At 41.4% G+C, this 144,179-nt stretch overlaps 1 protein-coding gene across 7 annotated transcripts; it reads right to left on the reverse strand.

Annotated features, from left to right (window-relative positions):
• Positions 1–2,712: 2,712 nt before the first annotated feature.
• On the reverse strand, positions 2,713–99,205 carry trim8 (tripartite motif containing 8). 7 transcript variants are annotated; one of them, XM_008106556.3, is made up of 8 exons: positions 99,048–99,186; positions 95,358–95,776; positions 94,441–95,138; positions 24,932–25,027; positions 23,738–23,971; positions 13,588–13,619; positions 12,225–12,340; positions 2,713–4,098 (listed from the first exon to the last, which is right to left on the reverse strand). In XM_008106556.3, exons 3-8 carry the CDS (start codon positions 95,008–95,010, stop codon positions 3,491–3,493), a joined length of 1,656 nt encoding a protein of 551 aa, XP_008104763.1. In that variant the 5' UTR covers positions 95,011–95,138; positions 95,358–95,776; positions 99,048–99,186; the 3' UTR covers positions 2,713–3,490. The 7 variants fall into 7 exon arrangements, with proteins under 7 accessions (XP_008104763.1, XP_008104765.1, XP_008104764.1 ...); XM_008106558.3 differs by having other exon boundaries at positions 99,056–99,177; XM_008106557.3 differs by having other exon boundaries at positions 99,052–99,165.
• Between the last annotated feature and the right edge of the window lie 44,974 nt (positions 99,206–144,179).

Consider the following 144,179-nt stretch of genomic DNA (forward strand, 5'->3'; position numbering starts at 1 on the left):
GTTCCTTGACTACTACTTTACCTATTTTGGGTTTTATTTCCCGTATTGCCTTGTCTGCTTCATATTGCTCAGGCTCAACACTGATTTTCTTTTGGGAGAAGGCTGAGATAAGGAAAGTATTAGCAATTCTGCCTTTTCCCTAACCCTTGTTAGCATTTCACCACCTTCTCCATGTAGAAGTCCTACCGTTCCCATGTTCTTCCTTCCTGACATAATAAAATAATCCCTTGTTATTGTTTTTTTAAAATCTCTTTGGCAAACCTGAGCTCATTTTGTTCTTTAGCTTTTTAGACCTTTTCTCTATTATTTGTTTGAATTCCTCTTTGGTGATTTTCCCTTTTCCATCGTTTGTATATATCTCTTTCAAATCAATTGAAAGTTCTTTAGACATCCATTCTGGTTTCTTAAGACTTACTTTTTCTCTTTATTTTGTTTCCCTATCCATCATTAACTCCTTTTTCCTTTAGTATTCCTATTTGAGGATCACACTCAAAATTTCCCTATATTTTCTGAGATCAGCCCCTCTAAAGTCTAGAATGCATATTTGACTTCTCCTAGTTCTCCCTTTCCTCTGTATCCAGGAGAACATGATCACTCCCACCTAAGGATCTCACCGCTTCTACACCATTGACCAGCTCCTCAATGTTGGTTAGGATCAGATCCAGAACAGCTAATCCTCTTGTTGTCTCTTCCACTTTCTGAACAATAAATTGTCTGAAGGGCAAATGAGGAATTTGTTGGACTTCGTACTCTTGGCAAAGTTTGTTTTCCTGCAAATATCAGAATAGTTGAAATCTCCCATTACTACTATATCTCTTCTTTCTGTATGTTTGGTAATCTGTTCAAGGAAGGCTTCATTCAGGTCTCCAGTCTGGCTTGGAGGTATGTAGTAGATCTCCAAAACTACATCTTTTTCAGTTCTCACTCTCTTAATTCTTATCCAGATGCTCTCAACCTGGCTGCCAGGATTTAATTCCTGCATCTCTTCGCAGGTGTAAACATTCTTGGCATATAATGCTATCCATCCCCTTTCCTGTTTGGTTTATTTCTCTGAAATAAGTTATAACTCTCCATTACTACATTGCAATACAGTAATAGGACTCGTTCTACCAGGCTTCAGTTATGTCTATTATTGTGCTAAGAGTTCCAGTTCATCTTATTTCCCATTCTTTGTGCATTAGTGTAAACACACCTAAGTCCATGGGACATTTCCCCTAACTGTTTGAGATTATTGTCCTATCACTGCTTGTTACTTGTGCTGTTTGTCCAATTCTCTCCTTAGCTTTTCAGCTGTTGCCTTCAGGCCTTGATAAACTACTGTTTCCAAGAATCGTGACACCCTCTCCCACCCAATTCAGTTTAAAGCCCGCCTGATCAGGTTTGCGAGTCTCTCCACTTGCTAACTTCTGTGAAGTGAAACCTATCTCATGGTAAAAGCCCATTTTCATGAAAATGCAGACCATGGTCCAGACAGCCAAGTCGTTCTCAACACCACCATCTGCAGAGCCAGTTATTCCCCTGTACTATTTTTCTCGCCCTTCCCAGGCTGCATCATGCAACTAGGAAAAAATATGAAAAGACAACCTGTACATTAAGACCCTTTAGCTTTCTCTTCCCAGAGCTTCAAAATCTTGACTGATCTTTTGAAAACTATGTCTTGCAGTATCATTAAACCAACAAGAAAGGGAATGGTCAGTGGGCTTGATATGTCTAATCAGCCTCTCAGTTACATGTTGCATTTAGCCCCAGGGAGACAGCATACTTTCAGAGACATTCTGCTAGGTTTGCAAATCACAGCTCCTATTCACCTCAGGAGGGAGTCCCCTACTACCAGCACATGTCTCCTCTGGGGACTGACAGGGTCCCTTTCCTGTGTTGAATCCTTTAAGGGAGTAGTTCTCAACCAGTGGGTCCCCAGGTGTTTTGGTCTACAACTCCCAGAAATCCCAGCCAGTTTACCAGCTGTTAGGATTCCTGGGAGTTGAAGGCCAAAACATTTGGGGAGCTACAGGTTGAGAATCACTGTTTTAAGGTGACCTGTACACTTCAAATTTCTTATTTAGATTTATACAAGAAAAAGTCCTCTGAGTTCTATGATTTGTATTCTTAAGTACATGTTCATAGGATTGCAGCCTAGATATGGTCCAAGACATCTATAGAAAACCATAAATGATTTGCAAAACATATCCTTAGCATAACCATTTGCTTTTTCAAGTAATGTTTACAATGAGGAATAGAAAATCCTTTTTGTTTGAAATGTAAACAGAAATCTTTAAGATGCCAAATCTATACTTCACTGCCTATCAGAAGAAGATGTAAGGAGTACTGCACTTTAATTTGTGAGTCTTGTAATCAAGTGAATCAAGGACTAGCAGGTATGGAGTAAAACACACACTGTGAATCTTATTTTTAAATATAGCACTCATAAATTATACACACCATTTAACCTGCATTCCTGAGTTCAGTGCACCAATTCTTGTTCAATCCAGTCTTCAATTATATCTAAACATAAACTGCATTCCTGATTTAGTCTAGAAAGTTCTGGTAATGGTCTACCATTGACCAACCCTTCTCAACTTTTACCCAGTTCTCACATTTCTAGTTAAAATGACTATAAAGATAAATACTGCTGGAGTTCAGTTTGAGTAAGACTTCCATGTTCCCAAAGAAAGTGGCCAGAATAGTGCCTATGGGGCAAAGCAGAACAAGGCATTTGCACTAAGTGATCACATTTATTTGAATATTTTTTGTGTGTGTTCTAAAATTGGTTACAGAATAAATACCTGCGCCTTATAACAGGAAGTCCACTTTTTTTAATACAAAGTGCTTGTTAGAGGAAGTTGCATCAACGAAACACAGGAAGAAATGTGTGCAACTTGACACACACTTCCCTCCTGGAAACTAAAACAGATTTTTTTAATTTCTTTTTTTATGTTTCTTTTCCCTTTTTGTGCATTTCATTTCCTGCCATTGTGTATTTACAAATCTCTGAAAGAAGAAAAAAAAAGAAAAAGAAAAATGCCAATATGCACAATACGTGGCCTTTCAACACACAAAAAAATCAGCCTTAAAAAAACCTACAAGTGTCATTTCTGAATGAATTAATGATAGAAATTTTCTCCTCTTAAAAATGGGAAGGAAAAAGAAAATTTAAAAGCAAAACCAAAAAGCCCAGAGACTTTGAGATAGAAAAGGATTATTTGTCCCTTTAAGAGTTTTCCAAACTGGAAAGTAGTAGTGTCACATGATCCAGAAGTAGACTATTGATTGAAATCCTTGTTAATTTCTTCCGCAGCCCCCCCAAACCTGATACAAGGGGAAGATGTTTTCATTTAAAAAATATTAAATTAAAAATAGAGATGACAGCAATGCCTCTCTGACTCTGGCATGTGGTAGGGAACAATGGAAATGGATTTGATTTAAAACAACAACAAAAACTAGATTTAAAAAAATCTTTAAAAATCAGCAGGATGCTATCCAAACCAGATGGTTAACTGGTGACATAGTGTTTGGTGGAAGGCTGGCCATAAACTCTATAGAAATCCTGGCGTCCGTGTTGCTGAGATGCATCAATCCATTCTCTCACTGCCAATCCCGGGAGCGACTGAGGTACAGATGGAGCAGGAGGGAGCGGGTGCGAATATTCCTGCGAGGACACTGTCCACGGAAAGTGGCCCGACCGCGGGTATGGTTGATGCGCGTTGTGATTGGATACTGAGGAACAGTAACAGTTGTCCACTGAGCAGACGAGGATTTTGCGCCCACCATACTGGGACAGCACAGACTGCTGAGATGATGTGCTGTTGGGGTAGTGGGAAGGGTTGAACATTGAGCCGGAGTGAACTGGCTGCGGGCCACTGGGGAGTCCTACTATGTGCTGGGTGGAGCTACAAGGCACCATGGGTTGTGCAGACTGGCCTTCGCCAGCCGAAGCCCCCTGGCTCACGTACTGGCTGGCAACAGGTCCCGAGGAAGGCTCCAAGAAGCTGGCTTCTGGGAAAGCTGTGGAGTGCTTGCGTTTCTCGGCTCCTGAGTTACTGACGCTGCAAGGGTACATTGGGATGCTCTGCAGAAATGGCACCGGGGTACTGAAGGGACCTGGAGGGAAAGAGAGAAGAAAGGGACGGTCACTTTCATCAAAGAGGGTCCTGCAATCTTGATTTAGTGGCCAACAGAGAGCCTCTCCAGAGACCAAGCAATGTAAACTCTGAGAAAGAAGGTCAAAAGGATGTGCAGCCTTACAACCAGCTGCTGGGGGGGGGGAAACAAAATAGAGGTTGGAAAAACAACACCCAATTAGTTCACCCAGAACTTGCAAACCCAGGCCTGCATATCCTGCAGCCCTCCAAGTGTTTGGGACTCAGATTCCCAGAAGCCCTAGCTTGTCCAATTGTCAGGAATCCTTGGAGCTGAAGTTGAAAACACCACCTTCCAAGTTGGATCACAACTCCCATCTCCAAATAATACAGCTGCTGGAGATGGTGGACGTTGTAGTCCAACACATTTGAGGAGAGTTGGAGAAAGCTGATCATGCTTTGCTCCAACTCTTTTTGATGGTATAACTTTGGGTTGGCCAACTTTAGCAGGCTGGGGACCAATTCCCCCCCTCTGTAACTCCCACTGGCAAAACATGATCAGAACTATATTTTTCTCTACTGGCTTCAACAGTTTTTTTTCCTTCAAAAATTGGTAGCTAAAGTGACCCAGGGCCCATCCCTTTGAATAGCACTGCTTTAGAGGAGAATTGCATTTCCTTAAATCTCCTGATAAGATTTTCCTCCCTGTCCCATTTTTCCATTGGTAAAGGCAGTGCCTGTAGCACACAGGCTACATTTCACTCACACCACATATAAATAAATCAAGCACAGAAGCAAGTCAGGGAGGTTTCAGGTTCAGGCAACTATACCAGTTCCAGTTTTAAGGTGGGAGGATGGTGAGCACGGATTCATGAAAGGGATGTAAAACCTGTAGATCTGTGACCACATACATTTCTCCCAGGGATTTGGCACAGAATACCTGTAGCATGCCAAGCACTTGGTAAAGACTGTACCCAAACAAAGGCAATGCCCTAAATCCTTCCTGTTTCAGATCTCCAGTTTGTACAATATCTACACTCTGCTGCCAAGAATCTGAATCTGATGCAAATGTCCAGAACTTCTCCAGCTTACATAACTGTGTCAGAGGTGTTTTTGCTGCAGAGCTTGGTGTTCTGGGGCCCAGATGAGGGGCTCAAATACTGAAATTACACTTGAACACCCTACAAGTAGCTCCTCTATCTTGTTCTCAGCATTCCAGCCACGGTGATGCTGTGTACTATTTCAGATGTCTATGTTGATTGTTGTTTACCTTTAACAGATGCAGTATTTACATGTTATGCTATGGTTATAGAAATATAGCTACAAACATCTTTAGATGAGGGGCATACAATCTGCTGGCCAACAGCTATTTGGCTACTTTTAACCACTATAATTCTTTCAGGGATTATGGAGCTTGCAGCCAAAACATTTGTAAAGCAACACTGTTGTGCTGTATTACTACTACCAGCAAAGCTTGGGACATTACTTTTTTGGGGCCACACACCTCAGATTCCAGTAAGTTCTGCCACACAATTCTAAAGCAAAGAAAGTGAAGTGAGACTAATGGGGGATATGAGACCTGGAGAGCAGAGCTTCAAAGCACACAACCACATTCTCACTGCAATTTCCCCAACAAGTGAAGCCAAGGTCTGCCACTGTTGCCCAAATGTTCCCCTTGTTCCTTTTAATATGCTCCTTCTTCTGCCTTAAAAAATCTAACCTGCCCTTGATCTCTTCGGCCAGAAATGAAGAATCTTTGATTCAATAAATGTTTGGAACTGTAACTTTGGCCCTTTGGAAATGTTGACTTAGAGCAGTGATTCTCAACCTGTGGGTCCTCAGTTGTTTTGGCCTACAACTCCCAGAAATCCCAGCCAGTTTACCAGCTGTTAGAATTTCTGGGAATTGAAGGCCAAAACATCTGGCGACCTATAGGTTGAGAACCACTGGCCTAGAAGATGGGCTGATTATGCCCATGCCGTAGCCAAAACTTCCACAGGGCCAAAGGTTCCCCATATCAGTCACTGTGATTATTTTTTCCATGATCATTTTGGTTGCAAATCCTATCAAAAAGCAGATAACACTCCTTCCACTCTGTAGTATTCTTATTATCAAACTCTATTCCCCTCGCTTTGTGCTCCCTCCACATCTTCACCTCAAAAAAGCCTCTTGGCAAATAAATTCCCTGACTTGAGTGGAATCAATGAAAGTGGCTGCTTTTCATAGATTTCTTGAAAATCAGCTGGAAAGTGTTAGATTATTTTCAGCATAGCCTATTTGTAAAAAGTGAATAAATCAGTCTCTGTTGCAGAGTGGCTAAATCGTGCACTTTTGAGTTTAAAGTATGCAGCCTAGTGTATTCATACACTGACATAAAGTTTAAAAATTATTTGGAACACAGCAAGTGATGCTGCCCACCCCACAGGAGGCACACCTTTTGGTCTATGTGCCAGGACAAAACATATTGCTGAATAAAATCTTTAGCAAGATCACCAGTCTATAAGATGGAAATGGATGGCAGACCTGTAGCAGTTATGTACAGCAAACCTCAGGTAACAGGACATCCAACAAAGAAACTCCTTTTTACAAGGTCTTTATACTGCTGCCCAAGCTTGCCCTTTTCCTCCTGGTCCTCTATTCAGCTTTTAGCAACTTAAGTGGAAATATGATGCAAGAGGAAAATACTGGGGAATGCTGATAGTGATAGAATAATAATAATAATAATAATAATAATAATAATAATAATAATAATATACTTTATCTATATTCTGCCACCATCTCCCAGTAGGGACTCGGGACGGCTTACAGAGTAGCACACAAAACACATAAAATACATCAACATTTATAAAATCAGTAACAACCAATTACATAAAAACAACAACATAGAGAAATAACAAAAACTCAACTCAAATGGAAGAAAGTGCTCAATAAAATGCGGCAGTAGCCACTAATTAAAAAGGGGCTGTTACAATCAATTGAGCATCCCACCTGCGAACAAGTTAAAATGCCAGCATTAAAGTGCCAAAGTAAACAGCATCCTATTTAAGGTACCAGTTTAGCTGGTACCTTAAACATTATCAAAGGCCTGCTTGAAAAGCCACATTTTTAACTCTCTCTGAAAGTGTTGCAGTGTGCAAGCTTGCCTAAATTCCCTGGCGAGGGCGTTCCAAAGCCCAATATCTGTAGGGCTGCACTTTGCTCTTCTTGGTATAAATGACTAAGGGTCTGCAACCAACACTAAGGTTTAGGTCACTTCAAATCATACAGCCAGACCTCAGAAAAAGTGGTACACTGGACCATGTTATGTAGATAGGCCCATAAAGCCATTTGGAAAAGATCAATCAGTCCTTGCACCTGACTTTGTTCTTCAGTTACAAGAAAATGTGTCTATATGATTTTGCTAGTAAGACAGTATCATTTACTATTCAAAATTTTTAATGTAGATGTAACGGTTTTGTTCAACATTTTTATTAACAACATAGACGAAGGGTTAGAAGGCATGATCATCAAGTTTGCAGATGACACCAAACTGGGAGGGATAGCTAACACTCCAGAAGACAGGAACAGAATTCAAAACGATCTTAACAGATTAGAGAGATGGGCCAAAACTAACAAAATGAAGTTTAACAGGGGCAAATGCAAGATACTTCACTTCGGCAGAAAAAATGGAATGTAAAGATACAGAATGGGGTATCTAGACAGCAGTACGTGTGAAAAAGATCTTGGAGTCCTTGTGGACAACAAGTTAAACATGAGCCTACAATGTGATGCGGCAGCGAAAAAAGCCAACGGGATTCTGGCTTGCATAAATAGGGGTATAGCGTCTAGATCCAGGGAAGTCATGCTACCCCACTATTCTGCCTTGGTCAGGCCACACCTGGAATACTGTGTCCAATTCTGGGCACCGCAGTTGAAGGGAGATGTTGACAAGCTGGAAAGCGTCCAGAGGAGGGCGACTAAAATGATCAAGGGTCTGGAGAACAAACCCTATGAGGAGCGGCTGAAAGAGCTGGGTATGTTCAGCCTGCAGAAGAGAAGGCTGAGAGGAGACATGATAGCCATATACAAATATGTGAGGGGAAGTCATAGGGAGGAGGGAGCAAGCTTGTTTTCTGCTGCCCTGGAGACTAGGACAATGGCTTCTAACTACAGGAAAGGAGATTTCACCTGAACATCAGGAAGAACTTTCTCACTGTGAGAGCTGTTCGGCAGAGGAACTCTCTGCCCTGGACTGTGGTGGAGGCTCCTTCTTTGGAGGCTTTTAAGCAGAGGCTGGATGGCCATCTGTTGGGGGTGCTTTGAATGAGATTTTCCTGCTTCTTGCAGGGGGTTGGACTAGATGGCCTGTGAGGTCTCTTTCAACTCTACGATTCTATGAACACTGGACAACGCACATTTTGATGCCTCAAGTGTTAGACCTGTTTCTGGATATATTTGATTTTCTGATTCCAAAAATGGCACCAGTTTTCCCATATCTGGTTTTTGAGATACAGAACATATACCATCTACCAGTTGCCATCTGCTCAATTACAGAAAACCATGATAACTGAGGGCCCTTCCACACAGCCATATATCCCAAAATATCAAGGCAGAAAATCCCACAATATCTGCTTTGAACTGGGTTATCTGAGTCCACACTATCATATATTCCACTTCAAAGCAGAAAATGTGGGATTTTATTCAGCTGTGTGGAAGGGCCCTAAGAAACTGGAGCTGATGCAGTCTATCTAATACCATTTTCTGAATTGGTGCCCAAATAACCCCAGGAACTGGCCTACAAACCAAGACTCCAAGATTTGTTTTAGTTGGGCTGTGCAATTTATTTACCTTATGTATATTTACTTTTTTAATGCTATAGGATATTATATCACAATGCAAACACGTGTATGGACATTGGCTTTTTTGTGGGAGTTTGGTTTATTCTATGTTCAAGTTTAATGTTTCTCATCTAACTCTATTGGTACATTAAAATCATCACAGGATTATGCTTGAGAATGTTCACTTATAAGCAAAAAATGGAAAAATGAAATTTGGAGTGGAGTTGGAGTGGACGTAATACTGGACTCCAGCTCTCTCTAAATATAGATTGCAGAAAATGTTTTAGGCTTTTCCACTGCATGTCCATGTCAAGTTTGATGCTTTGAAAAAAATGTAGAAGTGCATGATTTCACAAATCCTGGCTTAGCTAGTCCATTTTATGCTTTGCAACAGGGAAATCCTTATTCTGTAATCAGAATATATTAAGTCAGTTAAGCAAGTCATTGAATTAGGGAGTTAAAATGGACAAACCTTAATTCCTCCTTCCAATTCCTTTCAATACCTAGACCCAAATCATTTCTGACATCCAGCTTCCTCTGTAAACTCCCCAGGGAATGAAGGTCCGCCACTGGATCAGGCAATTGGTTTTAATGCCAAACAGGATATACAATTAAGAAGGTTTCTTTCTGTGATACTCAACCAGAGGTTTGGGGGGGAGGGGAGATACTTTTTAAAAATTCAATTTCCTAGAATCAGTGTGGCTTGCAACTGTACTAACTGAAGTTTTCTGAAAGCTGTAATCCAAAAATGTTAGCTTTCTCAAGCTCTGTATATTCAGCCTTTATTTGGAAGAATGCAATTTGAACCCACTGCTTTCTTCGCTAGACTTAGTGATCCTTCTAAACAGGCATTCACCTTCTACTTTACATCAAAAATCACTTTAGGTATCTAAAATCTTGAATCCTTTTTGTGCCAAACCCAGATTTTGTTTGTATATCATGTGTTTTAAACAGATAATTATCATATTTGAACCTTTTCAAAACTCAACTCAATACTGCTGCTGAAGACAAACTATAGCCAACTTGCAGAGTGAAGGTATGTTGTCTATCATACTTTCACTACTGCAGTCCTCAAAAGAAGTGGCACTTTGGTCGTCAGGAGGCCCACATGTGAGCCATGCTGAATAGTGTTTACTTTGGGGGGAAAAAATGTGTCAGGAGAGACTTGAGAAACTGCAAGTCGATTCTGGTGTGAGAGAATTGGCTGTCTGGTGTGAAGACATTACCCAGAGAACAAAAAAGAGAGAGAAATATATGCAGCAGAGGTGTTTCAGGTCCAGAAATATAAAGCAGAAACAAGGCTCAAAGTCTGTGCAAAGGTCCATGTGTGAGCCAATTCATGAACACTCAGTGCTTACTTCAGAACAATTCTGGAACAGCCATAATCCTATACAGAGTAATTTGGAAGCAAGTGCTTCTTCAAAGATACACTCAGAATTACTTTCAAGTAGTAAGGTGGAAGGTTAGTCTATGTGGGGAAGAGAAAAAGTAAAGGAGTATGTGGCTACAGAGCATAGGAGAGGAACAACAGATTGGTAAATCTTGATTTTCATGAACTTCACTAAGTCAGGGGAGGTATCTTGTTCCAACTACTGAAGACAGGAAAAAACAAAAAAAACCCCCACCTTTCCTTCTGGATTATATCTTCATTGCAGTGACTGGGAAGAGCCTTCCTTTAAAAATGCCTGCACATTTTTGGAAGTCTATTCCCTCACTTTAAATCCAGGCTTCTAGATAAAAAGGGCGGGGGGGACCCATTGCCTTCCAAATGTTATTGAATTCCAATTCCTTTCCATTTCCAGATAACATGGTGGCTTGAGGAGCTTCAGGGTCCGGCAGTCATTGCTGGGGGCAGGGGGGTTAAACTTCTCTAGAATACAGAGCCAGAAAATGGTCAAGATAGCAGACTATACAGGCCTTATAATTATAGAGTTGGAAGAGAGACCACAAGGGGCATCCAGTCCATTCAGTCTGGCATGCAAAAATACACCAAGAAGGAAGGTTTGCTGCTTCCTATTTTGCTGAAATAATACATTTGCATGATAACCTGAGATTCCAAGGTTTTCCTTTATTCCAGTAAAAAATGGGACTAGTCAGGGACTGCTGAAGTTTTGGGATTAATCCCTGAAGTATATAACAGGGGTGCAAAACATGCAACCTCTATTTGCTGTTAGACTATAACTACTAGCAGCTGATGGAAATAGCAATCTCCTAAGCTTTCACTATTTATTTGTTGATGTATATATTTGCTAACCTGTATTCTATGTGTATGTTGATTTGCCAGTTTGACTGTACCTCTTTGGTGTGGGAGGGATTATAGACATGTGATTGTACTGAGCATGTTCAGACTCAGGACTCCATTTTGTAGTCAGTTTGCTTTACACCTCAGTGGAGGTGGATGCATGTTGCTGTTTGGACTTCAGTAGAGAAATATGACTTATAGATTTCAGTGAGTACAACTATACCTAAAGACTATGGACTGTTGATTAGGAATGATACCCTGTGTACTCAACAAACAGAATTACATCCTATCTATAACTGAACTTTAATAAGAAATGTGTCTGTATGGTGAATTCATGCAAGATATGTTCTTTTTCAAAGACAACTTTTTAACATATCTGAGTGCATATTTTAGACTAAGAGGTTTCAAGAGGGTGTATATCTTTTGGGCAATCACAACTGCAATTTCAATTTAAAAGAAACCATCCTCTGCTAACCAATTATATTTTTGTAGTGGCATGTCTTTGTCCTTGGCAGTTCAAAGACATGGTTTTTAGTTAACAGATGACTTACCTGTGTGCCATTACATGAATGCTCATGAATATCACTTGTTCAAAGAGTTGACTTCTAACAAGGTCATGCTTTTCTTGACTAGTGGTTTTCAAAAGGTGATCTCCACATGTTCATGGAGATTCATATTTGCCAAATGGATATGACATCATTTTCCTTTTCAATAAGGGTATGATTGCTATTTATTTCCAAAGGGATATGTGCCCAGAGACTGGGTACACTTATTTCCAATAGCAGCTCTTACTGATATAGCCAATGATGTGAAACATTGGAAGCTGTTGTCCAAAAAAAAAACCCTTGACATCTACATGATTCCCACCCCTTGATATAGAGCAAAAAATAACCTCAGTTGTGGAGAAGCTATGTCTGTTTCCTACAATTGCTTCTCTCATCTTTTTGGTGGGTACCTAGATACTTGGCTAAAGGCAACACACTAACCAGCAACAAAGCTCCATAGGCAAAAATAATAGGGAGACAGACGACTCCTGACCGAATCTGCAGTTTACACAAGTGTGGATTCACAGGTGTTGGCTTCACTCACCTTCTAGAAGTTTTCGCAACTGTTTCTCCTTCTTGGCAATTTCATTGAGGAAGAGCTTGGAATTGAGGTGCCCAATCTTGGGAGGAGGTAGGCTGCCCCCTGTGCAGTTCTGGGTCCTTAAAAAAAGAACATTACATTGTGTTACAGAATGAAACACTGCAATATTCTTCAGTCCTCAGAAGGATGTCAGCTACCATTCTCTCTCATTTTGAATTTAGGCCAGTTTCCCCCCCCCCCCCCCCCCATAAAACTTTGTCACTTGATGCATTTGAGATAGGCTTCAAGTACCAGAACCTTTTTTCCAGAAGGAGATGATTCCCACCCTATGTTTTCCACACCGTAAGTAAAGTCCTCCCTGTCCCCCAGCCTTCAGAGGAGACAATTCTGCAACTAAGGAGACTTAAAACTTTCCATCTAATGCCATTCAAGAGAAAGCCACGTTCTCAAATTTAATTTCAATCACCACTATCATCTTTCCTTACAATGACTTGTCAGGAACCTATTTCAGAATTGCTCACAATCAGCTAGGATTCATTTTAGCAATATGGGTTCTCTCAGCTTTGGGTGTGGGAGATACATCCCAGAACGCAAAACAATCCAATCTGCAACAGTAGTTTGCTATTTCCCACACTTGACCAGAGCCTAAAACATATCAAAAATTGCAGAAAAGTCCACTGGGGCTCAAGTAGAGAAAAAACTTCAGAGATTTGGGATTTGGCCAATGCGTTCTAAATGAAAGGTTTCTCACTTTTTGTTTTATTCTTATAGGATCATGTTCTATGGGTTAACATTGCCCTTTAAGGTATTGTGATGCTTTTCAACCAGATTTTGTACAGACTTAACTCCCCACCATCAGTTCCCATCTGAAAGGTGGTTTTATTTCTGAGAACCACAAGTATTTTCCCCACTCCTAAATATTATAATTCAATTTGTTCTCAACCTTCCTTCTGGAAAGCTAAACAGATTGTGCATCTTAATTCTTTCACTGCAAGCCAAGATTTGTGTCCCATTGTTTCCCTCATGTTCAGCTCATTCTTATTACTCTGCTGAAATGTGGCCAGTTTTTACAGTATTTTCTTTTAAACGAAGCTACTAGAATTTAATGTTAGCAAACGGACTCCTTTCCCATCCCTGTGTCTGCCCAGGATGGAACCCTGTATCCTTTGTGGTCAATTCTGATCAATACCAAGTTCCATTACACTGTAATAAATTAACCCGGGAATGGAACATTGACTTGGGAAGTCCTACAAAACAAACGTCCCTTGATAACTTATGGCCCACTCCCAGTAGACAAACAAGATTTACAGCGTCAGATGCAGCCTCTTTCATCCAAATCCAAATGAGTAGGAAATAGATTTCTTACCTGTCCATCAAGATTTTCACTGACTTGGTATTCTAGGAAGCAAAAGAAAGATTGCATCAAAAATTGTCACTTATGACAATTTTTATGGTACAGCAGCTTCTGGTCATAGTTCATAAGTCTTCCCAGTTGTTTTCATTTGTTCGAGGAATAACGTTTCTCCCATCCATCCTCACTATAATCCCACATTGTACTTTACAGATACAGCAACAGTATGGTATATGTGACCCTAGCTGAAAGAAGGGCACATGTTTCACATGCAAAAACATGGCTGATTCCACACCTACATATCTAATTATATTACAAGATCAAGAAGAACTTTGGTTCAAGGCTATTCAATGCTAATCAAGGTGATTAAATGCAGCATTATCACTTGCCTCCAACAGACAAGAGTTCTTTCTCCCACCCTGGACCTTCCAGAGATATGTAAACCTCTCTTGCCTAGTCTCCAACAGACCTCACAACCTCTGAGGATGCCTGCCATTGATGTGGGCGAAACGCCAGGAGAGAATGCTTCTGGAACATGGCCATACAGCCCGGAAAACTCACAGTAACCGAACTTAGGTTCAAGACCCAAGATCTATAACCAGTCAGTGTTGACATCACTTAATGTTAGACAACTCCATGTAGCAAATTAGCAAGATAATATTGAACAAGAATGCACAAAAAGCAGTTTTAAGAAGTGCTATGAAAGTACTAAGCTGTTCTAGTCATTTTTATAGTACCAAAGGCCTGCGGCTTTATGGCTCTACTGACGCTTTCATTTTCTGTTGGACTGAGGCACAATTGCCACCAGCTGTTCAAGCCCAATCCTTAACAGCCTACAACATCTTAGCAAAGTGCAAAAGGGATATTTCTGCTTCACTAATTTATCAGGTTTTTTCCCCATTTCCTGGGTCACAAAGGTGGGATTTACGAGGTGTCGATTACTTCATCCATTTTACTGGTATTTGTTAAGTCATCTCTGAAGCAATCTGGCAGGTCAAGGAGAAACAACCAGGCGAATCTTTATTTAGATGGGAAGCATTTTTCCAGGGCAGCAACAGCTTATTGGCTGCACAGGAATGATTCCAGACTTTTACCTGACATTTCAGCTATAATCCACAACCAGAGCCCAGGAACTTTGAAGCACATATTTCCATGGCATATGGTTCTTAGATCTCTGGGTTTCCTTAGCTAATTTATTTTATTTATTTATCACCCCAAAGGGGACTCAGAGCGGCTTACAAGTTATATGTACACACAATATATATCATTAGCATAGCACAATATTAGCATTATATATTACTATATTGTATTATACCAATATACTGCAATATTGTTAGTATTACATGTAATATATAATATATAATATTTATATTATTATATTGTATTATTATTAGTATTATATTGTATTACAATATTACGATCAAAATTATATTTACATACAATTTATTATATTATTAGCATAGCACATTAGTATTATATATATTGCTATATTATACTATACTACAATATTAGTAATATTACATGAATATATAATATACAATTATTATATTGAATTATTATTAGTATGATATTGCATCACATTAAAATATTATTATCAACATCATATTATTAGCATAGCACAATAATATATTATATATTACTGTAGTATTGAAATTGTCATGCATGACCTGAACTCTTATCAGATAAATCATCTACATCATCATAAAAAAACTTCCAGCTTCCAAAAACAAATTTAGATGGGTATCTTGTGCTCTATAGCTGTTATGATTGAGCCTCATGGCTCTGTTTCTGACAGACGTGGGCGTAAGACTCCTCGAGAGTCAGATACTCTCGAGGAGCGAGAGAGAAAAAGACTGCGAGACATATTTGCAGCACCATCTGACGAAGAGTCTTTCGAAGGGTTTACGGAGAGAATGGAGGAAGGGCTGGTTAGCTCAGAGGAGGACGAGATGGATTGGACTCGGGTAAGGGAGGAATTGGGTGCCACTGGCCATGATGGGACAGAAGATGAATGGGGACCTTCAGGATTAGACCCATGGCTTAGCTGGAGGGATGGGACGGGATCCACAGCTGGAGATGCTGTTGGGCGTAGTCAGAGGTGTTCCAGCTCTGACGAGGAAAGTGATGAGGAAACGCCCGGGTTAAGGAGGACAGCTGACAGTGATGAGGATTTGTAACTGGCATAAAATGGGGCTTGGGAGCAATTGCAAATTGCGTCGGGCAAGGTAATCTGGGCAAACGCTTGGGATTCGTGTGTGTGTGTGGGACGCTTCCCTGAAGACTTGTGTGCTTTCCTGTGCTGAGACGTAAGTTGATTGGAATCCAGGGTCAGACGGCGGGAGGGATTGTGTGGGCATTTGTTTGTGCAAACCTGTGCTTACTCTTATTAGCTTGACCTTCCGTCGTCTTCTTGACGGACGCCATCTCCTGCTTTGAGAACTCGGACTGAACTGACCACGGCTTGTCTTCTCCCCTTCTTGGACTTGGAAAAACTACAAACGTCTGCTTCTGGCTTTGATCTACGGAACGGAACTGGTCTACTCTACTGCTAAAATCCCTGGCTGATTTGTTCGTGTTGGAATCCTGTCTGCTGTGTGTGTGGGAGCGACGCAAGTTACTCTAAAAACAGTGTTGGCAGCAGAGAGGAATCTGCTGCCAATTAGTTGCATTCTTTGTATCTTTTGTTCCTTGGCTTTCGTTTTGTTTATACCCAGGCTGAAGAAAGCAGTTTGTTTTTACCCGGATTAAACTCCGGTTTAATCCGGTTTATCTTTTGAACATTTACTTTTGCCCCTTTTTGCTCCTAAAGGCAAAAATTGCCTGGCCCTTGTGTTTTACGGGCATTTTTGAGTTCTGTAATCTAATAAACTCTGTTACTTTGAATCTTGTGGCGTTCTGTCCTTGACAGATTGCCCGACGCCCATAAAAGGTTTATTGCAGCAATAAACCCGTCAGGAAGACGATGGATGAGTTAAGGGTCAAATTAGACCAATTGCAAACGGCTTTTACCGCTAGCCAAACAGCTCATGCCGTGAAAGGACATGTTTTGACTCCTGAACGCTTTGACGGAACCAGGTGCAAGTTGCCAACCTTTTTGGCACAAGTGGAGCTTTATTTTTCTCAGCTCAGTGCTCATGCTTTTCCTACAGACACTAGCAAGGTGGCCTTTATTTTGAGTTTGTTGACCGGTCCCGCAGGACAATGGGCCACTAATTTAATTTTGGGAAATGACCCAGTCAAGGACAATTTGAATAATTTCAAAAAGTTGTTAACTGATACTTTTGGGGATCCTCTCCGCACGGAGAACGCTGGGTGGGCTCTGTATCGGTTGAAACAGGGAAAGGGGACTGTTTTGGATTACTTAAATAAGTTTAACCTGTATCGCCACCAGCTGGATTGGGGGGAAAATGCATTCATGCTTTTATTTACTGCCGGGTTAAGTGATATGCTCCAGGATGAATTAGCACGCTTGGAGCCGGCTGAAAGCTGGGACGCCTTAGTAGCTAAGGTGCTGCGTTTAGACGCAAGGTTCGAGGCTCGTAAACATTCAAAAGCAATGTGTGCGCCACCCATGCATGTAACCAGGGCACCTGTGGTGATGGGGGAAGAGCCCATGGAGCTTGGGGTCTTTAAAAAGCTGTCTACAGAGGAAAAGAGCCGTAGGAGGCAGCTGGGCTTGTGTTTGTACTGTGGGAATGCTGGGCATTTTGCCAAAAATTGTAATGTGAAACCTTCCCAGCTTTCGGGAAAAGGCCAGCCCTAGTGCGACGTGAGTCCAACGCACTAGGGCTCCTCAAGCAGTCAACTGAGGGGAGGAAGCATGTTTTCGTACCCATTACATTATCTGTTGGGGGAAGGGAACTTGTTTCTACTTTGGCACTGCTGGACTCAGGAGCCACGGTCTCTTATGTAGATATTGAGTTTGCTAAGAAGCATGGCATTCCTAGAGTGCGCAAGGCATGCGACGTGTGGGTGGAAGGAGCAGATGGGAGACTGCTGGAGACTGGGGTGGTTAACCAGGAAACCTCAGCAGTAACGTGGGAGGTGCAGGGAGTAACGGGAACGTTTGTGTGGGATATTACGAGCTTGCCTAGATATGATGTGATCCTGGGGATGGATTGGCTAGCTGTAGTAAACCCACAAGTAGATTGGGCAACACGTAAAGTGATCTTAAAGAGGCAGGATTGTTGCACTTTAAATGTTACTCATTCTGATATGGAGGGAGTGCCTGCTGAGTATGGGGAGTTCTCTGATGTATTTTGTAAAAGAGAAGCGGACAAATTACCACCGCACAGGCCATATGATTGCGCCATCAAGTTGGCAGAAGGTGCGAAACTGCCAGCAGGGAGGCTGTATGCCTTGACTGTACCGGAAAGGCAAGCTTTGCGGGAGTTTCTAGATGAAAATTTAGCCAAGGGGTTTATTCGCCCATCTAGTTCTCCAACTGCGGCACCAGTATTCTTTGTAGCCAAAAAGACTGGGGAACTTAGGCTGGTCTGCGACTATCGGATCCTAAACAAATACACCATTCGGGATAGGTACCCGCTCCCTTTAATCTCGGAACTGTTATCAAGGGTGCAAGGGGCTAAGGTCTTTACCAAGCTTGACCTGCGGGGGGCCTATAACTTAATCCGTATACGGGAAGGGGATGAATGGAAGACGGCATTTAACACGTGTTTCGGATGCCACGAGTTCCGAGTCATGCCTTTTGGGCTTTGTAATGCTCCTGCGGTCTTCCAGAGGTTCATGAACGATGTGTTCAGGGACCTAATTGACCAATTTTTAGTGATTTATTTGGATGATATCTTGATTTTTTCTAAGGACGAGAAAGAACATCGTCAACATGTCAAGCAGGTTCTGCACCGACTGCGGGCTAATGGGCTTTTCGCCAAGGCTTCCAAGTGCGTCTTTCATGTGCCTGAAGTGGAGTTCCTAGGTCATGTAGTGTCAGGTAGGGAACTTAAAATGGACCCACATAAGGTTGACGCCGTCAACTCATGGCAGGAGCTGAAGACTAAGAAGGATGTACAAAGGTTCTTAGGTTTCGCTAATTACTACCGGGAGTTTATTCCGAATTTTGCAAAGCTCACGGTACCTTTGACGCAGCTTCTGCGCAAGAAACAGCCATTTGTGTGGGGGCGGGAAGCTCACGAGGCATTTCTACAACTTAAGTCTAGTTTTCAATCGGACAACATACTAACCCATCCTGATGTTGACAAACCGTTCGTGGTAGAAGCGGACGCTTCTAGCTACGCGTTGGGGGCTGTATTGTCTCAGAAGGATTCCTCAGGGACCTTGCGTCCCTGTGGATTTTACTCGCGGCAACTAACACCCTTCGAGCAGAACTATACCATATGGGAGAAGGAGTTGTTGGCGATTAAGGTGGCGTTTGAGGTGTGGCGGCACTGGCTTGAAGGGGCACGGCACCAGATCGTGGTCAGATCTGATCATAAGAACTTAGAGCACTTGCAAACAGCAAAGAAGTTAAACCAGCGTCAAATCCGCTGGGCTTTGTTTTTCTCCAGGTTTAACTTCAAGGTGCAGTTCGTGGAGGGGAAGGCAAACTTGCGGGCCGATGCTTTATCCCGCAAGCCAGAATTTAAGACCAATGAGCAGGTAGTATGTCAGACCATCTTGCCTACTGCCTCGCTGTGTGTTGTAGATAATGAGCTCGGGTTACATGACCAGATCCTTGAGGCTCAGAAAGATGATGTGTGGACACAGGAGCAACTGATGCTGCTCTCAGCAGGTAACCGTACCATACTGCCGCATCTCCAAGATCAAGACGGGGTATTGGTGCGCAGGGGGCAGGTTTACGTACCAGTGGGGGCCCTCAGGTTGGAGGTGATTAGAGCCCACCATGACGAACCCATGGCTGGGCACTTTGGCAGGTTCAAGACCGTACAGCTTATCACCAGGAGCTACTGGTGGCCAAAGATGCGGCAAGACATTCTGCGCTTTTGTGACAGCTGCGCCGTTTGCCAGCAGAGTAAGACGCCTGTTGGGCGCCCTAGAGGGTTGTTGTCGTCTCTACCTGTTCCGGAGAGGCCATGGCAAATCATTTCCATGGATTTTATTTCAGATTTGCCTAAGTCTGGGGGTTATACTTGTATCTGGGTGGTGGTGGATTTATTTAGTAAACTGGCTCATTTTATTCCTTGCTCAACCATTCCGGCGGCCCCTACGTTGGCCTTACTATTTACTAAGCACATCTATCGTTTGCACGGAGCACCCGAGGTGATTATTTCAGATAGGGCTCCGCAATTTGTATCACGCTTTTGGAAACACTTCCATGAGTGCTTGGGGACTAAGTTAAACGTTTCTTCAGCCTTTCATCCGCAAACGGATGGACAGTCGGAACGGGTTAATGGGCTCTTAGAGCAGTATCTGCGTTGTTTTTGTTTAGATCAACCCACGGCTTGGGTGAAGTGGCTACCGGTGGCGGAGTTTGCTTACAACAATGCGGTGCACACGTCTAGTCAGCATACGCCGTTTGAGCTAACTTATGGTTTTCACCCACGGGGAGGTGTGGCGCCGTCGACCAATGTGGTCTCTTCGGACCCTGTGTACCGCTCTTCGGAAATGGCTGCATTGCATGATGTTGCCCGTCGCTTACTGCTGGAAGCTAAGGCAACGCAGAAGACTCAGGCTGACCGCCACAGGCAGGCAGGGGAGGAGTTGGAAGAAGGGGATTTGGTGTGGTTATCTTCCAAACATATTAAACAGGCTGGGGGAAAGTTTGCGCCTCGGTATTTGGGTCCCTTTCCTATCGTTAAAAAGATTTCTTCTGTTGCGTTTCGTTTGCGTTTACCGTCTAGTTTAAAGGTCCATCCAGTCTTTCATCGTTCGCTGTTGAAACTTGATACCTCTAGTCGTCGTGGTGCTATAGCGGAGGGTATCACTGCCACTTCTCCGCCATCGGGGGAGGAGGCCTTTGTGAGAGGGGATAGTGTTATGATTGAGCCTCATGGCTCTGTTTCTGACAGACGTGGGCGTAAGACTCCTCGAGAGTCAGATACTCTCGAGGAGCGAGAGAGAAAAAGACTGCGAGACATATTTGCAGCACCATCTGACGAAGAGTCTTTCGAAGGGTTTACGGAGAGAATGGAGGAAGGGCTGGTTAGCTCAGAGGAGGACGAGATGGATTGGACTCGGGTAAGGGAGGAATTGGGTGCCACTGGCCATGATGGGACAGAAGATGAATGGGGACCTTCAGGATTAGACCCATGGCTTAGCTGGAGGGATGGGACGGGATCCACAGCTGGAGATGCTGTTGGGCGTAGTCAGAGGTGTTCCAGCTCTGACGAGGAAAGTGATGAGGAAACGCCCGGGTTAAGGAGGACAGCTGACAGTGATGAGGATTTGTAACTGGCATAAAATGGGGCTTGGGAGCAATTGCAAATTGCGTCGGGCAAGGTAATCTGGGCAAACGCTTGGGATTCGTGTGTGTGTGTGGGACGCTTCCCTGAAGACTTGTGTGCTTTCCTGTGCTGAGACGTAAGTTGATTGGAATCCAGGGTCAGACGGCGGGAGGGATTGTGTGGGCATTTGTTTGTGCAAACCTGTGCTTACTCTTATTAGCTTGACCTTCCGTCGTCTTCTTGACGGACGCCATCTCCTGCTTTGAGAACTCGGACTGAACTGACCACGGCTTGTCTTCCCCCCTTCTTGGACTTGGAAAAACTACAAACGTCTGCTTCTGGCTTTGATCTACGGAACGGAACTGGTCTACTCTACTGCTAAAATCCCTGGCTGATTTGTTCGTGTTGGAATCCTGTCTGCTGTGTGTGTGGGAGCGACGCAAGTTACTCTAAAAACAGTGTTGGCAGCAGAGAGGAATCTGCTGCCAATTAGTTGCATTCTTTGTATCTTTTGTTCCTTGGCTTTCGTTTTGTTTATACCCAGGCTGAAGAAAGCAGTTTGTTTTTACCCGGATTAAACTCCGGTTTAATCCGGTTTATCTTTTGAACATTTACTTTTGCCCCTTTTTGCTCCTAAAGGCAAAAATTGCCTGGCCCTTGTGTTTTACGGGCATTTTTGAGTTCTGTAATCTAATAAACTCTGTTACTTTGAATCTTGTGGCGTTCTGTCCTTGACAATAGCTTTCTATCACTGCTCTAGTAGCTTGGTTGGGATACTTGTTGAAGCACAATGATGCCAATAATGAATCAGCCCAAATGTGGGGAATATATTCCAGTGGAGTGTAAATACCCTGTCAATCAGCTGCCGAGATTTACTTGGAAAGCCTCTTTTTGACAGACAATACTGTTTTAGAGGTCAAGGGTATCTCGACTTTTTAAAATGAGGAGTGGGCCATCTGGTCTATGTTAGAAAAGAGATTAGAAAGGAGAGTTGGTGAGCAAAACTGTACCCTGGGTACAAGGTCTGAGATGACCTTTTTATTCATTAGTCTGCTCTACAACATGGGAAAGCAGAAGGGGAAACCTGTTCAAGTTATGGTTACATACCACCAGCTGCAAGGGAAATCCCCCGCCAAGGCATGCTACCAAAACCAGCATCTGAATGAAGTATCTCATCTCCTGGACCTTAAAGGGGTTTTTCCCTGGTTTGGGACAATTCATATGTAATTTGAAGATTATGTCACCTAGCTACTAATTCTTGCTGACTTTTACTTTGGTGTCAAAGAGACTACTTACCATCTATGAGCTACACAGAACTTTTATGTGACATGTGTTCAGAAAAACTCACCCATAATTATGTTTTGGATTGTAACATGCCCATCTCTTTTCTCTGAAGAGTTTGCAGCAACACATATCTTTTCCCGTTTTATTTGAACAACTCACGTGGGAAATGGGTTAGACCAGTGGTTCCCAATCTGTGGTCTGTGAGCCACCAATGGTCCCCAAGAACTAAAATATGGTCCGCAGCCTCACAGTTACTACACCGTTGCAACAAGAGCGACTGGTCTCATGAAACTCTCTTAGTGCCAAGGCAACAGGGATTTCAAGAGGGGAGAGGCTGAGTACCCACAAAAGAGGCAACAACAAGCTTCCTAACTGCTGCTTCTCCTCCTCCTCCTTTCCCCTAAGCAGTGCCGTTCTATGTGGCACCTGGAAACAGGGGTGCCTTGGTGTCTTCATTTTTAGGCCTGTTCCTGGGGTTATTTGGGGTGCTGATTCAGAAAACTGCATTGGATAGACCACATCAGCTCTATATTATTAAATGTGGTTTTCTGTGGGCAAGCAAACTGCAACCACTGGATGGCATATGATCTGTATCAGAAACTAGAGCTGATTTGGTCTATCCAATGTAGTTTTCTGAATCAGCACTCCAGATAAACTGAATCTAAAGTTGACCAAAAACAGATTTGTAGCCCTTTTGGTACTAATGTTGGAGATCTGGTCAAAGTGGTCCCTGGTCAAAAAAAAAAAAGGTTGGGAACCACTAGGTTAAACCAAAAGACAGTGTTTGGTCCAGGATCACATTTTAAGGGCTGAGAGCAGGGATGTGAAATAACCCTAACCCTTATCTCTTTGCTACATAGACAGGCATTCCCACCTATACCACTGTGACTGTTAACAACATACACAGTAACAGAAACCCCACCCTTGACCAATCAAATCTTCCACTCATTTAGTAATTAAGAAGCAGTAATTTAAATGTTCCACCCTACAAATAAACTGACATAATGAGAACACATTTTTGCTTTTGGATATCCAACACACAAGTGAAAGAGCAAGAAGCCTCCCTGGGAAACAGAATTACTCCAAACAGAAGACCAAACAAAATTTAGTTGAACTTCTGCCCCTGGAGCAGTGTTTGATCATCTATAGCTACCATGACAAAAAGGAAAATTAGCCATGTATATCGAGCTCATGGCAGTGCAGTGTGGTAAAATGCAAAATAAACTCATCTGTACAAGCTTACATTAGATAGAAAATGTAATTTGAATGGTAGTGACTTTTAAAAAATACATTTAGGAAGGTCACTGAGCTGGTCTTCCAAATTACTATCATACTGGTCATCAATCCAGAAGTGTAGAGGGAGAAGCACATATGGAAGGATAGTTAGTCTGAAACAACTCTTGTTGCGATGAAGTTATCAGCAAAAGATGCGAAGGACCTATAAGATCCTTCCCTCATCCCACTGTCAAAGGAAGTGTTCCATTGAACCCTTCCCTTTCCCCAAACAACCCTCACGTTACCTTCATGAAGTTGATGTCCTCGGTCTTGTCATACATGACCTGAACAGAGCTGAGAAGCTTCTTGGCCTCCTGCATGCGCTCACTGAGGTGGAGCACTTGGGCAGCATTTTCATTGCAGAACTTTGCTTGGGCCTTGTCTAGGATCTCCATGGTCTTGCGTAGGTCCTCATCAAGGATCTGGTGCATCTTCTCATACTGTAGACGCACCTCATCCTTCAGCTGGTTTACCTTCTCCTAATGGTAAGGAAGAAAGAGGGGAAATATCTCCAGTTAGCTTACCTACAAATCTATTTACTATCATGAGGGCTGCTCCTAGACCAGGCATGAACAAACTTCGTACCTCCATGTGTTTTGGACTTCAGCTCCTACAATTCCTAACAGTTGGTAGGATGTTAGGAATTGTGGGAGCTGAAGTCCAAAACACCTGGAGGGCCAAAGTTTGCTCATGCCTGTCCTAGACCCTTTGTATCACCTCCACTCTTTTATATTTTTAAAGAATATTTACTTGCTTTGCTTTGACAGACTCCTGGGAAGTTGGGAGAAATTGTTCAAGGAATTAATAGGGAAAGGTATCCAGAGCTTAAAATCAGGAGTCAAGAATTAATATCCTTGTTCTACTTTGATAGAAACCAGTAAATCATACCGGGCACCCAAAATTATATCCAAATTATACCCTGTTATAATTACTTAGCGGGGACAGAGAGCCGTGAGCCTGGTTTCTATCCGTTTCACAGGGATAAAAGGCACCAGGTCACAAAATACTAGGAACCAACATCTTTTGGGAGCAGGTCTAACCAATAGGAGTTTTGTGTTCTAGATGGCTTGCTTAGGGACTGTAGTTTGTGAGTGAACATGTGGCCCTCCAGATGAAGTGGCCCTCTAGATTCCAACTCCCATCATCTTTCACCACTGGTTATGTGGGTCAAGATGGGAGCAGCAGTCTAAGAACACTGGAGGGCCTACATATTTCACATCCCTCCTGCAACAGACAAAAACCTTATCTGCCCATTTTTTGTCAAACTTGTATTTATCTTCCATGGGGAGTTAAATTATTGCTACAAAGACTGTAGCACTCTCTCTTGCAAGTTCCTCTATCAAGGCAGCCATTTCACAGCAGATAATCTCGGTGTGTAAATGCAATCAACACCCTTTTTTTAGTTTTAGTAGTGGATGGAGGGATAGAATCAGAGTTACTTCAACCAGGCGTTTATCAGACTCCAGCTTGTACAGCTGCTCCTCAATGTCTTGCTCACGTTCTTCCAGGCGGTCCTGCTGCTTCACCAGCATCTTCTGCAATAAAAGAAACAAGAAGAGAAAAGGCTGTTAGGGCTTTTTTTTTTTAAAGACAACAACTGCACCAGTATCAGGCTGAACAACTGTGACAGTAACAAGGATACTGCAAAAGTCCAGGACACAGTTGCTTGCAATTCTGTAGGAAGCAGCCAGATAATCAGACCAAAAAAACCCCAGATCCTAAAATATCAAAAGTGTGTTCAACCCCAGAACTGGTTCATAATACCACCTAATGGCAGAGTAAACATATAAGCAGCTTGTTTTTTCTCTAATGCCATCACATCACTGTTATAATAAGATTTGCATAGTTACTTTGGTCAAAAAGCAATTTTTCCAAGTTTGGGTTGCAAGGTTTTAGCCAACTGCAACAGAGAAGTTTTGGGCCTCAAACATATTGAGTTCAGTGTAAGAACAGGAAACAAATCCTTTCTTTTTCTCCAATGCATTTACCTTGTTGATACACATAATACAAGCCGACACACATATTTACCATGCTGTATTATAAAAATGGAAGCATTTTTCTGGTTATTTCCCTTTGTGGGTTGTCAAGTTCTAAATACAGAAATACAATGTAGAGAAGCAGCTCTCAGAAATATCATTTTCCTCTTCTTGAATCCCCCCCAAAATCTCTGGTCCACACCCCTATCAGCAACTTATTTTCTGATAAGAAACAAAACGCATCACCTCACATATTAATATTATTTTTTCAAAAGGAGCCCACAAAATAATAAATACACAGCTGTGAACTGGTAGTTTTCAGCTACAACTCTCAGAATCTTCTAGCCAGCATGCCCACTAGACATGGTAGCTCACCACCATTAAGGTAACCTCTTAAAGTTTGTCCATGGAGTCAGAGCTGGCCCTAGGTATTTTTCAAGTGTAGGCAAACAGAATTTTGGCGCCCCCCCCCCAACCAATCACTGAAAAATAAAAGCATTGGATAAGTGAAAATGTTGGATAATAAGGAGGGATTAAGGGAAAGCCTATTAAACATCAAATTACATTAAGATTTTACAAACTAAGCACCAAAACATCATGTTTTACAACAAATCAACAGAAAAAGCAGTCTCGACTGCGCCCCTGTATGTTTTGCGCCACAGGCGACTGCCTAATTCGCCTCATTGTTGGACCGCCTCTGCATGGAGTTGTCTCCTATTTTATTAACTGAGAATAATTTTGTTATGCCAATCTAAGATCTCATACACATATTACTTCATTTTACTATAACTTTTTATTTTTACATATTTGTCCTAAATGTATACATGTAAACCACTTTCATCCTGGAGCATAAAACTCCCAACTGCAAAAATTATAACATTCTCAATTCAAAATACTGTACCTCCCTTCTGAAAGCAAAGCTCACTGAAAACTAAAACACCAAAATAGCACCAGAATACAAAACTACAAAAGTAAAATTATGTTTTAAAAGTAAAAAACTAAAGTGTGTGTGTGTAATACAGAAAGCTAACAACTAGATATTCAGTTGGGCTTAAATAGACCACATACAGAACTGCACTATGTTTTATTTTTTCATTTAGTATTTCAGACCACACCCTTTAGTGTAACTACTGCCAGGGCAGCTTATACTAGTATCAAAACTAATCCAAACAACCAATGAAAAACATTTCCAAACACAAGTGAAAACATATTGAAATAATAGATTTCTCACTACAACAGTGTGTGAGTTCCAAATACAACGCCTTCAACTGATATCTAAAACACAGTGTTCTACTTTTGATGTTTTAATAGTTGCTGTTTTTACCAATCTCTGTTGCTTGTAATCTGTGTTTGCTTTTACGCATGCGAAATTACATTTAAGTGAATAAAACTGGGTTGACCAGAAGAACACATCACTGGTGCCCTTGACATAGTCAACTTGGCAAGTCCGCACTTATATAAGTTCTATTAATTTGGTATCTCTAAATCCTAAACAGTAATTGTAATTATTGTATCCAAAAATTTTATAGTTGTCTTTTTTCTTTTTTTAAAAAAAATAAAGGCACTCCTGACATCCTTAGGAAGGTAGGCATTATATAAAACAGAGGCATCTGATTTGGTTGTGTCATTTATTAATAGCATTACATACAAAAAGCTTCAAACAGAAATAAGCACTGGATCAAAGATGCAAAAGTGGCATGACAACAATAGCTGATGGCACTTTGAAGTGCATGCACTACCCCTTGGACTTCATCTTAAAGATGTAATCCAAGGAGTTGAAAATGCATGGCTCTTTTGAAGTTCAGACTTTAATCTGAAGTTGATTCACTACTTGACTAACACCACAGCTGTTGCTTGATGTTGGAAGAAAGAGAGTTAGCCATACTATGGATTGTGCAAAAAACCAAAGGCGATCACAAAAAAACAACTTGTGACAAAGAAGCTCCTTTCTACTGCAAAGTCTTCTAATGCACTTCAGTACCCTTCCCACTGTCTAGTTCAGTGGTTCTCAATCTGTAGGTCCCCAGATGTTTTGGCCTACAACTCCCAGAAATCCTAGCCAGTTTACCAGCTGTTAGGATTTCTGGGAGTTGAAAGCCAAACCATCTGAGAACACACAGGTTGAGAACCACTGATTTAGTTGGAAAGTCATTTTAGTACTTTGTCCTGTTCTGGTCACCATAATTCAAGAAAGATATTGAGAAGCTAGAATAAGTCCAGAGAACTGTGATTAAAATGGCAAAAGGTCTTAGAAGCCAAACCCTATGAGGAACAGCTGAGGGAGCTGATTATGTTGAGCTTGGACAAAATAAGGCTAAGAAAGGGCGACTGTTGTGTTTTAAATATGGTGTTTGAAAGGATGGCACACTGAGAAGGGGACAAGCTTGTTTTCTGCTGCGTTGGAGACTAGGACACAGAGCAATGGATTCAAATTGAAGGAAAAGAGATTCCGCCTAAACACTAGGAAGAATTTCCTAACGGTAAGAGCTGTTTGACAATGGAATATGCTGCCTCGGAGTGTGGTGGGTGTTTCTGGAGGCTTTGAAACAGAGGCTGGAGGGCCGTTTGTCAGGAGTTATTTGATTGTGTGTTCCTGCACAGCAAGGGGTTGGACTGGATGGCCCCTGTGGTCTCTCCCAACTCTATGATTCTAGTAGCATTGACGCTGGGATAGAAGAGGGAAAGAGAAACATATTTTCAGTGCTGAATATATAACTACAATAAACAACGCAAGAAAGCTTGAGCTGGAAATAATGGGGTTCTCCTCTAGCCAAACCTACTGCAGGTTCTGAAATTTCTTATGTTTCTTGTTCACTTGTGCAAAGTTTACCTGACCTGGCTGTTTCATTTCATGCATGCACATTGTTAGCTTTGAATAAACATAGAACTGTGTTTCTCTTTTGTTGTATTGTCTGGACTTCCTTTTCCTTATCCTTTCCATGTTTTTCCTGCCCTTTGGTACTAATTTTTCCAGTGACAACATAGTGCTGAGGAGCACATCTACTCTTTAACTGTAGTATACCTGTACCTCTGTGTAAGACTGCCCAGTTTATAACTCCTAAGGTTGAATACAGGCCATAAACGATGTATGTGACCTACTGCCTTCATGGATGCTAAACCTACAAGTTGTGTGCAAGCTTACTCTTGTGCAGCATCCACATAAGTCACCAGTCCACACATAGCTCGGCTTTTCTAGATTCCCATGGAAAAATGATGCAAAAAACAGAGGCAGGAAATGGCATTTGGACATTTCCATAAAGGATTTACAGACAAAAGAAAGTCCAAATAATGCCATGTCTTATCTGAATGCCCCTCCAGTAGTTTCCTGTGGAAAAAGGAAGGAAGGACATTTATAAGGCATCCTCACCAGTTTGGAAGAAGTTGGAGTAAGAAAGTACATGTTAGACAAATATATTTCTGAATGAGAACAGCAAAACCTCTCTTGACTGACTTAAGCAGGGCCTTTTGTCTCTATTCAAGTACATGAGCTTCTGTGACAAAAAATAAAACAAAACTCCAACAACAACAATCCAGACAAATCAATTTTGAAGAATGTTTACCTTGTGTATCAAGGGTTAAAGCTTTCTGTATAATCTTAAAATGCTTGCTTATATACTGTATTAGATAACACTGTCTCGATACAGGGACATTTTTCACATGATGTCACTAATGAGCACATTTTTCACAGGATGATTAGATCAAGACTTGATTCTAATGTAAAATAGGTTGAGATGACCAACTATCATGCAGATAGTGGGGGCAGATTTGTTTGATATGTATGGACCTGCCCTTCTTCCAAGGAGATAAGGGAATTTTATCTTTACAATCACCCTATAGAGCATGTTAATCTGAAAGAGAGGGGCAAACCCATGCTGTCTCTGAGAACAGGGATATAGGGTGCATCTACATTGTAGAATGATTGCAGCTTGATACCACTTTAAGTACCATTGCTCAGTTCTGTGGAATCATGGGGGTCGGAGTTTTACAAGGTTTTTTTAATCTCCTCTGGGGGGGAGGGGAAATGCTGATGATTCACCAATCCCAGATTCCATAGCATTGAGTCATTGGTGTCAAACTGCATTAATTCTACAGTCTAGATGTACCCATTGATCCAAGCCTCCTAAGTATGACCTCAATACTCTATGTATTACATCATCCTGGTAGACTCAGTATCATATTGCCCTCACTTGCAAAGTTACTGGGTCCCTCAACCAGTTAGCAAGAAGGATCAGGGTGCAGTGCAAGGAAATAAAAAATAAAAGCTTTGTAGCACACAATTTTTTTCAGGCATGGTTCAGACAGCGAACTATTCTACACATACAAAACCCCAGAACTCTATGCTCTGATTTATCCACTCTGCCACACTGGCTCTCCTATGAGGGAGCATCTTATGATCAACATGCCTCCTAGCCACCAAAAGGAAAAAAACATTAACCATATTTGGGCAGCTTTCTGTAGAATGCCAGTATCCTATAGGCATTGCAGTAGTTTTCAGGAATTTAGAGTCCTGAAATATATGGACATTGCCTGGAAATTTTTAACAAGGTATTGTGAGTAGGAGAGAATGCAAGCAGGAGGGTTCACCAGCCCAAAACTCAGGGTTTTTTTAAATCGTGTCAGAGGCGAATTGAGGCATGTTGCTTCTGGTGTGAGACAAGTGGCCCCTTCAAAGATGTTTATTGTGTTCAATTTCTTTTTCCAATAATAAAGGTATAATGATATTTTGACTCAATATCACTACTTCTGTGATGTAAATGCAATAACAATTACTTCTACAGTTATGGGACTGTGCCCTCCCTAGATGAGGCAGAAGAAAAGTCATATCGTTCAAGTGCTGGTTTCTACTATATGTACCTTCTGCTGCTTTCTCTTTCTGTTGTGAATTTCGAGGCAATGATAAAGTGGACAGGAGAATGTACTTTGTATTACAAATCAGAAAGCTGTGGCATTCAGATCCCCAAGCAACTAAAAAGTAACTACTCTGGTTGTCTCTGAGAAATGGGAAAGCATTTTCCTTCCATAGAAAATGAAACTCCAGTGGTAACTAATTACTTTGGGGGCCCCGGAACCCTAACTGATTAGTTGTAAAAAGTACAACTAATTTTTACAGCAGATCCATTTTTACAACTGATCCAAGCTTTTGTTGTCCTCCACAAAGCAGTAAAAAAAACCATCTAACTATAAAACTTACAGTGTGTTCTGCCTCCACAAAGCAGCACCTTACGTAATGGTTCCTAAGAGATGCTCCATCCAGGCAGAGCCAGATCAGCTAAGCTGACAGAATTGCACACGGATCTTCAAACTACTGACCAAAAATCAATGCACAAAATAAGCAACATGTATAAACTGCATTTTCTCTTCTCCAATCCCCCCTCCTACCCACCTACTCCTTTCATCCATCATAATGCATTGGTCAATTTGAAATTGTGAACCCAAAGGGTAGAAGTAGTCTTTTAAAATATTTATTGTGCAGCACCTAGTAGTTTTAAGGACTTGATAAATAAAATATGATGGCAGTGCTGAAGTTTGCTTAATTTATTAAGGCCTCCGGATTTGAGCTTTTTTTAATTAGGGCTTGTCACCCAATTAAAAAGTCTTAGCCAATTACTCATATGAGTTTTAATTAATTAAATCTACACAAATTGCATGTAAGTGAAACCACTGATCTTTCTTTAAAAGGCCAATACCATTTCATTATTTCTGGGGAGTACAGAGATGTATATATATCACTGTACACAAAATCCCAGAAGGAACATTCTTTGTTGTGGGAGAGGGGTGGGGACCATCATGAGTAACACGTGTGAGCCAGCTTTTTCCAACCATGTGTTTTTTAAAAATAGACTATGCAAGATGACAACTCCCATCCTCCTCAGCCATTATGGCATGTCACAAATGTTGTGTTGATTACTCGGATCATCCCTAAAGAGCATGGTTACTAATCATCTTGTGTGTCTTGAAGCACCATATTTACTTGAGTATAATGTCCCATTGAATATAATGTGTACCTCATTTGAAGGTGTGCATTGCAAAAAAAAAAAGAAAAGAAAAGAAAAGAAAAGAAAAAAGGATTTGTTGTTATATGTAATGTGAGGCAGTGGTGGCTGCAAAAAGGCTAGTGTAGTGGTTCTCAACCTTTGGGTCCCTGGATGTTTTGGCCTTCAACTTCCAGAAATCCTAACAGCTGGTAAACTGGCTGGGATTTCTGGGAGTTGTAGGCCCAAACACCTGGGGACCCATAGGTTGAGAAACACTGGGCTAGCAGGAAGCCATGCCCCTTTGTTAGGCCTTCCCACCAGCCTTTTTGCAATCACCATCAGCTTCCCGCCATTCATGGTTATCACTGCCTCTTCCTCCTCCATCCCCTGCTGGGATTTATTGCCACCAAAGCAGGCGGGTTTAGATGTGCGATTTCTAACGTGTCGTCAAATATGTATGCCTCAATTTTAGCGATGTAATTTAGCCCAAAAAGGTCAGCTTTAGATTTGAGTAAATATGGCAATTTATGACTTATGGTGATCCTATCACAAAATTTTCTGGGACTGAGAGCACATGATCTGCCCAAGATCACCCAGTGAGTTATCACTGCTGAAAATGGACTTGAAACCCAGATCTCCTGAGTCATAATCCAATGTCAAACCACCATACCACTACTTGTATTAAAATAACATAGGCCAATAAAAAAAAACCTTCTTGGTGTCTTGGTTTTTAGGCCTGTTCTTGGGGTTACTTGGGGTGCTGATTCATAAAATTGCATTGGATCTATCCAATCTATCCAACTAGTACAAGCACTAGTTTCTTAGGTATAGTTATTGTGGCTTTCTATGGGCAAGCAGATGGTGACTGGTAGATGCCATATGTTCTGTATCTCTAGAGCTGATATGGGAAAACTGGTGCCATTTTTGGAATCAGCAGTTTAAATATTCCCAGGAACAGGGCTAACATTCTAGACACCAAAATGTGTGTTTGGGCATTCTTAAACCAGGGGTATGGGCAAAGTGTAGCCCCCTTCAGATGTTGTTGGTCTGTTTAGCCAAAACTATTTAGCCAATACAACAGAAAAAATCCTATTTTCCAAGAACAGCTGGAAAGCCACACATTTCTCAAGAAAGAGAAGTAGTGATGTTATGGTTAGCTTGGTAACTACAACATCTTAAGGTATACTGTCTTCTGGATGAACACAGACATATTGTGTTGGGGAGAAGTGTTTAAGACAGGCATGGGTAAATTTTGGCCCTCCAGGTGTTTTGGACTTCAATTCCCACAATTCCTAACAGCCCAATTAATTCCTAATAACCCAATTATTCCCATTTTCTCAGTCTTTGTAACAGCCCCAAGTTGCACTCTATAGTTCCACTGACATCAAATGAGAAGAATATATTCCCCACGGTACTTAGTTTCTGGAAAAGTTGGGAGAGGGATAAATCTTAATCGTCTTAGCTTAACAAACTTCAAAATGGAAGCTTAGTTTGGTTCATCATGCCAACAGTATGCTTTGCAGAAGGAGCTGACCTGCCAAGGACAGCAGGTATGAAAATAGTATCGAGTATGTCCGGTCACTATGTTGAGAGCACAATAAGCACACACATACCACACACACTCCACAGACATTTGCCCTTAATTCTCTCTGTGTTTAATCCTCTTCTGGGAAAAAAAATCTGCCTAGTTTCAGCCCTTGAATTAAAGGACTGAATGCCAACTATTTAGAAAAGGCAGGAGAATTTGTGATGGGCAGGAAAGAAATGGCATCAAAGACCAGTTTTGAAGAGATTATTATGACTACAAACACTATTTGAAGTTCATAATCTAGTAATTTTTAGATTTGAGACAGGAGAGAAATAGGAATTCATTATCAACGGGGTAGGAGCCCCATCTTCTCCTTTAACCAGAAAATATTTAGAGCCTCCTGGAATTCCAATGTTCCCCTCAAGATCTTGGGCACCTCAAGCCCTATTAACACCTGTCCAAATCTAGAGGAGGAAATAGCTGCAGGATGTGAGATACAGAGCTGGGTGGGTTAGGTCGCCTTTGCAGACTGGGCCTCTTGAAAGGAATAAGAAATCCACTTGTGTGTGTGTACTCCGCTGCTTTTTAGTTTATATTCGTTTCTCTCCCCCCACACCTGCCTCAAATAATTTATAGCTGAAGTGCTGTTGCTATTTCTTCACTCAGGGCTTCTTCTGACAATATTACTGCCAATTTGGAAATGTGTGCAGCCTAAGTGAAGTTGCACAATACAAATAGAATTGATTCCAAGAGCTCAGCTCCTCAACTAGTTAATTAAGATAAGCCAGACAAAGGCTGAGCTAGGAGTCAGTTAAGACTAGCATCCCCGAATGGGTTCAATGGGCAGGGAGAGTGGAACGGCCCAAGAGCCTCGTACCTTTTACTTCTTTGCGTCCATTTAGAAATGCAAGCTCAATAAGGCACAAACGTGCAAAATCCCTGAGCTAGCTTTATTTGCCTTGCTGTCAGCACAGATCAAGAGGTGAGGCTTCCATCTCCCCCCTTTGACTGTTCCTCATTATAAGAGGGACATCCCGCATTTGGCAAAACCCTTGGTTCTCTCCCAGTTCTGAGAGACGGATGTGCTGGAGAAGAAATACTGGCATTAGCAGCACTTGGGAGAGCAGCTTTAAAATAGAAAATCAGAGAAGTTTTAAAATAGAAAGGCAAATGTGGGAGGCACCAATGTTCAGCATTTGGGAGTCTATTCCAGGCAACTTCTCAGCCATTACTGTTCAGATATTTCCTCTCTTAACACTGGAGTCATAAAGGAGCCCTCCCTAACTGGATGCTTGCCAATTGTACTGGATTACTACTCCCATTATCCCCAGTCATTTCCCATACTGGTTGAAGATTAGAAGAACCATCGCTGGATACATCTGGAGGGCACTAAACTAGGTACAGTTGCTACTGGTCACAAGAAGTTGCTTTCCTGTATACCAGAGAACAAAGAAATAGTTTGGAGGATAACATTTCATCCATTTGTGATAAGAGGGGTAAATTTTGCTGTTTTGTGGCTCCCTTCTACAGCCTTCTCAGAAAAACATATATGTATAAAAAGAAGGAGAATGAAATGGCTTGCATCCCAATTTTTCTTCCATGAACAAAAGAGTGGTTGCCATCTCACCTTTCTCTTTGTATCCCCTCCTGAGAGACTGTTCCTAGGGGAGGGCAGCCCCTTGGGAGTTGTGTATATGGTGCTTTGCACACAGTGGCAAGTTGACAGAAGTGGCCCTTGCCCATAAAACAGTGTTTCTCAACCTGGGGATCAGGACCCCGGGGGGGGGGGGTAATGGGGGGGGGGTCAGAGGGGTCACATTTCAGAAAACACATTTCTGATGGTATTGGGAACCCCTAGAATCAGAGTTGGAAGAGACTTTGTGGGCCATCCAGTCCAGTCTATCATTGGTGGGGTTCAGAATGCTCTTTGATTGTAGGTGAACTATAAATCCCTGCAACTACAACTCCCAAATGTCAAGGTCTATTTTCCTCAAATTCCACCTATGTTCACATTTGGGCATATTGAGTATTGATACCAAGTTTGGTCCAGATCCACAGTGCTCTCTAGATGTAGGTGAACTACAACTCCAAAACTCCACCAAACCCTTCTAGTATTTTCTGTTGGTCATGGGAGTTCTGTGTGCCAAGTTTGGTTCAATTCCATCATTGCTGGACTTCAAAATGCTCTTTGATTGTAGGTGAACTATAAATTCCAGCAACTACAACTCCCACATGACAAAATCAATCTCCTCCCCCCAATCACACCAGTATTCAAATTTGGGCGTATCGGGTATTTGTGCCAAATTTGGTCCAGTGAATGAAAATACATTCTGCATATCAGATATTTACATTACGATTCATAACAGTAGCAAAATTACAGTTATGAAGTAGCAACAAAAATAATTTTACTGTGGGGTCACCACAGCAAGGGGAATTGTACTAAGGGATCGCAGCATTAGGAAGGTTGAGAACTGTTGTCATAAAACAATATGTAACAAGCCAGTGTCTCCATATTTTTAAGCCTCACCAATATGTCATGGGAGAGGAGTGGGTAGCCTTGCTACTTCTATTTTAATAAGCATTCCTGGAAGAGTATTTTAGAACAGGCTTTTAATACAGCCTGGAAAGATGCAGTCTTCCATTTTTATTTTTGGTTTAAAGTACAAAAGTGCAAAAGAGAGAGAGAGAGAGAGAGAGAGAGAGAGAGAGAGAGAGAGAGAGAGAGAGAGAGAGAGAGAGAGAGAGAGAGAGAGAGGTTACAGCAAGAAGGAGAAAAGGCAAAATTGGTGTTGGGGTCGCTAATAACATCAGCGGAAATATTTAATAGGTACACGGCAAACATAACAACAGTGACAAGGGATGTGTTATTTAGGGAGAGAGGAGGGTATCTCACATTCTGCCAGGTATGAAATACTGTGTTTTGATCACCTTGGAAAATATAGCTGCAACTGAAGCACAGCATTCAGGGAAGATTGTGTCAACTATGCACATTTATTTTGTAGCAAGACTACCGAGAACATTTCTGTTTTGACTAGTTTACAATAGGTCTGAACGTGTAAAGTAATAACTGGGGTGGAGGTGGGGAATGATATATGTGTGTGTCTGTGTGTATCTCATGTCATGATCACACATGATCCTTTTACACCATCAAGTCTCTTTTTTTTACTCCCACCTCTACAATCTTAAATAGATACTTCTTCATAGAGGAGATGGTGCTGTTTAGGGTTTTTTTTTTTTTTGTAACAAAGCTCCTTTCCCTGCAATGAAAAAATTTAGCTGACTGTTCTCAATAGTCTAAGCTTAGTATTTGTGGGATAATATTTCATTGTAGTTACGTCTTTAATTTATAATATTTTTAACCTGCCTATGTTTGGCTTAGGACATTAGTACAGCCACCTAGCATCCATTTGTTGCAGGAAATTCATTATAATAGATAACCGAAGTCAAAGAAGATAAATGGTAAAGAAACAACACAGTAAATCTCTATAGTGAAATGCCTCTAGAAAACCAGAGTTTTGCAATCCTTCGGGGGGGGGGGGGGGGGGGGGAATGAGAGAGAAACAACTTCGGACTCTGCATGTATTAATTCCAGTGCCCAGGGCGACAATGAAGAAATGTCCATTGTTGTCTGGTATTTACATGACATTATTCTTTCATCAAATGCTCCACATCTATTTATCCAGTCCATTCTATCAACACCCAGTGAATTGGATCATAGTTTCCGAAGAAGGTCAAATTCTTCACTGAAACGTGTTCTGTAACATATCTTTCAGAATCTGCAGAAAAGGCTTAAATGTCCTGCAGAGTAGACTAAGCACAAAAGCAGTTATCTACTGCTACGAATATCAAAATCTTAAGTTTTGGGTAATGAAAGTACCCTCTAGAAAGTTTTCTTCTGACAGATGAAGATGAGGCTTTAAAGGAAAAATAACAAAACCTCTTTCACCTTTTAATCTCCATACCACACACATGTAGGTCACTTGTTCTCCCATTTGTCTCCCAATTTGAAAGCTAAGAGGTATACATATCTTTCTAAGGGGAATGATGGATTTTTTTTCTATTTTCCATTGCAAGTAAAAACAATATAAAAAATAAAATGGTCAAGGCTGCCCTCTCATGCTTTCACCTATAGGATAGCACGCTCCTGGATATGTACAATCTCCTTTCACATATGAATGTTTAAGCAACATAATCTGCATTCCTACCCTTTGAACTCCCTACTCGTACAAACATTTAAAAAAATCATGCAAAGCAGGAATTTTCAATACACTGCCAGGCATTCACCACCAACAACACAATAATAACTCATAATAATCCACATTATTTACACCAAGAAAATGTAGAATTTTTCCATCTTCGATTATGGTAGCCAAGTGGTTTAGCACTGAAAAACCTACCAGAAAAATGAGCCAGGGGGCCTTGAATAATTTGCTCATTGCCAAATGTAACTTAATTTGCATATCATTTTAATTAACGGAGTGTATGGCAAGCCATGGCTGGTGGATTTGTTACTCATATGCTCCAGTTGCCTTATTTTGGAATTGTCAGCTCCCAAATGTGAGCCAGGTTAAGATGAGAAATAATGAGAGAGAAAACATCTTTTTATTTGCCTGCTGACTGCTCAGACAAATAGTAATATTTAAGGGAAAGGATCACATATACATTAAGTGTTTCAGTAGATTAAGAAATAGCAGCTTGCCCAAGGCTAAGGCTTCAGCCAGAGCCTTCTGTCTCCTACAGTTAACACAACATAAGGTCAGCTTTAGTCATGAGAAGCAAAATTTATTCCTCAAAACTGAGAAGTAGAAACTTACAATTACAAACAAAACTGGAATTCTAATATGAGCGCTCTAGATGGTACAGAAGCATTTTTGGGGCCTCATACAGAGTACATAGTTTGTGTTGTAACTCCAGGCTCTACGCAAGACAAGCATGCTAAATGCAACAGAAGGATGACATTATGCGCCCTTCAGCATCAGTCCCTTTGCTGCACGGAGTGAAATCTCTCTTCTTAAGTTACCATAGCTGGTTCCCCTAGCAACCCGTGATACAATAGTGAACAGGAAGAACGCAGAAACAATCCCAGTGTCTGCACACAATAGTCCTCTGAATGGAGGGAAGTCGCATTCTACTTCCTCAGAGCAGCTTTAGCTATTGGAAATCCTAGTCTTAAAAAAAAATGACATGGACTTTAGGGACAATAGCGATTTAGAGAAATAATATCTGCAGCCTACAGCATTATTTGGTGCATAATTTAATTCCTGCACACACACAGAGCTAAGAATTTGATATATACTTTCATTTCAGGAATAAAATAATCTATTTTCCTATCATTATATGTATTATGGAGTACCGTATGAAGAACTCATGTATAAATTGACCTCATTTATGAATTGAGGGTAGGTTTTGGGTCCAAAATTATGCATTTTGATATGTCCCATAGATAAGCTGAGGGTCATTATGCGGAGAAGGGAAAGCATCCTTATCTACCACCACAATTTTCCTTTCCCAAGCATTAAAAAAGACCAAAAGTCAAAAGACCACAGTGGAGAGAGTTGCTTCAGGTCCTTCTGGGATTGACTCTTACCTTTTGCTGCTCTACTCAGAGAAGGGGATGGTTCCTTTTTTGATAAGAATTTCTATACAGTGATACTGTGATCCTTGGATAAGCCTACCCACGTTTTTTGAGTTGATTTTTGGCTCTCTAGACTGTACATATGCATATAAGGTAATAGAAACAAGTATTTACATTTTCATTTTAAAAGAACAGCGACCCTAGTAGTGTTTCTATGATTACATTACAGTACAGTCCTCTTTTAAAACGTTTGCATCCAGTCCTACATTTGGTATGGAATATATACCAGTTATATAAACCTACGTTCTTGTTCTTGCTACCACAAACAATGAGCACCCCACCTACTTTCCACATGGAAATCTTGGATGGTACCAGATTACAAAGGCAAGACCTCTTCCCCTCTATCAAACAAACCACCTGACCTGTTTGGCATAAGTAGCGACATTTTGTGCTGCTGTAGCTGCCAAGGCTAACAAACATACTCATGCATTAAAGAGCAGCATTGTGGACAATCTTCCTAGCCACAAAATAGTGTTTGCTGGGAGGGGGAGAATCCAAACAATGTTCTACAGAGGGTTGGCATAAAAAAGCGTAAAAACAGATTTAGTGACCTAGAAATTCAAGAGGGTCAGTCTTTAGCTCCTCTTAAAAAAAAATCAATCTGTGACTTATTTATCCCACCCTTCTTCTCAAGAACATAGGGCTTGACCTCAGTCCATTTTATCCAACAAGAACTCTTGTGATGTGGCTGAACCTGAGATGTGGTGACTGTGCCAAAGTCACCCAGTAAATTTCATGGGTGCATTTGAAACTGGAACTCCCAGTCCAACATCCAAACCACTAAACCTTGGCTCTGTTTCTTCTGCCTTTCTAAGTTACAGGGATGGTTTTCAAAAGTATAAGTAATCTGAGAAGAAAGAGAAAGGCCAGAGCTTGTATTTTTAAAACTTCTACGGCATCAGGTGTGCACAGCAAAATATATATTTAAAATATAATCTTCATATTTGAATTCTACTAATTAACATCCAAGAAAAAAATTGAATGTTATAGTTCCATACCTGCTATTTTCATGAATATGGCAGGCAAACTATGATTCTAAGTCATGCAAAGGACAATATACTACTAGTAGAAAATAGCAGACTAGGAACAGTTATTGAGGAAAGTTAAGACAGAAAGTACAAAGGCGGGTTTACAGCTGAAAATTAAGAAAACAAATTGATTTACATAACTTTAAAATAGATAACAAAGGCATAGAAATAGTTCTAGATTTTCCATACATTGTCTCCATCGTTAATTGGAGTGGAGACTACAATAGAAAACCCCCAAAAACTGGGACTGTGAAAGGCAGCTATAAAGGAACTAGGCAAGATCCTGAAGTGTAAAGATACATCATTGAATAATAAATTTAGGATGTTCCATCACATTATATTTCCATTTCCATTCATTGCTGTAAAAGCTGGACAGTGAACAAAGCAGATGATGTTAGAGAAGAGTTCTGAGGATACAATGGACTGCTGAAAAGACAAACAAATGGGTTTTAGGTCAAACCAGGCCTGAACTCTCATGAGAAGCCAAGATGACTAAATGGAGATTGTTATTCTTTGGATGACACACTAGAAAAGACAATAATGCTTGGTAAGATGGAGGCCAATAAAGAGGAGGACCACATTCCAGATGGACAGACTCAATCAGGAAAGTCAGCACTCTGAGTCTGCAAGGCTTGAGCAGAGGTGTTCAAGTTAGGATGACTTCGAGGTCAGTCATTCATAGGATCACCATAAGTCAAAGTTGACTAGATGCCAGCTAAAACAACATTTTTAATAGTTTATACACTAGGATCCAGACTGTCAAGAAGAATTTACCTCCTACACTGAACTGCAGATTATTTATATCTGCAGGAGCTTCATCAAGGCCTTTTCAGTTGTAAGCTCATGAAACACAGGTGAATTTTTACAAAAACATTGGCCAACCAAGAGTTGGTTGATGCTAAAACAAATAAGTGGACGTCATTTTTCTAGTCTTGTGGCACAGAGCCTGCCTTTAAAGAGACAACACCACTGAGAGGTAAAGGAGTCAAATGTGCTCACTAGATAATTTTATGGACCATGACTTTCAAGTCATGCATGGTAAGATAAGAATAATTACATTTCATGCTTCAAAAATCCAAGGTCAGGAAAGCATTCCCAGATCTTTGTACTGTACACTATGCCACCCATTCAACTGTGGACGCCTCCTCAACATGTCTGTCCAGCCAATCTTGGAGGAAAAAAACTACAATAATTTGGAGGAAATATCAGGCCAGCTATGATTACCATCACAAAAGGAATGAATAGCTATTGCGTAAAACAGTTTATGTTTCCATCCTATTTTTCTAAACAGTAGTCCAGAGGCAGCCTCTGGTTTAACTTCCTGAGAAATGGCATTCAGACAGACTGTACATGGATCATTCACAGCACAACGAGATATGGATATGCTTCCAGAAAAACTCTCCTGACACTCAGATCTAGTCCTGTAGATACAGTCTCATCTTCTGTTTTAGGTTTCACTTATCTTAACTGACAATACTCTGGGATGGGGTGGGGGATAAAAAGGGGGAGGGGAAACGAGTTCAAAGGGCATTTTTATTCTTAGCTGCTATCAAGTTAACCTCATCTTATGATGTCCCTATGAATTAGAGATCTTCAGTTACCCTATCATTAACCACCCTGCTCAGATGTTTCAGGAAAGTCATGGCTTTCCGGATTGAGTCTATCCAACTAGATTGTGGTCTCCCTCTTTTCTTACTCTCGTCCACCTTAATGATGTGTCTTCTCATGATATGTCCGAAATATCGACTCTAGTAGTAATTCATTTGTTTTTGTTAGCAGCCCATTATATCCCTAGAACATTTCTCCAGCACTGCTTTTCAAAGGAGTTGGCTTTCTTCACACCAGCCTTCTTCACTGTCCAGCTTTTATAACAACAGATACAAATGGCATGGACAATATTAACTTTAAAATTCAATTATATATCTTTACACTTTGGGATTCTGTCTTCTTCCTTCCTTCCTCTCAAGTGCTACTCTTTTTCTTATTTCTTCAATGCAGTCTCCATTCTGATTAATGGCTGAGCCAAGGTATATCTTCATCATCTACCGTAACCACTATTTTATTTATTGATATTCAACTGTGAATGTGCCTTCGCACTTTTTCTCTTGACTTTCTTCAGTAATCAATTCAAGTATTTGCTGTTTTCTGCAGGTAGTATGGTGTCATCTGCATATCTTAACTTCTCTCCCATTCACATGCCTGTGCATGACATGAAAGTAAACATAAATGGGGTGGGCAAAGGGTCTGTACATTGACAAATGTAATCATGATATTTGCAAGCTGTCTCCCCACCTATTTTTACTTTTATTTGGTGCAGAGGCATAAGGACATGAATGAAATCTTTGACAAAAAAATAGAAAGAGAGGACCAAGCCTAGCTATGAGAGGGGGACATGTCTGATACAATGAATCCCCCTTTGCAAAGATTATAACTCAGTCAACAATTATAATTATTAGCTCCAAGAACATCTGCCATTATGGAGTATGTGTTGGGAGGCTCCCTCTATTTCCAAGGAGTTCTGAGAAATGCTGGGTATCTCTGTGTTCTTTGTACAGTTGTGTCCTACTGCATTGCAGCTTTCTGCAAGATATTCATCAGTATGGGGCCCACAATAGATAATGTCAGGCCAAGGTTTTCCCACATTACTACAGTATCCATCAGCAAATATGTTTTAAGCATTTTTAAACATATGATAAGTACCAATAAATGTCTCTATGTCAGATAAGTAGAATCCCATATCTGGTAAACACTGCTCAACCTCTGATCATCCACCAACTATGCGGTCCAACTAAGATTCTCAGAATGCTTCTAACACAAACAGAATGCTCAATACAAATTGTACAGCCGTTCCCCTTAGAATGCAGCACTGCAGTTGTGATTCTACTAAGCTGGATAATCTATTAACAGCAGGACAGCAGTGGACAGAACAAGAGAGAGCATGGTTATCAGGAGCTGGCACAGTGACCTCCAATCCCTTCGTGCCATTCTAACCTCTGCAGCCAATTCTTCAGAGACTTTATTCAGGTCTTTCCTCAAGGACATATGAAAAGAATTAGTGTATCTGCAGTTGCTGCAGTCCAATTACAGTCTTATCTCAGTTTGAAATAATGCAGAGGAAAGTAGTATCAACCCACAGAGACCTTAGATTTGATATTTCTGTACGTTGCCATGGAGGAGATCTGCATTTCTTTTCCAGCAGGTTGATTTTTCTATTTGTAATTGACACATTTTTTGGCATGAGTAGGATTATTTTAAAAGTAACACCTTGAATACTAATAATGAGTGCTGCAGCAAACAGCGAGCTTCTGAAGATGCAAATAAAAAATCCATGTAAAATGTGAAAACTGGACCGATGTTGGGGAGAAGGTTAGAATCCCAATTGCAAAGACTGAACAACTGCATTGCCAGCCTGTATCATTGGTCCCCACATCAGATTTGTTAGTCACACAGAGCAAATCATCTGCTATGACTTATCTCATTTGCCTGAGCTGTGTAGAGCTGTTTGGTCTGCCGATGCTTGTTTTCTGCTTGGATATGATGTGGCCCAGATTACAGAGGACTGTGAGGGTGGGGTTGATGTAGGAAGGGAAAGCAGCAAGCAGCAGGATTCCCATGTTATGGGAATAGCATGTACACAGTATCTACTAGCTAACAACTCCAGGAATGCACTGTCTGACTTCTGTTTCAAGGATAATCTGTGAATAAATTCCTGGTGTTCTATCATTCAATGTTTGTACAGTAAATCAACATATCACAATCCATATGAAATTCCAAAATCGACTGTGTTAATTCATAACTTTTAAGATACACCCACAGAGAGAAAATCTACTTGTAACCTACATGACTAGCATTTATAACTAGTCCCTAGTTATAAATGGCCAGTCCCTAGGTCGCCAGATAGTACACTGTTCTCTGTACCTCCTCCATTTCCCCGGTCCTATCATACGTTGGATATGCAAAGGTTGGATAAGTCAGACCCTACTGTATATATAAGCTGCCCCGAGTGTTAGCATTGTGAACCACCCAATGTTTTTGTGTCAAGTGAAAATAAAACTTCTTGTCAGTTTCAATTATTATCCAGAAATGTGTAGAGTTTAACATACCTACTTCTTTTGTTTTTTTAGTTTTGTTTGAGGATTTAATTTCTGTTTGTTTGTGTGTGCATTGTTGTTGTTTTTTTAAGGCACCAAGTAGACACAGAGAGAAAAATGTCTAGTTTTATATATCTGTATATTGCATTATAAATGATGGTATAAAATAAAGTTATAATAATATTATTATTATGAAAAGCAGAATCATATTAAACTATACTGCTTTTGCAGGGGGCTGGGTGGTATTATATTCTGAACACTTCACTGCATACAAAAGCCTACACATTGGATATGAATGTAAACGAAAGAGCTAACTGATGCCATCACAGCCTCCCTCCTCTTCTTTTAATGGGAGAGCATTTAAAACTGCGCTCTGAAGTGGTATATTACAGTCTTATCACATGACTTCGCAGGGCATGTAGGCCAGCTATAGCTCGAAGAACACAATGCAAACACAGAAACTTTAGCAGAGAATGTGGATGAAAACAGAAAGGAACAGAGGCCCCTTGAATACACACAGAACCATTGAATGTGCGTTTTCCTGCTTATTGCACTTCCTGCCAATGGATGAGATTTTACTAGGTTTCAGAGGCAGCTATTCACAATGGCTGAATGCTCAATATCCCCTCCCTCCCTTCGTCATGTTGAAGAGAGGGTGGCTGAGGAAGAAAAGGATACTGACCGCTGAGCCCCTTGTATTCTAATTAGATTCCATTCTCTTACTCGGCAGAAGAAGTGCAAGGCTGCCAGGCGTAAAACCCCTAAATGCAAAGGCCTGCATCAAGCTGCGCTCCATCCATCCTAGAGGCAATGTGGGGAGAGGACCGGCTCCTCGCCTGGTCGCCATGGCAACAGGGGGGCACCACCATGTGCATCATGTGCATGGGCTTCGTTGGGGGAAGGAGAGGAGGAGGGAGGGAGGGAGGGGAATGAGGTCAACAGGATGGCCTCGTCAATCACAGTAACATTAGGCGGGTGGCCAAGTGAGCAGATAAGTGGCTAAAAGAGCAGACATTACCCTCTGCTAAGTAAGGAACAGAATCTGCTCTGCTTGAAAAGCAGCTCAGAAAAAAGAAAGAAAAAGAGGTGGGGGGGAGAGAGAAGAGAGATTGGAAGCGAAGAACAACGGCAAGATATCACCCACTCACTCCTCACCCACTCTCTGGACCAGGAATGGAGGTTGCAATGACCTAGTGGTAGATCCCACCCCTATTTCCCAAGTGGCACGCCTGACTCTGAGAAGAAAGAAATAAATATTTTCCCTGTACTTGGCTCCACTAAGGGTTTTCCCACTTGCTCCACTGCCACTGAAAGCTGGAGGGGACGGGGAGAGAGAGAGAGAAGGACAAAGGGAAAGAAGCAAAAGGCAGGCAGGCTGGTTCATTGAGGAAGTGTGTGAAGAGAAACCATAGAGGACCAAATATGGAAAAGCAGAAATAATATATTTTTTCATGTCAGGAGCAACTTGAGAAATTGCAAGTCGCTTCTGGTGTGAGAGAATTGGCAATCTGCTAGGACGTTGCCCAAATGTTTTTGATGTGGGAGGCTTTTCTCATGCCCCTGCATGGAGCTGGAGCTGACAGAGGGAGCTCATCCACGCTCCTCCGGGTTGGATTCGAACCTGCAACCTTCAGGTCAGTAACCCAACCTTAAAGTCAGCAGTCTGCCGGCACAAGGGTTTAACCCATTGCACCACCGGGGGAGCATTTATTCTTGTATCCCACCACCATCTCCCTGAAGGGACTCAGGGAGGCTTACATCCAGCACAAAGTGTCTAACAACATAAAACAAGTGCATCTAAAATATAAACACATATTGAATAAAACAAATAAGCATATAAAACCACGACTTAAAACTCAGTTTAAATGGCATTCAGGAATTTAATAACAATAAGCTGTGGTAAATGTAGCCAGGTTGTAACACTAGGGCATATAATAAGTGCAAAGCTACGGCCATGGGGAAAGGGAATGAGATGAAGTGCAATGCTCCATAAAAATTATGTTCGTCGACTGGGATCTAGGAGTTCTCAAAAACCTGTTTGACTGGGGCCTAGGCATTCTCAAAAGCTTGTTTGAACAGCCAGATCTTCAGGTCCCTACAGAAAGAGGACAGTGTGGGGGCTTGCCTGATCTCCCTGGAGAAGGTATTCCAGAGCTTGGGAGCCACCACTAAGAAGACCCTCTCCCTCATCCCCACCAACCATACTTGAGATGGAGGTGGGACTGAGAGGAGGGTCTCCCTGGCAAATCTCAGAGCCTACACAGGTTCATAGGGAGGAATGTGGTCGCATAGGTAGGCAAGACCTGACCCGTATAGGGCTTTATAGGTGATGACCTGTACTTTGGAATTGGGACCGGAAACTTATCAGCAGCAAGTGAAGCTGCTTCAGTAGAGGTGTGGTGTGCTCCCTATAAGCAACTCCAGTTAGTAACCTGGCTGCCGACCTCTACACTAATTGCAGTTTCCCAGTCGTCTTCAAAAGCAGCCCCACATAGAGTGCGTTTCAGTAATCCATTCAGGATGTAACTAAGGCATGGACCATCGTGGCCAAGTCAGGCTTTTCGAACCTGGCACAAAAGTTCTAACAGTGCGAAGGCCCTCCCAGCCACTGCTGACACCTAAGGTTCAAGTGTCAGCGCTGAGTCCAGGAGGACCCCCAGACTACGGACCTGTGTTCTTAGGGGGAGTGCAACCCCGTCGAGCACTGGTTGCCACCCTATGTCCCGATCGGCCTCACGGCTGACCAGGAGGACTTCTGTCTTGTCTGGATTAAGCCTCAGTTTGTTAGCCCTCATCCAATCCGTCACAGTTGCAAGGGAAGCCTCCTTAAATAGAAAGTCTACCTCGCCCACCTGGGAATAAGCACCAGTGAACTCTAATTAAATGTGTCTAAAATCAGGCTGCAAAGCTAATATTTAATGGGATTGAAAACACCATTAAAATCAATGGGACTGATTTCAGAATACATGTGCATGACCATGAGAGAGAGTGCATACAAAGGTGTGAACATCAAAAGATGAGAGATTTCACTTGTATTCACATCCCTGGAATGCCAAAGCAAAAGTTAATGACTTGGATAGGAAGATAACTCAGAAGCAGGGAAGAAAATGATATATAATGGACCTCTCTCTCCTATGAATGGAAAACAAGTAACTGGGTTTTCTTTTAAAGTTTACCTTTAAAGGTTACCACAATTACCTCTGAAACACCTAGAAGAGTTGCAATACTTTCTTGTTTCTGAACTGGACACTTTATTCTCATTAGTTAAGCCCTGTTATTTTAACCTGGACTTTTCAAAGCTTTGGTCTTGGCCTTCAAAGACTGTGTACATCAAAACAATCAGTCTGCTATTGGAAACAGGTAGGAAGACATAATGAAGTCAGAGGAATTTAAGGCTCGTGTTTGCAAAAATCACACAGTATCTCTATTAAGGTAAACCCAAAACAAAAAAACTGGCATCGAAATACAAAGAATATTTTGGTGACCATCTACAAAGACTGCATGCTCTTTGATTTCCTACAATGCTTTTTCATGTACCTGAATTGTTCCATCTAAAGCAGACCTGGTGCTGTGCCTAGCCTTCAGAAGTGAACCATATGCTCAGAGTACATAAATAAGTCAGTTTAATTCTGCTGATATACTGACAAAACTACAGTAATGTATATATCTCAAAGATATTGCCTAGATATCAGAGAAATGTGATTTCCAGAAGGGAAGTCACAAGTCTCCTTGTAGTCTTGACAAAATGACCCACCAAGAACTAAAAATACTCTATGTTGCGGATCTCTTGAATTGAGGCTATATAAACACGTCTCTTCTTTCAGAGCACCAATGCTGGCAATAGTCTAGCCTCCTCTATTGCCAAAATTTACTCCAATATCAAAATGAAACTGTTAGTCATTTCTTGTGCTGCTCTTCCCTATGAGCCATTTGGATCACTTTGTTGATAAATTTACATGTTTTTCTCTACAAAAGAGGAACTTGTTTCATCTTGGCACAAAATCTAAAGCCATTATTATGGAAACTAGCAATTTCAAGAAACCCTTAACCCAAACTTACAATAACAACAAAGTTGTATGTTTTATAATTTCTTAGAAATTGAGATGTATATATAATCCACAGAACCAAAGGGTCAAGATGTTCCCAGATTCTACCAGAAATAATGAGACTTACTGCACTTTAAAAACTACCCAAGTGTTGTGGTGTGTGCTTTCCTCAGAGCGCAGTCCCACTTTATTAGACGTTGTGCACAGATGTTTAAAGCCATAACTTGTTAGCGTTTAAGGTCTCAAAGACTGTTTTTGCTGAAATGCACTTAACAAGCCTACATCTTGAGAAATTGGATTACAAGATTCCACAAGAAAATTGGAATATGCCTGCTATGGACAAAAATACCCTTCCTCTCTGCATACAGAAAATTGGCTGCTCAAAAAGGAGGTTTGTTAGAATCCGGACCCAGCCTTTTTGCTATGGACAGTAATGCCGCAAGAAGGCAGAACACATTTGTCATTGCTCTTATGAGAACCTGATTTCTTTCTAAAAATAATGTAATACAACTATACTATGCAGGAAGCATGTCTTAAAACAAGAGCAATTATAAATATGTTAAATATTCAATACACTGTGCTGCATTCAGCTAGAAACTAGATCCACAGAACTACAAAGCTCTAAGAAAGCACAGTAGACCTACTTATAATATGAGCTCATTGAAAGCAATTTGACTTAAACACAAAGAGCTCTGAATACCACAGACTCATTCTAGAGGACCAAAACATGCTTAGGCTTCCAACTCAATACTATGGCCAACTTCTGCCAGAGGTTGATTGCAGAATTATACTGGAGGTCTAAAAAGAACACTTCTCTGGGCATTTTCTAGGTTCCCCTGAGTGGCTCTATAGCAGTGGTTCCCAACCTTTGGACCTCCAGGAGTTTTGGACTTCAACTCCCAGAAATCCCAGCCAGCTTACCAGCTGTTAGGAACTGTGGGAGCTGAAGTCCAAAACACCTGGAGGCCCAAAGTATGCTTTGGCCATAAGCACAAGGCATTGTTCATTTCAGGTAAGAAAAATAGAGTTGCAGGATACATAAAAATTATGTTACACAAAGGTCCTGGAATGGATCCCTTGCACAGTATGCACACCAATTGCATATTACTTGTGTTTTAAATTTTCTGAGATTTTCTTCTTGGACATCTCAGGGTCAGGGAAACTGCAGGTGGGTGCTATCTTGCTTCAGATAAACGACTTCCACTACCAGATACTGTATCTTACTTCTATTGATGAGAGGGACATAATTCCTTATTTTGTTGTGCCCCTTCCTGTAGCAAAGCTAATTATTATGGAACACATTATTTGAGACCTCCAAGAAAACCATACTGTACTTTTTTCAGATTATAAATATGCCTTCCAGTTCTCTAGTCCCATACATGCTTGCAATTCAATTAATACAATTATTTCACAGACGAACATGTTACCACATTATATGTTGATACTCTTTAACTGGCAGAGTTCCATTCAATAGAATATTGGGATTCTTGGTTTTAGCATGACTGGTAAATCACCAGCAATAATAAGATCTACTAACCGAAAGGTGGCCAGTTCGGAACCCGGTCGGGGTGAGCACTCGACCGTCAAGCCCAGCTCACCGTTTACCTAAGCAGTTTGAAAACAGCTTAAGTAGAGAAATTAGGTACCGCTAATTAGTGGGGGAGGTATTTTACAACACCATAAAGAACAAGACCAGAAATGCAATGACCAAAAAGAAAGTGGAAGGAGGAAATCCTGATGGCTCTTTGTCATAGAGAATGTAGCAACAGCATCACCTGTGACTGAATCCAAACTCAACCTCCAAGGCATTGAAACTGGACTTTGAGACAACATACCTCCTTTCTGTCTGTTCTGTTCTGTCTGTCCAAATGACATTGAATGTTTACCATGTATGTGTACTGTGATCTGGCCGGAGTCCCCTTGTGGAGAATACAGGGTGGAATATAAAGTGTTGTTGTTGTTGTTGTTGTTGTTGTACTTTGGTGAGAATTACAGAGTTCTAACACCGTAGTTTAAGAAAATAAATTAGAGAATTCTAAGTCTTTTCCCAAACTACCAACCCCAGAATTCCATAGAGTGGAGCCACGCCAATTTAAAGTACTTTCAAATTGCGATGGGTAGCTTTGTTCTGTATTTTAAGGCCTTGTACTGCCAAATGGAGACTTGTAAGCGCTACACAAATTGGCACACAAATTCATTTGATCAGCTGATCTGGAAAATATATGGAGGGGCAAAGCAAAAGCAGGATCTAGAGGTCCTGGGCTTGGAGTATGCTGTCTTCCGACTCCAGATTGAGTCATAGTCTTACACACAGGCTCAGGAAATCCTTTCTAAAAGTGCTACTTGCCAAGCAAAAACTACACGGATTTTTCAGTAAAGCATATGGCTCATGCTACGTGATTAGGCTACAGTAAGCTACACTTCGTATAAAACTTCAAAGCCCTGAGAAGATTTCAGAAATTGATCTCCAGTGTTTGACAGAGAGGTTTTAAATAAATATACTCATATCTCATCCTATGTAGATATTCTAGCTGTGTTCCATCCTGGGGACTAATGAGGTTCATACTTCCTTATCTTCAATCGTGCTACAGCATCAGATGTCTCCACACCATTTATCAGGCTTTGCATTTAGAAACAGTTGGAAGCAACAGATGCAGAAAAAACTGCAAGATGATTTTTTGCATCTATGAACCTCAACCAGTCAATGACCAAACATGTAATCCTATCTGTACCCAAAAGAGATTCCATTTAGTTGTGTAAATGTCTATGAGGGAGGTTTGTTTAGTTTAGTTTGTGAATGTCTTTTTTAAATTAAGGGAGGGGAAATGGCTCAGGAAATTTAGTGTTTGTACTCTTCGCGTCCAGGTCTTCTACCTGTCAAGATCAGCACACTGATTAATGCTCTTTTAATCCCATATTTTATTAGCCGTTTATAAAAGTAATTCTTGCAATAGGGCTCTCAATATTCAATCAAGTCACAGCAACTGGATGCATCTTCTTCCATGTCCTCAGGCTGTTTAGAGGAGACACCATCTTTTTTTTTATTATTCCAAGCCTCAGCTAATTCTTAACCACATACAGAGAGCCAAGGAAAGATCAAGTGCACACAACTCAGAAACTGCTGCATGGGCAAAGGATGAATATATGCCCTGCTCCCAATAATAGGAGCCTGTGCTATATAATTTTGCTGGCCTCATGAAGGAGAGTCTGGTAACCTTTAATCTTTGCCTTCTTATGCTACAGGATATGCTCACCCCATAAATCAGAAAGAAACTACTTGTTTTCAGCATATAGAAGAAATGGGATTTTGGCGAAGAGCTCCCAGATTTCCTTAGCCATCATATTCACTGCCAGAGGACCTCTACTAACAGAGTCACCATCCTTGGCATATAGCGATTTTTAGAAAGGAGATTTCAACATCAGGACAGATTTTCCATTCAACCTCCATGTAGCAGTGCTAATTACAAAGTTGCTGAAGCATCCTGACTATTTTGCTAACACACCCTCCAGCTGTCTCCTTTTTTAAAAAATGCAATAAAAAATCAGCTTGGATTTTACTTTTTTGAGGAGGTGGTTGTTCAGAATTCTAAAGGCCTGAATTATAATCTTTTATGAATCCTATCGTTAGAACAGCCCAGGAACACCAGATGTTCAGGCAAAGCTGCCAACCAGCAGCTGGCTGCAGCTTGCAGCACGGGTTTTTTCTTCGTTGTTGTTAATTTTAAGAAGTGAAATGATACAGATCTATATTTTTAAACAAGCACACAGCAAGGTTTCACGATGATCGAAGCTGTGAGGACTGTTTCTCATCCACAGGGACTGGCAGAAGCAATCTTATAAAAGGAGCACCCACTCTCTGAGCCTCTTTGTAAAGGCAAAAGGAGAGAACAAAGTTCCTTGCTTCAGCGGGATATTCCTTTTTGGAAAGCCTGTCCATACAAGCCAGAAAAAATAAAAGTACAAGCCAACACTGTCTTCTCATGCTGCCTGTGCGTGGAACAAATTGGCTCCACTAGAATCATTAGAGTTCAAATGTTGTTGTTTTAAAGAGACCTGTTTCAAATAGATGACGTTTAGTTTTGCTTGAATTTAAGAAGTAATCATGTAAATTTGGGGAATAAGGCAGACAGTGCTTACACTCTGGGTCTGACGAGCCAATTTTGTGGACAGGTTGACATTTTCCCCTCAGGTTAGTCTGGCTAATGACCCATAAGTGAGCTGGGGCAGGGTTACATTATTATATGTGGCTTGGCTTGCTTGAACCATCTGGATATTTGCTATGCAGACATCTCCTTGACACACACGTATTCAATGACTATGGCACATCATAGCCTTAATGCAAGAGTCTGAAGTCTGGGCAGATGGAGGAGAAAACAGGCAGTGTCCTGGAACAGAGCTTCAGCAACACCGCCTCAGTCTTTCTTTTAGCTCTGAGGTAGTCTCATTCAAATCTGTTCCAAACAGAACTGCTTGTTTTCTCTTGTATCTGCCCAGAGTTCACACTCTGCATCTTTCTATAAAGGGTTGTGAAATGCCTGCTTGTTTGCGGTGATGAGAATGCAGTGACGATGGACTTGTACTGACTGGTGGCTCCCTCAAAATATAGATCTCAAGTCCTTAAACTGCAAGATATCTGTCTGTGCCAACCTTTTTATCATCCAAATATCAATTTAGTTTGCTTCTCCTCATCACTTATGGATCCTTCAGACACAATGCCAAGCCACAGTGTGCTATGACTGATGTTTGCCAACAGATGATGATTTGCAAAAGGCCGCCTAACCAAGTCTTGAAACTGGTTTGCACACCAACATGTAGCCGTACTTTGATTTAGGGTTGTGTCCAAACTATGAATGTCTTTGTGGTACTCACTGCAATTCCCTTATAAGCACACTTCCTCCTCCCTAGGATATGGGGTGATTCCTTGTATTTGCACTAACTCTGACTGTGAGTCCAATCATACTTCCCTCCTTCTTAAGAGTGATGCAAGACAATAGCTAGGAAGAGCAAGAGTGGTAGCTCTTCCTTTATGTCTTGGTTGTGCACTTCCCTGACATATCTGGATGGCCCAGATGTCTGGCCACATGGACTGTTGATCTGATCCAGAAAGATTCCTGTCTGCTGCTATGACATCCAGAGACTATATAAGGAATACTATGGAAAGCCTGCATAAACATCCTAAAAGCACCAGATTCTTTCTGATCTTAGAAGCTAAGAAGGATCAGCCCTGGTCAATACTTGGATAGAAGATAGCCATGGAATACAAGGCGCTGTAGGCTATAATACTGAGGAAGGAATGGGCAAGTCACCTCTGCATATTCTTTTCTTTAAAAAAAAAATCCTATGAAACTCATTGAGCCACCATAAAATAACAGACAACTTGAAGGTACAGACAAACAGGAAAACTGTTAGCATTTTCTTATTAAAACCTTTGGACATAGAGGTCGCAAAGCAACTATAATCAGGTATGACATGAAACATGAATGCTGACTAGTTCTCCCAAGACGCTAAGAACCTTTATCCCTTACAAAAATATATGCATTGCTTCCTGTATAAATGTACCCCTAGATCTGAAATTTAAAGTTGGCAAATCTCAACCAGAATTTCTGGTGACCATTCTCAAATTTACCATATTTGCTTTATATGTTTCTTCTGAGGAAACTCATCTTCGAGACAATAGAGGATGAGAGGTGGTCTACAAATGTCACAAACGTCATGCCAAGGTTTGAACCTGAGGAATCTGAACTTGGGTTTCCCTAATCTAGGTCAGATACTCGTCACCATACCATACTTGCCTCTTAACATTAGTGAGGTGCATAGAAAGCTTGCTTCTTTCAGGACACATCTCCAGATAGCTGGAGAGGTTAGACTGTATTCTAATATGCCTAGAATGAAAAAGACTGGCATATTTTGACTGGCACCAGGTTCTCAGGCAAAGGTCTTTCACATCAGCTACTACTGTTGGATTGTTTAATGAAATGTATGCTCGCAAGGCATTCACGAACTGTGCAAACATATTATGAAATGAACTGCCAGAATTATTCCGTGTCTCAGTTGCACCATTTTGTGCCTTTGAAATATTCTGTGCCAGACCATTTGCATTCACATGAAAGGTTCAATCATCCTCTAGCATGCTACATCTTCTATCTTAGGAGAGAAACACACGCCTGCACATGTGGCCTTAATAGAACCAAGCAGCCAAGAGTATAGAAGGATCAGCAAAATCAGCATAACTTGCCAAAATTCAAGAAGACAGATGGATTATCCATGGAAAACCATGGTTGGGAAAAGTAAACCAACAATAGAATCCCACCTGCAGATTTTACTCATGCCTACCCATAATTGAAAGCATGCCAGACTAAGTTATTTTGAATGATATTGCAACTTGCCAACGTTTCATCTTCATGCCACATTTCAAGGCAATATTCATACTATCTCTGACCTCGTATAACCATGATGCAAACTGGGAGGGTGGAGGGAAGCATCAATATTTGGGGCAAGAAAGGCACAAAGCTCAACTTCCAAAGAATTGAGCTGCAAAATGTTTTTCAAAGTAGGTCATACAAAAGGGTACCAAGTGAGGGCAAAATTGGAAGGTGAAGATGTTCTTCCAAGCCTAGAAACACCGTATAGGAGAAAAAAAGTTCCAAACAGAGACAAAAAACAGGAACAAAACAAAGAGGAAGGGCTGTGCACATTTGGCAATGTCACTGACAGAGCATATGAAAGTCATTTTTAAAGAAAAATTGCAACCCCAAGACAGTCATACTGGTTTGGTCATCCTGGGGTTTTTAGTTTGAAAAAAAATGCTACAAGCTCCTCTAGCACCATGAATTTTTGATAAATCAACACTCATGTCTGTGCAACTATTTTTCACGTGACCCAACTACAATAGACATATTAGTAGCCCAGGGATGTGATGAAACACCCTTCTTTCACCATCCACAAATACATGGCTTCTGAAATTATGGGGAAATACAGTATTCCTGCAAGAGAAGTAAGGCACCTGGATTCACAAACTACTTAAGAGCCTCTAGCTTTTATAGTGGAATAACTGCCATCTGGAAAGAGCATTTACTTATGTGATTATACAGGGAAACAGCCAAGGATCTCAGTTGAGTTGCTGTGAGTTTTCCAGGCTGTATGGCCATGTTCCAAAGACATTCTTTCCTGATGCTTCGCCCACGTCTATGACAGGAATCCTCAGAGGTTGTGAGATCTGCTGGAAACTACACAAGTGGGGTTTATATATCTGTGGAATGTTCAGGGTGGGAGAAAGAACTCTATCTGTTTGAGGCAGCTGTGATTAGCTTTGAATAGCCTTGCAGCTGCAAAGCCTGGCTGCTTCCTGCCTGGGGGAATCCTTTGTCAGGAGGTGTTAAATGGCTCTGAAATCCAGAAGGCACCAAGTTGAAAAATGCTGCAATAGACAAGCTAGAACCTTGCTAAATAATGGAATAAAACAACCTCATAAATATGTTTGGAAAACTACTTCTTGTGGATTCCATCTCCAAGAGTTCTTCAAACAGAATAGGTAGTGAATTTGCTTTTGGAGCCCAAAAGAGGAAATTTGCAAGTTCTGGATTTATTTATTTCATGTCAAAAGCATTGCATAACAAATACATTTTTAAAATGATGGGGAAAAAAGGAAATCACAAGCAACTAAATAGTTTTAGACCAAAAGCGGGCAACAGCAACCGCATTGTCCGTAGCTTTAAGCAATTCCTCCTCTGTACATGAGGCAGGACATTGTGGGCAAGCATACATATGCAGAGTTGTTTGTTCAGCTCCACAGTCACACAAGGTGGAGGATTCCTCCAGGTAGTGCCATCTTGCCAGGTTGTCTTTTGATCTGCCCACTCCACTTCTGAGTTCTGGATGAATCCCCCAGTTATTAATTCCCTTTTTGTCTCTACTGTTGTTTTTACATACTCTTAACTGTACCCACTAGAGGAAAAAAAAAAACTTATAAACAGAACTTGAACCCATTTTCATTATCAAGGGAAGTCTATTTTAGAAATAAGAGTTTTTTACATTGCTTTTCTGTACAGTATTTCATTCTTTACTCAAAGGTACATTCAAAGGACCACTTTTTGCCATGTCATGGGGAGAGAGTGAGGCTGAAAGATAGCATAGTTAAACCATGATCCAACTGCATTCAGCATAATTATTGATTAGATTATGCTGTTTTGTAATTGTCCAGATATATTTATCTAGTAAAGTCCTTACACAAATTCAACACTAGGAAAGTATGTGCAGTGTTGATCTAATTCTAGGTAACCTTTCCAACTGGCTTAGGGAAACATCCTTGTATATAATCTGAATTGACCTCGCCATCCACTGACCTAGAAAATAGCATTCTTGTACAGAATCTGGAACAACAGTTTCTACTGTAGGTAACAAACTATGTTTGGACTGGAATATCACTTATAAACTGAGTTTATCAACATGGCTTTTTTATAAAGGATCTATCAGAACATGTAGTAAAACTGAAGCCATGGTCTTGAAGGAAGGGAAGCAGAGTACTTCTAATCTAAATATAAAACCTTGCATAGAAGAAAAAAAACCCTGCCTAACAGGAAGCAGCCAGGCTTTGAAGCTGCAAGGCTATTCAATGCTAATCAAGGTGGCCAATAGCAACATTTACACTTTCCTCCAACAGACAAGAGTTCTTTCTCCCAACCTGGACATTCCACAGATATATAAACCCCACTTGCCTGGTTTCGAACAGATCTCACAACCTCTGAAGATGCCTGCCATAGGTGTGGGTGAAATGTCATGCTTCTAGAATATGGCCATACAGGGCGGAAAACTCACAGCAACCCAGTGATTCCAGCCACGAAAGCCTTCGACAACGGCATGGCATTATTTTAGAATTCATAAGAGTGTGGCTATTATCTGGCATGTTTTTCCTACTGAGCTACTAAATGTATTGGGATTCTAACTGTGACGAGAGGAGACACTTTCTCCTGGACCTGTACAAACCAATTAGTAAGAGTTCTCTTATGATGTCACAAAGAGTCCTCAGTCAACCCTGGGGCAGTACTGGGACCTCTCATTAGCACTTGCTTGCATTGGTTACAAGGACCTCACCAAATGGAGAAACACAACTATCTTGGCCTTAATGAGCTACAAGGAAGAAACAAGCTAGTTTTTTTGACACACAATATATGTATTCTATATTTAGTATACACTCAGGTGCCAGGATTATCAAATGAATAAGTGTTGCAGTTTGAACTCAGGATGTGTGCATGTATCTCTTAATACAGGACTAACTACAACCAGATCTGGTCGAATATCAGTTCCCTGATCAATTAGTTTACTTCTGTTCCCTTTGCATGCTAGATATCTTGCAAGAGCAATTTGTCGTGTTTCCTCTCTGCTCCTCTCTCCATCTGCATCCAATAATAGGAAACCATCCACTGCCTCTAGGGTGAAGGAAATAGGGGACAAGACCAACCAAATAAAATGTTCCAACTATGAATTTCTGCCCCAGCTGCCATAAGCCTAAGGAATAGAATAACTCAACTCACATCAATCCTCACTGTTTGAATTTTGTGCCTTTCACTATCGCAACTCATGGGAGCATGGAAATATGGCTTGTGAAATACCTCTAGGCAAAAGAGCTCAATGTGACAAGGATAAAAGCATAAGAGACAAAATACCTTTTGTTTCTGAAAACCACTCTCATTATGCTCGGCTCTTCCTACCCCAATAGCTAACTTCCAACACATTATTTAAGCAGCAGTAAATGCATCCATAATTTTATTTCTTTATTAGACTATACATTCTATACCTTTTGAAGGAAAGATTGTTTAAGATGGCTTTCATTATAAAGATAGTGTTTTCATACAATAATGTTTTATTTGCAACTTATAAATTTTAGTATTACTGTATAATGTTATGCTTTTAGTTGTCATGGGCAAGATGCTTATAATCAGGTAAGAAAACAGAAAAGCAGGATATCGATTGGGAGAAAGGCAGGATATAGATTAAATAAAAATTTCCCTATTTTCACTCCCTTAATTAAAAGAGCAGAATTGAAATCTAATTTGAATACAAATAAAAATGTGGATATTAAAAATAGTCAAAACTCAGTGTCTTATGCCTTTAAAAGGTTACTTATATTAGAACCGAGTGTCCATATTTGGCAAGATACCATTATTACATTATTACTATGTAGGAACTAAACCACGTGTTACAGTGTTGTAGTTCAGCCCTTGATTGTGCCTGCACCTGATGTGGATCATGGGATCTCTGGGCCTGTGAGCCAGCAGGAGATTTTAAGTCCTGACAATGAGCCGCCTCTGCCTCTAGTAACTAGTGAAGGACACATTCCAGAAAGGGCTTCTGAGAAGCCTTTTACTAGGGAAGCAAGGTCAGAGGCTGAGATGAACTCAGAGGATGAAACCCCAGGTAGACAGGATAAGTTTATAGATAGGAGACCTAATTTTTGTGAATGCAGAACTGCCCGGCAGCGTTTGCACAGGTCACAGCCCTTGTTAGCCAAAAAGCTGTTATCAGGTTCCCAGGGAAGATGGCATGATTTCATGTCTATATTAGAGAGACCAGAGGGAATTTTCAGCAGTCTGGTCAACATTGGAGTTTGAGAAGTAACATCCGTGGTCAAGTCTTAGCTAGCCTGCTAAGGGATTTCTAGTTTCATGATTCATGCTTTTAAGTTTCATACTTTCAAATTTCATGCTTTCAAGTTTAAGTGATTATTCCTGAATTTCTGTATTTGATTTTCTATGCTGCCTTTTTGTATTTTATGCTGGAGGTCTTGTTGTCTTGGATTTTGAAACAACTCTTGTACCTGGAGTCTTATGAACTTTTATAAAATAGATTTTGATATTTTCACTATTTTACTGAACTGCTTTTTATATAATCTTCAATAAAGTGCTTTGCTGTTTTAACTAGTATTGGGAGTGTGGTGGTTAAATACAGATGTGTTTCCTACCCTAGAGTACAACATACAGCGCCAATGCAATGCAAGATGTACTGATGTATACATTGCGGCACTTCTGGTACACATCTTCCCAATTCACTAACAGGATTTTAGTACCTCTGCTATGTAGCTAAGTGTACAGTACAGTTATATAACACAGACTTCAACAAAGAATTCCAGCCAAGAGTTAAAAAAGTAACATAAAAAGTAACATATGGATTATAGGCCAGCATCAATTAAAAAGAGACTGACTCCTTCAAGTCTTTAATGCCTATTTAAAAAACCAGTCAGGACAAATGTTTCCTTGATGATAGGTGAACAAGGATTCTGCAGTTGATCTCAGGGCACAGGCAGGTTTCTTGAGACACAAGTGGTCCCTTCAAATCCTCCAACCAATACTTTGAATGAAAATGGTGCCTGGCTTAATTTTGAGGTTAAATCATGGCTCCAAGATCCTAATCACAAAATAGCTGCAACAACCTTCCTCCCTAGTGCTATCGAGTGAGCCAGTACTGATCTGTGAGCCATGAATATCCAGGACTTGTGTGGGGTTTTTGGAGAAAGAACAACAAAACCATTCTTCTGGCTTAAACATATATAGAAATAAATTAGCTACTAACAGTACATTCAGCATAGTGAAACCAAATGTTAAGTATGTACACAACAACTATGGTGCATACAGAGCATGTAACATTTTGTTGTCTGTTTAATCTATGCCCTGATGATATTCAGTTCATGAATAGATTTTCTCTTGGCTTCTGTGCTTGCTCTCTCTTTCTTTTCAACTCTCTGGGGGAAAGGTGCCCTTGCATATGCATTGCAATGCCTTAAAATGCACAGTTCTGCTGCCTATATCATAAGATGGCCACTGCAATGTACCACAAGAGTTACCATGTGAAGACTATTTCTCTATTCAGTTATAAAAAAATTATACCCCAGTCTTTATCATGGGATCTCCAGGAGGCATGCATTACCTTATATAAACAATGTAAAGAACTTCCAAATTAAAACCATAGAAAATGTAAACAGGATTTTGAAAAAAAAAATCAAATTAAAACAAAGTGGACAAGTCAGTAATCACTGAGCAATATTTATCTAGTGACCACTACAAATTGTGCATTTATTTATTTATTGCAAAACAATGCCCGGTTGTTAGAATGGTATGGTGATAAGCAATATAAAGTAATGTATTAAGCTCATTGTTAAGATTGCATTCTCAGCTGCTGTCTTGTTTTGACCATTCTTCTGGGTTTTATCACTCACAGAATTAACTGATTTTAACCATCTTTCCTCCAGTTTGGAGTCTTGGGAGCCTGGGGTCAGACTCTTGCAGCCTCCTGAACTGACTCACTTCCTGCCTTTGCCTTTTGTTTCACTGCAGTCATATCCTGCCTTGTCTAGAGTTCTGAATGACATATGTGGCATGCCCATGAGATTTCCTAAGATCTAGGTACTGATTAGGTCCACAACAGCCTCATTCCAAAAATCCATTTTGGGGGCCATTTCACCTTTTCTGTTTGCAGAAATGATGATGATAATGATTAGGATATTTATATATATCCCACTTTTTCTCTCTTAAAAGAGATTCAAAGTGGTGAACAACACCAAAAGGCAATACAATATACAACTTAAACCCTAGATAGAATTAAACCAGGGAATATTAAAAAATAAATAATTAAAACCATATATGCCTTCTCCCTTTTTCTAAGGTACGGAATTCAATGTGAAGATGGCCAGTTGTACCATATGCTCTTTCCTTCTGTAACACCAAATCAATTCAAGGGAGACTTCTTTTGGGTTTGCTTGATCCATTGGTGCCTTCAGTTTTGCTATTACAGTACTATTTTGCCTCTGCCACTTGTCCCACACTTCCACTTCTATACTATGGGCTCCAGGCTCATTGGTGCACCATGCTGGGATAGTCTATGCCTCAAATTTCTTGGCATTTTTCCTTTCCTGCTTTTCACAGCACTATCACAGGTAGGTGATGGTGAGTTCAATACAAGGCTAGCTCTCCAAGATTGCAAGCGTAAGGGGACATATGGGCAAGATGCTTATAATCAGGAAAGTAGAACAGCTGAAATTATACCGAGAGAACTCCCTCAAAGACTGCACACCTCTTTTCATGTTTACTTTTGTTGACCAATTGCTCATTTTGGTCCTGATAAACAGACGGAAAATGCTTTGCCATCCAAGACAGACACTGCCAAGAATGTCCTTAGTGTCCTTTCGATCTTGGAAATATTCTCTGTGAGGCAGAGGACTAAAAGTGGGTGAAGGTGGAAGACAACAGAACATTGTGAACTATTTATTTGCTTTATTTACATGTTGCTTTTCTCCCAGAGTGGGACCCAAGACAGCTTCCAGAGATGGTAAATTAAAAATAACTACAATAGAACCGAAAAAAGATTAAGATCACCTCATTAAAATCATTTTTACAACAACCAAGTTTTCAGAGAGAAATAATATATCCCCAATAAAAAAGCCCAAGAATACAACTCCAGGAAGAAGGACTTGCAACTGTGATCACTGAGCCCTCCGTGGCGCAATGGGTTGAACCCTTGTGCTGGCAGGACTGCTGACCAAAAGGTCAGCGGTTCACATTCGGGGAGTGAGGTGAACTCCTGTCTGTCAGCTCCAGCTTCCAATGCGGGGACATGAGAGAAGCCACACACAGGATGGTAAAATGTCCAGGCATCACCTGGGCAATATCCTTGCAGACAGCCAATTCTCTCACACCAGAAGCAACTTGCAGTTTCTTAAATCGCACCTGACATGGAAAAAAAAACTGTGATCATGAATAATATAAAAGACACAAAGAATATTTTAGCTCTAGGGTAGCACCACTTTTTGGGACAACAAATCCCAAGATCCCACAACCAGCAACATCACTTGCCATGTTGCATGGACGATTCTGGGAGATCTAGCTTTCAAAAAGGTAGGTTTTCTAACTTCTGTGCAACAGGACATAGGCAAATGAACTGTAAAGCTTTTCAAATTTAAAAATTGTGCAACAATCGCATAGAAATTATGTCAGCAGCCAAAGGGTCAAGTTGGCTGTTCCACGAATTGATTGTGATCTACTCTGCTATTGCCACCCCTCCTTCATCCATCACATTATCCAAATCAAGTGATGGTCCTCATTGATTTTACAGCCACAAGTGGAACTAGATTGCCGCATCAAAAGGTTCCATCAAGTCCTTCAGTGGTAAGTGAATATAAACTCCTATGTGTGTTATTGAACAAGGCAATCAGTACATTCAATGCACGCCAAGCACAGCACACCCTCCTGCAAAGTATAGGGGTGGGTGGGAACATTTTCACTCTACACATTTCAGACTGTAACACCCAGAAGCCCCAGCCAGTATGTTAAATGGCAAGAGATTATGAGAGCTGTAGTCTAAAACAACAGAAGAGATTTAGTAGCATCCACAGTTTCAGACTGGTAGTGTACAATACATTTTCACACCTGCATTAGTTTGATACGATTTAGGGATATTGTTCCCCTTCCTTTCAATTCTAATTTGTACCACGTAACTGCCAATTGTTCAAATTCATTTATAGCTCCTGTGTTAGAGATTTATCTCCTTAATAATCACTTAATGGGGATATTCAAGAAGGGACTATGGGCATTTCACAGGTTCAAGGGGTTTCTCTACTGCCTTTTAGATAAACCCTACAAAGCAATAGTTGTAACAAAATGTTGGATAATTAGATTGGAAATGGGGCTGAATTTAATTAAATATGATAAATATCAAAATAGAAAACCATAAACAGTTGAAATTCCACTGATATTAGAATATATGATGACATGCTTGGAATCGTTAAGCTAACAAACACAGTGAGAATGAATTCCAGACTACTGGAAATACCATAACTTATTTGAAATAACTGAACCCAGTCTCTGGGTACATATACCTTTGGGAAAAAATGTCAATCATAATCTTATCGAAAAGGAAAAAATGATGTCACATCCATGTGATAGCAAATGTGAATCTCCATGAATATGTGGAGACCACCTTTTGAAAACCACTAGTCAAGAAAAGCATGGCCTTATTAGAAACAAGTGATATTCATAAATATTTATGGAATGGCACAAAGGTAACTCAGCTGTTAAACTGAAGAACCATGTCTTTGAACTGCCAAAGACTACAAAAATATATTTGGTTAGCAGAGGATGGTTGTTTCTTTGAAGTTGAAATTGCAGTTGCAGTTGAAGTTCTGTTTGCCCAAAAGATACACACTCCCTTGAAACCTCTTAGTTTAAAATATGCACTCAGAGATAAAAAATGTCTTCTTTGAAAAATAACGTAATTTGTTTACTCACAAACATCTTGTATTAATTCACCACACAGGGACATTTCTTATTAAAGTTCAGTTATAGATAGGATATAGTTATCTCTGTGTTGAGTACACAGAGTATCATTCTTAATCAATAGTCCACAGTCTTTAAGTATAGTTGTACTCACTGAAGTCCATAAGTCATACTTCTCTATAGAAGTCCAAAACAGCAAACATGTATCCACCTCCACTGAGGTGTAATGCAAGCACATCCATCTCCAATGAGATTGTAAACCGACACATCCACCTCCACTGAGACTGACTACAAAATGGAGTCCTGAGTCTGAATATGCTCTGTATAATCACATGTCTACAACCTCTCCCACACCAAAGAGGTACAGTCAAACTGGCAAATCAACATACACATAGAATACAGGTTAGCAAATAACATAAATAGAAAGGTTTGGGAAGTTGCCATTTCCAACACAGAGATGTGTATTTACTAAATTCTAAAGAGACGTTTTAGGAAGAAAATGCATGCATTTGCTTTCCTGTAATATGCAAAATTAGTTGATCTTTGATCTACTGCAAATACATTAGTTCTCATTTCTGCAGCTTATTCAATGGTTTTAGTGATGGTATGAATAGGTATTAAGTGCTGTCTGTTTTCCTGAACATTTTGAGTCAGTAACTCTTCTAGAAAAGAAGACCTGCACTGGCTGGGATCTAGTTTATCATTTGACTTGTATTTAAAAAATCACATTTATAAACATATAAAATTTTGTATTGGTATCAAATAGGTTTTCACACATTGAAACTAGCTAAATCAAAAATGTTTGATCAAAAATAAAAAAAACTACTAAGTGCATTATTCAATATAATTTTGTTCAGGAATACTTGTACATATTATTTATATTTTAAGAAAAAAGGTGTAAGAACATATATGAAAGACGCTTCTATCTATTCATTTGGATGTAAATCCCATAATATTTAGTAGGATTAACTCCCTGATATCATGTATGCAACTCAACACTGGGAGTAATTAATCATTATTTGTGGTTCCTGGAGATGGTCACCTGCAAAACAAGTTAATTATTATTCAATTTTATGAAACACTGTACAGTACTTCTAAAAAGGGAATTTTTTTCTACCCCACATCACTGCAGATGTGTAGCAGAAACGAGTTTCGGTGTTTTGCATTATATTAAAACAATGAAAAGTGGCAAGTCACAAACCCTTAGGCCAACTCAGAACATGGAACAGCTCAACACACATTCAATATGGTCACATTGAGTGTAGCCAAAAGAGCCCTGTTTTAAATTAAATAGGCCCCGAATGTTGAACCAAGTTCTAATCCCAGACACACAATCATTTTAAATTTACAGTTTACAGTCTCACCATAGCCTTTAATTAGCACAATGAAGAAAGGTGTCAAATGGCAGGACGACATACTATATGGGAAGGGGCTGGAAATCCATGTAGAGCACATGTTCTGCATGAGAAAGATTCCAGGTTTCATCATGTTATCTTCAAGCAGGAATGATAAAGATCCCTGTCAGAAACCCTTTTGAGCAACTATCTGTCCATAAAGACAATACTATGCAAAAATGCTTGAATGGTCTGACTTGGAACATGGGAAGTCCATGTATTCCTATAATTGGGTTGTTGTGTGTTTTCTGGGCTGTATGACCATTTTCCAGAAGCATTCTCTCCTGTCGTTTCGCCCACATCTATGGCAGGCATCCTCAGAGATTGTGAGGTCCGCTGGAAATTAGGCAATGGGGTTTATATATCTGTGGAAAGTCCAGGGTGGGAGAAAGAACTCTTGCCTGTTTGAGGCAAGTGTGAATTTATTTATTTATTTACATTTATATCCTGCTCTTCTCACCCCGAAGGGGACTCAGAGCGGCTTACAAATCAAATGTACATACAATATATTATTAGCATAGCACAATATAAGCATTAAATTACTATGCTGTACTATATCATTATATGGCAATATTATTAGTAATATTACATTTAATATATAATATATAATTAATATTATTATATTGTATTAATAGTATAATATTGTATTACATTATAATATTATCAATATTATATGTATATACAATATATTATATATTATATTATGAATGGTGCAATTAGCCACTTTGATTAGCACTGAATAGCCTTTCAGCTTCAAAGTCTGGCTGCTTCCTGCCTGGGGGACTCCTTTGTTGGAGTGTTAGCTGACCCTAATTGCTTTGTGTCTTCTGAGTGTTGTTCTTTATTTACTGTCCTGATTTTAGAGCTTTTTTAATACTGGTAGCCAGATTTTGTTCATTTTCATGGTTTTCTCCTTTCAGTTAAATTTGAAGCTGCAAGGCTATTTAATGTTAATCAAGCTGGTCAATTATACCATTCACACTTGCCTCAAACAGGCAAGAGTTCTTTCTCCCACCCTGGACTTTCCACAGATTATATAAACCCCACTGCCTAATTTCCAACATACCTCACAACCTCTGAGGATGCTTGCCATAGATGTGGGCAAAACATCAGAAGATAATGCTTCTAGAACATAACCATACAGCCAAGTGATTCCGGCCATGAAAGCCTTTGACAACACATATTTCTCTAATGTCTCACAAGTCCATAAGCTCACTCAGTATCCAACAAGAAATTTGAACCTTCAAAGTAATTCCTACATATGTTTCACCAGGCATGAGAAGCCTAGGGGGTCTGAAACCAAGCATTACTAAGAGCAGAGAATAAAGAAACTCCAGTCTCTATGAATTAATGCTTTCTTGATCAAAAATTAACTAATGTACAAAGCCATGTGGTAGTGGTCATTCTGGAAGCAAGGTCAGCTGGTTGGGTAACATGACTGTAAGGCTGCTGAACTGTAGAGAAAGGAAAAGAAAAGAGGAAGCCAGACTTCTGGAGCCAGGCTATTATCAAACTAATTATGTACAACTGAAGGATACTATAGGGTTGACTTGGGGTACACAAGCCCACAGCCACATCCCAAATCCTTCCTTTAAATGTGTTTTTTTGTTTTTGTTTTTTTGTTTTTGTTTTTGCTCATCAGCAGGAGCCTGTCTTTCTATGATAAACATTTATTTGTAAACATTGTGAATTAACTTCATGTCCCTCAAACTGATATGGTTTCTTTTAACTAAAAGGCATTAAGAAGCTGGAGATGCATAAGTATCCCTGTGGTTTTTCCACCACTGGGTTACAATGGAATTGGAGATCTGATGGCTTTCATCTTATTTTGCTGGCAACCCAGTCACCCTGGCTGTCTCCTCCCCCTACCCCAAGCCCGGAGGAAAGCGGCTTTCAATGCATGTATATGGTAGGAGAGAACAAAGGGATAGGCAGGCGCACACACGCATGCACACACACACACACACACACACACACACACAGAGTCCCTTTGTCTGGGAAAGGCCATCCTTGCCGGCTTCCAGTGAGTTCGGAGTTGCATTTTATGCTGATAAGGCCATCCACCCTGACGGCGGCTCAACAGAAAATCCCTAGAACATTCTCAGTGTCATCATGCCTTCCCGTCCACAAAACCAGTCCCCTTCTTATAATAGAGGCAGAAGAAATCCTTCCAGGCCTCAGTCAGAATATGATCGATACTAGTTTGTGTGCAGTTGAGCATCTGACCTCATGCTTGTTTGCAGTATCAGCAAAAAATAAAATAATAAGAGGGAAGGAAAAGCACCTATTGGGAAATAAGTAGGACAAATGGGCAAATGCATCTGGAGAAAAAAGCAGATTTCAAAACTAGCTAATTTATTGAGTCCCCTTTGTGGAGAGATACAGCGGGGTATAAATAATAATAATAATATCAGAATCTGACTTTTAATTGTCAAAAGCTTCCTTCCCACAATAAATTGAGTTGTGGAAAAATGCTTGAGGGAAGAAATAGATGTGAATTTTTGTATAAAAACCACTGGCCCTTCAGACCTAGAAAGCATCTTAATCCTGATTAATTTCTTTTGTCCCTAATTCAGAAACAAAGCTGTCAGGAGAGAGAAAAATAATATTTATCAACAAATCCAGTATTACCAGAAATGTATTCAGTGAAAGAAGCAGATTTCAAAACTAGCTCATTCATTCCAATCTAATGATTTAGCTCATTTTAAGACCAGTCTCTTTCACTGATGATCAAATGGAAACTGAATAATATTTCTCTAATAAAGACAAAGCTATAGAACAGGATTTCCTTTTCTGGTTCTCTTTACTACTTCCTATGGGTACAGTGGGACAGAAGTGTTCCAAACACATCATTATAAAGGTAGAGACAGTATTACAAATCCATTGTATCTTCCAACAAACAGACTGTATAAAAAGGTTGGCATGTCAACATTTATTCATATTTCAGGAAGAGAAAGAGACAGGGAAGAAGACAGTCATCCAGAACCTGTCTGCTGATTCATCTGGATCCATCTACAGCAGATGCAATTTCTGCGTGGTTTGAGGGTGCTGAAATACACACAATCAATCTTTTGCCCTTCTGTGAAAGAGAGTAGGGTGGAAATAAAAGTTGGGCAGCAGATTTTCCATACAGAAAGCGATTACGTAAACTGATAGCTCTTTAGTGTCAGGGGCATCATGCAGTATGCACCATGTTACCTTTCACCATACCCAAAGCAGTTAACAGCTCCATCCTCCTTTTGTTCCAGTGGCCTACTTCTCATAATTAAAATTGGGGGAACTTTTCAAACCAGTGTGTCAACAAACTACCATTCATTGCCATGGATATAACACATTCAAAACTTTCTTCAGACATTCCCTCAATAATTTGAACAGTGATCTTATAAAGTTGCTTAGTAATTGACCCATATTACAGACCAGGAACTAAATGACAGTGACTGGTACAAGGACCCCCTGGGAATAAATAGGCAAGCAAAGATTTGAAGCATTGACACCTCCAGCTCTTAGTCAGTATGCCACACCAGCTCCAAGTTGCCAAGTAAGCACAAAAGCTCTTCCACAAATGTCCTTGCAACCTAGTTTTGCTGCACTGTGAATGCCATTTAACTATTCCAACCGCCTGAAAACACTTCTAGGGGCCATGATGCAGTCTCAGATTATATCAACAGGGTTTTAGCCCCTCCAAATTCATGGTGTAGAATAGGTCTTTGCCTTTTACAGCTTCACCTACAAAGAAACTAAACTAAGGACTGCTAACCACAAGGCCAGGAAAGAATGCTTCTGGAACATGGCAATACTGCCTGGAAAAATCACAGAAACTGCCATGAAAGCCTTTGACAACACATCTTTGATTAGACCTTAACAAAACAGGACAAGAGAGGACAACAAATGGATGGACAGATATCTGTGTCTAACAATTACTTTTCTACAGGAAGAGTAAAAAATCACAAAGGTCTGTGGAAAGAAAAAGTACAAGGATTATAATTAATTTAATGTAATGGTACCTGTTCCAACAAAAATACCATATTCCCTGAGTTGTGTTTGTGCATGAATCTAGTTCTGCCTTACTGATGGGTGCTGTTGTCATGAGTAGAAAACTAAATATTCAAGAGTGCCATTCACTGTCTAATAATAATAATAATAATAATAATAATAATAATAATAATAATAATAAGAAGAAGAAGAAGAAGAAGAAGAAGAAGCAGCAGCTTTATTTATATCCTGCCATCATCTCCCCAAACGGACTCAGAGTGGCTCACAGAAAGCACTCAATAGTGCAACAGTATACAAATATAACAGAATACAAAAATATACATTAATAACAATAAAATTTACCCTATTACACTTAAAACAGTAGTAAATTTAAAAGATACTATTAAAACCCAACAAGCTACAAAAATAGCGGCAGTATATAAGCCTGTAATCCAGTTTCAGCAAGAAATCTATAATGCAAAAATAAAGTCAAAATAAGGCTCTGAAATCCCACTGAAGTCTCCACCACCAGTTCATCAGACTCATTCCCATTTTAAAATATTTTGCCCCCAAATGATGCAGAAAACTCCTAGACCTGTTATCATTTTTTTGCCATGATTTTGAGAAAGACTCCAAAGGAAAATGGGAGCACCTGAAAATGTGGGGGGCATGTATAGCAAAGGTGAAACTGTTCCATCCCTGGCATAACATTATTCTCTCCTCAATACATGTGAAAGCTATTTACAAAATAACAAATGTCCTTGATTCCAGGATCAGCAGATTCCTTGGCCAAAGAAAATTACCAATAATCAATATACCATAAATCTATTTAGTGAAGTGGTTTGACGTAACATGCCTGAGCTTCAGCTTGAATGCTCCCATTTTTCCTCCCACCCTAGTCTAATTTGTCCTTTTATCTAGGATGGCATACTGGGGTTTGTGTTTGCTCTACAAACCAGTATAATAATGTAAGAGGGATTCTGTTCTTCCATGTGGGAAGGAATACAAGCACAAAATGCAAAGTGGAAATTAATGGAACTACTGCATTCACATATTGCAGTTAACACAACAGAAGGAAAGCTCTTTCTGGGACCAGGCCAGGAGGGATGGGGCAGGGATGAGAAATCAGAACGATACTGAGCTCTTTGGTTGAATGCGATTTACAAGCCAGTTTACTTTCAAATTTGAGGCAAATGGAGAGATCTAATCATTTCTTCCTGGAAATTAACAAACGAATAGGCCTTTGAAGTGAGCTCTCAGTTGATCTTAGAATGACTATTAACAAAACCCTAATTAGATATCTATCTGTTAGCAATGTCACAGTATACACTGAAGTGGGAAAAAGGTAGAATATTATTTACTGTGTTGCATATAGTAGATCAGCAAGGTTTCAGACTTTTAATCATCAACAGCTTCCTTCTTCCAATAAATTTGGTTATGGAAAAATGCTTTAGGGAAGAAATAGGTGTGAATTTTTGTGTAAAAAACACTGGTCCTTCAGACCTGGAAAGTATCTTAATCCTTAATAACTTCTCTTATCCTTAGAAACAAAGCTGTCATTCTCGTTTTAAAGTATTTTTGCCCCCCAAATGATGCAGAAAACTTCTCAAGAGAGAGAAAATATGGTAATTTTCCTCAACAAATCCAGTATCCCCAGAAAATGATTTAACTTCTGATTACTCTCATTCCAGCTGCTCAGAGAGCCACACACATCATGTGAGTCTGTTAACTGAAAGGAAGGTATTTTGAAAGGCTCTTCAGTCCTGAACAAATAGGCCATCAAAATATGGACAAATATGTGTTACCAAGCTGATTCAAATAGAGCCATTATGGTAACCAAACCTCTCTGAGCATTCTGAATAATAGGAAAATCCAGAAGACAGTATCAACTTTTGATTCTTCTAAAATTAAAAATCAAAACTGGACTCACAGATTATTATTTCACTGGTATATGAAGGTAAATAGGCTTCAAATCTAGTCATATCATGGAATTAGCCAGTTGACTCATGGTAACTGTGGAAACATGTATTTCTGAAATAAGATTCAGATCTCACAGTAAGAAATGAGACTGGAATGTACGATATTCTTCTTAAAGGACAAATCTGCTATAGAAAAATTTCCATCTAATGGAAATGCATCTTTATATGTAGGCACATTGTTATGGCCTCCAGTATCAATGCTCTGTCATATGAATATTACTGAGTTTTCATTGGGGGAATCCTACAAACTCTACATATGGGAGTTGAGAGCATAAACCTTGAAAGTGGGATCGATGACCTATCATTCTTTGGAGAAAGTTCATTGCATGTCCACTGAATCATGTGGAGGAATGGCAGATCTGATCCATTTCTCTTGGGGTCGCTGGTATATTCAGTAGAACTAGGACTCTCTTACTTAACCTTTGCTTTCTTAAGTCTTACATCACATCTAATGCAGTTATAAGTATCATACTGAACTAGCTGCGAACTAGATCTGTCAATTCTCTCACCTTTACGGGTTGGGCTGGTTGTTCAGGAGGTACGACAGCGAGAGCATCAAACAGCAAGTGAAAGAAGTAGGTAACAACTGGCTTAAAAGACTGAACACTCACTATGTGTGCCTGAGGTTATCTCTGTCTCACTGTGGGGCGAACCTTAAAGCCTGCTGAAGGAGAGAAAGCAGCCTGCCTCATCCTGCCAAGGCAAAATACCTCTGGGAAGCTTCAGGAAGCGTATTGTTCCTCAAGGCAGCCCATGATCAATTTTTGTCATGCAATCTGCATCCTACCGGCTCGAACATATAATCCATTTTATGGCGTGCCACCCAAAACAAGCCTGCAAAAAGATAAATTGCTTTTTAAAAATGCTATTTCTAAACTGTTCACTTCTGTCAACAATATGAATTCTCTGCCTGAAAGTCTTTCATTTGTCCAGTATGCGCCTGTTTCTAAGCAAACTTAAACTACTATGAAGGTAAAACAGCTATTGATGGATCAAACCTAACCTAAGGTGAACGACTCATATACAAACATCCAAATTAAGAATTTGAACTACTTCTATTCCCAATAGCTTTAGTGCTCTATCTGCAGTTCTTTCCAAGCCATGACAATTTAGGTCGCAATGTGCCACACTGTCCATCCAATACTTCACATTAATAACAGAGCATCGTCTTAATAATCCCATTGTCTCAGAAGTCTAACCTGAAGGTCAACAATTCAGCAGAACATGTATTGATATAGAGGACATAGCAATAAAATCTAGAGTTCTCCTCCAAAAATGATGAATGAGAACACCCATAGTACCCAATCACTGACCATGAAGGTTGTCTTATAGGAACAATAGTTTGAAATATGCAAATCAAAATATGCAGAGAAGACTATAATGGAGAAGGCGCATCCAAAAATCTGAAGGCAGTTTCTTGTTCCAAAGGATTATGTCTGCCTTTCCGTGACTGTGCTGGAATACCCAATATCTAAGAAATGCAGCTGAGCATTTAAAGTGCTTCCTATGCAGTATCTTAATAATCTTCATAACTAGACTGCAAGGTGGGTTAGTACAATCATCCCCATACCACAGAAGACAAGGGAAGGAAGGAAATGTCTCTACTGAGTTCATGGTTTGGTATCTGAACCCTGAACTTCTTGGTTCACAGCTCATTCCATAGCTATCACAGTAACTCTATAAAACAAAGGCATATGTATTTTCCTAAGATTAGGGAAGTGCTGTCAATTGGAAGGAATCCTCAGAAACAGTATGATCACTGTCTCTCTCTCTCGCCAGTTTTGATCACCATGGGAGCCCAAGACGCATACCAACCTTTAGCCACTGGCATGTCATAATTCAAGTCTTACCAAATCCTGTAAAATTCTGATAGTTGCAATAGTTTCCTTCATACACCAGAGGTCACATACAAAATGTAGTTTTGTAGAATGTGGCAGGCTATTTTTAAATAGAAGTCCATTTTAGGTAATAATGGCTAAAGAAAAACAGTTGGGAAGACCAACACGGCTAATTCTAAAACCAAAAAGTCTGCAGATCAATGAAATCCAATTTTTAGGGTTAATAAAATGTGGTATTATTTTAAAACAGGTTCTGTGATAGTTAAGAAAAGAGATTAGAAGCTGTACCGAATCCGAATTGAAAACGCGTATTTATGAGAACACATGGTGAGATCCAGAGTGTTACAGTGGTTGGACCGGGAATCAGGTTGAATCTCCACTGAACTAGAATAAAGAAGTTAGGAAGAGAGCCATACAGGAAGCACTTTTTCGTGTCAGGAGCAACTTGAGAAACTGCAAGTCACTTTGGTGTGAGAGAATTGGCCGTCTGCAAGGACATTGCCCGGGGGACGCCCGGATGTTTTTGATGTTTTCACCATTTTTGTGGGAGGCTTCTCTCATGTCCCCACATGGAGCTGGATCTGATAGAGGGAGCTCATCCGCGCTCTCCCTGGGTTGGATTCAAACCGGCAACCTTCAAGTTAGCAATCCAACCTTCAAGTCAGCAGTCCTACCAGCACAAGGGTTTAACCCACTGCACTACCGGGGGCTCCACAGGAAGCACTGAAGTTGGAAAACAAAGAAGACTTATATGTAAATAATAAAATGCTTTACTCACCATCACAAGGTAGAAAATACAATATTCTTAGAAGGGTGTGCAAAAAATCCTCCAAGTTAGAAAAACCACAGATGATGTATGCAGTTGAATATTTTGGCATCCTCACCATGAAAGAGGAATCAAATTAATTTTTGAAAGGTCAGTTTTCCTGCCACATGGATCTCAGACCAAGATTTTACACAACCAACGCTATAAATGAAGAGCTTCACTATAACTACTTTCCTCATAATGGGCCAGTTAAAATTCTGTCTTTAACATAGCTTATTTAAAAGGTAATTACAATTCTTTGTAACTCTGCTATTTGCCAACGTAGAAATCTGCGTGTTTAACACAAAGCGAAAGACAGATCTCTAAGTAGGAAGCAGTCAGATTTCTGCTTTCAGAAATGAGAAACCAGTCATCGATTCTCTGACTCAAGATGCATTGCTTGGTACAAGTTGAACAGCCTTTACACAGAATTTCAAAATCCCAAATGCTCCAAAATCTGAAATTGTTCACTTGGGTGCTGAGATAGTGACACATTTGCTTTCTGAAACTTCACAGGAAAAATGATTTAAATATTGTATAAAATTAACTTGCATAGAAAGTGTATATCAAGCAGAAATGAGTTTATACTTTTGGTTCCATCTCCAAGGTATCTCAGATACATATATGCAAATATAGGTATTTCCAAATCCACAGATATCTAAAACCCAAAACACTTCTGATCTAAAGCATTGTGGATAAGGGATACTCAGTCTGTATCATCCGATGCCAACACTCCTACTAGCAATTCATTCAGTTAGAAGTCTCCATTGCGAGACTAACTGTAGGTCTCATGCCCAAAAGATCTGGCTTAATTTTTGAACTTTATTTCCTTCCTTACAGTTTACTTTCTAAAGTAGAATGATTAAGCAGTTCACAAGATATTCGGCCCCCAACTATATCTACCGCACTAAATCCCTGACCTTCCTCCTATAGGTTTAGCGTTTTAAACTGATATTGCTCTTTTACTTCTAATTTATTATTGGTCCTTGCATTTTTATCCACCAGTCGTTCTGAAATTCTACTGCACAATTCCCTTCCCTCTGAATTTCAGTACTCATTACTGTTCAAACTATTGATTGTTGATAATGCTGTTTTTATGTTATTGTTTTGTTGTAATCTTGTTGATTCTATTGAGATATATTTTAATCTATGTTTGGTTTTAATTTTTGTTGGATCGGGCTTGTCTCCATGTAAGCCGCCTTGAGTCCCTTTGGTGAGATGGAGGTGGGATATAAAAAATAAAGTTGTTGTTGCTGTTGTTATTATTATTATTATTATTAGAAAGGAAAGCTGCATGATGAAGAGCTGCTCACTTTGAGGGCATCCTGGTTTGTTCTAATTACAGGTACTTCCTAGCTGTGGATACTGTTTCATCTCTGAAACAGAAGGTGTTTGGCCTTCTTGCAATCAACAGAAGGCAATTTTTCCTTATACTGGAAGGAACACTTTGATGATGGAGACTAGTGAATAGTGAATTCCCACCTCCTTTCTTGTCCATATTTTCTGTTCATCCCGTATCTGCCCCAGGCGTCCTGATTAGACACTTTTGTGGGGGTCCTGTGCCACTAACTACAGCAAATATGGAGGCTGACTGTACAGCATTTGGGCCACAAATAATCAATTTTATTGGTTTATTTAATTTATACCCTGGCTTGCTCCCAGTATCGAAACTACAGGTGGATGCTGCAAATGAAAGTGAATCGGCCAGTGAGCATCAAATTGCGAAGAACATCTAGGCCAAATGCCTACTTATGCTAGTCATCAGCTAGAGACAAATAGGTTTCCAGGGAGGGTGGATGAAAAAGTAAGGAGCCACAAAGCTCCAGGACAGCCAGCGCCTTTTATTCTTGCTCACAACCAATCACAATTGTGCTTATTACAGGATAGCCCCTGAACTCCTCTGCATCATTTCAATGCACATACACACACACAAAAGCAACACAGAATTAGGCTTTGAAAATGGTTCACAGCCCGGGAGCAAAGGGGGAAAATACACATATATACTGTACTGTAAACATAAACCAGGGAGAAATTAGGAGATTATTTGTTCAGTATGAAACTCTTAAGAAAAATATAATCCATGAGAAAAAGAAGAAAGAAACACCAAAGAGCCTTTCAAACAATGTAAGCCATACTGGGGGCAGGGATGCATCTTCTGCCCTTTTAATTAGTGAGAGGTCAGCGAGAATGTCAAGCTTTGCCATCGAGTGCCTCTGTTTAGAGGACGAAATTAGACTTTTAAATTAAGGTGCTTTTGGCCTTTTTCAATAGGATCCGTACAGGGGGAAAGAATGGTTCGCCATCCCTTTGCTCTCCCAATGGTTGCATTGAACAGTATAGATGCAACCTAAGGTCAGGCTGATACCGCACCAAAATCTACCTCTGTCAAAAGATATTTTCAGGCCCCTCCAAATCTGCACATGGGGATCCAGTTCTATGCGAGACCAGAGATATTCCAGAGGAAAGGCCAAATTGTCAAGCTGTCAAGTAGTACCAAGCATATCTCTGGTGTGAAGTAAATGTTAAGTGATGCCAGAAGATGGCCACTCTATGCTTGGCTGCTCTCCACTCAAGAACGGCTTACATGAGGATAGATGCAAACGAAAGCCCAAAGCTACTCTCTCCATTTACCCATCCACCCACAAGGTCAATTAAAGGTGCCCACTTTGACTCCCAATTGCTTGATTTTCTCCCCAGAAGCAGGGAGCCCATAATGATGACCCCAAAATTAAGATATTACTTTCATCAGTGGTTCCAAGCATAGCTCTACCTTACTGGGACAGGCCAATCATTTTTATCAGATCTGTTTTGTGTGCCTTTTGAGTCCTTTCTGACTTCTGGTAGCCCTATCACAAGATTGTCTTGGCAAGATCTAGTCAAAGGGAGTTTGTCTTTGCTTTTCTGAGGTTGAGAGAGAGAGGAACTTGCCCAAAGTCATCCAGTGGGTTTCCATGGATGAGTAGGGATTTGAACTCTACTCATGTCACTATACTATGTTGGCTCATATGCATGCTCCCAATAGAAGAATCTATCTTCTGCCATCCACCACCATATATAATCACCCTGACTCCATGCAATCTCGCCCTTTCATGCAACTCCATATATTTGGCGCGCCCAGTGGCACAGAGGATTAAACCGCTGAGCTGCTGAACTCGAATCCAGGGAGTGGTGTGAGCTCCCGCTGCTAGCCCCAGCTTCTGTCAACCTAGCAGTTCAAAAACATGCAAACAGGACAAAAATATTGGAGAGAGATTCATGGGAAAATTCAGAAGATCTTACAGATAAGCATACAATTGAAACCAAATTATTTTCTTTTAGGCATCATCGATAAAGTTAGAGAGAAATAAAGATATCTGGTTCAATTATTTAACAACCGCAGCAAGAATCTTCTACACAAGACACTGGAGGACAAATGAAATACCTTCCACTAAGGAATGGATGACAAAGATGATAGAAATAATGAGCATGGACAGACTGACATACAAATTAGCTATAGGTCAAAATAAACCAAAAAAGGAAACCGACTGGACTTTATTGATGAACTTTTTGAAACAGGAAGAATTGAGAATATTACTTTAAAGCAGAAAAAAATAAAAGGTATTATTTTGAAGAAGAATAGATAAACAAAATAAAGTTTTAAAGGACTATACTTCATGATGAAGAGGATTTGAAATTACCATATAACTTTCTTTTTCTTTTTTCTTCACTTTTTTCTTCTTTTTATTATCTTATCTTTCTTATTTTATCCTTTTTGCAAATCTTTAATAAAAAATTATATAACAGAAAACATGCAAATGTGAGTTGATCAATAGGTACTGCCTCGATAGGAAGGTAATGGCGCTCTATGCAGTCATGCCGGCCACATGACCTTGGAGGTGTCTAGGGACAATGCAGGCTCTTTGGCTTAGAAATGGAGATGAGCACCAATCCCCAGAGTCGGACACAACTGAACTTAATGTCAGGGGAAACCTTTACTTTTACCTTTTTATAAATCTTACTTTCCAGCAGGCACTTCACCTGCCTATTTTTTTCCTTAGTGACTCAATCTAAAGCATGTAAGGGTTGGGCAGTGAAGGCTAGCTAAGTTAAAATGAAACCATATGCAAATTTTTGCGATCCAGTTGTTAAAGGCTGAAAAGGAAAGAAAACACAGCAGAAAAACATAAGGAAATGCAAAATCGTTCTTTGCTACAGATAAGAATTCTCAAGATACCTTTGCGTCACATCCTTAGAGCCAACTCCACCCTGGTCTAATACCCCAGAAGGAAGGTCATTGGTTTTCCCCTGACGGTTAGAGAGACCCATAATCTCCAAGATTCCTATGAACCACTTCTTCCTGCTATCTCATAAATTTAATTTCCTGCCTCCTAAATTTCCATGAAAACAAAAGCCTGGCTTTAAAAGAATTTAGAGGCTGTCCAGACCAATCCGTCAAGGGAGTCCTGCGAAAGGGGCAGTGGGGTGGAGGGGAGTGAAGCAACAAAACCGGGAGGGTGATGGCAGATTGGCTGAGATCACCCAAAGCCTAGCAAGTCATTCTGAATATTTTTTAAAAAAGGATTTGGGCGCTGTGCCCAATGAAGAGAAAAATCACTGTATACAGCAGTACTCATTTGGCAACTCAAGCAGGGGAAGATGAAGGGTGCTGTAGGCCAAGGGACCAGAGGGCAACTGCAAGGCCCGATCCCTCTTTCAACAGGAAGGGAGGAAAGGCAAGACCGGACTGGAATAGCTCTGGTGGGGAAGAAAGCCCGCAGCCCGGCATTTAAAGTGACAGGCACCGCAGCGGAGGGAGCCAGAAAAAGCAGACAGGCAGCACCACGGCTTTACAGGCCAGCCTGGGGAAAGCTGCGCTTCGACTTGCATGTGCAAGATTGCAATCATGGCAATGCGAGCACATCCACCCACAAAAACATAAAGACCAAAATAGAGGAGGGAGATGTGTGTATGTGTGTGCCTTTAAGTCTCTTCTTGATGTATGATGGCCTTATGAATTTCAGACAAGAAATATTAAGTTTCTTCCTCTGAAAAATGCCTTACAAGACCTAGTATTCATTGGCAGTCTCCTATCTGAGTACGAACCAGGGCTGACCCTGCTTAGCTTCCAAGATTAGCTGGGATTGCTGCCTTTAGGGTATATAACCCCCACAACTAGGTCAGGAAGGAGGATGACTCTGTTCAAAGATGCCTAGGTATGGTATGATACTATCATCTACTCTCAAAAGGTTTTAACTACCATTCTAGCTTCTCTCAATTTGTTTATCTCACCATTTGTCCTAGATTCCTCTCCAAAGGTGACTCCTTTCATATTCTTTCCTTGCAAAAAAAAAATAAATCCATTTGCCTTTGGCAAGATATATGCCCTTTTTCTTATTTTAAATGAAGGCAAACAATAGCCTTTTCTCATTCAACAGATATAATGGGTTGGGCTTTGTCCCCTGCTGAACAGATACATCTACCCATGCAATCCAACTCTTTCCTGCCCTTTAGCCAGAACAGAATTGTTGCAGCAAAAAGAACATTCCTCTTAGAAGAAAACCAAGGAGTACTGTGGTTTTACATAAAAGCCCTGGCGTACTAAATGCTTACACTGCTGAAGACAAAATGCTGGGAAAAGGAGAATCTTGTTCATACAATCTCTCTCTTAAAAAGCCATCTTAAAAATAAGGTTTTGGAGCTGTTTATTTTCAATGCTGACAGTGCTAAAGCAGTAACTATACTCCAATTATATTTGTTATAGAAGTGGCTGGACATAGAACATGCACCATGTTTTTCTTTATTTCTTCTCTCAGTATATAATAAAATAAAGAGCTTTGTTGAACAAGTATTTTAAGAGTATTTGTTTAAGCATTTCAGCAAATTTTCTGAATTAAAACTATAAATGTTTCAGTATGGAAAATTACTGCAGACACTTTTTAAGGTAAATACAAGGAAAACTTCATATCCACTTTGCTGCAGTGGTTTGAGGGCTGGACACCAACTCTGGAGACCAGGGTTCGATTCAATGATTAGTCAAGGCAAGTCATTCACTCTCGCCCCCCAGACAATCTCGTGGATTCACCTTAAAGTTGTCATAAGTCAGAAAGGAAATGACTGGAAGGCACAACAACAAAAAGGAAAACTCCATGCAATCGCTCTGCAAGGTAAATAATAATAATAATAATAATAATAATAATAATAATAATAATAATAATGAAGTCTTATTTACAAAAGGAAATTATCAAGCAAGAAATGACTCAGAAACAAAACATGTTTCTTCTTCATTGGCATTTTTGAAGGGCTTTTCTATTTCTTTAAAAAATATTTAAAACCTATGGTGTCTCAGTACAAAAAATATGCAAAATGATATCATTTACTTTTAGAACAACACAAAAACCATTTCTCATTGATACCAACTTCAGAATAGCTATGTATGCAATTTGGTAAGCAAGATATATTGGTTTTAATTTTAGCACAGATAAGCAAATGGGATTCTGGGTCAAGGGTGGCAGGAATATCTATGTCAGCAGTGGAATTAAAATGTCCTTTGGATGAATTTTTAAAAATTAGCCAAAATAAGTTGCAGGTTTTCCATTACGAGGTCAATAAGGCTTTAGACCTACTGCCTTAGAAGGCCTAAATACAAAGCTGGAAAGTACTTGAGTTGTTTTTCAGACTTTTCAGAATTCAAATTTATTGTCTGACATCCTGAGAAAGTACATTTAAAGATGGGTGAACATACAATCTTAGCATAAACAAGTGAAAACTATCCCAGCTACTGTTGACCATGGCATGCACCAGGCTCCTAATAATAATAATAATATCCAAGATCACTGCACAACCAAAACAACCCAGCCCACAATGGCCCTCAGGACCTTTCCCATAAAGCACAGACAAGAATTTAACTAATTGAAATGACATCTGCATAACCATCAAAGCTCTGCAGTTCGGCTTAAAACCAGATAATCTGCAAGAGGGTGTTTGGCTTTAGCTTTGCATTTTTCTAGTTTAGCATAATTATTGTGCAGTTAGTCCTGAATATCCACAGATTCTGCATCCATGGTTTCAACCAACCACAGCTCAAATCTCTATATTTCTTGAATTCTAAAAAGCAAACCTTTGAGCTGTTCATCCCCATGTGTAACTATGAGTTGTTTGTAAGTCAGTGTTTGTAACTCGAGAACTTGAAGCATCTACAGATTTTGATTGTATGCGTTTTGGAACACAAACCCAGCAGATACTGAGCATCCAATGTAACTTGGATTTTCAGTACAAGATCTGCTGTCTAAAAACAGAGCAACTCACTGTGGATTTATCACAAGTATTTTGCAAACGAATCCCCCTTCACTCCTTCAATTTTTCATAGAATCATAGACTTGGAAGAGACTTCGTGGGCCATCCAGTCCAACCCCCTGCCAAGAAGCAGGAAAATCACATTCAAAGCACCCCGACAGATGGCCATCCAGCTTCTGTTTAAAAGCCTCCAAAGGAGAAGCCTCCACCACACTCCAGGGTAGAGTTCCACTGCTTAACAGCCCTCACTGTTAGGAAGTTCTTCCTAATGTTCAGGTGGAATCTCCTTTCCTGTAGTTTGAAGTCACTGTTCCGCGTCCTAGTCTCCAGGGCAGCAGAAAACAAGCTTGCTCCCTCCTCCCTATGACTTCCCCTCACATCTTTATACATGGCCCTCATCATGACTCCTCTCAGCCATCTCTTCTGCATGCTAAACATGCCCAGTTCTTTAAGCCACTCCTCATAGGGCTTGTTCTCTAGGCCCTTGATCATTTTAGTCGCCCTTCTCTGGACACTTTCCAGCTTGTCAACATCTCCCTTAAGTTGCAGAATTGGACACAGTGGAAAATGCTGTGATAGTTTTTGCCTTAAGTGTGTATGTGACTTCAAGTTGCCTGTTGACTTATGGCAACCCCAGAAGGTCTAGATCCAAATCCAACCTGGTTTCAGGCCTGGCTATGTAACAGAGACACTTTTTGGTTTGTTCATACTCACAAAAGGCGATAGATACTGGGAACACAACTCTACAGAACTAATGCTCCTGATATGGCAATCTTGTTTTTATCAATCCCTTAACATGGTTTTCTTCAAAAAGTGAAACTACTGTAATGTTGAATTCTCTAGAAACACGCATGAGAGGGATACCAACAAATGCATAGGAAACACAAATCAGCTTTGATCCAACCTGTGCATCTGATATCTATATTTGCCTTTCCAATATTATATACTCACTGCAGCAACCGGAGCTCTGCATAAAGGATAGACCAACCACTAATCAAATTTTACCCCTTGTGTTTCCAAGGCCTTTAAGCATAGCACTCCTTTCCCACTGCCATTTGTTATTTTAGAATGAATGTTTAGGAGACTTGGTGTATATACACACCAATAAGGTTATTCTTCACAATAATATTTTTTAAATTACCCTTTCTATCAATCCTGTGGGTTCCTTAAGCATTGCTAAATTGACTCTAAGGCCCAGGAATGCCATGATGTCTTTTAACATTTTACTACCCAAGTGTTTAAGGAGCCCCTGATGGCGCAGTGGATTAAATCACTGAGCTGCTGAACTTGCTGACTGAAAGGTCAGTGGTTCGAATCTGGGGAGCAGAGTGAGCATCCGCTGTTAGCCCTAGCTTCCGCCAACCTAGCATTTTGAAAATATGCAAATGTCAGTACATCAATAGGTAGTGCTCTGGCGGGAAGGTAACGGCGCTCCATGCAGTCATACTGACCACATGACCTAGGAGGAGTCTACGGACAACACCGGCTCTTTGGCTTAGAAATTGTGATGAGCACCAACCCCCAGAGTCGGACATAACTAGACTTAATGTCAGGGGGAAACCTTTTCCTTTACTTTAATCCCAGTGTTTACATTCAATGTTCATACACAAGTTACATGCCTGGCATCTTCTGTCATGCTTACTATCTCCTTCTCCTGACACCTTCATACGTCAAAATTAAGAGTAAAGCCAGCAAAAATGGTGAAAGAAATCCATTTCTAGAATTAACATTGCATCTGTAATCTTGACAAGGGGGAAAATACCCTTATTCCATATTTTAAGGCTAAGCAGTATCAGTTAATCTTACTTCACCATTCCTTGTCAATCTGGATATGAGTGAGCTTCCCCTAGTTTGTCGCACTACTCTAAGGGAATTTTCTTAATAGCACCTCTGCTCCCCTCCCTCATTAATTTTGCATACACAAGTCCTTCCTTTCCCTAGGAATGAAAACTTCTTTTATTTTGTAAAGCATGATGCCAATTGCTTTATAAGCACAATGAAGCTATGCAGCCTACTGCAATGGGGGCAAAAGAGAAAGAGCTTTACAGATTGCTGCTTAGGTGAATATGAACAGTGTTTTTGAAAAGAGGGGGAAAAGGCAGGGGGGATGGACAAAAAGCTCTTTTAGAACAATGGCCTGAACATTCCTGGACATAGTCAAGGTAACTACTGTGGAAAAGCTGAAGCTTCTTTAAGGAAGCACTATCTCGCAAGGAAAGACAACTGCGAAGAAGCATTACTCAGCAACCGGGAGAGACACAGCCTGCATCAGACTCGGCCAAGTTTTGTTATTCATTTTATATATAACCAACTTGGTATTCAGAAAATAAAATACACACAAAAAGGCAAGTCCTTGCCCCACTTCATTTACAACTGAAATTTCAACAGTAGATGAAAGCAAAGGGAGGGGGGGAATAGGAATAACTGTGAGTAAATGCAGTTACTCATACATCAACGTCATTCTGGAACATATAATGTGAAGAGCCGTTGCGAACAACACACCTCTAACTTAACTTGAAGTGTTTTTGGTGGGATAATATTTATACAAGCTGGAGGGGACAATAAAGGTCATCTAGTCCAGTGGTTCTCAACCTGTGGGTCCCCAGAAACTCCCAGAAATCCTAACAGCTGGTAAACTGGTTGGGATTTCTGGGAATTGTAGGCCAAATCACCTAGGGACCCACAGGTTGAGAACCACTGAGAGGTTGAGAACCTCTTCCACACTCAGTAAGTTTCTGCAAAACAGGATGCAACAGCAGAATCCCTTGAAGATGGCCATTTAGTCTCAGTTTTAGTACTTCCAACATACTTCAGGGATAAAGCACAAAAGAATATTGCATAGAAAACTGCATAAAGAGACATCTTGGACTGTTAAAAGAAAAATGTCACACACCAGATTCGGTGAGATTAAATGAACATATGGGGGGCACAGTAGCCTTTAAGAAGAGCTTGGAAATGCTAAATTTGTTGGACGAAATGTTCCTCCAAATAATGAGGTCAGTGGTCATAATGGCTCAGGGATTCTGGGAGTTATAAACCAAAAATAACTTCTCCCAAGGTCTGCTAAATTCCCTATGTTCTAAATGGTGATCCTTTTTGTAACGAGAAACAAAACAAAATATATTCCTGGCGATACTCAAGCCACAAAGCAGTACAGTGTGTGCTGCAAGGTACCTAGACTACAACCCAAAGTCACCCATCCCACCTCAAGGACATGGCGTCCATCTGCTTGAGCTGCTGGAGGCTATTGCTGCTTATTCAGGAAAATCCCCACAGGAAATACTGCAAGGCCTTTCAAGCAACCCGCACAGAATGCAGCCTGACTACCCACAGCAGAGGCATTCTAAAATGGGTCAAGAAGACTGCAGGCTCCCACACTGCGAGCCTACAGCAAAACAGAAAACAAACAAAAAGGCACACACATAACAAGGGCAAACTTCTAGCAAAAAGAAAAATAAGAAATGGGTGTGGACACAAAACTAAAGATTCCTAAAAATTGACTCATTAAAAACAAGCTCGCTCTGAACAGAATCGCCACTGGGATTTGGCAGTCACGTCACCAGCAAGCCTCTCCCCGATCCAGTGGCGGGAGGGGGGGAAAGGCATCTTTTTTTCTGCTTGGCCCAGCATTCCTCCCCTCTTTTCCCTTATGGGCACCTATTAATAGAAAGAAAGGAGGAGGAGGGGAGGGAGAAGGCAGCCCTTTGAGTTTCCCAACAGTCTCGCTGGATCTTCCTTCTTCCTGTGTGGGCGTGGTGGAGCCGCCGGCATCTCCGCCGAGGTCCTTGGCTTCCCCCAAAAACCCAGGAGAGGAAAAAATAGCCTTCCTGTTCCAGCTCACAAGCTCTTCTTTCTACCCAGCACGCCCCCACCCCATCCGCACAAGGGCCTGGCTGTCCAATTGGAAAATAATTAGATAGCAGTTTTATTTACGACTCCTCTGTCTTCCCCACCACTACCACCTCCTCCCCATGTTAATGGCTAAATGGTGAGTCATTTTGGCAGCATTCGAATACACAGGAAGTTGCCTCTATTTTACAGGCACCCTTGTTCATTTGTTGTTAAATATTTATCCTACACAATGGTTCCTGAGTGGAATCCAAGGCCTGTGTGTTGCAGCTTCCTTGGAGATGGGGAGCCTGATCAGAAAAAAAGAAAAATAATAAGGCCTAAATTCCAGGACTGCCTTACGACACCTTGAGTCATGCCACATACTCAAGATCACACCCTTGAACTCCGCATTAACCCGGAGTAAAATACCACTCCTTGATTCCAATCTTACAATCCCCAAATACAGATTGCAACCTAGCTTCATCCCCAAATAAGGGGAACTTTTCCATCCTTCAGTCATCATTCCAAGAAATATAATTAGGCTGTTAGAAGGGCAACTCATTTGCGTTTAATGATCCCAAGGATCCGTCTCCAATCAGCTTTCACATTATTCTTTACAGGGGTTTTCTGCCCCAGTGTTCCATTCATGCATGTCATTTTCCCCCTCCATAATCTGACATTTCCAAAGGCCAAAAACATTAGAATATCTTGGAGCAGAATAAGCCCAGGTTTCGTCAATATTTCCCCCCACACCATTGTTAGGGCAAAGTTGTTGGGCTTGCTCCAGTGAAAGCCCCTTCCCCCAGTGCCAAAGAAATGGCTTGTCACTGGAATACCCTTCCCATCTGGACAGCCAGAAAGACATGGCCTCGCACGTCCCTCCAAAGCGTGATGCCAAGGCAACGGGGGTGAAGGTGGGGGACGGGAGAGAAAGAGAAGGGACATGTTTGTGTTCCTATGAAATTTCCGCTTCCTAGGAGCTCGGCCAGAAAAGACAGGGAAAGGAGAGGGGGAGGAAGATGGTGACTTGACGTTGACAGGCCTTACAATAGGAGGGGATGCATTGTACGCCAGGACGCGCTCCCACAACCCCTGGGAGCCAAGCTGCCTGGAACCAGATTTCAGGGCACTCAACCCTCCAAGCCCTTTGGATTTCCTCTCCGCCCCACTCTTGTGTGAAAGCAGCAGAGAGGTCAGGCCTTTAGGAACGGTTCCCAGGATGAGACACAGTGCAAATGGCATTTTATTTTTTACAGCAATCTGGGGGGTGTCACGACCCAGGCTGCAGAGCACCAATAACCATACACAGAGGCCAGAATCTATCTAATATCTTTATTGTAGGAATATATAAAGTTAATAAAAACAAGTGTAGAAAATAGTCCAGAATTAGACCTTCCAGGAAAGGTCAGAATTAGTCCAAAAAAGCAATGTCCAATAAGAAATATTAAGGTCCAAAGTTGTAATCCAATAACCGAAACACTCACTTTGCCAAGCAAAGTGAGGGGAGATGACAAGGTCCTTTAGTCCATGAAACTTGAGCGAGGCTAGGAAATAACTTGATACTTGAAACAAGGCTTGAACGTGGAACAAGGTAACTAAGAACAAGAACAAGGTCCGTGGAATAACTTGATAAATCCGTGGAACAAGGCAAGGATTGATCCTGGGAAACAAGGCAAAGTCCGTAGATAAACAAAGGCTGGGAAGCAAGGCGAAGGCTGGATAGCAAGGCAAGGCTTGAGCAGGAGCGAGGCTTGAACCGGAGCGCGCTGTCCAGACACAACTCGCTCCGTAGGCTGACGAATTGACTCCGCGAAGTTACTACGCGGGTAAAACACCTAAATAGAGTCTAGCTTCCCGCCGAAGCAGTTCTCTGGGAATCAGAACCGAAAGCTAACTCTGAGACCAGATGTGAGACTCCCCAAAGATTCTCACGAGAAGCAGTCTTAATTGGCCACATTCTTAGCTGCAATCCTCGCACTCCTGCGCGAAGCTGAATCCAAACTTCTCTGTTGTTTACAAAACTCCCGGCGCAAGAATACGGGAGAAGTAGGCTCTGGGCTTGTTTGACATACTTCTGGGAGACAACTTTCTTGCAGGTGCAAGGTTCCCAGATCTGCCTGGGAAAGATCTGGCAGAGAGGAATCCAGTTCAGACTGGGAAGGTAAAAAACCCAAGTTTTCATCTTCATCAGGAATTACAATGTCCTGAGCAGGACTACAAGGCCCATGGGTCATCACACTATCCCCCTCCTCAAGGCCCCTCCCAAACTGGGGCCCTCTCCCCGAGGCGCGAGGTCGCGGTTTGGTGGGATAGGTCTGATGAAAGCGACGGGTTAGATCAGGAGCATGGACTGTGGAGGCGTCTTCCCAGGAGCGTTCCTCAGGGCCAAAACCCACCCAGTCAATGAGATATTGTAGGCGGCGGCGGTGAAAGCGAGAATCCAAAATGTCCTCAACCTCGAACTCCTCCTCCCCATTCATCAAAACAGGAGGGGGGGCCGGTTGGTCTGTATCAGGACGCACACCATCCGCCGGAAGGAGCAGGGAACGGTGAAACACTGGGTGAATGCGCATTGAACGCGGAAGTTGGAGTTTGAAAGTCACGGGGTTTAATTGCGCCACCACTGGATAGGGGCCAATGAAACGGGCATCTAACTTCCGGCAAGGGCGGTGGGAGGGCAGAAAGCGAGTGGACAGGAAAACCCGATCTCCTACCTTGATTTCGGGGCCCGGCTGGCGATGTTTGTCAGCGTGGCGTTTATAGTCCTCCTTGGCTTGGTCCAGTTGCTGGAGCAAAAGTTGTTGCACCGCTGTGAGTTCCTGCAGCCAATCCTCTGCTGCGGGAACCTCTGAAGTTTCAATGACAGGGGGAAAGAAACGTGGATGGAAACCGTAGTTTGCAAAGAACGGCGTTTCTTTTGTAGAAGCTTGAACTCCATTGTTGTAGGCAAACTCAGACAGTGGTAACAGAGAAGCCCAATTGTCCTGTTGATAGTTTACATAACAGCGAAGATACTGCTCCAAAGTGGCATTGGTGCGCTCCGTTTGCCCATCTGTTTGGGGATGATGAGCTGAAGATAAGCGAGAGTCTATGCCCAATAGTTTTTGTAGTGCTTTCCAAAAACGAGAGGTGAATTGAGATCCACGGTCTGTGACTAAACTCTTGGGCAATCCATGTAGTCTGAAGACATGTTGAAGAAATAGATCCGCAGTTTCCTTGGCCGTGGGGAGGCCTTCGCAGGGAATGAAATGGGCTAACTTGGTGAATAGGTCCACCACCACTAAGATCGTGGTGAATCCACAGGAAGGTGGTAGGTCAGTGATGAAATCCGCGGAAATTATTTCCCATGGGCGAGATGGGGTAGGAAGGGGGTGTAAAAGCCCTGAGGGCTTCTCCCTTCGTATCTTGGAGCGCTGGCATACTGGGCAGGTGTTGACATATTTTTCCACATCCTTGCGGATCTTGGGCCACCAAAAATCCCTTAGGATCAAATGCATAGTTTTAAATAGTCCGAAGTGTCCTGCTGGTTTGCAGTCATGACACAGACGAAGCGCTTTTTCCCTGCCCGGTCCGGGTGGGATATAGACATGATTTCTATAGCAGAGCAGCCCATCTTTAAGCGAAAAGGGGAAATGCAGACCTTGGCGAAGTTGGTCCTGCGCCCAGGCATCTGCTTGCTGACTAGCCCTGATTTCTTGAGCACAGATGGGTCCTGGAGTAGGGGAAGTTGAACCAATGGGAATGGATTTGGTGTTCCCCACCGTGAGCGTGGCAAAGTTCTCAGGTTGTAGCAGTTGGGATTCAAAGGTCTCCTTGCGTCCTGCAGCGTATTCCGGTTTACGTGACAGGGCGTCTGCTTGCTTGGTTTGGGCTGGGGTCACATAATGGATCTGGAAGTTGAAACGTTCAAAGAATAAAGCCCAACATTGCTGCCTCTGATTTAGTTTGCGGGCAGTTCTTAGATGTTCTAGATTACGATGATCAGTGTGGACTTCAATGGGAAATTTGGCCCCTTCTAGCCAATGTCTCCAAGTTTCAAAGGCTGCCTTTATGGCCAGTAGTTCTTTTTCCCAAATGGTGTAATTCCTCTCTGGTGTGGTTAGTTGACGAGAATAAAAGGCACAGGGGTGGAGGTGATCTCCCACCGGTTGTAAGAGTACAGCCCCAATTGCCACATCAGAGGCGTCCGCTTGCACCACAAAAGGGGTTCCAGGATTTGGGTGCTGTAGAATTGGCTGGGAGGTGAATAGTTTCTTTAGTTGCTGGAACCCTTTCTCTGCTTGATCAGTCCAGCGGAAAGGCTGCTTTCCACGGATGCAGCTAGTGATGGGGTCGGACCAGCGGGCAAAATCTGGAATGAACTTGCGGTAGTAGTTCGCGAACCCCAAGAAACGCTGCACCTCTTTCTTGTTAGTTGGCGCCCGCCATTCCAATACTGCTGAAACTTTGGCTGGATCCATGGAAAGCCCTAGAGGCGAGATGCGGTAACCAAGGAAATCTACCTCTTGTAGATCAAAAGCGCATTTTTCCAGCTTGGCATAAAGTCCATGATCCCGCAATCGTTGTAACACCATTTTGACGTGGTTCTCATGTTCTGATTGTGATCTGGAAAACACCAAAAAATCGTCCAGGTAGATTATCAAGAACCTGTCTAGATAGTCCTGAAAAATGTCATTGACAAAATGCTGGAACGTTGCGGGGGCTCCGCATAAACCGAAATTCATAACTCGGGACTCAAATAATCCGAATTTGGTCTGGAAGGCGGTCTTCCACTCGTCCCCTTCCCTGATGCGAACTAAGTTGTAAGCCCCCCGAAGATCCAGCTTGGTGTAAACCTTGGCTCCTCGAAGCCGATCCAGTAGATCCGAGATTAAAGGCAGGGGATAGCTGTTCCGCTTGGTGATATTGTTCAATGCTCTGTAGTCCACCACCAAGCGTAGTTCCCCTGACTTCTTCTTCACAAACATCACTGGGGAGGCGGCTGGGGATTGAGAGGGTCTGATGAATCCCTTGCGAAGGTTTGTCTCTAGGAATTCCCTGAGAGCTTCTTGCTCTGGTTCAGTCAGGGAGTAGAGATGCCCTCGCGGGATCGGGGCCCCCTCCACCAAGTCAATGGCACAGTCATAAGGTCTATGTGGGGGTAATTTTTCGGCTTCTTTCTCATTGAATACATCCCAATACTCGGAGTACTTCTTTGGCAAGGTGATGATGGGCTCGGTGTCTGTGGCATGGCATACCTTGGCTACGAGGCAATGGTTTTGGCAGTACGGTGAAGCAAACTGCAGTTCTCTGTTGGACCAGGAGATGTTAGGGTCGTGGAGAGTCAGCCATGGAATTCCCAAAATCACAGGGAAATGGGGGACCTCGGTAACAAAGAAGGAAATCTCTTCCATATGTTCCCTTATCCACATCCTGGTGGGTTCCGACCACTGACTTACGGGGCCCGTCTTGAGGGGACGGCCGTCTATGGCTTGCACCACACGGGCATTCTTGAAATCATGATATTGTAATCCCAGAGAGTCGGCATACTCTCTATCGATGAAATTGTTGGTAGCTCCAGAGTCTATCATGGCGTGGATCATGACGGGTCCCCTTTTTGCTGACCATAAGGTGACCACGAGAAGGAACAGGACCCCGGTTGGCGGCTCTTGGATGGATTTTTTGACCGGGTTGGCGAGCCCCTCTACACCCGGTCGTTGGCTTCCCCCGCCGGCTGTGGGCCAGTCGGCTCAGACGCCTTCGTCTCCGTGGAGGACGCCGCTGCAAGACGGGCGGCAGGCTTCCCTTTGGCTGGGCACTCTCTGGCGAAGTGGCCCCCGTTCCCGCAGTACCAGCAGAGGTTTAAGCGTTGACGACGGGCCTTCTCGGCGGCATCTAGTCTGGGACGCACATTGCCCAACTGCATCGGCACCTCCTCGCCTCCTCTGGGGTATGGGGTTGGCGGTGGGGGTCTCCACACCGGACGTGACTGAACGCTGGCGGGAGCGGGGGGTTTTGCCCCGGCTCTACTGCCCTGGCCTCGAACCCACTGTTTCCTGTTGGCAATCATGACTTCAGCCCGTAAACATTGATCAATGAGTGCCTCGAGGGTCTGGGGAGGATCCACCTTGGAGATTTCTTCCAGCATTTCAATGTTGAGACCCTCCCGGAATTGTCCCCTGAGGGCTACATCGTTCCAGCCGGTGTTGTGGGCCAGCACTCGGAACTCGGCTATATACTGAGACATAGGTCTGTCTCCTTGGAAAAGGCGACGGAGTTTGTGACCGGCTGCCTCCAAATTGTCCTCGATTCCCCAAGTCTCCTTGAGGTGGTCCAAGAAGTGTTGCGCTGATCTTAGGTGTGGAGAGGCTTGGTCGAACAGTGCCGTCGCCCAGCTGGCCGCTGGCCCGTCTAGAAGACTGTAAACCCATGCCGCTTTGATGTCTTCTTGGGGAAACTCGGCAGCACGGGCCTCCAGATAAGCTTGACATTGGCGACGGAAGACATGAACCTTAGAAGCTTCTCCAGTAAACTTGGTTGGCAACGCCATGGCCGGAAGACGAACTCCGCGTTCCTTCAAACCCCTTATTTCTCCATCCTGTGCATTGAGCTTATCACGGATTCGGTCCACCTCTTCCTTGTCGATGGTGTAGGTAATCGGCTGGCCGCTCGGCCCAGGTACGGTTCCGGTAGACCAGGGGTCCCCAAACTTTTTAATCCGAGGGCCGGTCCACAATCCTTCAGACTGTTGAGGGGCCAAATTATCATTTTAAAAAAATACGAACAAATTCCTATGCACAATGCATATGTCTTATTTGTAGTGCAATACAACAATAACAATTAAAGAACAATACAACATTTAAAAATGAAAACAATTTTAACCAATATAAACCTATCAGGATTACAATGGAAAGTGTGGGCCTGCTGCTGGCCAATGAAATAGTCAAGTTAATTATGATTGTTGTTGTTGTTGTGTGCCTTAAAGTCATTTCAGACTTTGGGCAAGCCTAAGTCTAAAATTATTTATTTATTTACTACCTTTATTTACTACATTTATATCCCACTCTTCTCACCCCAAAGGGGACTCAGAGCAGCTGTATGTACATACAATATATTATATTATTAACATACCACAATATTAGCATTATATATTACTAGATTGAACTATACCACTATACTGTAATATTATATGTAACTAGCTGTGCCCGGCCACGCGTTGCTGTGGCGAAGTCTGGTGGTATGGGAAAGAAAGTATTGAGGAATTGGTGGTAGTTAAGGTCAAGGGTAAAGGTTTTACCTTACATTAAGTCCATTATAAATGGGTTATATAGCTGTGTGGAAGGGCCTTGAGTCTACACTGCCATCTAATCCAGTTAAAATCAGATAATCTGTATTTTATAGGCAGTGTGGAAGAGGCCTAAATGAGGCCTAACTCTGCCTGTCCCCTGGGCGGAGCTTAGCCTTCTAACTGGCAGCAATGGGATAAAAACAATTATTCCTCTCCCTCTAATTAGGACTTTATTTTTCTTTTCTTTTTGTTGTATGAACGTAGAGGCATGGATGAAGGGTTGTGCTGTCGATTTTCGAGGTTGTGGGGTGTTTAGTTTTGTTGTTTTGTCCTAGGCCGAAATTTCATTACACTTTTATATATATAGATATATAACGTATAATTAATATCATTATATGGTATTATTATTAGTATTATATTGTATAACATTATAATATTTTTATCAATATTATATGTATATACAATATTATTAAAACTGATATAAAAATATTATATTATAAAACTGAGGGCGGGGGCCAGGTAAATGACCTTGGAGGGCCGCATCCGGCCCCCGGGCCTTAGTTTGGGGACCCCTGCGGTAGACATTCTGGCCGAGGTTAATTGGTGCTTAGGGGGGCGGAGTCAAACTGTCACGACCCAGGCTGCAGAGCACCAATAACCATACACAGAGGCCAGAATCTATCTAATATCTTTATTGTAGGAATATATAAAGTTAATAAAAACAAGTGTAGAAAATAGTCCAGAATTAGACCTTCCAGGAAAGGTCAGAATTAGTCCAAAAAAGCAATGTCCAATAAGAAATATTAAGGTCCAAAGTTGTAATCCAATAACCGAAACACTCACTTTGCCAAGCAAAGTGAGGGGAGATGACAAGGTCCTTTAGTCCATGAAACTTGAGCGAGGCTAGGAAATAACTTGATACTTGAAACAAGGCTTGAACGTGGAACAAGGTAACTAAGAACAAGAACAAGGTCCGTGGAATAACTTGATAAATCCGTGGAACAAGGCAAGGATTGATCCTGGGAAACAAGGCAAAGTCCGTAGATAAACAAAGGCTGGGAAGCAAGGCGAAGGCTGGATAGCAAGGCAAGGCTTGAGCAGGAGCGAGGCTTGAACCGGAGCGCGCTGTCCAGACACAACTCGCTCCGTAGGCTGACGAATTGACTCCGCGAAGTTACTACGCGGGTAAAACACCTAAATAGAGTCTAGCTTCCCGCCGAAGCAGTTCTCTGGGAATCAGAACCGAAAGCTAACTCTGAGACCAGATGTGAGACTCCCCAAAGATTCTCACGAGAAGCAGTCTTAATTGGCCACATTCTTAGCTGCAATCCTCGCACTCCTGCGCGAAGCTGAATCCAAACTTCTCTGTTGTTTACAAAACTCCCGGCGCAAGAATACGGGAGAAGTAGGCTCTGGGCTTGTTTGACATACTTCTGGGAGACAACTTTCTTGCAGGTGCAAGGTTCCCAGATCTGCCTGGGAAAGATCTGGCAGAGAGGAATCCAGTTCAGACTGGGAAGGTAAAAAACCCAAGTTTTCATCTTCATCAGGAATTACAATGTCCTGAGCAGGACTACAAGGCCCATGGGTCATCACAGGGGGAGAAGTTAGCAAGAATCACAGGTACTATTAACCAACAAAAAAGAATCCCCTCATAGACTCTTTTAACTCACTAGTAGATTTGCAGTTATCTAACCACCATATACAAATTATCGGTAGCTTAAGCTGATTTCCTCCTATTTTCTGAATTGTTTACAAAGGAGTTAGAAGACTTAAAGAGATGCCATTGTTTGCGCCGGGTGATAAAAACAATCTCAGAGACCACCATCGTACAATCCATCCCCTTTACACAGACCCGCAAGAGCACACACACATCTGTCTTAACAGCCACAATCAAAGGGAACAATTTGCCCCCCTTCCCTACAACCCACACACATTCCTGCTGCTTCATCCCCTCCCTTTCCTCATCACATCCTGTTCAGTGAGGGTCTCTTTCCCTTGATGCATTTCTAATGGGGCCTGAAAAGATCATGTCAGCTTTTGTTTACTTCCTCATTTTCCCCACACCTCAGACATCAGCACTGGCAAAGGTGGAGAACAGCCATACCCAATAAAATGCAGCAAATCTCACTGGCAGCGATAGGAAAATCTATTTTGTAGGCCTTGCACAAAAGAGAATTAAAAGGAAATGTCACCTTTGGCTGGAATGGTTCATTTTGTGACTGTAACAGGCTTTGAGTCAAAGGAGCAAACTAAAGGTGCATCAACACTGTAGCATTAATGAACTTTGATACCAGTTCCAACTGCCATGGCTCAAGTTATGGAACCATGGGAGTTGTAGTCTTACAAGAACTTTACCTTCTTTGCCAAATAGTGTTGGTACTTCTCCAAACTACAACTCCCATTATTGCCGTTAGACTGGCAACAAACTGAATTAATTCTACAGTGTAGATGAGGCAAACTGGCAAAAAACTGTATTTGTTGTGTAGATGAGGCCTAACTCTCTCTTTAAAGATAAAAACTATTATTGGCAGAACTGGAGGGTTAGCACTGAGAACTGTGGAGCCAACATTGATCTAGTTGACGCAGAATCAAAAACAGAACCAAGAGAGAGAAAACTTTCACTGCACCACCACTTTTCCACTTTGTGCCAATATAGCCTCTGAACAGATTTGGCGAATATCATTTCATGGAGTTTTCAGACACTGGAGAACCTCTGGGGAAAAGATCTGGTTTGCTATTTTTAAATTATTATTTTGCTATCAAACATTCTGCTTGGACTCTGCAGACTCGAATTCAGAAACCTCAAAGAGAAGGAGACCGTGCTCCATGCTCACTTACTCTGATGCTAATATGGCCTCTGGACAGATTTGGCAAATCGCATTTGGTTTTGCCCCCATTTACAGAGACTGGAAACCCTCTGGGGTAGGGATTTCCAGTCTCTGCAAATATTGGTGGTCTTCAATTAGCTACCAAACATACTGTTAGTCCACTGCAGACACAAAGCAAGAGACTTGGAAGAAAGGGAGGCCACACTCCAAGCTCACTTACCCTTATTTCGTTGCGCCGGATTTCCACGTCACAGACCGAGTGTCCTTGGTGGGCCCCACTGTAGTAGCAACAGAATTGGCAGACGGCGACCTGCTCGGCCTCACAGTGGTACAGCCGGTAGGCATTGTGCTGGGGGCAGCTCCAGGCCCGGATGTCATCCGCCTCCACCAGGAGGTGCCCACGGGCCGTGGAGGGCTGCTGCAGGTGTGTCTGGACGTGGGACTGGCAGCAGGGAGCCTCACACCTCAGGCAGATTTTCTGGGCAGGCAAAGGTGGGCCCCGGCGGCAGAAAACACAATGTAAGATTGAGGGCGTCTTCTCTAAGTTGAGTGAGTTGAACTTCTCTACGATGTTGGTCAGCTTTAAGTTCTTCTCCAGGTTAGGCTTCTGGTTGTAGGCCTGGTTACATTCGGGGCACCTCACCAGCCCAGCCTCTTTGGCCCAAGCCTCTCCTATGCATCCCCTACAGAAATTGTGCTTACAAGGAAGCTGGACAGGTTCCACAAAGACGTGCAGGCAGATCGGACATATAAGCTCTTCCTCAAAACAGTTCTTCCAGTTTTCAGCCATGTCTCACTCCAATGTGGGGCTTTATTTGTTTTTTAAATCTCTCTTTTAAAATAATCAAGGGTTTTTTTGGTCTACCGATGCAGATGGTGATGAATTTCCTCTTTTGCAACAGAAAGGCCACTACGTTGCTAACAAATCAAACAAAAAATAAAAAAAATTAAATGCAGCTCTAATCCCTAACATCCAAAGCCTCCCCTCCAGAAGACCCAGCAGAGAAATCTAACAGATGCAATGAAATTAATTATCAGTACTAAAGATTCAAATGCAGAGATGCTGCTAATATTTAAACTCCAACAATTTTAACTCTTACAGAGCTTTGACTTCTGATTCTAAAGAGCAAAACTTACCGAGCGCTGAAAAACAGCCATACAAAATCCAGAGGGAATAAGTCCAAATGCCATATGAACTTCTATGGGAAATGTTGCCAACGTATCATGACGTTTTGAGATTTTGAAAGAACTTTTTTCTCTCCTGACTGAACTCCAGAAAAGCCCTTTCCAAGTTCCTTTTTCTCCCCCCTCGGAACACAGTTCAAAGTTCAAGTCTTTAATTAAACCACAGGAAAAAAAGTTGAAGATAAAATCCAAATTCAAGATGAAAAAGAAACAAAACGGCTAACTTCTAATGCAGCCAAATGGTGCAGGGGGAAAAAAAAGCAAAATCAATCTTCGTTGGCTTTGGGACAGTGCAATCGCAGTGGGAAGACAGTCAATCATTCAGATGAAATTCCAGTCCAGGGCCAAAGGGACCCTCCCATCCTTTGCTCCTTGTTTCACAAATGAAGAAGAGAAGAAGAAAAATAAGAAAACTGCCGGAGACAAATTCAAGCAAGAGAATCAACCTGCTCTCTTTTTAATACACTCTCGGGGACTCTGTCTTTGTGAAATCTGTTTCTCGGATTAACCAGAGAGAACTGGAAAACAATAACTCCCCGCTCCAAAATTCCCCAGGCTTTTGGAGAGTGATGGGTTGCTCGCACTGGAAGGAAAACAAGTATGCCTTGATCAAACTGAAAAGGAATTTCTCAACTGCTAATGAAGAGCTTAGCCCCCGCCTCTTCCCCTTTGCTTCTGTTTTCCTTCTGACATGAAAGCTATTTCTCCTTTTGGAACCAGCCTGAAAAAGGAAGGGAGGAGGGAGAGAGAGGAGGAGGACACAGAAGCGCACAGGCTGAAAGGGAACTGCTGAAATGTACAATTCCAAGAGGACTCACTCACTCAGTCCTCAGCCATTTTGAGCAGGGTGGGTTTTGTGTTTCCTTTTTTATTAATTGGTGGGGTTTTTTTTCTTTTGCTTTATAAAGTACAAACAAATAAATAGGGAGGGCAGGTTATGGATGGCACCACCCTGCAAAGAGAGAGGGAGAAGGGGAGGGATCTAAATTGAGTTTATATAGCCGCAGCTGCTGTGCCTTTTTTTTTTTTTTTTTTGCTTTTATCATCATCACATCAAATAAAAAACCTCATAACCACCTCCAGCCATCTTGGGTCTTTCCTCAACTCCCCCACTTCTTTAAAATTTTGAAAAAAATCTATTTTAAATCATATATATATATATAGGAATATCTCTCCAGGGCACCTCTCCCCAAAGCCCCCTTCGCCAGCAATGAGCTGGCAGAGCCACCAATGAAGGCGGACCGACTGCTGTTTTCACCTTTGCAAAGGTGCCAAATGAAAGAGGGGGAAAGACACAAGGAAAAAGGCAGCAAAATAGAAGGAAGAGAAAGGGCCCTTCCACACTGCCATATAACCCAGAATATCAAGGCAGAAAATCCCACAATATCTGCTTTGAATTGGGTTTTCTGAGTCCATACTGCCATAAATTCCAGTTTAAAACAGAAAATGTGGGATTTAATTCAACAGTGTGGAAGGGGCCAAAGAAGAAAGCAAGAGAAGGGTTACTATTTAATCGCAGGCTATGGGACCCAACAAGGGAGGCAATAAAGGGCCGGGAAATTTCAGATCAGGATCGTTTTTTGGAAAGGAAAAAAATAACATAAGGGCCTATTTATGTTTTTTATTATTATTAGACCCAAAACAATTTTTAAAGGCTACAGTTTAGGGAGGAGGAAATCTGTCCCTATTTGCAGTGCAGAGAGAGCTAAGCCTGCTTAGAGGAGAGATTCTCCTTCCTTCGTTAATATACAGAGTATTTTCCCCCACCCCATACACACACACACACACACAGATACATACATACATATAATTAATTACTCACATAGATACATAAGAGGTTTGTGCAAGGGAGGGTGAGTATACTATTGCATATGGCCCAACATAATTAAAAATCTGTCCCTATTTGCAAAGCAGGGAAAGCTAAGACTGCCTAGAGGAGAGATTCTCCCTCCTCCGTTAATATGCAGAGTATTCCCCCCATATACACAAATATATATACATACACACATCCACACACATATAATTAATTACTCACATATACATAAGAGGCTTGTGCAATAGTATTCGAGGATGAGCATACTATTGTATATGGTCCAATGTAATTAAAATATAATAACACTAATAATATTAGATACATACATCCACACACATATAATTATTTATTCACATAGATACGTAAGAGGTTTGTGCAAGGGAGGGTGAGCATACTATTGCATCTGACCCAATGTAATTAAAATAATAATATAATAATATATTATTATATATAATAAAAATGAAAAGAGGGATTTAAACTAGAATATGGGCTAATGTAAGAAAAATTAATCAATGGAGGGATTTGGAATAGATCTCTAGGATGGCCATGAAGGTGAAGAGAGGTTGCCTATATAGATAGATATATGGCCCATATATACATACATCCACACACATATAATTAGTTACTCACATAGCTACATAAGAGGTTTGTGCAAGGGAGGGTGAGCATACTATTGCATATGGCCCAACGTAATTAAAAAGAAAATAATATTATTATATTATAAGCAAAAGAGTTATTTAAACTAGAATATGAGCTAATAAAAAATCAATTGAGGGATTTGGAATAGGTCTCTAGCATAGCCATGAAGGTGAAGAGAGGTTGCCTAGATAAGATAGATAGATGGCCCATACATACATACATCCACACACATATAATTAATTACTCACATAGATACATACGTAAGAGATTTGTGCAAGGGATGGTGAGCATGCTATTGTATAAGGCCTGATGTAAAAAAATATTATAATAATACATTATATTATTATTATATAACAAAATGAGCAAAATAGGGATTTAAATTAGAATATTAGAATAGGGGCTAATAAAATAAAAATGAATCAATGGAAGGATTTGGAATAGATCTCTAAGACAGCCATGAAGGTGGATAGAGGTTGCTTATATAGATTGATAGATAGATGGCCCATATATACCCACACGCAAACATACATCCACACACATATAATTAATTACTCACATAGCTACATAAGAGGCTTGTGAAAGGGCAGGTGAGCATACTATTGTATAGGGCCCAACGTAAATAAAATAATATTACTAATATATAACAATATATTATATAATAATATATTATATAATAATATAATAAAGTAAGCAAAATAGGGATTTAAACTAGAAAATAGGCTAATAAAATAACATTTAATCAATGGTGGGGTTTGGAATAGATCTCTAGGGTTGCCATGAAGGTGAAGAGAGGTTGCCTATATAGATAAATAGATGGTGCATAGGTGGAGATGCTCTTCTTGTCCTCCTCCTCCTCACCCCGGGATGGAATCGCATTAGAATCGGTGTGAAGGGAGGAAGGGATAATGAAAAGGAAGGGGGGGGGGAGTATGAAGGAACTCAAGGGCGGAAGGATGACTATAAAGGGCGCAGAGCAGGATTTCCCCCTCCCTCCCCCTCTCTCTTTGCCCCCCTCCCTCTTCGTCTTAAAGGAACAGTGACTCAATTCGCTCCCGGCTTGGCGTCGACCCTTTTAAACCGATCAATCAATCAATCAATGGATCGATTGGGGAGGGAGAAATATAAAAAAGAGAGGCCCGACTGAGCCAAAGGAAAGAGAGGAGGTCGGGGGAACCGCACGGGTTACTCACTCACGCACAAGCGGGGAGAGAAACGGGAGGGAGCCGCCGCCTCAGCCTCTGCCGCCGCCGCCTCCCGAGCCGAGCGCTGCGTCCTCACTCAGCCCTCCTTTCTCCTCCCGGGCCTCGTCACGTGACCCGCAGCACTTGGAGCCATTCAACCCAGCGCTCTTAAAAGGGCAACGGCGGCCCAAAGGGACGGACTGGGGGGATGCTTGGCTTCTCCTGTCTCGGCCCTAATGGGAGCAGTCCTCCAAGTTAGGGGGGCCCACTGCTCCCTCGGCCGGGGTCTGAGTCACAGTGGGCCGCCCCAATCCCTTGCCAAGGGAGGCAGCGACGTGGCCCCCCCGTCTCCCTGTTTAACAGCTGTGTTCTCATAATGTCCTATAGGGGCGAGGGGGTGCCCTATACACCTGCGCTGTGCCAGCTAATAGTGGTGTTATCTGGGCTCATTACAACACAGGGCTCAGATAACACTATATGCTTTGCTGTGAGTTTTCAGAGCTGTATGGCCATGTTCCAGAAGCATTCTCTCTTGACGTTTCGCCTGCATCTATGGGAGGTACCCGCAGAGATTGTGGGGTCTGTTGGAAAATTAGTCAATTGGAGTTTCTATATCCGTGGGAGAAATAATAATAATAATAATAATAAAACTTCAAAGACTCTGGCAGAAACCAGTGCAGGTGGTCCCGGTGGTGATCGGCATATTGGGTGCCGTGCCAAAAGATCTCAGCCGGCATTTGGAAACAATAGACATTGACAAAATCCCGATCTGCCAACTGCAAAAGGCCACCCTACTGGGATCTGCATGCATCATCCGAAAATACACCACACAATCCTAGACACTTGGGAAGTGTTCGACTTGTGATTTTGTGATACGAAATCCAGCATATCTATCTTGTTTGCTGTGTCATAATAAAATAAAACTTTATTGATATGCCCTTCTATCTCCCCGAAGGGACTCAGGGCGGTTTACAACATGAGTGTGAAACAATATACAATAACTTAACACAGCAAAATAAACACATTGTTAAAACAAGACAAAGACAATTCAGTTACAATAAGCAATCACAGTCAGAATCTCCGATCGAGGGGCAGGAATCATTAGGACAAGGTTGACATGATCCATTTTTAGGGATAGGTAACTTTTACAGCATATCTTAGGGCCATGAGGTGGGCAGTGTACCAGAGTAGAGTCTGATTTGACTAATGAGACTAATCCTATTCAAAAAACTGCCGAAACCTGTTTTTAATTCCTTATGGAAAGTGGGCAAAGTGGGGGCCTGCCTGATCTCTTTAGGGAGGGCGTTCCAGAGCTTGAGGCCACTACCGAGAAGGCCCAAGGATGCCTGCCATAGATACAGGCAAACGTCAGGAAATAATGCTTCTGGAATATGACCATACAGCCTGGAAAACTTGCAAATGTGAGTAGATCTATAAGTACTGCAAAAAGGCAGAAGGTGCGATGGAAAACACTGCAGGGTTACAGATTCAAGACATTAGTCTGGGGTCCTTCTACACTGCCATGTAAAATCCACCTTATCTGCTTTGAAGTGGATTATATGGCAATGTTGACTCATATAATCCAGTTCAAAGCAGATAATGTGGATTATTCAATTTGATAATCTGGATTATATGGCAGTGTAGAAGGGGTCTGGATCCCACCATAAAATTCCAATAATGAAGGAGCAAACTTTAGAATGAATCCCATGTGACAGGACTGTAGGATGTCTAGATTACTGCTTCTTAAACTGGATCCAGACTCCAAAAGGGATCCCCTTAGCTCAATATTGGGGTTGCGAAAAATTTGGCTACAGTCAAAAGTTTCTGAATGCCACCCATTTATACAAATTTGTTAGCGACAACATGCATCTTCCGCATCTTCTGCGGAAGATGCTTCAGCTGTACTTCACACAAAAAAGAAAATCATCCTGTTTAGCAAGACTTGGAAATGCTGGTTTGTTATCAGTAAATGTTTGGTTTTTATACCTATTTTATATACCTACTAGCTGTGCCCGGCCACGCGTTGCTGTGGCGAAGTCTGGTGGTATGGGAAATAAAGTATTGAGGAATTGGTGGTAGTTAAGGTCAAGGGTAAAGGTTTTCCCCTGACATTAAGTCCAGTCGTGTCTTACTCTGGAGGTTGGTGCTCATCTCAATTTCTAAGCCGAAGAGCCAGCATTGTCCGTAGACTCCTCCAAGGTCATGTGGGATGACTACATGGAGCGGTGTTACCTTCCCGCCGGAGCAGTACCTATTGATGCACTCACATTTGCATGTTTTCGAACTTCTGGGTTGGCAGAAGCTGGGGCTAACAGTGGGGGCTCTCTCCGCTCCCCGAATTCAAACCTGTGGCCTTTCGGTCCAGAAGTTCAGCAGCTCAGCGCTTTAACACGCTGCGCCATCAGGGGATATTATTTCCTAAAGGTTGTGAATATACAATATTTCTGATTGGTTTTTTTTGTTTGTTGGAGGCAAGTATGAATGCTGCAATTAGGAAAAATGATTAGGATGTAATGGCCTTACAGCTTTAAAGCCTGGCTGTTTCCTCCCTGAGTGAATTTTTTGTTGGGAGGTGTTAGCTGGCCCTGATTGTTTCCTGTCTGGAATTCCCTTGTTTTCAGAGTGGTGTTGTTTGCGATATTTTATGTGTTTCTACTGTCTGTGGCCCTGAGAAAACAGGATTTGCCAGACTTTGATGATGGGAATACTTTGTTGGGAGGTGTTAGCTGGCCCTGATTGTTTCCTGTGTGGAATTCCCCTGTTTATTTACTGTCCTGGTTTTAGAGATTATATTGTTCTGCATTATTCTATCCCAGTAATTATTTCATATTAAAGAAGAATCTCACTTATCCAACATTCGCTTATACAATGTTCTGGATTATCCAACGCAGTCTGCCTTTTCATAATCAATGTTTTTGTAGTCAGTGTTTTAAATTCATTGTGATATTTTAGTGGTAAATTTGTAAATACAGTACAGTAGAGTCTCACTTATCCAACATAAACGGGCCGGCAGAACGTTGGATAAGCGAATATGTTGGATAATGAGGAATTAAGGATAAGCCTATTAAACATCAAATTAAGTTATGATTTTACAAATTAAGCACCAAAACATCATGTTAGACAACAAATTTGTCAGAAAAAGTAGTTCAGTACACAGTAATGCTATATAGTAATTACTGTATTGATGAATTTAGCACCAAAATATCACGATATATTGAAAGCATTGACTACAAAAATGCGTTGGATAATCCAGAACGTTGGATAAGCGAGTGTTGGATAAGTGAGACTCTACTGTAAATACTACATAGCATTACTGCGCATGGAACTACTTTTTCTGTCAAATTTGTTGTATAATATGATGTTTTGGTGCTTAATTTGTATAACGATTACCTAATTTGATGTTTAATTGGCTTTTCCTGAATCCCTTCTTATTATCCAACATATTCACTTATCCTGCTGGCCTGTTTACGTTGGATAAGTGAGACTCTACTGTATATTTCTAATCTTATATTATCTGCTCAGAACTGGATTATATGAGGCTCCTTCTTCACAGCTGTATAAAATGCACACTGAAGTGGATTATATGGAAGTGTGGAGTCAAGATAATCCAGTGCAAAGCAGATAATATAAGATTATAAATGGGTTATATAGCTGTGTGGAAGGGCCTTGAGTCTACACTGCCATATAATCCAGTGCAAATTAGATAATCTGTGGAAGAAGCCTAAGTGAGGCCTAAATCGGCCTGTCCCCTAACTGAAACCTGGCTGTCCCCTTGGTTGCTAGGCAATCAAGTAGGCAGAGATTAGCCCTCTAAACTGGCAGCAATTGGATAAAAAAAATTATTGCTCTCCCTCTAATTAGGACTTTATTTTTCTTTTCTTTTTGTTGTATCAACCTTGAGGCGTGGATGATGGGTTGTGTTGTCAAATTTTGAGGTTGGGGGGCCTGTAGTTTTGTTGTTTTGTGAATTGCCGTGATGCCATCACTCTTTTATATATATAGATATACCTGGGACCATGTACAAATTTCTTGGGTGGAAAATGGTAGAAAAGGTTTAAGAAGCCCTGGTCTAGATAAAGGCTTCATGCTCTAAAAGGGCTGTGTGGAATATTACATAGTAGTGATAAACATAACACTATGTAACAATTTGGGGGGGAAATCTGTTCCTGGTTTGAAAATATTATTTCCTGTTTAATTGTGCGGTACTGACTTTGAGATGTTACTTTGAGATGACTTGTTATACTCCAGAAACTTCATTTTTGTGGCTGCCACAAACTATGTTGAATTGGTTGAGACTCTATGAGATATTCATTGAAAAACTATAGCAAAACGTGTTGCAAGCTGGCCCGCAAAAACAAGGTTTTTGCAGTTTAATAAACCTTTCCCGTGTTTTTATGATAGAACCAATTAGGAAATGACATTCATAACCCAGGCAGAAAATTGTGTTACACTGAGTAATCGGCAGGCAATTGACATTCTTTTCCCACATTTCACTTCTCGTGAGAAAAGGGAAGTATGTCTTTCCCCCATAGCCAATTCCACGTGTTCCCAGTATGGGTATGTGCAAGGCATTAATCTGACCATCGGGAAGCACAGAACTTTCCTTCTTTTGAAAGACAAGCAACCAGCACTGCCAGGGAGCATGAAAACAAATGTGGAGTATGATTCATTCGCTGATAGCAGCAACACTTAGAGCTCAGATTATATTGAAGTCATCTGGTTTTCCACCAGTATATGTGTAATGAAATGGAAGTATTCACTACTGAACTAAAAACCAGTCAGTCCTTATTAAGGGGGTGGGGATGGCTTTTTATGAGATAAGGTTTTCAGTCAAAGGAGTAGAGCTTGTTTCCTGCTTCTCCTCACAACATCTGGGCTGATGCCAGACTGTAGAATTAATGCAGTTTGAGACCACTTTAACTGCCATAGCTGAATGCTATGGAATCCTGGGAGTTTGGTGAGGAACCAGCACACTTTGCCGGAGAAGGCTGAAGACTTTGTAGAACTACAACTCCCACGATTCCACAGCATAGAGCCATTGCAGTTAAAGTAGTGCCAAATGCATTAATTCTACAATGCAAATGCACCCCTGATCAGAAGATTATGTTTCCAATGAACTCTGTGCATGCCCTAAAACCCAAATCCTGCTCAAGTAAATAACATGTAACTTGCCAAGTTTAGTTAAATATTTGGCATTTTATATGTGTACTTGTTGCCGTCTCCCCCACCCCTACTTTTGACATTGAAAATGTAGTTGTGTTGTTTTAAAAAGGTAGTTTCTCAACTGTTTTCTATAAGATGGGAAGTACTGATTGGCAGAGTGGCTTAGAAGTCCCCAGCTTCAAGCTGATGACAACCTATCGGCACAGCTTGAAAAAGTGAATTTTGACTACAAATTACAGATTTATCCAGATGGCATGGTTACTAACTATGTGTGTTGAGGGATCTTGAGACTTGTAGTTCAATAAAGTATCCCCCCCGCCCCCCCCAAAAAAGAATCTGCTTGTCGGTAGTTGGGGGTTCAGGAAGGGAGAGGTCGTGCCTGTTTCCCAGTCTATTGTGTCTCAGAGACACTCACAGGAACATCTCACCAAGCGAGAGTCCAAAAGTGGCAGGTTAAAACTAGGAACCACAATCCATGGCTAATACCGGATGAGAAACTCCCTTCTGGGCACACAGAAAACAGGGCAACTTGGAAGGTACTGAACAGACTGCGCTCTGGCACGATGAGATGCAGAGCTAATCTTAAGAAATGGGGCTACAAAGTGGAATCCACGATGTGCGAGTGTGGAGAGGGGCAGACCACAGACCAATTGCTACAGTGCAGCCTAAGCCCTGCCACATGCACTGTAAAGGACCTTCTCACACCAACACCAGAGGCACTCCAAGTGGCCAGCTTATGGTCAAGGGAAATCCAATATAATGCCAAGTTTTTTATTTTGTTTGTGTGTGTTTTTAAATACTTTATAACTGTACCCTCAGTTCGCTTCTGACACAATAAATAAATAAGGCTATTGTGGGCTACCTTATAGGTTGAGCACAAAATATTTGGAATGTTTGGCTTTCCAAACTTAAATCCAATCCTTTTAAAAGCAAGAGTAGAAACTATGTGGCCCTGCAGATGTTGTACTAATGCAATTTTTTGCCATTATAGTCAAAGAATGCTGGGTTTTGCACTCCAACAAGTCAGGAGGGCTATATGATTCCCACCTCTGTTTTAAAACCAATACCCACATTCCCGGGACAGCGTTGCTACATGTTGCATTTTTCATATTATAAATTATTCACAAAGGATTTTTTTACCAATAAAAAGTAAATGCAGCTCAGTCTTCTCGATTTATATGTTGCTGAAAATTTTTCCCCCTCCTTTAGAAGTTTATAGAATAATATGTCTATTATCAGACCTTTCCTGCCAGTCTTATCAGCAGCAGCTTTCCCACAAGGTGGGGGAGAGAGTTAAGAGTCCAAATCCTGAAAAATATGCAGGGTGCAATATAATTTTCTACTGTGTGCAAATAGATTGTACTAGAGAGAAAAATGCATAAGCTCATTTTCATGTTGGGATTTTGAAGGGGGGAAAAAAGAAAAACCAAGAGCTAAGAAACATTGATGTTAAAGCTAACTCATTAATGATAATTCAAACATTGATTTGTGAACATGGTTTTCATGAACAAAGAGATCTTGTAGCACCTCTGAGACTAACTGAGAGAAAGTTTTGTAGTATTACCTTTCATAGGCTAAGAGCCTTATCACGCAAAACTTTTATGCTGCATTGTTCCGTTGGAAATCTGCTGTAGTTTTGTGAGGGTGGCTGATTGCGGATGATCTCCATTGCACCCTTGCTGCAGTTGTGCTTTAACAGCACCATTCACACAGGTTTATTTGCCAGCAATGTTGTCATTACTGACTCCCCCACCCTGTTTCTCGTTTCATGATTGGTTCATCTAATTTTTTTAATTGTAGCCAAAATAATGCAGTAACACTATGACGAAGTCATGACGCACAACTCTACGATGGCATTACAAAGCCCTCTGCAACTGCTGAGATCTATTATCAAAATAAAAATGACACAAGAAAATTATGTGACCTTGTCATATTATTCCTTTTTCCTGCAGAGAGAAAACAGCTCTGAGTATGTCAGTTTTGCCTTCTCTATGGTATTGTTTTTCAGTGGAACTGCTTTTAATGGAGTAATGTTGTAAAACAATGACAGTATATCAAAGAGGGGGGAGAAAAAGGGGGCACAAAAGCACCACACGTGGTCTGGGGCTTCTCTGTCAAGGATTTCCTTGGTCATCCTTGAAGGATGGATAACCTGGCACACTGATGGCATCAATAGATCATGCACTTACAGAAGAAGGTCTATGAGACATCTGCACTTGTACTGGCCACTGAAAAGCTCGATAAGCCTGCCAGTTGACATAGGTCTTAAATTGTGTTTTAAATTCTGAAAGCCCATTTAGTTGTTGAGAGCCCCTGGTGGCACAGCAGGTTTAGCCTTTGTGCCAGCAGGACTGATGACTTTAAGGTTGGGTTGCTGGCCTGAAGGTTGCCAGTTTGAATCAAACCCGGGGAGAGCACAGATGAGCTCCCTCTATCAGCCCCAGCTCCATGCGGGGACATGAGAGAAGCCTCCCACAAAGATGGTAAAAACATCAAAATATCCGGGCATCCCCTGGGCAACGTCCTTGCAGACAGCCAATTCTCTCACACCAGAAGTGACTTGCCGTTAATGAAGTCACTCCTGATACGAAAAAAAATTAGCTATTGGAGCTCTTCTGGCAGGTCATTCCCCAGTCTCGGGGCAGCCGATGAAAAGGTTGTCTGTGTGATGGTCGCCAGTCGGGATTTGCCTGGTTGAAGTACATGTCTCCCTGAGGACTTAAGTGTCCAGAGCGGATTGCATGGGAGAAGGCGATCCTGTAAGTTATCTGGACCCAAACCATGTGGGAGTTTAAAGGTAATATTAATTAGCATTTTGTACTTTGCCCAGAAACTAAATGGCAGCAAGTCCACATTTACCTGATCAGGAATTAACACTGGAGATGTTGATGGCATTTGGGGCAGAGTTGGAAGGGCATCCATATGCGAATCATCATAGCATAGCCAGAGATATAATTGGAGAGCATCAAAGGGAAAATAAGAATGCAAACAAACAAGGCTGGAAGCCTCTGAACTATTCTTCACAGAAAACATTACTTATGTAATGCATGATAGAAATCAATAGGCAGGGCTGAAATGAGGACATGGAGTCATAAAAACTCTGTCAAAGTTGATATGTACAAGATACTTGTCACTGCTCAGCTGAAGACGTACATTGCTGGTGAGGATGTAGCAAGGACGACATGAAGCTTTGGTAGAACTGTGGCATCTAATCCCAAATTGTTCACAGTGGACTTCTGAATGTATTAGCTTTTGGGGACTGAAAGGTATTTGTTATTGGCTCTACTGTGACTGCTTTTCAGGGCCTGCGGATTCTTCTGAGCATCTCCTATCTTTGTTCAGCAGCTGGCTGACTTCACAGTAGTATATGCCAAATAAGCCATGGCCATGTGACATAAGCAAGCAGTGCAGCAATGCAAAGACAGTGTATCCTCTAAAGATAGATATTTATCTGATTTACCTAGTACACTACAAAAAACTCACCTTTGTTATAGTGTGGTGATAGTACTTTGTTGTTGTGTGCCTTCAAGTCATTTCTAAGCTATGGCGACCCTTAGGTAACTCTATTATAGGGTGCTCAGGAGAGTTTTGCCACTGCCTTCCTCTGAGGCTGAAAGAGAGTCACTTGCTCTAGATCACCCAGTGGGTTTCATAGTTGAGGGGGATTCAAATCCTGCTCTCCAGAGTCATACTATCTCATCAGATGGGGTACTTCCCCTGTCATATACCACCTGTTCTCCTCCTTTAGGACAGAGCCCATTACATGACACACCTGTACTTTCAGTCGGGTTCCATCCAGAAAGAGGAGAGCAACCAGTCTTCCCATGTTGCCTTACCAGCAATGGGGTAAGCCAGTCAGTGATGCTGTACCCCATGGGATGGGGGTCTCTGTAAACTATGTGATGCAGGATGTGGAGAAATGGGTTCTCCCCGCCCCACCCCCCACTGGAAGTCCATGGATTCACCACAATGCATGGCGAATCCATAGGCCTTTGTAATGAGGTCCATAGTCCAATATTCATACCACTACACCATGTTTTTGGTGTAGTGGTATGAACATTGGATAAATTGTGGCTAAATTTCCCACCAGTTTAGAACCTGGCAGTTTTTTTTTCTAATGAAACACCAATGTTGCATTAGCAATAGTCAACAAAAAAAAATCATCAAAATAAGCCATATATGTATCAGACTGATTATTCTATAGCAGGGCATCAGGTATGAAAATCAGCTGACACTGTACCACGTGTGAGAAATTTGCAGGTTCTGGCCTTCATTGGGAAAGGATTCAAAAATTTAGAAATAAGATTGTAGTGCAGTCCTCACAAATAAATTTAACTGAGCTGAGTAATACCTCGTGATGTGCATAGGATGAGAACTTTGTTTTCTTGCCCTTCATGCATTTATTGGGAAAATAAATTTGATTCATCAAAATCAAATGCTAACTTCCAAGCCTCTTTTTGTTCTTCCTTAGCTAACTGGTCCAGCCTTTTCTTTTTTTAAGTAAAAAAAAATAAATACATTATTCTAAAATTGGACTATCAATGACAATGGCCCTTCAGTCATTTGCCATTCAGCAGCTCTCTCGGATAATTTGCATGTTTGAAATGCATGGAATGGATCGAGTGAATGAGAGGGATATTAAATCTAATAGAAAATATGCTGCTCTTGCATTGAAGGACCTGGATTTAAATGCCTGCTCAGTTACCAAGTCACTGACTGACCTTAGACCCATAAAGAGTTCTCATCCACAGCTTCCCCATCATCAGCTAAGAAGAATAACAGTAATATAGCAGAGACATTTGGAATGATTGCAATGGTTCTCGAGCTTGGAAATGATACCAGAATCCCCCAGCTGGCAGAGCCCATAATAATAAGGGCAACCTGGTATTTGGAGTCCAAAAAGTACCTTTCCCAAACTTTGAAAATCTATACACATGATAAAAGTGAAAATATGCATGTATGTATGTAGCTGGGCTGTCCTCTTACACTGACAAGCTCCTGCTTCCACAAACAGCTATAGCTCCTACTACTCAGGAGACACCCTTGGCCCTCCCTCCAATGACATCACAGGTTATAGTGAGCACTGTGGACATGTTCAAGAGCCTTGCCAATGTCCTCCACAAACACAATACTGCCCACCCACCACCCAAGTGAAGGCTTTCATACGGGGACAATTTCATCCTAGATTTTATGTGTTTCCTCCACCACAGATGTCTCAGTGTTTCTTACTCTCTCCATTGGTGTGGAATTTGCATGACTCCACCCACTGCCTCTCCCTTAACCCTTTCCTATTCTTTTCTACGGCACACAGCAAACAGAGGAATGGATCAGCAACTGAACATACTAGAGAGGTTTGGGGAGAATTCACTATGATTTATAGGAGTTGTAGGTACTGGGATGTATAGTTCACCTGCAGTCGGTGAGCACTCTGAACTCCCCCAGAGATGGATTTGGACCACACTTGGCACACAGAGCCTCCATGACCAGAAACAAAATACTGAAGATCTTTGGGAAAAATTCATTTTGATTTCGGGGAGTTGTAGTTCACCTACATCCAGAGAGCACTGTGAAACCAAAGATCGATGAATGTGGGCCAAACCTGGCACACATACCTGATATGCCAAAATTTGATTACTGGAGGAGTTTGGGGGTTACTGACCTTCCTTTCTGGGAGTTGTAGTTCACCCACACCTAGGGAAACTGTGATCTCCACCGATGATGGACCTGGACCAAACTTGGCATACAGAACCCCCATGACTAACTCAACCTACTGGAGGAGTTCGAGGGAACTGACTCACCATAGTGAGAGTTGTAGTTCACCCTATAGTAAGAGAGCACACTGAACCCCACCAATGATGCATATAGAGCAAACTAACCCAACATAACAAACTTTAAGTACTGATGGGTCTTCTCAGGGTTAACCAGGCATGATGTCATAGTTTACCCACAACCTTATGCATTTTGTACAATTACAAAATTGACTTTTTCAAATAACCCGGGCAATGCCGGGTACCCAAGCTAGTTATAATATAAAAGTTAATAGAATGTCTGATTAAGGGTGTGATTCTTGAAGTACTTTATCAGATAATAGGCCTCACTCAATTCAATGGTACTTACTTCTGGGTATACTGGATTGCACTGTAAAAGTTTGACAGCAGATCATCTTTAGAACAACCCAAGAGAAATGTATCAGGCACCCTTCACCGCACCCTGTCTTGTTTAATTTTAATATGTAAATATTTGAAATGCAGTGAATGTATAAGCTGAGTTCAACTGGCAGGTTAAACCCTTGCCCAAGGCTTTCAGATTCCATATAGGCAGGATTGATTTGCAAATGGGTTCTTCCCCTTTTATTTATAATCACACCAATACTATACATTGCTATAACCTCTTCCAACTGAAGAGCTGAGTGCACGGTGCTGATGTCAGCAAATTCAGTCACAAAATGCCCTGGAGGCAGGTAATCATCCCTCCTGTTTTAGGTGAGGAAACCAAGGCTGACATTTTCAGAAACAGCTGCTCATCACAAGCACATAGCACTGCAACCCTTATTTCACTTGAAATGTCTACATAGAACCCCTTGAAGAGTTAGGCGCAAGCCATATGTAATGACTTTTTAAAATGCTGGTATTCCACTTAAATAGGACCACAAGACCCGTTGCGGTAGAACCAACATCTTCTGCCTTCAGAAATCCTAAAAAATTCTAGAATTCCATATGTGTATGTACATTACACAGTTATAGCAATTTGTTGTCAGTTTAACAGCCATAGTTCCATCCTATAAAACAGCGGTTCTCAACCTGTGGGTCCCCAGATGTTTTGGCCTTCAACTTCCAGAAAACCTAACAGCTGATAAACTGGCTGGGATTTCTGGGAGTTGTAGGCCAAAACTCCTGGGGACCCACATAAAAAATCACTGCTATAAAAGATAGGGATTGGTGGTTCGGATAGTTGGCATATAATTATTTTATACTACTGCTTATTATTATTATTATTATTATTATTATTATTATTATTATTATTATTATTATTTTCTTACCCGCCTCTCCTCATGGCTCGAGGAGGTTTACAGCATAGCTAAAACACATAATCATTATATAAAATACATCTATTAAAATGTATTTCTACAAAATACATATATTGAAATACAGAAAACAAAGATTAAAATATAGTAAGCACAGCTTTCAAAATTCATGATTAAAACTGATTGGGTAACCCTATTGGAAGAGATATGTGTTTTAAATTTCGACAGCTCGTTTAGCTGTCGGTTTTTTTTTTGGCAGGTCATTCCACAATCATGGGGCGGCCGATGAAAAGGCCCTCTGGGTGACGGTCCCCAGTTGGGTTTGGCCTGATTGCAGTAGCCGCTCCCAAGAGGACCTAAATTGTACGGACGAAGGAGATCCTGTAGGTAACCTGTACCTAAACCATGTAGGGCTTTAAAGGTCAAAATCAATATTTTGTACTTTGCCTGGAAATCAATCGGCAGTGACTTTAATATGGGTGTAATGTGCTCACACTAGATGTCTAGTCTATGTGGCTCTAGTGACTCCCCTTAAGTACAATACAAACAGAGTCTTAATGTTCCATCAGACTTCAAATTCCAGGATTGAATTGGATGCAGCAATGATAAAGCGGTTCCGAATTGATTATGGAATATTTTTTTTCAGAATGATTAATACATTTAACATTTTTTCTAGCCCTGAGTCATTTATAAAAATTATGAAGCAGGTAGAGTTTTATGTAAGACAATGTGTGGGGATCTGATCATTACAATTCCTGGTCTTGGTTTCTTTTCCTTTCTTTTCTTTTTTTGAGGAGGAATAAGTGTGATATGTTTGTTTGACATCATGGAGAGCTAGTGCAGACAAAATATCTGCTTCTTTAATATTGGTGGCTGCTGTTCTTACTTACTTAAGCAATCTCTCATTGTCCAAGTATGATTGTCTTCCAGGTGTAGTGTTCTGGCAGTGGATACGTAGGTAATCGTAGAGCCATATTCTTGAACATTCTTGATGTTCTTCCACAGTGAAGACATCGGTTTCCAGGTGGAAAGCGGTCCCGGTCAGGGTTGGCTTGACGCACTTTCCTCTTGGCATGTTTCTCCCTTTCACCCTCCATTTATACCTCTTCAAATTCCATGGCACTGCTGGTCACAGCTGATCTCCAGCAGGAGCACCCAAGGGCCAGGGCTTCCCAGTTCTCGGTGTCTATGCCACAGTTTTTAAGATTAGCTTTAAGCCCATCTTTAAATCTCTTTTCCTGTCCACCAACATTTTGTTTTCCGTTCTTGAGTTGGGAGTATAGCAACTGCTTTGGGAGATGGTGATTGGGCATTCGGGCAACGTGGCCAGTCCAGCGGAGTTGATGGCGTAGGTAGGAGCATTGCTTCAATGCTCATGGTTTTTGCTTCTTGCAGCATGCTGACATTTGTCCACCATTCTTCCCAAGAGATTTGCAGGATTTTTCAGAGGCAGTGCTGATGGAATCGTTCCAGGAGTTGAGTGTGACGTCTGTAGATGGTCCACTTTTCGCAGGTGTATAACAGGGTTGGGAGGACAATAGCTTTATAAACAAGCACTTTGGTATTCCTACAGATGTCCCGATCCTCAAACACTCTCTGCTTCTTTCGGAAAAATGCTGTACTCGCAAAGCTCAGGTGGTGCTGTATTTCAGTGTCAGTATTGCAGTTACAGATTCAAAACCTAGAGTTATAGACCTGTAACTGGTTTGCATTCAGTAAGGGGCTACATAATCTTCCTACTAACCTAGGTAAATCTGAATGCCAGCCCATCATGAGAACCAGTAGTTCCTCCACATTTGTGATTTCAGTTTCAGCAGATTTGGTTATTCATTCATTTAAAATGTTCTCCCTAGGAATTCATAGGTTCTCCAGTGTGATGCTATGGCAAACTTCTTCCAATCATGCTAGAAAATATATCTCTAGGGATCTCTAAATTCTTCAGTGTGACTGTAGGGTCCGGTTCCAGCAAAGGTTAACCACAGTCATGCTGGTAGGCCTAGAAATACCTAGATAGGTAGATGTTATGCTTGCAAATAACATGTGAGTTTCTATCTTTCAATGGATGTTTTCACCTAGTATTTCTTTCAATTTTTCTGAATTTTTTTCCTTTCATTGCTCCTTGTCGCTTCAAAATTTCCTGAAATCTTATATCTTTAGTGGAACTCAAAGTTTTCAAAGAGCTAGCTGCCTTAGTTTGTCTCAGCATAAAGAGGAAAAAGTGATGGGTAATCGAGAAATTATTGGCAATGTTATGACACATTATTTTATTTCAAGGTAAAGGTAAAGGTTTTCCCCTGACAAGTCTAGTTGTGTCCGACTCTGGGGATTGTTGCTCATCTCCATTTCTAAGCTGAAGAGCCAATGTCATGTGGCCATGATGACTGCATGGGGTGCTGTTATCTTCCCACAAGAGCGGTACCTATTGATCTACTCTCATTTGCATGTTTTTGAACTGCTAGGTTGGTAGAAGCTCGGGCTAACTGTGGGAGCTCACCCCGCTCCCTGGATTCGAACTGCTGACCTTTTGGTCAACAAATTCAGCAGCTCAGCTGTTTAACCCACTGCGCCACCGGGTTTTAATCCACTACTTCATATGCACTGCACTCGTACCCATGGTGGAGCACCATTGGTTGAGAACATAAGGTACTCATGGTTGAGCAGCACCATTGCTCTGGAGTACATTAATGTATATTCACATTGGCTTAAATGTCAATAATTCTTCAGAATGTTATCTGAATTCCTTGTTCTTCTGAATTAGGTTGTCATAACAATCTGTACAAGAGAAATAGTATTTAATAAAATATTGGGATCATTAAATGATTCCGTTGTGTTATATTGTACACCTTAAGCTTCCAACATTATAATATATCAAACAAAATGGAATGGGGACATAATTAGTGTGATATTTTTTCAGTTCCGATCAAGTTAATGCTTTGCTTTCTTGCTACAGTCAAGCAAGTTACTCATTCACAATTGCTTAACTAGGTCATGATCCCAGTTGGGAATTTCTTGAAAGTATATCCCCTGTGTGATTAGAAAAAATTCCTGCCTGCCTAACTCAATTTTGTAAAACAAATACATACATGCAGGAACGTGTCTCTTAGCTATGTGCAAACGCCATCATTACCCACTGATGCTTGGTCTCATGCTGATCAGGTGATATGATAGCAATAGGTATGTTGCTATGGCCCCCATCTGGGCTCTTTGTTTCCACCAGCAGTTGCTGCAAAAGCCCTCCTTCAAGAGGGTTAGAGGTGATGCTACAACCTGACTCACTGGCATGTTGAACAGGACTCCGGAAACAAAGCTGTTTGTGGAGGAATGTAGTCTGCGTATGTATATATTACCATGGGAAAGTCCCGGTTATTTCCAGAGTGTTCATTTGCTTGTCTCTCTGCAGATACAGCCACATAGACTCAAAAACAGCCCAAGGAAAAGAAGTTGGAGACAGCAATGGAAGTCCCCCAGCTGTTGTTCCTGAGCTGCCTATCTGTCTCTGCGGACAAAGTAATATAATTCCCCTTTCTTGCAGAACAAAAAACGATGTGCCACCTAGCCTGTTCTGAGCTCTGGAGGATCCTTTCCGGTTGCTAGTGCTGGAAATAGTGATGTGCATGATATTTGTTTCATCTGTTTCATTCATCTATTCGTTTAGCATCGTCCATTGGGATGCACAAAACGAAAGATGCCATTTTCCGAAGAAAAAAAAAGCGACATGAAAGAGAAGCTGCACGGTCACCGTGTTTTCTTTCGGGCTGCGTAACAATAAGCAGATACTAACAGAGAGTTGCTTTTCCATTACAGCTGATGTGTACCAATGGGTGTTATAATAATATTAATAGCAATAGTTATTCTAGGAACCTAAGCTGGGTCTGAGAGAGGGCTGCTTCCCCATGACATCTGATGTGTACCAATGGGTGTTAACAATAATATTAATAACAATAGTTATTCTGGGACCCTAAGCTGAGTCTGAGAGAGGTCTGCTTCCCCATGACAGCTGATGTGTGCCAATGGGTGTTAATAATAATAATACTATTAATAAAAATAGTACTCTGGGGAAGACCCAAACATTTTTAAAGTTGGTGGGCTAAAAGGAGTCAAAATGCCCTCCATGTGTGGCTATTTTCACCCCACTAGCCCAAAACCTGAGCAAGTGGTGGTGGGGTGAGCCTGGGAAGCCCTCCCATTGCCACCAATGGCCTGAAAATTTTCATTTTTTTCGTACGCGAGATGAACATTCTATTTGTAGAGGCACCCCATTATTGGAAACGGGGACAAATACAAAACTGATACAAAATGAATGAAACGAAACAAAATGAACAGCAACTCCATACAAATACACACCACTACTGGATAATAGTTTAGATGGCAGTCTAGTCAGATTCTGAAAACAGAACGATCTTAGCTTTCACCCTACTAAACTAACGATCTTGTATTGGTCCTCTCTTTCACACACACATACAGGAAGCCTATGCATTATGCAAAAGATCCATTCCAGGACCCTTTGTGTAATACAATTTTCACATATAATCTGAAGTTGTTTTCTTACCTGAAATGAATGATGTCTTGAGCATCTGACTGAAACATATCATAGAATTGTGCTGGAGGTCCTACTGATGCTTTGTGCCTCCAACACGATTCTATAATCAACTTCTGTTGGAATATAAAATAAGGTTGACCACAGAATTATGCTAGAGGCCTTGAGAGAAAGGTTCTCCAGACACTGTCAGGTTTTCAATTCAACAAGTTCACATAATAAGCAGGACTACTGTACAAAGTAGCCTGACATTGTGTAAATGTCCAACTGCCTGCAATGTGCCTGTATGATGAGTGGTTATGACTCCCTAGTTCCTGATTTAGGAGACATTGAGGTAATGGCTCCTCAGGAACAATGAAGCATGATGTAATCTTGGAACATCCAGTCTGGGTTTCCTGACCTCACAAAATATGCCATTTGACCTACCATGCAGCCCCATTCTATGCATGTGTAGTTGAAAGTAAGTCCCAGTTCGTTCTTGCTGAAATATGTGCTTGGCTGGTCTACGGGGTTAAGCATAACTGAAATCCTTCTTTGGCAGCTATTTTTTATGCTGACATAACTCCTTTCTGCTGTTGATCTCAAAGATCAGCCAGCAGAGGGATTTGCTTAGCAGAAATGCTCTGCTGGCTGATCTCAACCAAAATAAATTTGGGTTGGAGGGGTACCAAGAAATACAGAGAAGTAAAGATAAAGGTTTTCCCCTGACATTAAGTTTAGTGGTGTCCGACTCTGGGAGTTGGTGCTCATCTCCATTTCTAAGCCAAAGAGCCGGCGTTGTCCGTAGACACCTCCAAGGTCATATGGCCGGCATGACTGCATGGAGTGCCACTACCTTCCTTCCAGAGTGGTACAATTTGCATGTTTTCGAGCTGCTAGGTTGGCAGAAGCTGGGGTTAATAGTGGGAGCTTACTCCGCTCCCCGGATTCGAACTGGCAATCTTTTGGTCAGCAAGTTCAACAGCTCAGCAGTTTAACCCGCTGCACCACTGAGGGCTCCAAGGATGCCTGCCATAGATGCAAGCGAAACGTCAGGAAATAATGCTTCTGGAAACCTGCTGAGCCACTAGGTATTGGATTTTTATCAACATCTGTTGTAATTCTGTTGCGGACTTAAGAAAATGTAACCCGGAGTTACACGTTCATAACTGTGTAATATTTATTCACAGTCCCCATGGGAATTGGGGGTCATGCAGGGACAGTGACAGTCTCCCAACCCCCGTTTATCAAGAAGTAATCATTGTGATCAATAAGGGTCTATTTGTCTCTCAGGAAGTAGCAGATTGAAGGATCTGCCCATCCCTATGCATGAACCATCCCCAGCATAAGGAACAGTTGTGATAAGGACCTTGCTTCTACCCGATACAAGAGATATTGCTCATGGGAGAGACGGGAAATATCAGTTAACTGCTTCCTATGTGATAGGAAACAGATCTCTGTTGATTGCAGCAGCTGCTTTCCAGCAAACAGGAACGAGGATTTGGACTGGATTTCACTGCTGTGATGTCTCAGGGACCCTCGAGTCATGACCCCGCAGCCATTATGGATCAGACTGAAGAGGACATGGGGTTTGTGCCAACTCAGCAAGATTCTGCTCCTTTCCAGATGTCCCCTGTTGACAGTTTTAGCCCACAGTTAATTACAAAAGCCCTTGAAACGGAGCCTGGTTCCCCGGAGAGTGCTCCGTTTGATAGGAGATTGTTTTTGGAAACATTCCGCTCTGAGAAGCAGAATAGGAGGAAAAGCGCGAGATTAGCGGAGAGAGCAAACGCTGATTAAACCAATTCCCTTGAGAGTTTCCAGGGAGGTTTGCATCTGGCAAGTTGTTGTCTTCAGTCCGTTTTCCCTTGGGAAAAAGTGTTCAGGCACCTGGTTTGAGGGGAGATTCGAAGTCCCATAAAACTTCTGCGTGCAGGCTGGCCTTTGCGGTGTCAACGTGTCAGTTGGGAAACCAACACCGTCTCCAGTTCCTGCGGCCCGCTACTCTCGAGTAGACCAGGCGTTGCGTCTCGTCTCCCTGCCAAGTCTGGACTGCGTTTCAGTTCCACCACGACCAACTTTGCCTTGCCTTGTTATCCTAGCCTCGGACATTGAACCTGGGACTCCTTGAAAGACCTTGCTTATTTCCCCACTCAAACTGCTTGGAAGTTTGAGTGTGTTTCGGTTATTGGATTTAAAACTTTGAACTCTAATACTGGACATCTAACTTCATATTACTGGACTATATTTGACCTTTCCTAAAAGTACTATATACTCTGCTTATTTTTTGTTTGACTCTTTTATTTCCTTAATAAAGATATTAGATTGTTTATTGGCCTCCGTGTCTGGTTCCCTGTGCTCTCGCAGCCTAGAGGCGTCACAACTGCATACCTTTATAATAACTGTCCTTATGCATTCATAACAATCCAATAGTATTCTGACCAACATTATTACAGCAGAGTCTCACTTATCCAAGCTAAACAGGCCAGCAGAAGCTTGGATAAGCTAATATCTTGGATAATAAGGAGGGATTAAGGAAAAGCCTATTAAACATCAAATTAGGTTATGATTTTACAAATTAAGCACCAAAACATCATGTTATGCAACAACTTTGACAGAAAAAGTAGTTCAATACGCAGTAATGTTATGTTGTAATTACTGTATTTACAAATTTAGCACCAAAATATCACGATATATTGAAAACATTGACTACCAAAATGGCTTGGATTATCCAGAGGCTTGGATAAGCGAGGCTTGGATAAGCGAGACTCTACTGTATATTTAACAACCTGTACAAACTGTTTGCAATTAATGCAATGGCGCAATGAGTTAAATTCTTGTGCCAGCTGAACTGCTGACTTGAAGGTTGCAAGATGAAGTGAGCTCCCATTTGTCAACTCTAGCTTGCGGGAGCATAAGAGAAGCCTCCCAGCTAACCCATCCGGGAGTCCCTCGGGTAACATCTTTGAAGATGGCCAGTTCTCTCACACCAGAAGCGACTTGCAATATGTTCCAAAATCGCTTCTGACATGATTATAAAAAAATAAAATTTAACTATATTTTGTTTTAACTCATATTTTGAGTGGCCTGGAGTCTATATTGGGACAAACACATAAAGGTATAACACATAAATGAATAAATAAACCTTCCAAATTGGCATTTGAGGCAGTCTGCACTATTTCCTCCTAATCAAGATCACAGGATGGGCTTGCACAATTTCCAACTAGTACATATCTTCCATTATTTCACTGTTTGTATCTCAGTGTCCCTTTCACTGAGAAACAAAAAGGCTTGCCTCCATGAAAGACAATGGAAGACATTTGAATGGTAGATAGGTGTTATGTATTTTATCTTTCAGTACTTATATGAGAAGGATATTACGGATGGTTACATAGATGATGTGAAAGTGTACCTCTATTGGCTGGATAATGAAATTAAATTGGTATTATAAAGCATTTATATTTCCACAAGTACCATGACAGCAACTAATTTTTGGAGAGGATGGGAAGAAGGCTAATAGAAAATTGGGGAAAGGTGGAATAAGAGGAGAAATATAGGTGCAGCAGAGGCAATAAAGTATGCATTAATGAGGTTGATTCATATTCTGTCCACCGTTATACATATTTCCTCCAAAGTCAGTGTGCACTATGTCCAGTAGAGCTCATTCCCAATTAAGATTTTCTGCCCTAATCTAAACATGTTGATTAGGAGCTCATCAAATGTCTGATTAGCTTTTCTCATCCAGCCTGTCAGAGACAGAGAACAAATTAGAAAGGAGGGGCAGATATTAGCTCTTTGTTTCTGCAGGGGACCATCACAACCACGTACCCTCCCTGCACTCTTATGCAAACACCAAGGTTTTACAGAAGGTTATGAAAAGGAGGAAGTGTTGAAATAGCCTAGCAAAGCAAGCAACGGCATTTCTTCCAGGCTGATTTGAAGTACCTCTTCGAGAGGCTTGCCCATTAAGACAGAGCTATTTCCTGATCTTGGTGAAAGGGAACAAATGAGCAATCTGCCATCTTACAGGAATTAAGGCAACATGCCTAGCATGAACAGAGCAAGCATCTGAGTTCACAGACTACAGACAGCCTGGTTAAGGGTTTCTGAGCACTGCAGTCTAAACTCTGTCCAAAAGTAGAGGCTGTGAACAAGCTGGGTTAGATGAATAAAATCAAATTTATTTATTTATCATGTCAGAAGTGAACCGAGGGCACAAGTTATAATGTATTTGAAAACACAAACAAAGTTTTAAAAACTTGTCATTATACTAAATGTCCTTTGACCAGTAGCTGGCCACTTGGAGTGCCTCTGGTGTTGCTGTAAGCAGGTCCTCAATAATGCATGTGGCAGGGCTCTGACTGCATTGTAATAGATGGTCTGTGGTTTGCTTTTCTCCACACTCGCATCTCATGGACTTCACTTGGTAGCCCCATTTCTTAAGGTTGGCTCTGTATCTCGTGGTGCCAGAGCGCAGCCTGTTCAGAACCTTCCAAGTTACTCAGTCTTCTGTATGCCCAGGAGGGAGTCTCTCATCCGGTGTCAGCCACTGATTGAGGTTCTGGGTTTTAGCCTGCCACTTTTGGACTCTCACTTGCTGATGTGTTCTTGCAAGTATCTCTCTTAAAAAAGGTGTTCCTGCAAGTATCCCTCTTAGATCTTAGAAAACTATTTCTTGATTTAAGGCGTTGGCTTACTGGCTGATACCCGAACAGGGGATGGGTCGGAGATGTCAATGCCTTGGTCTTTTCATTACTGGCTGCTACTTCCTGGCAGATGTCAGGTGGTCTAATGCCGGCTAAACAATATAATTTCTCCAGTGGTGTGGGGCGTAGACATCCTGTGATGATGCAGCATATCTCATTAAGAGCCACATCCACTGTTTTAACATGGTGAGATGTATTCTACACTGGGCATGCATATTCAGCAGCAGAGTAGCAAAGTGCAAGGAGAAAACGCAAAGATGTCTTCACTGTGACTGGTTGTGATCCCCATGTTTTGTACGATGTTATTTCTAGTGTCCACTTTTTGCTTGATAGTCAAGCAGTGCTTCTTGTAAGTCGGGGCATGGTCCAGAGTACCTCCAAAATATTTTGATGTGCTGCAATGCTCCAGTGGGATTACTTTCCAGGTAATCCTCAAAGCTTAAGATGCTTGTCTGTTCTTAAGGTAAAAACCACACATCTGTGTTTTAGATGGATTAGGAATCAGCTGGTTTTCCATGTAATAGGCAGTAAGAGCACCTAAAGCTTCAGAGAGCTTCTTTTCAACCATTTCAAAGCTCCCTGCTTGGGCGATGATGGCACGATCGTCAGCATATATGAAACTCTCTGTGCCTTCTGGCAATGGCTGGTCATTTGTGTAGATGTTAAACATTGAGGCAGGCCGTTCTTCTGTTTTAGCAATCTGCTTCTCTGCCCCTGGAATTCAACAAAAAAGCTCCTGTTTTAAAATCAAATAAGAAAGAGGGATACAGTAGTCCGAAGAAATAGGTGACAACATCAGGGATACAGTAGTCAGAAGAAATAGGTGACAACTTCTAGACTGCTTAACCTTAATAATAATAATAATAATAATAATAATAATAATAATAATAATAATAACAACTTTATTTTTATACCCCGCCCCATCTCCCCGAAGGGACTCAGGGCGGCTTACATGGGGCCAGGCCCGATAAAACAAACAAATAACAGTAACAAAGCAATAAAACAATTATCCCAGTAAAAAACATCAACATCAATAAAAACAATCATTAAAATCAACACGCAGGATACAGTGTTAAAAACAGGAGACTAATTCGTAGATCCCAGGCGAAATGCAGAGTCTTACGAAATGGGAAAAGGAAATCTCAAGTTGAATGGACAATAAAGTGCGGTATAAAATGGCAAGACAACAACAATGGGACTAATATGGAATGGACAGATAGATCAATCCAGCAACAACTAAACATCGAAGGCCTTTTGAAAGAGCCAGGTTTTTAAGCTCCTACGGAAGGAGAGGAGGGTAGGGGCCTGCCTGATCTCTCTAGGTAGAGAGTTCCAAAGCCGGGGGGCCACGACGGAGAAGGCCCTCTCTCTCGTCCCCACCAACCGTGACTGTGAGGGTGGTGGGAGCGAGAGAAGGGCCTCCCCCGACGAGTGAAGAGAATGTGTGGGTTCATAGAGGGAGATGCGGTCTCTAAGGTAGGTGGGTCCCAAACCGTTTAGGGCTTTGTAGGTGATAACCTGCACCTTGAATTGGGCCCGGAAAGTAAATGGCAGCCAGTGAAGCTCCTTAAACAGAGGCGTTGAACGCGCCCTGTAATTCGCTCCGGTTAGAAGCCTGGCTGCCGAACGCTGTACTAGTTGTAATTTCCAGGCCGTCTTCAAAGGCAGCCCCACGTAGAGCGCATTGCAATAGTCCAGTCTAGAGGTAACTAAGGCATGGACCACCATGGTCAGATCACACTTCTCGAGGTACGGTCGCAGCTGGCGCACAAGTTTTAGTTGTGCAAAGGCCCTCCTGGCCACAGCCGACACCTGAGCCTTCACAGCTAATCTTATGGATAATTGGATATCAAGATATTAGAGTCCTCAAAGCCCGGCACTGGTGCTTGTATAAGAGTGCAAAATGAAGCTCACTTTGCAAGACAAATTTGGAACAAACAGTGAGTTCTTCAGTATCAAACCAAAGGCATATCTAAACCATCATTCTACTCATATAGTAGCAATTAATTGCCTACAGCAGTGGTTCTCAACCTTTGGCCTCCAGTTGTTTTGGACTTCAATTCCCTGAAATCCCAGCCAGCTTACCAACTGTTAGGAACTGTGGGAGCTGAAGTCCAAAACAGCTGGAGGCCCAAAGATTGGGAACCACTGGCCTTCAGCAAAACATGACAGCAGCTGTGGACTTTCTATCTCACGTTCCCAGGAACTTGGGCCTACTGTCCCTGATTTTCGAAGTGAAATAAAGCCATTCTGGCTAGTAGCTATCAATTGTCTTCACTCTGGGGATGTTCCCCTGTTATACCACTACTACCAAATGTAAGGATCTCCATTAGCCCTGTTTCTGCCACCAAATATGAGCTGGAAAACTTGTCCCACGGGATGCCAAAAATCCATAATTTGGGGATATTAGCTAAGCACATAGTTCTCACATTATGCCAGAAATGTGGTGGATGTAGAAGCAGTTTGTTATAAGCATGATTGATCCATGTTCTTCCAACTCTAGGTCAATGTGGTGGGAAAATTCCTCCTCTCACAGAGGTTGCTGCCCTGACATCACAAGATTTTTATGGTTTGGGTTTCCCATGGCGTGGGATCCAGCTTGTATTTGATGGCAGAAATGGGACAAGTAAAGATGGGGTAGGTGAAGAGCCTCACTTTTGGTGGAAGTGGCAAAACATGCTTGGACTATTCAAAAGAAGCCCTTACTTACAAGACTTGAGGTGGCTCACATGTCGTAGCCAGTTTCAACTTTCCCTTATTGCTATTTTGAATACTTGACAGCCTAGTACCCGTATTTTTAGACTACATACCTCTAAATTCTTGTTTCAATTAACTGTATGATGTAAGTTTCTCCAGGAAATATTTTGGCTGAGGAGTGGAATACAGTTGCTTTAAATAAATAAATCCAATTAGTTTGATGTTGATGTGTATTAAGGATGTAAATCCTCAACTATTTCATCCTTGCATGTGAGGATGAATAATAATTACAGCAGTTTTCTCTCCAGTGAGGGAGAAAATGAATATGCTTTCACAGTGTTCTCCCTGCATCACAAAAATATTAATTATTCCTCAAAGAAAAGCATGCGTATGTTTTTGTGCCACTCCTCCACCACCATTTTTTCTGGACATAAAAATGTTTCTTCTAAACAGGAAACACATTTTTGCACAGAAAACAGAGTGTAAAATGCATTTTCTACTCTGCAGAATAATTTCTCTGTAATACCTTTTGAATATTGTGAGATATTTGAATACTAGGAAAAAATGCACAGAATGTTCATTTTATCCTTCATGGCAACTCTCTTATAATTTTGTCAGTTCAATAAAAAGCATAAAACAAATGTAATTCTATACTTACTTTTAAAGAGTCCCATCTCTAAATTCTACCCACGGTGTCTTCCACACATTTTCCTAGCCCACAGCCAGCAACCTATGATGGCTCTGCATGTGCCTACATTATTGTGGTACAATTTGGGAGTTCTTGTACATCATCTGTATTATCAAGTCTTGCCTTTATAAAGATATATTTTAATGTCTGGGACATTTAAAAAAAACCCAACTTTCCTTCTCAGACATAGGCCTTACCACTATGTTCCACACTTCCTTTGTAGTTTGGTATTGCATCTTAGAAAATGATATTTGGGATATTTGAAAGCTGTCAGTTGTTACATTTGAAAACTCTGACAATTTCAAGCTGAATATTGGTTGCATTTAACCTGTGCTCTCAGTATCTGCGGAGTCCACGATGGTGCAGCAGATTAAACTGCTGAGCTGCTGAACTTGCTGACCGAAAGGTCAGAGGTTCAAATCTGGGGAGCGGAGTGAGCTGCCGCTATTAGCCCCAGCTTCTGCCAACCTAGTAGTTCGAAAACATGCAAATGTGAGTTGATCAATAGGTACTGCTTTGGTGGGAAGGTAATGGCCCTCCATGCAGTCATGCCAGCCACATGATCTTGGAGATGTCTATGGATAACGCCGACTCTTCCGCAAAGAAATGGAGATGAGCACCAACCCCCAGAGTTGGACACAACCAGACTTAATGTCAGGGGAAAACCTCTACCTTTATCCTCAGTACCTGCACTGGCTTCCAGGTTGCTTGCAGGTATGATTCAGGATTATTATTATTTTTAAACAGACAGTTGGGTCGGAAAACTTTACACAAAAGATGGTCATGAATGAAAAGAGGATAGAAACAGGTGTACAGCGGCATTCCACTGAGATCAGTGCTGGCTCTATTACAGTTCATAAATGCCTCTGATGAAAGAGCAGGTGAGAAACTTAGATGTTTCACAGGCGATCTAAAATAGAGAAAGATGGCAACTCTAAATGCCAGGCTAAACATTCTTAAATGCTCTCAAATGAGCACAGGGCCGGACAGATCCCAACAAAACAAAATGCAAAAGCTGCAATAGAGTTGAGAGAAACACACTGGCAGAAGAGCAAGGACTAAGCAGCAGTGTTTGGGAGAGAGAAGGGGGAGCTAAGATTAAATATTGCCTTTGTTTTGTTTAACACCTTCATCATTGTAGCAGTAGTGGCACAGTGGGAGGGTTTTAAAGCAAAGCCTATTTGCAAAGAATAAGGATTGGAATGTCTGTCAACAAAGAGATGCTGCGCTGGCGGAGGAGGCCAGTAATTAGAGATGCAGTCTCATACCCTCCCGAATCTCACAGATGAAAACTGGGACACATGTGACCAGGCAACAGCAGAGAACGGTCAAGATGTCAAGATGTGGAGAGAGAGTTCATCTGAGATTTGGCAGCCTCAAATTCAAGTTCCTTTAACTAATGAAACAGATGGGTTGACTTGGTGCTAGTGACATTGTCTCAACACAGCCTACCTTGCAAGGCAGTTGTTATGAGAAGGGTGTAGAAAAGGAGGGAAGCCATGTTGCCTTGAGCTCAGGATTTACTGCTCTATTCATCACAAAGAAGTCCATATTTGACATCCTGAGTTCTGGGCATGACACTATAAAGAGCAGATGGTTCACAAGTATGTAATATATAGTAACCTTGCTAACATATAGTAACCGGAGTTAAACCCTTGTGATCGTCTGACCTGAAGATTTGGTTGCTGACCTGAAGGTTGCTGGCTCGAATCTGCAAGACAAGGCGAGCTTCTATCTGTCAGCTCTAGCTTGTGCAAAAATGAGAAAAGCCTCCAAGTAAAACATCTGGACGTCTTCTGGGCAACATCTCTGTAGATGACCAATTCTCTCACATCAGAGGTGACTTGCAGTATGTTCTCAAGTCGCTTCTGACACAATAAAAAAACAAAACCCAACCTTGCTAAAACTACCAGAATCCAGGTTGAGATAGGAGATTCTGTGTACCTCACTTTGACCTCCATTGTGAAGCACAAGGATGTTAAATCAGGTATCATATCAGAGATTTGTTTTATTTTTTAAAGAAATAGATGCTGAATTGTTGGAAAGAATTCATAAATAAACCTCAGTCTAATATCAAATAGAATCTTTACAGCAACACCAGAGGCACTTGAAGTGGCCTGATTCTGGTCAAAGGAAATTTAGTACATTGCCAAGTTTTTTACTTTGTATGTGGGTTTTTAATACATTATAACTGTATTCTCAATTCGCTTCTGACATATATATATATTATTTAATTTTTTGTTAGAAGAAAATAATGTGATTGAGGAGAACGTTAGAGAATATGCTGATAGCTTCAGAATGTTTAAAATGGTTGGGAATGACATAGTCTTCCAACTATGGCTGAACAGCAAGTCAGAATATTCCTTGCCACTGGCTACACTGGCTAGAGCTGTTAGGTGTTGCAGTTCAATATATAGAAGTTTGTTTTAATAGGTTGTTAGAAAGACTGGGGTAAACAAATATTTGAGAACAAGCATGGTATAGTGGTTTGAATGTTAGATTCCGTTCTGAAGACCAGGGTTTGATTCCCTGATTGGCCATAAACATCCAGTAAGGAACCCTGATCATGTCACACACTCTCAGCCCTGGAAAATCCTGGGATAGGTCACCTTGGGGTTAGAAACAACTTGGAGGCACACAACAACAACAAAACAGTTGTTAATTGTACACACTGAAGATAACATAATAATAGATGGCCAGAATTCACTTGGGGACTTACATCTTTGTAAGTGGAGTTCTGTGGGATATATACAGTATGTGGATATTCACTGTGTAAAAATCCAGCAAGATGGTAGTGTGTTGGGGAGGCAGCAAAAGTGACCATTGCGCATCAAAACCAATGCACAATGGGACACTCTTGCCAATGTTACATATCTTAGCAATTCACCAACAGGGTCCTTTTGCACCTCTGCTCCAAAGTGAAGTATGCATAAATTTATGTAGTGCAGACCAGCATAAGAAATTCTGGCCTAAGCATTTAAATTAAACATAAGGGGGAAATGTCAGATATAAAAACATTTCAATGATTGACCTAGCAGTCTAGAAAACGTCTGCAAAGATTTTCAAAAATACATCTTTGAAGATTCTGTTATGCGCATGCCATTATTCTGCTTTGGGGGGCATATATATACTGTTCTTTTATGGGAAAGGTTATGTGTCTGTATGTGTGTGTGCACGCACATCTTCAAGATGCCTGTTGACTAATTAATTTCATAACATTATTTTACGCAGTGGATATAGTTGTTCTAATGAAGTGCATCTTAATTCTATATAGTTTGTTCCCATCCCAGTTCTTATCCCATCCAGGAGGCATTCTATCTGAGATCCACTCTATATCTCCTGTCCATTTTATATGCATCAGAGGCAATAGGTATCTGCTGTGACCTCCAGCCAAGACGGCTGCGTTCCAGCATTGGGTGGAGACACCTCTTTCCGACTCGATTCTCACAGGACAGCTATCCTTGCATGGAATCAATGAGCTTACGTCCACATGATGCTCACACTGTCCCCAGAGCAATCTGCCCTCTCTTTGACTCCTAAGAATAAAGACTTCTTTAATACCACTGAAGCTCTTGGGGGTGATTTCATGGGATAAAGACAGGCTGGCAGTGAAAGAAATGTATGTCTGTCTTGACAATAGAGGGTTTTTAAAAAATGTGCCACAGAACTTTAGGCTTCCCTTAGGATCTAGGCATGAGAGAGAGAAGTGTATGGAAAGGCTTGGGGAAATGACCTTTTTATCCTTATCACATTCCACTGTTATACTGATATATTCCACTTTAACTGGCATAACAACTTCTGGTGGGATACTAAGATTTACCTTTAGAACAGTGGTTCCCAATCTTTGATCTTCTAGGTTAGTAGTTCTCAACCTGTGGGTCCCCAGATGTTTTGGCTTTCAACTCCCAGGAATCCCAACAGCTGGTAAACTGGCTGGGATTTCTGGGAGTTGTAGGCCAAAACACAGGTTGAGAACCACTGTTATAGGTGTTTTGGACTTCATGTCCCAGAAATCCCAGCCTGCTTACCAACTGTTAGGAATTGTGGGAGCTGAAGTCCAAAACACCTAGAGGACCAAAGGTTGGGGACCACTACTTTAGAGATAGAAACTTAGGATGCTCAGTCAATGAGCATTTGGGCCTCACTAAACTACAAGCCACAAGATGATATTGTAGCAATTAAAGTGCTATAGCGCTATAACAGAGTGGTGTGACAAGGATCTTGGACCAGAACTCCAAGAATCACCCATTCACTAAGGTTAGACCGTCTGTTTTAAAAAATAGTGAGTCTAAATGTGCTCATTGATGAAGTTTACTGACACTTGGGCTGAATCAAGGAACATTATTGCAAACCTGAGTCTTCAGGAGGAGTGTATCACCATCCAACACAGGCTAAGTCCCTATTCTGTGATTTGCTTTTCAACTGACCATATGAAGTTTCAACTGTCTAGATGAAGTTTCAATTTGTTTGCTTTCATCCATTCCATTAGGAGCCCCCTATAGCGCAGTGAGTTAACCCCTTGCACCCGCAGGACTGATGACTTGAAAGTTGGGTTGCTGACCTGAAGGTTGCCGGTTCGAATCCAACCCAGAGAAAGCATGGATGAGTTCCCTCTATCAGCACTATCTCCATGCAGGAACATGAGAGAAGCCTCCCACAAGGATGGTAAAAACATTAAAACATCAGGGCGTCCCCTGGGCAATGTCCTTGCAGAAGGCCAATTCTCTCACACCAGAAGCGACTTGCAGTTTCTTAAGTCGCTCCTGATATGAAAAAAAAAATTCAGTCCATTGCTGATGACAGGCAGAGTTTAGGATCAAGTTATAAAGTTTCCTGTAATAGAAGACAAAGGCATAACAAAGTTACACTTCAAAAGCATTGCAATGAGTGAAGATTAAGTCATTTATTGATGGGGATAAAGTCAGTTGGTTGTTGTAATGAGTAGTATATTCTAACCACATTTATGGGCTATTTTAAACCAAATCCCTAAGTCGGTTTAACAGGAATTGTTCAGGTTCTCTTTGTTATTGAGTACCCCCAAAAGATTTATAGTTCATTAAGAGACTTTAAACAAATATTTTTTTTCTTTTTATTATAAATTTTTTCCTGAGATCTGAAGTTCACAAAATTCTGAAGCTTTAGAGGTTCAGGAGCAGATCTAGCAGCAGCTTTATCCTACAAACTCTTATCAATTCTAAACCATTTAATAAATTGTATCAATTTGAGGATTTCAGTGTAACTTGTATCTTTTATATTGTGTACTGTATCAATTTCTTATATGAAGTGTATTAATTGTTTCTAAATGTATGTGTCAACTAAAAATGTAACTTGAAGGCAGTCACCCCTCTGTGACCCAGTTTGCATAATACCTTAGGAAGGGGGCCATGGCCAAGATCCCTCCAGGCATAACTGGCAGTCAAGTCCTAGATTGTCCAAGATCAGCACCTTTATCTTTTGAATCTTACACGAAATAGATACTTGAGTTAATCAAAAACTTATTTGCATATCTGCACCATTGTTTCTTCAAAAACTGTGCTCTCCCAGGGGGTGTCTCTGCAGCGGATTGGCTCTTTGCACATGCCAATCCCTGGCTGCCATTCTTTCCATCACTGGAATCCTTGGCTGTAGGCTGTGATGTCAAGGGAACTCCCAGCCAATCCTGGCACAGATCCTGGCAAGCCTCTTTCTCAGCCAATCAGGAAGTCTAAATAGCTGTCAAAACTGTATAAGATGTCTTGCATTTCTCTGTATGTTTATGTGTGTACCTTTTGAAGCAAATTGCTTGTACTTTCATCATTTTTGGCCAAATCGTAATAAATCTCTGTGGCTTGTCTTCAAGTTGGTAAGCTTCTTTATTGGTCCTGGCCAATCTAGTTTAGCGTACGCTCACCAGGCACTGACGCTTTAACTGTGGTCCCAGCTGAAATCACTACATTTTGACAATCATCTTCAGGGACCTAACCTCTACAAAACAATAATGAGCAAGAATGGGGGGAAAAACCAATGAAACAAATCACTTTCCCAGCATCATAACAAGTTCTCTCTCTGTCCTATCTGCTAGGAACATGGGAGAGGCCTTTTCAATGGCTGGCCCCAGACTCTAGAATTTTCTTTCCAGTTAAGTCAGACTGACACATCCCTACTTTCCTTTTGCAGGCAACTAAAGACTTTTCTGTTCTGCCAGGCATTTGATGAGTGACTACATAAGGTTAATTTTACATAATATTAACTATTACAGTGAGTACTAGCACTAAATTACTTGTTTGATACTGAAATCAGTAAGGAGGATTAATTACTGTACTTTAAAAAAAGCAACTCTTCAAACACTGGTCTCAGGAAAGTTTGTATAGTGTTGCAGTCAGGCTCATTGAAAGGGGGCAAATGTCCTTGAAAAGAACTCTACCCCAACAGAGCCTCTGTATGCTGTGCAGCAGAATTTCTCTGGCTACTCCTCCTTCCACATGTAGACAAACAGCAAACCACTTCTTGCTGTATACCCTGCAGAACCCTTTACCTACAGTATTTTTGCCCAGCCCAGCCCATCTTCTCACCTTCTTGTAAATTCTTTGCCAGGATGACCTTCACAATTCTTGGACCTTTCACATTTTCACACTTTTTTGTAGTTTACCCCATAGCTCAGTTTTGCATTAGTGCTTCTCTCTTTTCTCTGTCTTTCCTTTCCTCTCATACATGTAAACACATAAACAATGCGCTGGCTTTATCTGTCCAGTCTGCAGCTTGTTTTTAAGCTGTCATGTGAAGTGCGTGTTTAAAAAAAGATGTTAACATAAAGCAACTGATCACAAAACCAACCAGCAACATCTCCAGCATCTCATAACCTGACTATACTTTGGGTCTGCAATTTCCAAAATCCTACAGCCAACATGATCATTGGCCGGCAGATTTTGAGATGTTTAATCCAAAACTTGACTTTTCCAAGCTCTGACCGCAAACATACTCTCTACAATCTGTAAAGTTAGATATGTCTTGTGCATGGCAGGAGTACTGGTGCATTTAGTCTAGGCTACCATAAATGAAAGGAGCCCGTGGTGGCGCAGTTGGTTAAACCGTGGTGCGGCAGGACTGATGACTTGAAGGTTGGGTTGCTGACCTGAAGGTTGCCAGTTTGTATCCAACCAGGGGAGAGTGCGGATGAGCTCCTTCTATCAGCACCAGCTCCATGTGGGTACATGAGAGAAGCCTCCCACAAGGATGGTAAAAACATCAAAACATATGGGCATCCCTGGGCAATGTCCAATTCTTTCACACCAGAAGCAACTTGCAGTTTCTCAAGTCCCTCCTGACACACACGCACACACACAGAAAAACAAAATGAAACAACTCTCCAGCAAATTAGGGAAAGGCTATTATTGGATTTCAATAACTGACTGACATCCTGCACTGCACATGGAACTACAGTGTTGTAGTTATTCATCTCCCTCATTCTCATCCCAAAACCACCTTTAAAACTACTCAACCATACTGGGGGCTAGATATCTGTGTTGCTGAAGGATGACATGCACAGCCTCTTCAACATCAAGTTGTATTGCTTGTTGAACTGGACCCATCATCCTTCAATGCCCTGCTTGCTAACAGCACAAAATTCTGCCTCACACTATGGCTATCTGAATGTTAAGGAAGGGCTAAGGACATGTGAAATAGTGGCATAATCATCAATGTGAATACCAAAACGTCCTAACAGGATGCCAGCCATTGTCTACAAGTACACTTTGACATTCAAGTCCAGTGGGGCCACTGTATTCAATAAGGGGGGTTGCTTCTGGGACCCTGAACAGATATGAAAAAATATGGCTGAACATGCCCCATATTATTAAATTGTGGTGATGTGACATTTCATCTTTGCCACCAGTTAATAATATGAGGTGCGACAATATATGGTTGGTTGGAATTGCAGATCCAGAGCCCATATATCTGAAGTGGGTTCACTGTCTTGATCATTACAGTCCCCATAGCAACATCCACGTTGGCAAATCATTTCCAGCAGTTTTAATCTCCATCAGGAAAACTACACTGTCAATACATCTTAATTGCTAACTGACAACCAAAGCTTAAATGCAGTTGCCACTTTCATTTAGAGAAGACTCATTGAATCAGGAATAGGAATTGTCCAGCCCTCCAGATGTTCTTGGACTTCCAGCATTGGCCAGGCAGGCTGGGGCTACTTGGAGTTACAGTCAGCAATATCTCGAGTGCCACACATTTCCCACTCCTGCATTAATTCATTGGGAACTTGGTAAGACAACACTTATGTAAGATTCATTAATTCAATAGGTATGTTTGAACTGACACTTGGATTTATGCCCAGGCCACTTCAGAATACTTTGCACGATTGTCTTGGTAACTCCAAACAAAACTCAGAGGGAATAAGAAAGCCTGGGAGAGGATGGTAGTGATATCACCATCCTGGCTGAATAATCCAGAAACCCAAGTCAATGAGCATGGTTCCACTACACTACTGGAATTTAAATAGGTGCTTCAACCCAAAATACAAAGGTTTGGATCTTAGACCATCCTAGGAGAGACAGAGATGCATTCTGTATGTAGATTGTCTCATGTGTATCACTCAAGAAAGTTCCAATAGTTCAGTGGGTTTTACATTCTGGTTAGTTTGTAAAGCTGCAAGTCTACACTTTTTTTGGAGGAAAAAAATTGTTGGGGCTTGCTTCTAAAGAATAGATTTTGGGTTGTTCTATAAAGTATTGCACAGATTAGAAATATATACACTCCAACTGTCCCAATTCGGCAAAGAAAGTACCAAATAATCTCTTATTGTTCCATTTTTTAAAAAATATTTGCATATTTGTATATATTAAATTGCTTTTAAATATGTCCCAGTTTCTCTACCCCTCCCTTACTTTCTCCTTTTGTCCCCAGCTTACTTAAATTGCTGCAAACTGAGTTCAAAACCTATTATTATTATTATTATTATTATTATTATTATTATTATTATTATTATTATTATTATTATATTTATACTCTGCTTTATCTCCCCAAAGGTGACTTAAAGCTTGACAAAAAAGCATTAGCATACAATTTAAAATATACAAATATGCAAATATTAAAAAAGAATTAAACACAAACAGCATTAAAATTTCACAGTTAAATTCCATAAAAACATGTTCAAAGTCAAAAAACCACAGTACAGTGCCTTGCACTCAAATGAGCAGGTGAAGAGGAGAGAAGGAAGCAAAATCTTGCCCATTCTATAATAATAATAATAATAATAATAATAATAATAATAATAATAATAATAATAAAAACTATTTCCACCCCGCCACCATCTCCCAAAAGGGACTTGGGGCGGCTTACAAAGCACTCACAATGTAACAATACATATGGTGCAATAAATACAGATACATCAATATCAAAGGAAAACATAATTCACATAAAATGTTATAGTAATTATAGCCATAAAACGAATAACTACCAACCAGTCATACAAAGTGCTTTCAGTGAGAAAACTAAAGGGTCTACAATTTGAACCTTTTGGGCTCTATATCTATGGTTAAAGAGCCAGGTTTTTAGGTTGGACCGAAAACACTGTAGGATGGGGACCACCCTAATTTCCTTTGGGAGGGTATTTCAGCGCTGGGGTGCCACCACCAAGAAGGCCCTCTACTTTGTCCCCACCAACCATGCTTGTGAAGGTGGTGGGATTGAGAGAAGGGCCTCTCCGGTGGACCTCAGAGTCTGTGCCGGTTTGTAAAACAAGATGTGGTCACGATGATAGGCTGGACTGAACCGTATAGGATTTTGTAGGTAATAACCTGCACTTTGAATTGGGCCTAGAAACTTGTCGACAGTCAGAGGAGCTGTTTCAATAGAGGCATAGTATGCTCCCTATAAGCAGCCCTGGTTAGCAATCTGGCTGCTGACCCTTGCACTAATTGTAATTTCCAAGCTGTCTTCAAAGGCAGCCCCACGTAGAGTGCATTGCAGTAATCCATCCTGGATGTGACCAAGGCATGGACCACCATGGCCAAGTCAGGCTTTTCGAGGTATGGTTGCAGCTGGCATACAAGTTTTAACTGTGCAAAAGCCGTCCCGGCCACCGCTGATACCTGAACTTCAAGCGTTAGGCTCAAGCAAAAACAAAGTGCGGTACTGTTCCTAGCACATGCATTCTTCTTGATGAAAACATTTTACCATCTTGAATACACTCTGATTTTGCTTGTGTCCCAGCTTTCATCTGTGAAATGTGGGAGGGAATTGGGACATTCTCTTGAAATTCAGCGTTGTTTCTTTATTGTTTTGAATTACTAATTTCCTCCCATACTTGCCTTTGTGTGTTTGCTAAAGATATGGGACTCTTCATCTTCTTAAATAATGCAGGGTTTAATGCAGACGGGTATTCCTATAAAACTCAGTTATTTAAACAGAAATGAAAGAACATATTTGTGTGTATGTGCGTCTTTGATATCTTTCTGTGGAAATAAAAAACGACTGGAATTTTGCGAAGTCAGAGAGGACCCTCAACAAGTAATTAAGAGGAGAAATTTGCAAGGAGTCTATGATGGAAGAAGCCCAGAGGCATATCAAAGTGGTTACTTAAAAAAATGGAAGATAGTTTAGAAAATGAAAGGATAATGATGGAATAATTACGTGGTGAGGAACATTTGGAGACACTTCTCAAAATATCACCAGTGGGGTGTGGTGAGTAACTATGGTTAGCTGGGTACCAAATTTCATTTGAAGAAACTCAAAAACAGTCCAGTCAATCTGGACCACTCTGAAGATACATTATCTTATCTGATTTTGGTAACTTAGTGGGTTCAACACTGACTAGTACTCCTACATTCAGCCTTGAGACTCAAGCTTTTTCTGTGGCCAGGGATGTATTTATGTAGCCAGAGCTAGGGCACTACTTATACTGTCTGGTCTTACCACAGAGACACACGTCTTAGTAACATCTCATTTGAAAGATGCCACATTATCACAGGATGTCTACAGTCCACACTGCCATCGAAATTATACTGTCTAGTTGGTAGTGCACCACCTGACATCCGCCGGGAAGTAGCAGCCAATAATCAGAGGACCAAGGTAGTGACATCTCCAGATATCAGCCAGTACGTTAATGCTTTAAATCAATAAATAGTTTTCTAAGACCTATAGAGATACTCACAGGAACATTTCAGCAAACGAGAGTCCAAAAGTGGCAGAACCCAGAACCTCAAGCAATGGCTGATACCAAATGAGAGACTCCCTCCTGGGCACACAGAAGACTGGGTGACTTGGAAGGAGTTGAACAGACTGCGCTCTGGCATCACGAGATGCAGAGCCAACCTAAAGAAATGGGTCCACAAAGTAGAGTCCACGACATGTGAGTGTGCAGATCACTGACCACCTATTACAATGCAGCCTGAACCCTGCCACATGCACAATGGAGGACCTTCTTATAGCAACACCAGAGGCACTCCAAGTGGCCAGATACTGGTCAAAGGACATTTAGAATCATGCCAAGTTTTAAAACTTTGTTTGTGTTTTTAAATACATTACAACTGTTCGTTTCTGACACGATAAATACATTTTAAAAATCCCATTTGGATTACTGTAGTTTGAGCTACATGGAGTTCCTTTTCATAAATTTTGGAAATTCCAGTTGGATCAAAGTGCTGTGATCAGATTACTATCTAGGGTTAGCTCCAGAGGCTATATAAATGCCTCATGGCAACAACTTCATTGGTTCACTTCCAGGCACAATTCAAAGTACTGGTTGTGACCTATAAATCCCTAAAGTCTAGGGAAACTGAAAGACCATATTTCCCTCTATTAATCTATCTGAGATTTGCAATCGTCATGGACATTATAGCACCCTACAATGTAGAATTATTGCAATTTCACAGCACTTTAACTGCCATGACCCAATGCTATGGAATCCTAGGATTTGTAGTATGGAGAGGCACCATTATTATTTTGCAGAGAAAGCTAAAGAAAGTTCTACTAAAACTCCCATGATTCCATAGCATTTGAGGCATGGTAGTTAACATCCTATGACCCACTTCTTCATAGAATCATAGATTTGGAAGAGACCTCGTGGGCCATCCAGTCCAACCCCCTGCCAGAAGCAAGAAAATCACATTCAAAGCGCCCCTGACAGACTGCAGATTCTTCACATTTGGTGAGAATACCAGAGAGGACTTTCTTGTTGGCTACTCTTCAGGACACTAGAATGGTCCTTTCTCCTCTCAATTAATTTTTTTCCTGTTCCAATGGCCTGTTAGAAACTCATAGCAAAAACTTTCAATGATATGTTGTTTCACTGATTTTTATCTTACATCTTTGAAATGACTTTAATTCTATGGATAGTGTAATTGCAGTGAAGCATAAGGTTAATATATTTGGCGTATGTCTTTTAAAATGTTTTTGTTTTTGTGAGTCACCCTGAGTTCCAGTACTGGAAGATGTCAGGATATCAATGCATGAAACAGCAACAACTGCAACAACAGAAGAACCTCACAGAATACCAGGAATTCCTAAGAAAGGCTTTCAAATAGGCTTGAAACCCATATAAAGCAGCTGTCTATATTCCAAAGTCCCTATTTTGAAGTCTGCACTGTAATTAAGACACTTTCAGGAACAAGTCACACACATCAACCAGTCTGGACTTATTAGACCATTACATTTCGTATCAGTATCAAATTTAGACTGATCATTCACCCAACCTGCTGTTGAGATTCAGAATGCTATAGTTTAAAAGAGAGGGGTGTTTAGTTTTGGAAAGGGCTACCTAGATTTTAATCCCTCAGCAAAGCTCAGTGTTTAATTCTGAACTTGTGTCTTAAAAATAATGTTTTCTTTTGGAATTTTTTTGTAAAAAAAAAAACAGCAAGAAAAAAACAATAGTCACAATAGTTGGAGGGGGTAAATAATAGTGTGAATATCTTGTCTACTCCAGTTGTCCATCATCTGCACTGGAAATATCAACACCAGGACTTACAAGTATCGTGTTCAACATCTCATTGATAGAATTATTTATTTATTTATTTATTTACAACATTTTTACTCCACCTTTCTCACCTGAGGGGACTCAAGGCGGAATTTGGAAGCATACAGAACTGTCTATAGACAAGAACCACTGGGATTGCTCTTTCTTGGTCTGAGAACAAACTGCTTGCTTCCATACAAGAAAGTATAGGAACCACATTGGCACAATGGGTTAAACCCTTGTGATTTGCTGACCTGAAAGTTGGGTTGCTGATCTGAAGATTGTCGGTTCGAATCCACGAGCCAGAGTGAGCTTCCGACTATCACAGTGGTTCTCAACCTGTGGGTCCCCAGGTGTTTTGGCCTACAACTCCCAGAAATACCAGAAAGTTTACCAGCTAAGAAGAACTGGTCTATCACTTGTAGCTTGCGAGGACATGAGAGAAGCGTCTCAGTAACACATCCGGCATCCCATGGGCAATGTCTCTGCAGACAGCCAATTCTCTCACATCAGAAATGACAAGTCGCTTCTGGCACGATAAAAAATGCAAGATACTTCACTTCGGCAGAAAAAATGGAATGCAAAATGGAATGGGATACGCCTGGCTCGACAGTAGTATGTGCGAAAAAGACCTTGGAGTCCTCGTGGACAACAAGTTAAACATGAGCCAACAATGTGATGTAGCAGCTAAAAAGGCCAACAGGATTCTGGCCTGCATAAATAGGGGTATAGCATCTAGATCCAGGGAAGTCATGCTCCCCCTCTATTCTGCCTTGGTCAGACCACACCTGGAATACTGTGTCCAATTTTGGGCACCGCAGTTGACAAGCTGGAAAGCGTCCAGAGGAGGGTGACTAAAATGATCAAGGGTCTGGAGAACAAGCCCTATGAGGAGCGGCTTAAAGAGCTGGGTATGTTTAGCCTACAGAAGAGAAGGCTGAGAGGAGACATGATAGCTATATACAAATATGTGAGGGGAAGTCATAGGGAGGAGGGAACAAGCTTGTTTTCTGCTGCCCTGCAGACTAGGACACGGAACAATGGCTTCAAACTACAGGAAAGGAGATTCCTCCTGAAAATGAGGAAGAACTTCCTAACTGTGAGAGCTGTTCAGTAGTGGAACTCTCTGCCTCAGAGTGTGGTGGAGGCTCCTTCTTTGGAGGCTTTTAAGCAGAGTCTGAATGGCCATCTGTGGGGGTGCTTTGAATGCGATTTTCCTGCTTCTTGGCAGGGATTTGGATAGATGGCCTACAAAGTCTCTTCATAGGCCATCTAATCCAAACCCCCCCATGATTCTATGATTCTATCTATTTATCAAATCACTGTCATTATGTTTAGGACTCTTCCATTTTGTGTTGATGTTTTCTTTCATTATTCTCATAGTCCCATAGTCATTTTTGGATGACACACTCAGAGTTCACAAGTCAACATGGCAATGGCCACTGCAGAGAAGCCTATTCTCTCACTACTGATCTGCTAAATGGTCGCACTTATAAATTGAGGAAGTGGTAACATTTACATTATAAAGATTTTTTCAAAAAATATGGAGGCTGAGACATGATTTGTATATCCAAAATGACTCCCAAGATCAAGTATTGATCAAGCTACCCAGGCTCTCTCCCCATATGTTTGTTTCATCCCGTTGTCTTTCCTCACAACATGACTCTTATTGCTTTTTGGAAATTCCAGATTTCACAACTTTGAAATTAATCTTCTTTGGCCTGAGTTCCATAAATTATGCTGTTTGGCACCACAGCCTATGCTTGCATAATATAATCTTCTGCTCTATTTGCACTAATCTGCCCACCCCCTAAGGAGTTATTGCATCCAATTCTACTCCTGTACAAACTATTCTTCTCCCTCCTTTTTGTCTACGTGCTGTAATACTTCAACCTGCCCATCTGAACTGTTCTTCTCCCATCTCCCTTTTCATGGGAGAACTGCTGCTCATTGTCATGAGGGATGAAGAATGGGAGGGGGAGCAATGAAGTAGATCACCTCGGGGAGTTCGAGAGGGATTCCTTCAGAATTATGTAAAGTTCACACCCTCCAACGTTTCACAGATGAAAACCAGTACACACGTAGCCAAGCAACATGAGAATATGGTCAAGATAGGAAAAATGGTTACTAAGGAAGAACACACAAATGAGGAAAGGCTGCAGAAGTTTGCTTCTGTCTGACCCTGCCATGGAGCCCCTGGTGGTGCAGTGGATTTTAGTCAGCAAGGTGCTGAACTTGCTGACCAAAAGTTTGGTGATTCAAATGTGGGGAGCGGGAGAGCTCCTGCTATTAGCCCCAGCTTCTGCCAACCTAGACGTTCGAAAATATGCAAATGTGAGTACATCTGGCGGGAAGGTAATGGCGCTCCATGCAGTCATGCCGGTCACATTACCTTGGAGGTGTCTACGGACAACGCTGGCTCTTCAGCTTAGAAATGGAGATGAGCACCAACCCCCAGAGTCAGACATGACTAGACTTAAGGGGAAAATCTTTACCGGGAAAGGCCTGTTTCTGCCCCGTCCTGTCCTCTCCCCTCTGCTGAGTTGATGGAGTGCAGGCTATTCTTGTTCTTTGAGCTTAGTTTGCAATCAATGAAGTAAGCTGAAGACAAATGGAGGAAGTGGGAGAAGATGAGAGAAACTGGGATGCTCTGAAAGCAGCTGAATAAGTGGGATGAGAGAAGATTAAGCAGAACATTCCCAGCCAAAGGGGACAGTCGGAGGGTGTGTAAGTACTACGCAGTAATTGGAATGACTTGCTATGACTGCCATGCCAAGATTAAGTACTGATTCATCACAGGCAATCCCCACATGGTATTGCCAGTAAGCATTACAGCAGAGCTTCCAGTGAAACATTAATATGAATGAAGAACTTGGAAATGATACTTTTTTTGGATGACATCTCCAGAAACTCACAGTCGTCATGGCCACTGGCCATGCTAGTCCGCAGATTCTGGAAGGTACTTTTCCAATACGGCAAAATTTCCAAAGCCTGAATGCAGCATTTTGCTGCGCCATGTAGAGCCTTTGAGTGCAAAATTCCCAAGCCCTTAAGTACAGAGACTTTGCTGCGGTATATAATCAAGTTGAATACGTATGCTGCAGAGTGTCAATTTTTATGATTGAGACACAGCGCCGTAATAGAGCCCTGGAGATGCCTGACATCCGGATGCTTCGCACCAGCTGCACGTGCCCCAGCCAGGTGAAGCAGCAAATGTTCAGCCAGCCACTGCAAGCAGCTGTAGCCGGGTTTAAAGACGGCAGAGAAGCATGCAAAGAGACAGCAAGGAGGGCTTCTAGATACTGCAACCCTGTGCTTTGGCTTCTGGGTCAGTCATACCAAGGACATCTGTCAATAATAATTACATTTATTGGCAGTTTGGACATTGGCTTGGAGACATGCAGATTTATAAGGATGGTTCTAAATTAAAACTGACTCCTTTGTTGTTATCATCTTTGACTCCTACCCCTCCTCCTCCTCCTCCTTTCAGTACATTTTGAAATTAAGATACCTTTGCCCTATCTTAAAGAACCCATTGATTACTTATATTATTTCTGTTTTGTAAGAAATGTGTTGGGGTGGCACATGAGCTGCAGACCAGTTAGTGGGCAAAGCATCCTTCTTTCTCTGTCTTCTAGCTCCCCCCCCCCCCCAACCTCTTTCCTTCTTTCCCTCTTAATGCCTCATCACACTAAAGCATGAATCCACTTTAAATCCGGTTTCTGCAAAATTCTGGGGTTTGTAGTTTGGTGAGGTCCAGGACCTGTCTGGCTGAGCTGTTGAAAGCCCCCTCCCTAAAGTGGATTTAAAGTGGATCCAGGAGCCCACCATGGTGCAGCAGATTAAACCGCTGAGCTGTTGAAATTGCTGACCATTGTCAGTCCCAGCTTCTGCCAAACTAGCAGTTCGAAAACATGTAAATTTGAGTAGATCAATAGGTACTGCTCCGGCAGGAAGGTAGCGGCGCTCCATGCAGTTATGCTGGCCACATGACCTTGGAGGTGTCTATGGACAACGCCGGCTCTTCAGCTTAGAAATGGAGATGAGCACCAACCCCCAGAATCGGACACGTCTGGACTTAACGTCAGGGGAAACCTTCACTTTTTACAAGCTCTAGTGTGATGAGGTCCTTAATCCTCCATCCCTGCTCTCTTCTTCCCAACCTTTCTCACAGGGAACTTTTTGCCTGAAGTTCAAACTGATTAATTAGAGGATGGCATCTCCATTTATTCAGCTTTCACACATCACTATATGTCATGCCCCTGTATTTTTCCCTAAAGCAGACGTGGGAAACTGTGGCCTTTCAGATATTTTTGGCAGATAATCTTCAATTGCCTATGGCCCCTTCCACACAGCTGAATAAAATCCCACATTATCTGCTTTATACTGGAATATATGGCAGTTTGGACTCAGATAACCCAGTTCAAAGCAGATATTGTGGGATTTTCTGCCTTGATATTCTGGGTTATATGGCTGTATGGAAGGGCTCTATGGCCTCTATTAGGGTTAATCGTCATGTTTACCTAACAGGCTGAAATACACTTGCATGTGTGCATGTACCTTCAAGTCTCCTGTCGACCTATGGTGACCCCATGAGTTTCATAGTTTTCTTAGGGTAGGACTATTACCACTTCATGACATTGAGGCTGGGAAGTGTAGAGCTCAGCCTAACTCAGTCTTGGAATGAAACGGATGAGTCCCTTACCTTCATCACACTGTTAAATCTATCAGTGGCACTCAGCATTCTTTCAGTTCATTTGACATCATACTTTAAAAGCTAAGTATCGCCCACCCCCCACCCCCCTTGTTCTTTGGGAGGGGGAAATGTCAGCTGTTATGTGTCTTCAATTCCAGAAGCAGGGAGGGGGGAAAGTAGTGATGCTCTTTCTCTCAGCTGTCCCTCAGAGAAGGTTTTGGACCTTGGGAAACTATACCTCCCAGGAGGACTCCATCACATGGATCCATGGCATTTAAAGTGAGGTGCAAGGGCATTCATTCCATACTGCAAATGCACCAAGAGAAGGTTATGGACCTTGGAAAACTATGACTCCCAGCATGGAAACATGGAATAACAACAACAACAACAACAACAACAACAACAACAAGAACAACAACATTTAAAATGGGTGCCAACTGCATTTATTCTCCAGTGCAGATGCATCCAGAGAAAGGTATGGACTCTGGGAAACTATAACACCCAAGACCACATAATATGGAGTTATGGTATTTAAAGTGGGGTCCAAGAGCATTCATTCCACAGTGTAAATGCACCAAGAAAAGGGTATGGACCTTGGGAAACTATAACTGCACAGCATGGAGACATGGCATCATCATCATCATCATCATCATCATCATCATCCTTCTCTCACGGCTTTCCCATGCAATACAAGGCACAGACATATCATGCAGGGAAGAGAAGGGAAGGGAAAGGAAGGACCCAGAAAGGCGAATTACCTTTTTTAAAAAGGTCATTGTTCTGGCAAAGTAAAAACTTGGTGAGCAAAAGGTAATGCTTTCCCTAACAAGGGTACTTTTGGCTCCTCCCACAATCTCCCCTCCCACAAATCGGGGAAATGTTTTATTTTAAACCTGGGAGCAACAAATGGCATCACATTAAAGAATTGGCCATTCATCCTAAACTTGAAGCCAAACTAATGTGGTGAGTACAGTGGCTTCCCAGATTTTAAGTGTAGCACTCAGTGGAATTTAGTAAATGTGATGAAGTGGTTAGAGGTGGTTTTGTCAGTTCCTTTCTCTGCAATATAACCTCTGGAAAATACTACTGGGTAAAATCCAGCCTTCTTGCAAGCTATTGAAATCCATTTCTCTCTAGAGATTGCAGCTAAACTCAGAGCAAACAAGGACAAAGGCAGATGATGTCCCTGATGATAAAAAAGGTCTGGGCATTTTGACCTTACAAGCCTTGGCTCCACTACAACACAGCATGGCATAAATCCTGTGATCTCAATGGGATTAACTTGTTGCATTGGCACATGGGACTGCACTGAGAGAAGTACTGGCCAATTACATATTTTATGCATGCATCCAGACAACTTTCACATTTATTCTTTGTCTGTATTTCTATTTCCAATGTGTTAAAGTTGCGGTCCACTGTTTTCAATGCTGGCTTGTTTTATTCTGCCTTTGGTTTTATTGAATGAAATTGTTTTTAATCATTCACGTTGAGCCGAAACTGACAAAATGAAGTTCAACAGGGACAAATGAAAGATACTCCACTTAGGCAGAAAAAATGAAATTCACAGATTCAGAATGGGGGGTGCCTGGCTCGACAGCAGTACGTGTGAAAAGGATTTTGGAGTCCTCATGGACAACAAGTTAAACATGAGCCAACAATGTCATGTCGTGGCTAAAAAAGCCAAAGAGATTTTGGCCTGCATAAATAAGAGTATAGTGTCTAGATTTAGGGAAGTTATTCTACCCCTCTATTCTGCCTTCATCAGACCATACTTGGAATACTGTGTCTAATTCTGGGCACAGCAACTTAAGGGAGATATTGGCAAGCTGGAATGTGTCCAGAGGAGGGTAACTAAAATGATCAAGGGTCTGGAGAACAAACCCTATGAGGAGCGGCTTAAAGAACTGGGCATGTTTAGCCTACAGAAGAGAAGGCTGAGAGAAGACATGATGGCCATTGTATAAATTGTGAGGATTTGTAAAAGGCACCATGATGTAATGGGTTGACTGGAAAGGCATGTGTCGGCAGCTGATTGGCTGAACATGCCAGGAGCCAGCATTCCAATTGGCTACTGTCTCTGGCTTGCTGCTGCGGGAAACGGTTTTCACTGCCATTTTCACCTCAGAGAGTGAAGAGAGCGCTGACTGGAAATAGGAAGGAAATGGCTGCCAACTTCTCCGAAGCCTGATTATTTCTAAGGCAAATAAGGCATATTTGAAGACTGTTTAAAGGGACTGTTTATTCCCTCTGTTCTCTGTAAGAATTCAGAGAGACTACTGTATATATTGTTGCCCTGTTTGATATTTTGAACTAAAGTAAAGTTACTGTTACTTGTTACACAAACCCGAGTGCCACTTTATTATACTGCAGGGTATATTTTGGTTCAGAAACAGTGGTAAAGTTTCAGTTTATTTACATCTACAACTCCCAACATAAATATGTGAGGGGAAGTCATAGGGAGAGAACACTCTGCCCAAGAGTGTGTTGGAGGCTCCTTCTTTGGAGGCTTTTAAGCAGAAGCTGGATGACCATCTGTCGGAGGTGCTTTGAATGCAATTTTCCTGCTTCTTGGCGGCAGTTGGACAGGATGGCTCAGGAGGTCTCTTCCAGCTCTATGATTCTATGATTCTAAGGTGTTTTTGCTGTAATGCTATGTATTTTACAAACTCCATAAGCCATTTATTTATTCTATGATCATGTTTAAG

The sequence above is a fragment of the Anolis carolinensis genome, chromosome 3 (genome assembly GCF_035594765.1).
Source record: "Anolis carolinensis isolate JA03-04 chromosome 3, rAnoCar3.1.pri, whole genome shotgun sequence".
NCBI classification, from domain to species: domain Eukaryota; kingdom Metazoa; phylum Chordata; class Lepidosauria; order Squamata; family Dactyloidae; genus Anolis; species Anolis carolinensis.

Excerpts from the sequence above, each read along its gene's own strand:
- trim8 (XM_008106559.3), bottom strand. The coding sequence starts at position 95,010 with ATGGCTGAAAACTGGAAGAACTGTTTTGAGGAAGAGCTTATATGTCCG. Across the intron at positions 25,028-94,440 it reads TCCGGCGCAACGAAATAAGG|AAGATGCTGGTGAAGCAGCA; the intron begins GTAAGTGAGCTT and ends CTTTTATTGCAG. Across the intron at positions 12,341-13,587 it reads GTGAAAATCTTGATGGACAG|GACCCAGAACTGCACAGGGG; the intron begins GTAAGAAATCTA and ends TCTTTTTTTAAG.